Below are 128,464 nucleotides of genomic sequence, written 5' to 3'. Positions count from 1 at the left end.
GTGGTCATTTGTTTTTCAACCAAATGTAGCCAGGTTTTCACCGCAACTGGACATATCATAGAAAGTGTTGGAGTAGATCTGCACTAATCTCTGCACTTGGTCTTGGTCTAGTTATGATTTGGGTGGAACTTGTGTCAGGTGATCAGGCCTACATGCAGCAGTAATGATGTCACTGCCAGTCATAAGGCATAGTGGTATACTGTTAGCAGTGCTTTGGCATGTAGGCCAAAACATTGTCCCTGCTCCCAAAATAGGGCCGTTTACATAAAATGTATTTTCAAAAATGCTCCTCATTATGTTCATGTAAAAAAATTTTTTACCTGGGGAATGTTGTGTAGTTGGTGCATAAATACTTTGTGAGATCTACATGCGACACTACAGTATGAGGCTTATGCACTGACTGTATTTCCTACTGGTGAGAACCTCAGCATTGAGTCAACATGGAATTTGCGAACAAACAAACAACATGCAAAACAACAGTGACTGTGCTTCAGTTTAAAGATTTCCTGAATTAAAATATTGAAATAGTACTATCCTAAATAGTATATACCTCTCATCCATCCCATTGGCCTGCTTAAGGCTCAGAGCAATGAAAAGGAAATGTTGTTGTCCTTAATTCGCTTGTACGCGTGACTTAAGAGAACTTGCCCATTCACCATTTTTCAAATATTTAGAATTTTTCTTAGGTAGGAACGACATTTACAAGTGGTCCCGACCTGTCGTATGAATCATGTACACAATACATTCCATTCATTAACTATGGAAAGCCTCTAGTAGTGGCTTTCAACTTTCAAATGAGGCTTTGCAGGTCAAATATAAATCGAGATTCAGTAACTGCATTGTTTGAAAAAAGAAATGGGAATGGCCTGCTCATAGCTCCCTTAGCCCTTTAATGTGCGCGGTCACAAACATGTGATTAGAATGTTCTTCTACATTCTAATGCATTCTCAAGGCTGGTTTATGCTCGACCGAAATCGCATGAATGTTCTAACATCGGCCAAAACTGACTATGGCTGTTGTTTAATTTAAAATATATTTAATTTATGAAGGACAAACTGAATGTCACTGCAATCAGCGACGTCACGACAAGTATAAACCAGCCTTAATGCTGATGTAACAGTCACTACTGATGATTGAAAGCAATGGTGTTCTAGAAAACTGACAAAGAATTTCAGCAAAACCTACTCTTGAAAGAGCTAAATACTAGAAGCAGCTCATAAGATCAAATCCAACTCAGTCATCAGGCCAAGTTCACAGTACACTGTTGTATGAATGTGCATGTGTTTGCATGACTACATTCATGTGTGTGTACGTATGCGTGTGCTTGCGTACGTGTGTTTACAAAGGCAACACAAGCTGTGGCTGACTCATCTGATCCAGAAAATAACTGACATTCTACTAAATATTCCCTCGATTGTTCGGAGCTGGCTGTTCAGTGTTGAATGGAAGATGAATGTGGAACACATCCAAGTCCTTTCAACAGCACACACTGCTCTTCATTAACTACCTGCTCTCTCAATGCCAGTCATTCAGATTCAACAAGGCTCTTTTGCCACAATTATACATCAATATCTCATTCATATTTCACCTTGCTTTCTACTAAAAAATCCTCTGGCCTTGCAGCAAGCAACACCACATTCAACAATCATTAACGCCTTTCCAGCAAGGAGAAACATGCTTTTGTAACATTAACATTGTTGTACATTATTTCTTGGTAATTTCAGTGACAATCAATCACATAATATTATGGTAACAGGTACTTATATTTGTCGCTCAAAGTTAATGGCATTGAGCTCTAGTGAATACATGTAATGTTATACATAGTCAAAAGAGGAATGAGAGGCTTGACATGAGACTGACATGAAATATAACAGTATTAATTAAAACTATAGTCACCACCTGTAACTTGACACCAGCAGTGGGATCAAGGAAAGGTGGATCATAAACTTGTGATGCATTTTTATTGCATTTTTTTTTTTTTACTGGAATTACTCATTAAAATATGAGTACAGTAGTATTAATAGGTTGCAAATTCCATGTTTTAAATGTCGAACAATGTCAAACATGACATTTAAGATATAGATATGAAATATCAAATAAATTGCTAAAATGTTAACAGAAAATATTTGCTCTGAAACATATGTTCACTTTTAATAATTTACTCTTCAAATAAAGTACATTTTATTTAATGCTTATTGAAGAAATTCACAAATGTTAATAATGGATGAAGGTTTCAAGCACAAAGTCATTGGCTGTTTGGGGCTACAGTATTTTTATATGGTATTTGTGAATTTTGACACATAAGAAGTGATAACTCTCTCAGTTATTGAATAGTAGAATAATGAAATAACGGAATCAAATCTGTGGTGGACACACAAAGTCAATCTTCTCATTTTAGTTGGGCAACCAGTAAAGCACACAGCTGTGTTGTTATCAGTTTTTTTCTGCGCTGTTGATTTTTTTTTTTAGCTTAAGTAAACGCTTTAATGTGACTACTCTCAGAAGATAGCGCTATCAGAACCGTCCATTCGGGGGACTTGTCACCCTTTCAAGCGGCCGGTGTTTGATGTTCCTGCTCTTGGCGATTAGGCAAATGGGACGGGGAGTTTCTCTTATTACAGTGCACCGCTTACTGTTTTCCCAGAAATCTGTGACAGCAGGCAGAGGCCACTCTTGTTTTGACAACTCGCTAGCATGAGATTCGCAGCGAAAGGCTGACTGAAGCGTATCCATGGTAACCATTTCTGGCCTTTTGCTTGCGAGGCGGAGTAGAAGAATGAAGGAGGGAGATTTTGGTGCATGAGTGGTTCGTTTTGGATTGTCTTGAGTTTGTCCATATACAGTATGTGTACATGAAGCCATTCAAAACCCCTGTAGCCCAAAGTTGATGTGTGTCAGGGAACAGAACACTGGACCCAAGAGCGAGACCACAGAAGTTAATGTTAAAGTCTTTATTTACTTCAGAATAGTTCAGACAAGAAGGGTTTCGATATCAAGCAAACAGGAATGGCAGAGAATAGGCAGTTCGTAATCAATACATGGAAACGCTAACAATTTAGACAAAAATGAGACAACGAAAAACACAGAACCTGACAATGTGCTGTCCACAATGAAGTGAATGCTTAACATTTTCACAAAGTAAGTGGTTCTGGTGTCATTTCACACTTGTAGGCTGCTTATTCTGTTAATATTACCTGCCAGAAAGTATGTACAAATAAATAAATTAATTAATAAACAAGCAACGAGTGGAGAGTTTGGAGAATCTGCCCAATTTGCTCACAAAATGTCATAATATGGAAGTCATAGGAAAACATAACCACCAGTATTCACTCACAGTCTCTCCTCAGTATCCATGACGACATTCTCTGTCAGGATGTCTGGCACACGGTGCACAGCTCGAGGACCAAGGGTCTCATTTATAATATATATGGACATTTTAGGTACTAAAACCAGGAAGAGAAAGCTGATGTGTGTGTGGGCCTTTTAGAGGAAAATCATTGTTTTTGGCTACATTCACATGTAGAGTGGAATAATTGTAAAGCGTGTTAACCTGAGTTCAAATTGAAGTTTGCATAAGATACAGATACGCTACTTAATGTAAACAACAGTTTTTGGCCTTAGTTGTCTTTAAACATCAAGAGTAACCATAGTTTGGGAGATGATCTTCAGATTACATTGAAGTTTAAATCCAAGAACCTTTTTATCAATGAGGCCTCAAAACATGATAACATGCTAACATTTATGGATTTTATAGCACAAATGATTTTATGAACAAATTATCTGACCAGGCATTTTGGTGTGTTTGCATTCACATTGCATCTGGAAAAAAGGAGATCAGTCAGTGAAATTTCATATACATTCTTTTGAAAATTATCTAGTCTAGTGATAATGGACAGATTGCTAACATATGTGAAGGATGGCTCATGTAGACCAGAAGCTGCCAATGGTGTCTGACAAATATTTATCATCAACACATATGTCTTTGGAGCCTTGCATCAACACATATTTTTGTCATGCAAGCTTCTGCTGAACTCATCTTTCATGTGCTTCCATGTGTGTTCATTCATTCATTCAGTCACATTAGAATAACGCACTAACCATTGATTGAGGAAGGCTGTTATATGGTGAACAATCATTGTACTCATTTGGAAAAACAATTAAAGGCACTGACACTGAAATATCAATAACTTTATAAAGGTTAAAGGTCTTTTCTAGGTCATGTTCTGCTGAGAAAAGTATATGGCTGTCTTGTTCAGTTGTTTTCGCCCACACAGTATATTTTTCTTGTCGTACCTTTCTGTTTACATTATTTGGCTGTTTTCCTTTCTGTCTCTTTCGGTTGTCTTGAGAGAGACATATTCAGAACCTGGACTGACAACAAACAAACCAACCCTGGAGCAGGATCATCACGTCAATTGGAAGCTACTGAAATGTTGCACACATTCTCTCTTGATTTGTTGGTGTAGAGCAGGGGTGCCTGGAGGGCCGCAGTGTCTGCGGGTATTTGTGCTTTCCTTTCAATCAGTGGCCAATTACAGCCCTGACAACAGGGGGTCTGGACTCTAGCCAATCAATGATTGGTCACACTTTACAATAAGGTTCCTTTACTCATCGTCATTCATTAGCATGTGCACTCCGCGCAACAAAAGTAGTCTACATAAACCATAACTATACTGGCAACGACCTAAAGCCGAAATTTGGATTTTAGTTTTGTGAGCACTCTAATTCAAAAGCATTCTAGAATTAGGTAAACCTGTATGCAGGAAGAAAACTAAGACCAACCTAATATAAAGATTAGGTGAAAAAACCACAAAGGTGGAAAGGTGATCAAGGCTGAAATGTAATGATAATCAATCATGGCATAGCACTGAAGGAGCATGGTGACATGCCCTCTCTGGCTATGTCTGACAGAGGTTAATCGAAGTTGTTTGGGCTATGATGCATATAATTCTTGTCTCAGACATACACTTCTCAAATTGACCATACTGCATAATTTGATGAATGAGGTAGCTTCTTCTCTCTCGCTCGCTCGCCCTGCTTGTTAGAGGGTCCGTCATCTTGCGTATGCTATTGCCCACAGTTTAAATGAAAGCTTATTTTATTGGAGAGGAAGCCTTCTCCTGTATGCCAGTGAAAAATAATGAATATCGGTAAACAGGTTTTCTGAAAATGCCACTATTTTATTTGTTCATATATTTTCATGTAGGCCTATGGGAGGAAGGGATCTTTTTAAAATTTCAATCTGTCTGTCAATCAAAGCTGCAGGGTGTTAAATTTCTCCCCGTAAAGTTGACAGACATTGCTGAGTGTGGAGGTGTGGGGGCACCAGAGTTTGCCCTGGGTACGGAGGTACACCTGCGCACTCTTTAAATATAGCATTTGCAATTTATAACGGCTCTCTGCTTTAAGAGTAAAATTTGCAGTATACACCTGCTCACTTGTTTAAGTGCGAAATGAGCATTTTTACAGGAGCATATTTTTCCCCCTCTTTCATCCCCGCTTCTGAGGCCTCTTTTAAAGAGCAATCTACAGCACTCTCCTTGGTCATTTCTGAAGAGCCTTTCATCTCATTCTCATTAAAGGTTTGAGATTGAAAATCACTGGCGAAATGCTTGGCATAATCAGGTCACCAAAACACAGTGGCAGGCAAAATAAAAGAAATGGAAAAGAAAAAAGCCTTTATAATAGCTGCTGAGATATCGGTGTGATAAAGAACTGCAGCATTCTGCCTTCTTCCTCGTATGCAGATCAGTTCTGCCCGAAAGCTAGATCATATCTTACATCTGAAATGTGAAAAGCCTGATTATTTATCCATATGTAGACATATGTTTGATCAGAGTGCATGCATCAGATCATGACAGAGTAATAAACTAAAATGCTTATGCGAGGTATACAAATGTATACATTTTTACTGTTAAATATGCAGTATAGATCTTGGTGGGTGCCTTGCACACAAGTATAATGATTATTTTTAGTGAGCCTATGTAAATTTGCTTCTTATGTTGGATTATTTTCACCTGTACTCAGTGAAAGGACCACTGTTTACCCACAGCGTTAATGCAGCTCTTACAGGGACTGTGCTGTTCTTCATTATTTGTTAAAGACTTTACGCAGCTGCAGTGTGATGCTGCACCTTGTTGTTTTTTGTATTTGTTTTTCAAGTGGATCATAGCTCCGACGCACTGTCGATGGGAAATTGAATGAAATGAAATTATTTCTTTGGTGAAATTATGCATGTTTTGGTACAGAAAATCTGGAAGTAGTCCTGCATCCAGTACACTCTTTCCAGTGGTGCTCCAGTGAAGTATAATTGTAGATCCACAGAAAATAACACCATTGATTAAATTCTGTTCACACCCAACAGCCGTTCTTCCCTCTCTCTCACCTCCCAGTTTAGTGCCAGGAGAACTTTGATTAATCTGTGGTGCACTTGTGATTTGAGAGAAGGGAACTTGTGATTCTTTGAGAGAAAGGCTATCTACCATGGATGCTGAATCAGTAGTAGCACTATTATGGCAGGCCAGCACCTGAAGTGAAAAGAGGTGTAGAAACCATGCACTTTAGGTGGAGCTCAGTGCTCAGGGATACAGATGGTTTTGTAAGCAGAGTGGTAAGAGACACTCAGTTACAAAGAAATAATCTCTTTGGTACTGTAGCCTGAAAAGATTTTAATGGTAAATGGACTGCATCTATATATCTTTTATCCGAAGTGCTGTACATTCACCCATTCACTCACACACTCACACACCAACCGTGATAGGCTGCCATGCAGGGTACCAATCAGCTTGTTGGGTGCAATTGGGTGTTAGGTGTTTTGCTCAAAGACACTTTAACACACCCAAGGTGGGGGATCGAACCAGACTGCCAGACGACCACTCTTACCTCCTGAGCTAATGTCGCCCGTTATGGATTTGAACACAGGTTTCGGGGGCACATTTGTTGTTTCTGCTTGTGTATTTGTACTGGCATTCACAGCTTTTTTGGCCAGGCCATCTCCTGACATATATATCAATGGGGCTCCCCCATCTGGGCAAATGCAGACAAATAAAGAATATATAAATATATTAAATAAAACATAGGTATGTTCATTTCTATCCTAATAGAGTAGAAAATGACAGGTGTAACAGAAATTAACTCAACTGATTTACCTGTAGCCCAACATACTGTAACTGGGTCAGCCATTTTAAGCAGCTTCAAACCAGAGCCCTTCATAGTATATTCAGTAGCTAAACTTCATAGTATATTCAGGAGATAAAAAAACATTTTGCTCAATGACAGCTTGCCCATGTATTTCCATGTCCTTTTTTTCAGATAAAAAGACAGATAACACATACTGTGTGACTATAACTCGAGCGAGGTTATCACACCTCTACTTATTATGACTCCCCTGGCTGAGGACCCAGCCGGCTGGTTACTGGTGGAAACTGGCCTATTGGCTAAATGATGGAATGTTACTGTTGCTCATATAATTAGGTTCCAGAAAAGTCCGCCGGAGTTATGTCACCAACTGTCACACAAGCAGCGGATACACTATCCCGTATCCCTGTGTTCCTCATGAACATTTTTCAAGTTAACTAAAATGCTTGAGAAGAAAGATTCTTGTTTGATTTTACATATTCATGCAGGATGTTGGCAACAAATGGAGATTTAAAATATATATATATATATATTCTTCCTTTTATTTTGAGGTTACAAAACACATCTGGCCAAATGACAGCTCACACATTGAATGTGGCACACTGAGCTTCCTGGTGCATTCCAGGTGTAGACAATCTGCTCATCCTCCAAAACAGCTCCCAAAAGACAATTACAGTGATTATGTGTGATGTTGGAAATGCTGCACTGCCAAGCAAATCAACATCCTGAGAGGTGCCATGTCACATTCTACATTTAAATCACCTGGTAAATTCAGAACAAAAGAACCTTTTCTAAAATCCAACAAGAATTCCAGTAAAATATTCTGTGATTCATTTTATTTTTCATTGTATGTCAAAAGCTTAAAAACAAACATTCTTATCTCAGAAATATTTTGTAGCTTAACTAAACTGGTTGCCAACATAACTACATAAGCCATGGTCATAATTATTATTGGTTGCCCACAGCAAGTTCATTTCCTGGTTCTTATTACTCCCTGAACACTGTACTGTATGTTGTTATGAAATTCCTCCATCACAAAATGACTTCCTGATTTGTCCCTGTATTCAGAATCCTCATTGCTCTGCTTGTGTGCAATTAGGTTCATGTCAGGATGTGTTTTCATGATTGCCCTAAAATAGCATCATCCATTTTGCGCTGATGCGAATCTCTTGATGCTCTTGGGCTAAGATTACACAACCACCGCTGCAATGCAACGAGACCTCTGAAACCGCACAGTGAATATTTTCTTCGCATCCACCGGACTCTGAAGAATGACGATGCAGGTTTTGTAACACACTCCTACTTAGAATTCAACATCGCAGTTTAAATTGGGATACTTTGGAGGCAGCAGTGAACCATCCCACTAGCTTCTGAAAGAACAGGCAATGCCAGGGGAGTGCCAGGGTGGAACAGTTACCTTCTCCGACAGCTGGCCAGACTTTATATGCAATGACTACATACAGTACTTAGATTTGGAAAAACATTAAAAAATATAATATATATTTTTATGGAACCCTGTTTCATCATGGTTTTTAATATAACCTTCATGATGGGGGTACTGTGTAGGGGGGGGCCTGGGTGAGTATCAGAAAGGATGGAAACCCCTGCTCAGTTCACCGGTAATCAGCCTATTCTAAGTCAAATAAACAGGCGAATCTCACCCATCTTCATCCAACTCGAACTGTTATATTTCCACCAAAATGTAGGGCTCCTCATCAAACCAATCCCAAATGTTATGATTTGTACTTGTATTGTACGGTGTGAAACTGTGAAACTGTGCTTTATTGCTGCCAATGAGTTTGGTTTCACCCAGCTTTTGTTCTCAACCCCCTGATACTTATGTCAAACGGGAGTCTACCTCAGTGTTGAAGGTTCAGAGGCAATTATGCACTGTTAATAAGTCTTTCCGAAAGCAGTAGTAGTTTGTAGTTTGGGGTTATGCAGAAGTCACAGATATGATTAGAGAACTTGAAAATATAAGGGCACTGAACCTACTGTATGTAGTCTGCAAGGAGAGATGATTTACTGTATCATCTGCCAGGGATGAAGGAATACAACCATTTAATTGCACAATGAGGAAAATGGTGAATTATATAAAGTGAAAACATCTTATGCAAATGATGAATGTAAAAACTGATTAGGTTTTTTTAAAACTAATTTTTCTTGTTAGAATGAACCAAAATATTAATGGAATATCACAGTCATATCAATGGGTTGTTAATGAGAAAATTAACTAGTTCTATTTAAGTACTAGTACTAGTTAATTAATGATGGTCATTTATTAAGTAATTTATGAAGTATAAAAAAATAAAAAATACAAGAAAATATTGGCAAGGTGGTTCCAGCACTTGAGGACCGGTTTACAATATAATTATTATAATAATTATTTCAGCATTTATTGTCAGATGTGTTTAGATACACCAGTAGAGGATTTAACATTTTTTCCAGGGTATAAAATGTAAGTATTTCTATAAAAACGAGTGGGACCTAAAAGAGCAGGGGTGATTTCATTAAATAAATTAGATAGTAACTGTGTAAAGTGTTTAGATAGTAAAGTGTTTTTTGTTTACTCAGGTTCCCTTTAGCCAATATTACATTTTGTATTGGTCTGTATGTCTATGTCTGGTTTAATCTCTATGTCCGTAGTTTGTATAGGCAAATACGTATGTCTGATATAATTTTGATATAAAAGGGTACAAAATGTATCACACAGTGCAGACTTCTCATTCTGTTACCTGAGTTGCAGCAATGATGTCTACACATGCTATAGGTCTGCACATTACTAATTCCACTGCTAGCTTATCTATTTGAAAGTCTTAATAATGTATTAATGCAGACAATTAACTTGCATATGAATTATTAAAGGTTAATTTATCATGCTGATACTTAATTCGTTTCTATTGTCTTAGCCCACAAAATAGGCCACCTATATTTAGCTACAACTTCAAAATGTGGATTATCGCCAGTCACATGTTAATTGATAAAAACATTGACAATATGGGAAAACCTCAAAAAGACATGAACAGTCTGATGTACAGATGTGATGGCTTCTTTAGAGGTGTATTTTCAGTGCATGTATAGTATAGCATTCATAAGCATTTACATACACACACACACACATACAGAGACAGATATAACTGTATGAACTGTATATGAACTTGTATAAAGGGCATAATTGTTCATAGGTCTCATTATTACATCAAATTTGTTATTGGATATAGGTATACTACACCAGTACATACACTTCAGAATGTACACATCCGTTTGTTTTACCTTTATGGCGGTGAATATCTTAAAAATAAAACAGTATAATTGTATCATTTAATGCATAGTTTCAGTAAAAGTAGAGTTTGTTTCATGCCTTTTTTGCTGCAACAATTTATTTGCATCTCTTACATCCAGCTTGTGGCTCAATGTTACATATTTATTTAGACACAGTATTTCTTTTTCTACAATTGTATGTACATTCCAGCTGGTTGGGCACCCACTGTCACAAGCCATTTCCATGAATTCATCACAGTTTACTTCTAGATTACTTTTTCCATTCGCTAACAACTATGGGATTGAGGAGTCACTCCGTAAAGGGCAACATTTTGAGTGTCAAACCCTAACCAAGTTTGTATGAGTCTGACGGGACTCAGGTATACTCTATAAGTAGTAATTTATCACAGAACATTTCTGTGTGGCTGTCAAGTATTTTAATATAATATTTTAAAATCTAATCCAGAATGCATTAGGTTCCAGGATACACTCATATTTCAGGTTCCTTGCTCTGCATAATTGAACAGAGAGCTCCCTTTCGTCCTGCTGCAGTCAAAGGCCCTCGGGACTGCAAATCCCCCTCCTGTTGGGGCTGGGAATCACTGTAGTGTATGTGAGGACATTAAACTCACCGTAGTGTATGTAAGGACATTAAACTCACTGTAGTGTATGTAAGGACATTAAACTCACTGTAGTGTAGGTAAGGACATTAAACTCTCCGTAGTGTAGGTAAGGACATTAAACTCACTGTAGTGTATGTAAGGACATTAAACTCTCCGTAGTGTAGGTAAGGACATTAAATGGTATTTATATAGCGCCTTTATCCAAAACGCTGTACAATTGATGCTTTTCATTCACCCATTCATACACACACTCACCGACGGCGATTGGCTGCCATGTAAGGCGCCGACCAGCTCGTCAGGAGCATTTGGGGGTTGGGTGTCTTGCTCAGGGACACTTCGACACAGCCCGGGCAGGGGATTGGGCAGGGGATCGAGCCGGCAACCCTCCGACTGCCAGACGACTGCTCTTACTGCCTGAGCCATGTCACCCCCCATTAAACTCCCCCATTAAACATTAAACTCACCTTAGAGTATGTAAGGACATTAAACTCACCGTCGTGTATGTAAGGACATTGGAATCACCTTAGTGTATGTAAGGACAATAAGCTCACCTTCGTGTACAGTATGTATAGGTATGGTGAGGACATTATAATGTTATGTTTGCATAAATGACAAACAATAGAAACAGAACTTGTGAATGAAAAGTAAGAACCAAAGACAGGTAAACTACACAAATTGTAACCAATGTGCGTCTGTGTTTGTGCATGTGTTTGCATGCATGCATGTGTGAGTGTGTGCATGTGTGTGTGTGTGTGTGTGTGTGTGTGTGTGTGTGCGCGTCCGTGCCTACGTGCTTGTTTGTGTATGTGTGTGTTTGTGTTTACAAAAGCGTCTACCACGACACAGAGAAAGCCCATTGTTGAAATGCACCGGCTGACCCATGCGGAGCTGGGTTGACTCCAGGCCATTAAGGAGATAGCATCGATATGCCCCCCTGGAGGAAATGGCTGCGGGCTGCCTCAGCCTGCTGGGTGATTTCACAGCTGAGAGATCCTGCGGATGTCTGGATGAGGGAGGAAGGAGAAGGGGCTGTGGAGAAGTACATTTCCTTGATCATTTCATGTAACACGAATAATAAAGGGTAGGCTTAATAATAGAACTACTGTTGGTGTCATTTAACATTCTTCAGTTAATTCACATTCATATAAATCAGAATGTTTAGACAGAAGAAATGCCCTGAATATATGTCATTTATATGGCTTCAACAAGTATGTTTTATGCTGAAAACAATGTACAGGACCATAATTGCAAACGTTAACAGTAAAGGTTGATCCTGAAATATTTTGGGAAATGCATATTAGTGTTTTCAATTCAATTTTATTTCTATACAAGGGAAGAAGGGAAGAAAAAATACCAGCCCTAAGCCACCAAATAGCATATGAATTTGATGCATATGTTTTTGACCAATTTCATTAACTGGAACATTAAGAAGGAAATTAATTTATTAAATAATATCATACCAGTACTGCTCGATTCATCCTGTGGGGTTAAATATACAGATAAAATTTTAGTGTACATTCATAAGAATGTCAAGATTGCATGCTTTTTTTTTCTCAAATTGCTTTCAGAACTGTGGCCCTAACACCAAAATGACTGGTTGACATAGGATGCCTTGTGACCTTCACCTAAATATTAGTTTACAGATTTGAGGATTCTGGAGGATGTGAACCAGTGCAGTGATGTCCAGTCGATCAATCAAATCGAATCATATTGACACAGTTTTATTTGTATAGTTTCCAGAATACTGGCATAAAGATGCTTTGCAGGGGGTGTCTCAGCTGTAAATATTGCCAGAGTCTTATAGCAGAAAAACCACACTGTTGTTTCCCACAAGATTTTAAATCTGCATATGAATTATCCAATACTTCATAAAATAATTAAAAATACACTTATCTACACAGTCCCGCCAAACAAAGCTGGACTAATACACTGAATAGGGTTAACCCAAAATGGTGAGTAAATAGGGAAAAAGATATAGTAAGTAAATTTATTTATATAGCACTTTTCAGCATATAAAACATATAGACTTGTGGATGAAATATTACAGGATGAGGCAAACACTTATTAAACCCTAAAATATTTACCAGAGGGCTTTTTTATTTTTTTATTTTTTTGCTGGAAATGGGAGCAGATGGAAAGCAAGGCCCTGAAACACCCACAAATGGCTGTGTGAGGATTAAAGCTATGTGCAAAGTTTTGCCATCTTGAGCTTTTCCAGCGAGCTAGCAGTAAATATAATCGCCTTCTTTCCTGGAAAAAACACAACAAAACATCCTCTGCATTGCCATTTTAATACTGGTGGGGGTGTACCATTTTTCAAGGCGTTTCGTGTGTTGTGTTGGGCTATTGATTATAATACAAATGTGTGTGTTATAAAACAGTGTCTGCTTGCATCCCAAACCGGAGCTGCGTTAGCAGGACCTGTTCCCAGTTGAATCCGATGAATTAGTAAAAGGCCAACAAGGAGGGACCAGGGTCACACTTAGAGCCAGGGAACAAACAGAGAGGTAATCTTTCCTAAGCTTATTATGCAATCGAGGAAGCACCAATCGGAGAAACTTTTCCTCTTGGCTGCCATTTTGTGCCAAACTTTCCCCAAATCTGTACATGGATACTGTTGTATAGTGCACTGGGGCCTAATTCTGGGGGAGATATGGAGTGCCAATCTAAAATCTGTTTAAATAGCTGCCCCTTTAACCACACACAGGACTGGGAGTAGAGATATAAATAAGAAAGAATAAATAAGAATGTTACATTGGTATTTACAATATAGGCTAATATAGGCTTACATTTAAGCTTTCTTCCACACATTTTGGTCATGGAGTTAATGGAAAGATCTTTGTTTTTCTTGCAGATCGAACCTCTCTACCTTTCAGTCTATAGTTTTAAGATTGCAGAGGAGAAGACTTAATGTGATTAGACTATTTTCTGCTTGGTGTGATTCCGTTTTATGTCATGTTTTTATATCTGCTGACTTCTCAGGGGACCCAATGTCTTTTCAGCAAGCTTTTTGGTTGCCATAGATACCTGCAAGGATGAACCATCAGAGACTCGAGATGAAAAGCGACTGTTTCTTATTTCTTCATTATGGGTCCTCATCTCTGCAGAGATGAAAATAGCGGCCTGGAATTGAAACCTCTATTCTCACACCACAAGTATACTGCACACACGCGTATAATGTTTCACTGCTGTCACTGAATGCTGGCAAGCAGTGAACATTTTCTTGATTAGGCTAGCTATATAGATCTTGGTAACAATCCTTGTGTCAGATTAGTGTGAAGAATATGTAGTATGTTTCTCAGTTCAGGGTTTGGGACTGTAATTATCGTGCACCACATTAAATGATAACTTAATGATGATGGTTTCATAAAAGGTAATGAAAACTGCAGAAAATCAATGCCTGAGCCAGCGGTGAACAGTAATAATATTATCTGCCGGCATTTCAAGGTCTATTTTTGCATGATTCTCTTGTTTCTGAACCGCTGGTTCCAAGGGCATAACTTTAATATTGGGGGGTTGAACTTCAACCCTCTAGGGGGGTCCAGTATGATTAATGATCATACTGAGAAATTATCATTCCATGGTAAATCTTAAAATATTCAGAGGACTGATCATTATATCCCCAATCATAACATGGAATCCCCATATTTATCATACACTCAATTCACATAAGGGTACTGTGAAGGTACATTTTTGTTCTTTAAGGAACACATTTTCCAAATGTACCCTGAAACTTTCTTTTGGGTAGAAAGAAGAAAATCTACAAATTAATTATTAATCCAATGGCAAGGACTACAATTTTATGTACCACTCAAGCAAAATTTTGGCTCTTTTTGTACCTGTTTTCTGAGAGTGTCTGAAGTTCTCATCATTATGCTACATTATTTGGGGGGGTATGTTACCACACCCATGCCTGGTTCTGCAATGCGCCTGCGTGATGAAAGCCGTCCCCTGGCTCCACTGGCTGCTAATGGCTGAAGTCGCTCAGCCAGAACAGGCTCGCCCCGGCTGTTCAGGGGGGTTCTGGAGAACGTGCTTCAGGAGGTCCCCCATCTGCACGTCTGGCTGCCCTCCAGGCCGCGGCCCTGCGGCCCGGCGCTGTGGAGAGAGCGGCTGAGAGGTCTGGAGCACAGAGCCACGGGGCGCTGCAGGGAGGAAGCTCTCTGCTGCAGCAGCCCTGCCTGCTGTGGACTGGATTGTGCATTGAATTATACAATGGTTAATATGTGTGTGTGCATACACGTGTGCATTCATGTGCAAGAGTGTGCGTGTGCGTGTGTGCACGTGCATATGTGTGTGTGAGTGTTTGTGCTTGTGAGTGTATATACAGTATGTGCCTATGTGCATGTGTATGTGCGTGTGCGTTCATGCATATGTGCATGTGAACATGGGTGTGTGTATACTATGCACACGTGTGTGTGTGTGGGGGGGGTCATATCAACTCGTTGCCAATTGTTACCATTACATTACTTATTAGCACCTATTGTCTTCAATGGGCAAACCATTACATAGTTGTCTATCTGTGAGAGGGATTGCACAGGAGGCTCTTTTCACAGGCTGATGGGGCTTTTCAGTCTTTCAATCGCCCTCTCTCCACCTCTGTGCCAAACCCCTCGCCCTCTCGAACACCTCTGTGCCCAAGCGCTTCTACAACCTTCCATCGAGCGAGACAGTAACCGGGGAGCGCATCTCCCCGCTTTTCCCAAAGACTGTTACCATAGCAGCAACCGGGCCAATCAGTTTTTATGCAGGGCTAACAATCCAAAATCTCATTAAAAACAACAACAGAAAAATAATTTAAGCAGTAAGAAGTGACCATTTCGGCATCCTCTTTGTCTCTCCCTTGAATGCTGGCGTCTGAGCTCTAACCCTCTGCAGACCATCTAATGCACATTCAACAGAGCACTTTGAACAATCAATACAAGTGCACATGATTTCTATGTAAATACTGGGGCATAATTTCAGCTTCAAATGTAGGGGGGGTGGGCGAGGGTATCACAAATGCAGGAGGGCTTTATGTTAAGTTTATGTTACTGCCATCTGTACCCCCGGATATGCGTATATACATAGATTAAATCAGTTTGGCCATTTCAAGATGAAAAATATATAATTTTTTTCTGAAGTAAATGAAGTATTGTGAAGTATCCTGTTGTCCTCATGTTTCTGTTATTCCAGTGTTGGCTCCGCCCTCCCTACGGCCCCTGACCAGACTGCTAATAAATACAATCTCCTGAAAGACAACACTCTGTGAAAGCGATAAGGTTGTTTCTTCTTCTGATCTTCTCCCTCCAACAGTCCTCGGGTGGGTGTTGTGGATACCTTGGAAAATGTCCCTGAAGATTTTCGGATGGCATAAAGAAATTACAAACAACTTTATAATGATGAAAGCCTCCTTTAAAAGCTGTGAAAAGCATTTCTCAAGCCATGAGGGATTTATAAGATTCAATGGCAGTTACAGTAAATTGCGTTGGCAGTACTTTTCAACACAGTCCTTACAATTAAGCACTGTTAATGCCTTCAGGAAAACTAAATGAGGCGGTTAAGGACCAATAATCTTTTTACATTAAAAGCAAGTCACGTTTATATTCTCCTATGGTAGGAACAGCAGAAGCAGGACACAATGGGGTTAGTCCTCCTGGGTTATCATGGGTTTAACCCTTAAGGGTAAGGCCAAGTAAGTTGTAATCACAAATATGCAATTAGAATATTCTCAACTGAACATTCTAATGCTGAAGTATCAATTACTCTGCAAATTGTAAGTAAGTTCTAGAACACTGAAAAAACATTAGAAAAACTTGTTTTTCAAAAGGTTAAATTACCCAGGGTACCCCATATGTACCCTAGCAATGCTAGGTTCTGACAGGCTATTGGTTGTCAATTAATTCTTGCTCTCCTGTAGCATGCCGTGGCTTGTTTGGAGCACAGTGGTGAGGTAATCTGCTCATCTGACAGAACTAGCCTATTTTTGTGGTTGAGTAGAGTAGTGGAGTAGTTTGTTGATGAAATGTAATATGACCTTGGATGTCTTGTGTACATAATATGGTTCAGATATTGAAACATCAGGCTGTAAAAACTGAAATAATGGTAACATTATCTAAAGTTGCAGAAGTAAAAGAGGTCTTATAAGAGAAAAGGAATGAGAGGGTTATAAATATTAAATGTAATTTGTTAGACACAACAACCCACCCTCCCAAAAAAAAAAAGAAAAAAAGAAAATTTTCTTCCATATCCCAGGGGTAATGTTATTAGGTTTGCTCCAAATATCCTGTGTAAGATTTGTCAGTTCCCTGGTTTGTAGACGCAGGAGTGCTCTGAGATAATGAATCCTGCAGAGCTGCTATACTCTATGCAGTCATTACGGGGCAACACAATTCAGGTTCTAAATGTTTATTTGAAAAAAACATTTTAATTGGGCAGTATTCTGAGGGTGCCAATGGCTTTTTTAGATGCTGTTGTTTTTGCGGTGGTTCCCTGGTCCACAATCAGTGCATAATCCCCCACCCACACCCACACCAACGGTCTGTGATCAGTTGCCCCTGGTTACGTGTTGTATAGAGCCACCAAAATCTAGTTGGCTTTGGATTCTAAACATTCACAGCATCTTGAATGTAACAGTTACCAGACATTGCTTTCAAATGTCACACATGCGCAAAATTACCAGCGCAACTGATTGAATAGTCTTACAAAAAACGAGAGCGCCAAATACATTTTCAGTTTTCACGAGTTAAAAATGGAAGTCTTTCCTGTACCTTTCGACACCTTTGGAGTAATTTCCATTAAGAAGAGCACAAATCAGACACAGCCCAGGGGATAGAATATCTGTCAAGCCTCAAGCAGCGAGTGTGAGAGTGAGTGATTACTTTTGTAGAGGGGCGGCCACCGGAGATCAATGTAATCACTGCCATGTAATTCAAAGCCGTAGCCTCCTCCTCTCTTTTGGTGGACAGGAAAGTGGGGTCATTCTTTTTTTCTTCATTTAATTCAGTGACAGCACGCAGAGCTGCTGTCAGCAGAGGTGACCTCTCGTGAGGAAGGAGCCGTTAGAACCATCACGGCCAATCAAACGGGGTTAAGAGTTCTCCTCAGCCGCCATTCGCTACCCGGGGAGCGGCATACTCAGAATACTTCATTACCCAGAGGGTGGCGTCTCTAATCAGAGGAGTCGGGTCTCGCCGATCGGCGGTGAATCTCGCACTGCGACAGGCCCACAAGTACCGGTCTCTCTGAGAGAGTAGGCATCCTTGACACTGCCAGGGGAATTTACGCATCTTCCAATAGAAAAATCATTGCTGTGAGTGGGCCCTTTCTGCTTTCCTTTCGAGGAGTAATGCACCGTCAGTTTGATCAACACTGCAGTGGCAGTGGTTTATGTTCCAGGCTGGGTCTTGTTCAGCCTCAGATGAAGCACACAACACGTCATTCTGATCTAGGTTTGGAAGCATTGTGCAGCATCTGCTGGCTGCAATAAGAACTACCTTTGGGCGCCATTTTGATCAAGCTTAATACTGCCTTGGAACTGAACTGAACCAGGAGCTGTGCCATAGAAACTAAGAGATTGGGACACGTGGGGCAGCCTGTAGCATAGTGGTTAGGGTAAATGACTGGGACACGCAAGGTCAGTGGTTCTAATCCCGGTGTAGCTACAATAAGATCCGCACAGCCGTTGGGCCCTTGAGCAAGGTCCTTAACCCTGCATTGCTCCAGGGGAGGATTGTCTCCTGCTTAGTCTAATCAACTGTATGTCGCTCAGGATAAGAGCGTCTGCCAAATGCCAATAATGTAATGTAATGTGTATGATAATATGATGTTTGATTAAGTATACGGTATTAGAAATGGTGTTGATTTAGGTTATGCTGGATGCAACAGGGTTCCGTTTAAAAACAAATCTGTATGATGAAAACAAACAAAATATTGATAAAATGAACTTTTCAATGATGTGTACAAACTGGTACATACACTGTACAGGAACAGTAGAGTGAAATTAGTTATTTTTTGCTATATAGTTAAAGGCATTTGGATTTGAGATCAAAAGATGAATATGAGACAAAAGAACAGACAATCAGCTTTTATTTCATGGGATTTTATTTTCATGCTTATATTTCATCATTTTACAGAAACCGCCAAATGCCTTTAGTATATAGCATACATAACACATTTTACTGTGCCATTTACATGCTATTGGCACAGTGTATCTGCAGATATAGAGTAACAATGCAATTGGAAAGGCACAGGGCACTTGTTGTGCTAGTTTAAATTAGATATGACACAATGGTTCAGAAGACAGTATCATTCCATATGAACTTAATAACCATCAGCTAGGGAATCACTACACTTAAATAGTAAATGTGTGTGTCCAATTCATCAATTAATGAGGTTGCTCCATCTCATTGGAGTCAAAACATTATCGGGGATGACTGTCACTCACTTTTGATAATCTGATATTGTATTCACGCAGCACTGATATGGAGGTTGCATTCCAACCAAACTGATCTGGGGTTTATTGGTCTGTTTGAACTTGCCCTCCTGAGGGACAGCCCAATAATTATCCAAATGCAATAAGCTAATGTGCAGAGTGGCAACACATGCAAAAATACAATGATTACATTTTGTATGAAAAGTATGAGATATATATTTCACGACAGACGCACAGCACTCTGTGTGGGCAAATCCAGCCTAATGAAGTATACCCACAGCAACAGGTCCACTGCCACTGTTTACCGTAGTTCTCTATATACTGTATATTTTTACATCCGAACCCTGGACTGTTTATTTGAATACCATACAAAACAGTGTGCATGAGGGTGTTTCATGATTAAAATGTTCAGATTTTATTACATGCAACAACAGTCCATTATAGGTCTGAGATTCTTCGAAAACAACACCACCAGCACTTAACAGTCAACACCTTTACAAAACATGCACACACTTCAGTAACACTATTGAAATGCTAAACTGGAGGTTAAATTTATGCATGAACCACAGAGCAAGCACACATTTTCACCTGCTTGAGAGGTTTCAGAAGAACTGATGCAACAGAGCAGTTTAAAGTGGTATGTATAAAGTGCAATATTCCTTCATTTCTCATGATGTAGTTCATACAAACTTAATATTTACAGTATGGCCCCTTGCTGATGAAGGGGGCATTGGTAAATGACAAGCCTTTGAATCAGTGCTTTTAATCATACACAAATTAAACAGACATGACTGACTACCTGCTACAGCACTAAATGACCGGCCCTTCCTCTTTCTGCTATCCGCCAGATCCAGAATGTGATTGATTTGTATTTTTAGAGCTACTGACATTTTCATGACCCGCTTACAAAATGTGAAATTACTGTAAGCCTCCCTTTGATACAACCTATATTTCCAGATAAACCTCTCAGTGTACATTTCCCTTTTTTTGGGGGAAAGATAATACATTCAATGCTGTTGTAATTAACCAATAAATAATTTTTACAATGCCAAAACATCAAAAATACATCCACCATTTTCAAAGAAAGTACCGTTACTGAGAAAAACAAGGTCACAAAATATAACAGTCTCTACACAGCTACAAAATATACATTTAAAAACATCTGAAAAGAGCAGTTGAGTCCTCAAGTCCTATTTAACACCAACAAAGGATAAGTTACACAGGCACTTGCGGTTAAATGAAACTCGGTCACAAAACAACCAAAATATTACTTGAAAAGAGAAGTGGATGTGATGGCAGTTCAAATATTACCACCATTGAAGAAAAGATTAACCTCATTCATTACAGATATCGTTACCTTTGTTAAGGGCCAGCATGACTGGGACTATGATTACAAGGCAATGTACACTTCAATAATGTATAAATACTGAGGCTTAGGTGCAATGTGCGGTTGTTCATTAATACCTGAACAATTATCTTTTCTCGTTGGATAAGGCGCACCGTAAGATATAAGAATGTTATATCTGTGGAAAGGTTAGAACAGGGATGGAAGCAACGGATGTAGAATGCTATAGCATGCCGTTTGACCTCTGACCTGTCTGTGTGACCTCCAGAAAGAATCGGTTCTGCACCAGACTACAACACTCCCAGACTGCCAGAATGATCCGTCAACATTTTTCCAGCTACAGCCCTGAGCAGAGAAAGCATCTGTGGTCATGTTGGCTTGCTGTTATTGCAGGTTTGCTAGGGAGTAATAGAGGTCAGAGGGAACAATCATACAGGGAGTGAAATCTGTTCTTCCTCCAAATTAAAAACCCTGCAGGTCCATGTACCATTTTCGCAGGATATAGGCCTATGTTTTTTTTTTAGATTTCAAATTTCAAGTCTTTGACCTCATGCAAAATCAGACCAAAGTGGTCGAAGAGCACATTCAAGTGTCTTCTGTTGTTGTTGCTGTCTTTCTACACAGGATGACAGCAGTCTAACATCAACATTCCAACATGTGGAAGTGCCATTAACTAAATAACTCAAGGTCAACACGGTCACTGTACACATGGTCCCTCTCTTGGGAAAACCTCCCAACAACAAAAACCGTCATTAAAACGACAGTGGGATCACTCAGAGCTTACTCAAACACTGCTGGGGTCACTCAGAGCTTACTCAAACACTGATAGGGTCACTCAGAGCTAACTCAAACACTGCTGGGGTCACTCAGAGCTTACTCAAACACTACTGGGGTCACTCAGAGCTTACTCAAACACTGCTGTGGTCACTCAGAGCTTACTCAAACACTACTGGGGTCACTCAGAGCTCACTCAAACACTACTGGGGTCACTCAGAGCTTACTCAACCACTACTGGGGTCACTCAGAGCTTACTCAAACAGTGCTGGGGTCACTCAGAGCTTACTCAAACACTACTGGGGTCACTCAGAGCTTACTCAAACACTGCTGGGGTCACTCAGAGCTTACTCAAACACTGCTGGGGTCACTCAAAGCTTACTCAAACACTAATGGGGTCACTCAGAGCTTACTCAAACACTGCTGGGGTCACTCAGAGCTTACTCAAACACTACTGGGGTCACTCAGAGCTTACTCAAACACTGCTGGGGTCACTCAGAGCTTACTCAAACACTAATGCGGTCACTCAGAGCTTACTCAAACACTGCTGGGGTCACTCAGAGCTTACTCAAACACTACTGGGGTCACTCAGAGCTTACTCAAACACTACTGGGGTCACTCAGAGCTTACTCAAACAGTGCTGGGGTCACTCAGAGCTTACTCAAACACTGCTGGGGTCACTCAGAGTTTACTCAAACACTAATGGGGTCACTCAGAGCTTACTCAAACACTACTGGGGTCACTCAGAGCTTACTCAAACTGCTGGGGTCACTCAGAGCTTACTCAAACTGCTGGGGTCACTCAGAGCTTACTCAAACACTGCTTGGGTCACTCAGAGCTTACTCAAACACTGCTTGGGTCACTCAGAGCTTACTCAAACACTACTGGGGTCACTCAGAGCTTACTCAAACACTGATAGGGTCACTCAGAGTTTACTCAAACACTAATGGGGTCACTCAGAGCTTACTCAAACACTACTGGGGTCACTCAGAGCTTACTCAAACTGCTGGGGTCACTCAGAGCTTACTCAAACTGCTGGGGTCACTCAGAGCTTACTCAAACACTGCTTGGGTCACTCAGAGCTTACTCAAACACTGCTTGGGTCACTCAGAGCTTACTCAAACCCTACTGGGGTCACTCAGAGCTTACTCAAACTGCTGGGGTCACTCAGAGCTTACTCAAACACTGCTGGGGTCACTCAGAGCTTACTCAAACACTGCTGGGGTCACTCAGAGCTTACTTAAGCACTGCTGGGGTCACTCAGAGCTTACTCAGACACTGCTTGGGTCACTCAGAGCTTACTCAAACACTGCTGGGGTCACTCAGAGCTTACTCAAACCCTACTGGGGTCACTCAGAGCTTACTCAAACACTACTGGGGTCACTCAGAGCTTACTCAAACTGCTGGGGTCACTCAGAGCTTACTCAAACACTGCTGGGGTCACTCAGAGCTTACTCAAGCACTGCTGGGGTCACTCAGAGCTTACTCAAACACTGCTGGGGTCACTCAGAGCTTACTCAAACACTAATGGGGTCACTCAGAGCTTACTCAAACACTACTGGGGTCACTCAGAGCTTACTCAAACCCTACTGGGGTCACTCAGAGCTTACTCAAACACTACTGGGGTCACTCAGAGCTTACTCAAACTGCTGGGGTCACTCAGAGCTTACTCAAACACTGCTGGGGTCACTCAGAGCTTACTCAAACACTGCTGGGGTCACTCAGAGCTTACTCAAGCACTGCTGGGGTCACTCAGAGCTTACTCAAACACTACTGGGGTCACTCAGAGCTTACTCAAACACTACTGGGGTCACTCAGAGCTTAATCAAACACTACTGGGGTCACTCAGAGCTTACTCAAACACTGCTGGGGTCACTCAGAGCTTACTCAAACACTACTGGGGTCACTCAGAGCTTAATCAAACACTACTGGGGTCACTCAGAGCTTACTCAAACACGACTGGGGTCACTCAGAGCTTAATCAAACACTACTGGGGTCACTCAGAGCTTACTCAAACACTACTGGGGTCACTCAGAGCTTACTCAAACACTAGAGTGAGATCACTCAGAGCTTACTCAAACACTGCTGGGGTCACTCAGAGCTTACTCAAACACTACTGGGGTCACTCAGAGCTTAATCAAACACTACTGGGGTCACTCAGAGCTTACTCAAACACTAATGGGGTCACTCAGAGCTTACTCAAACACTACTGGGGTCACTCAGAGTTTACTCAAACACTGCTAGGGTCACTCAGAGCTTACTCAAACACTGCTGGGGTCTCTCAGAGCTTATTCAAACACTACTGGGGTTGTAGCAGAGCATGTTGAGCTGCAGGTTCTCCTCCCAGTGTCGGAGGATGACGAAGAGCTGGTTGGCGGCGGTCTTAATCGTACCCAGGTCTCGGCCCTCTGGGATGGCCTGGGCGCTGAGCCAGGCGCTGGCCTTGGCTGCGATGAGCTCCCACTCGATGAAGCAGTCCGCTGAGCTGTGCTCCAGCCAGGCCAGCGCCACCGCTGTGGCCCACACCATGCCCTCCGGCTCCTGGAAGGCCTTCGGGCTGGGCAGGGAGGGGGGCGTCTCCGTGGCCTCCGATTCGGAGCCTCGCCCGCTGTCGGCCTGTGAGCTAACGGGGGAACGGGGGGGCTCGCCCGGGTAGTGAAAGGGCCGGGACACAGCCTCCTCCTCCAGTTTGGAGCTCTTGGGTAGGATGACACGCTGCTCCTCCTTTAAGGGGGTCTCAAACAGGGACCTGCCCGGCCCCTCACCCTCCTGATTCTCCATTTTGTGCACGGCGGAGTGGGACCCGTGGCCCAGGCTGACCCTGTGGCTGGTGAAGGGGGAAGTCCACTTGAGTTTCTCCATGGGAACACTGATGGCCTCACATAGGGTGCTGTTCAGGGCGAAGGCCCCACAGGCTAACTGCAGACACACCTATCAAAGACAAATCATTTTGGACTAATGCACTGTGGTTCCATATGACATTGTGTAGTCAAGCTAGGCAAGCATGCTGCATAAAAAAAAGAGAATTTTCCCAATCCCTACAACAAATTAAAAAGGCAGACTTAATTTAATTAAACTTAACCATATGTGTTGCAAAAATAAAACTATTAATAATGAACTAATTAGACAGACATTACTGTTACACTGTTACAATAGTTTTATTTTCAAACAAATACAAGATGACAGTCCGGCAAAGAGGATTCCTTTACCAGGGGAACGTAGTCGGTATTGTCGCTTTCGCTCTCTCCGATCGACTCGCTGGCCTTACTCGCCGAGCGACTCATGAATCCTCGAGCCGCGCGAGTCAGCAGCCGGGTCCTGCTAAGAGTCAACCTGGGGAGGAGGGCGCAGGTCAAACCGCACGATACATCAGCATTACAAACCCTGGGGAGGAGGGCGCAGGTCAATCCTCACAATACATCAGCATTACAAACCCTGGGCGATACATCAGCATTACAAACCCTGGGGAGGAGGGCTCAGGTCAAACCACACGATACATCAGCATTACAAACCCTGGGGAGGAGGGCGCAGGTCAAACCGCACGATACATCAGCATTACAAACCCTGGGGAGGAGGGCGCAGGTCAATCCTCACAATACATCAGCATTACAAACCCTGGGCGATACATCAGCATTACAAACCCTGGGGAGGAGGGCTCAGGTCAAACCACACGATACATCAGCATTACAAACCCTGGGGAGGAGGGGGCGCAGGTCAAACCGCACGATACATCAGCATTACAAACCCTGGGGAGGAGGGGGCGCAGGTCAAACCGCACGATACATCAGCATTACAAATCCTGGGGAGGAGGGCGCAGGTCAATCCTCACAATACATCAGCATTACAAACCCTGGGCGATACATCAGCATTACAAACCCTGGGGAGGAGGGCCCAGGTCAAACCGTACGATACATCAGCATTACAAACCCTGGGGAGGAGGGCGCAGGTCAAACCACACGATACATCAGCATTACAAATCCTGGGCGATACATCAGCATTACAAACCCTGGGGAGATATTACTGCCTGCATCCCCCTTACAAAAACATGTGAACACCAAATGTGTGGAGTATACAAATAATCCCACTTATAAGAGCAGGAAAGGGTAGCCTACACTGTTTGTTTTCACTGTTTTGTGTGAACTAAAAAAGCCAATCACATGTGAAATTGCGATTTTCACATGCAATAAGGCAAAAAGATTTTTTCTTAAGGGTGTACAAAACTGCTTTATAAAGACCATACGCCTAAGCATTATTATTACATCCATTCAAATACCTCCCTCCAGTTACATTTCTGAATTCTGCACTGAAATAAATAAATAAACATCTCCTATTCACAGAAGTACAACAGTAGAATTTTTTTAACAGCAACTGTTATATGTGGAAAAACGGTTATATCTTTCAGGTGAGCAAGGCGTAGGTGCTATGGATAGCCAATAGCTTATCTGAACCCAAAATATAAAGAATTAAAGGCCAAGTAATTTTGTTTTTGTGATCCAATTTTGATTTGGATAACCAGAACAATATATGCAAAGACCAGTTTGTGTGTAGAAGACACAAAAAGAAAAACACAATACGGAAAGGACAACACACACAGGACAAGATGATAAACAGTACAGCAAACAAGCCAAAACAGTCTGAGAGCCAAAATGGATGGTTATGCCACCAAAATAGAGTCCTTATTATGACCTGCAGTGTGGATTTATGTGCATGGCAAGAGCAGCCTATGCTTGAGTACACTTTTGCGCATCGTGTGTTTTTTAGTGAGATAAGACCTTCGGCAGTAATAACTTTGACACATTACCTGTGAGCAGCAGACCTGAACATCGTCTAGTACAGTACATAAACGAGAAGGAAAATAAACAGTGCAGCTCTGCAGTAAGACTGATGCAGAAGCCGCCAAACAGAGACAATACACCCGTGAATGGAGAAAAAGATAGAGCGGAATTTCATTAGCAGATACGCACAAGTTCACAGAGTGAGTGCCATCATGCAGTACAATGTACAAGGAGAGAATTTTGATTTGAGCCAGAGCAGTCTGGTGATGGTTCAAAATAACCCATTTCAGTTTTGTTAACAGCAAAAATGGGTAATAAATTTATTTATTATTAAATAATTATTTTGGGTAATAAATGAGGAAATAATTTATTTCCATGTCATGAACTAAAACCGAACTGGGCACGTAGCATGTCTACAGGTCCCGGTTGAGATAGGGCTGGGGAGAGAGTCCGAACACAGCAGATTGAAAAGCCAAGGAACACAGCTCCTGCTCGCGCTTGCATGTGTGAAACATTTATTTTCCTTAAGCCATGGAGATAGTGTTGGTGGAATTGGTATTGATTTAGCAGTTTGGTATTCTTTTCTTCTCCCACACAAGCATAACCCCTGTTTCTATGTGAACCACATGCATAAATAGTCTCTGAAGGTTAAATGTGCACTCGCAGTTCAGAAAGTTCTGTTGAACAAACTTAGAAAGTTAGACTCACAGTATTTCACAACTATGTCCTACAGTATGTGAACTTGGAATTTGATCGTAGAATAGGTTAAAGAAGAATGTGAAATACCATATTTTTAGCAAATTAAAAAAGAATGTTCCCAATTATTTAAACATTATTTGGTGGTGGTACTGATACCCAAGCTTCAGCTGATCAGGAAGCCTGAGAACCAGTTCCCAACCACATAAAATACAGGGATGGGGAAGAGGAAAATGCCTCTTCAATAATAAAAAACTAAACTAAATGAATTGGAACAAAACTAAAAACCTGCAGAGCACAGCCACAATGACAGGTCCCCTAAAGCCCTGATGCAGTCAAATCAGTGACACAAAACAAGCCTCAAAATTGACAGCAACTAGAGGAAGTAAATAATTCTCAAAAGTTGCCCTTAAAGCATCAGAACCTCTAGCTCTAGCTCTAGCTCTAGCTCTAGCTCTAGCTCTAGCTCTAGCTCTAGCTCTAGCTCTAGCTCTAGCTCTAGCTCTAGCTCTAGCTCTAGCTCTAGCTCTAGCGGTTTTTCTGCCATAAAACCACACTGCAAGAAGATAGGATCAGAAAACCGACCAGAGACCGTGGTTACTGCCTCTCTTAAGCCCTAAAGACAGGGCATCGCCACACCCTGATTGGCCAAGAGGAGAATGCACCAGGCTGCTCTCAATGATCAATTAAGAGCCAATCCCAATACCCTGAGCTGGAGGTGAACCAAATCACCCTCCAATCAACACAGTGGCTGTTTGCTCTGCTGCAAAGCAAGATTGAGGAAGAAGAAGCGACTTTACCAATTAAATAAAAATTCAAGCTAAAATGCTAAAATCTTTTATACATGTTGTAACATTAGACTCCTACTCAGCAATACATGTATGGTTACTGTGAGATGTGACTGTCCAACATGAACTGACTGGCACTTATACTGGGAATGTTGACTTGTGTGGTTTCCATAGTAGGATTCACACGAGACATGCTGATGACAGGGTGGGACCATCTACTGATATTGTATATTGTAATGATGGTAAAGTGATAGCATACCATACGCTACTGTAATTCACACATAGGGAACAGTAATGTCAGAAATGGATAAATGTGTGTTAAACATGACAGGCAGACCCAGACCCTGTCCAGATCCCTGGCTCCCCAGCACCTACCTGGCAGAAAAGGTAGACTCCCCCGATCTCTGGGAGTGTTCAGAGGTGACAGAGGGACTCCTCGGAGGAACTGAAAGAGACAGTAGTGACCAGTGATTTATTCATCGCCTTTCCTGGGAATACCACACATACTGCAGAACAAATACTGGAAATCCATAGGCTTTGGAGTGGGATTTCCCAGCCCAATCCCAGTGATTCATGTCTTTATTTATGTGGCAGCTTATAATCAAGGAATTTATATTATATTTATATTACCAGGCTGTGAATTGGGAGTGCTGGCTTTTGACTGCATATATGTAGATGGCACAGAAACCCCCCACCAAAGGGAGCACACCTCAAAAACAACTCTTCTGAATGCCTTCATAGCCATCCTTGGGACGTTACACGGGATCCAAATATTAATTCACCAGGAATAAATAGATTCATAATAAACATATTGGCAGTCTTTGGAAATGGACTGATCTGTAGGTGTAGGCATTCTATTTTTTTACAAAGGCCCAAAGGTGCTTGCAAGCAAAACTTGATGATTCTGCTGGACTAAATGTGCTCAAGTTTTCTATTTTTCTTCTTCTATTATACTTAGTTGTTTGCATTATATAATGATACAAATTTTCGAGTGGTGTGAGCACACGAAGCAGAAAGGCACGGCACCTTCAGGAGAGCTGCTTCTTTCCCACCCTGCAGATGAAGCAGTACTACAGGGAGATAATCCATCTTCAACATCTGACAGGAAAAAGAAAAAAAGCTCCCGTTTACTCAAATCAATCTGTAATGAAATTCACACTGTTCAGTGGAGCGGCAGTGTAGTGTGGCACAGCGGATAAAGAGGTAGCCAGTTCAGTTGTCAGGCGGTACACTGCGACTTGCACTCTTGAGCAGGGTACTTAACCTGCGCTGCTTCAGTCAACACCCAGCTGTATAAACTGATGGTGTGTAAAATGGCAGCTGTCTAAGTCGCTCTGGATGATAGCATCGGCTAAATACTTAAATGTAAATTATTTGATTGGCTGATGCGCTTCAAACCACTGCACATAGAATTAAATCAGTGACAGGATTTTCAATTACTCTGCACTTAATGCCTTTCCCCAGGACGACATGCAGAGTCCTCCATATATTATTCATTTACGGAGCTGAGTGTACAGAGCTGACCTGTGCAAGGCCAGTGACCTGGGCTGGGGTAAAGTATGAAAGCTTCGGAGGCTAATCAATTCCCCCCCTATTGTACCACGAGTGCCACACTGCCTTCATCTATTATAGTTATAATTATTATGTAATAATAATAATAATAATAATAATAATATGCATATGTAGTAATAATAGTATTCATAATGATAGCATTGTTAATAATTATCATAATATTATTATTTTATTTGATATCAGTGATTGATGAATTAATATTATTATCGTTATTGTGATTAAAATAATCATCATCGTCATTTTCGTTCTTGATGTCGTCGCTATTATTCTTATTATTTATTATTATTATTAATAATAATAACAACAGCAACAATAAGATTCATTATAATCATAGTGCAAATGGCATGCAAATTGAATAAGTTATGATTAATACAACAGATTTATTAAACATAATGTAAAGCATAGGAAGCAGAGGGCGGTCAGTTGGCACTGAGAGAATGGCCCTGGAAGATTCCTGCTCCACAGCAGTGTCTGTGCGGCTGGTTTCCCCCCTCAGTGGGAGCTGGAGACCGGCAGGATCGCCCCGCGATGGGGAACTACAGCCCGGGACTATAATTGGACTCACACTGGGTGTCCTACTTACCAGCAGCTCCTTAACAACACACAGCGCCGGGCGCCCTTACAGGGTCTTAGCCGGCGATGTGGAGATGGATGATGACATTTACAGGCAGGCGATAGGAACTCTCCGGAGGAAGGCAAAGCGGGCTCTGAGCCGCCGCTCCTCTCCCTGTATTTTTAGCCTCCCATTGTGTGAACAGAAAGGGCTGCATTTCAGCTGCGTGAAGTCCCAGTGCTCGTGTTTGTGCTGTGCCGCAGTGTTGGTATCGATTGTGTGGGGTTTTTCTCTCTAAGAGAGGCCTTACTCGTAGACGGGGGGTCTTCAGCTCCGTCCGACGTGCAGACGGACTGCGAGCGCCCCAGACCGACGGAGTACCCCCGGTGTTTCAGACTCCTGGAGCAGGATCCAACATGGCTGCTGTGCTTCTGCGTCTCTCCTGAAAGACACACGTTGGTTCCTGAGACTCGGTCAAAGCCCAACACAGCGCACGGGAGTCAACTCTGAATGCCCAATCAGGAGCCACGGAGGGCTGAGAGTATGCAGGGCTGTGTCCAAAACAGCGTCCAAACTACATATATACTGTATACTGAACTTAGGCTACTGCTTAATTAAATTCATGCGCGATGATGCAGAATGTTCCAGGACGCAGACCGTGAGTACAATGGATGAGTTCAATTTTGGTTTATTTTGCCTTTCTTATTTACGTTTATTATTTTTTCCCAGAATCCGTGATGGGGACAGACAGAGATTTTTTCGCTCGCTCTCTCTCACCCCCCTCTGCTCCGCCAATGAAATAAAACTGTAATCTGAAATTTACGTATCTGCCTGTGTCAGGCTCTTCTGTCCTCCCAGGGTCCAATCAAACTCCAATAGATCATGGAAGCGGCGCCTTTTTATTACAGGGGCAGACGACTTACAACACTTCCGTGTACCATTGAAAAATAGCATGGGGACATGTCTTAATACAGTCTGCAGTACGTAATGACACTACACATTTTGAGGACACAGTAGGTAAATGGTAAATGGTTGGAATTTATATAGCGCCTTTATCCAAAGCGCTGTACAATTGATGCTTCTCATTCACCCATTCATACACACACTCACACACTGACGGCGATTGGCTGCCATGCAAGGCACCGACCAGCGATCAGGAGCATTTGGGGGTTAGGTGTCTTGCTCAAGGACACTTCGACACCGCCCGGGCGGGGGATCTAACCGCCAACCCTCCGACTGCCAGACGACTGCTCTTACTGCCTGAGCCATGTCGCCCCTAGTACTTTTTGCCTACGTAGCAAGACTTTTATTTAAACGGACAAGGTGGCATGTTGAACATCCTATTTCAAACCGTACACATACGTAGGTAGGGTTTGCTCCTATGGTGTCTGAGAAGACCATTCTGTATGTTCTCCGAGCTTTAAAGCATTGGCCCATGTTGTTAGTGATTTGGGCTACATCCCCGACACACCCACCAAACGGGAGCAAACACACCTCAAAGCCTTTTGCAAAACATTGCACACCGTTGGGAGGAAACATATCGTTCAATCCAGAAACCGTAGCTAAACGTTTTCCAATGGTGTAGTGATTGGTTGGCATGGAAACCTGGGTACTCTCAGCGCTCTGTGGCACATGATTGGACACCACTAACGTAATGCATTTATTGATCTTCTTCACTGCTCTTCTTCAAATTCTCACTGCATATAAAATTATACACCCGGGAGATGTGCTGACACCTGGCTCAGTGTCAGAGAAATGTGTTTCCACCAGGAATGTCTACATCAGGCAGAAGGTAGTTGTGTGACTCTTATGAGCAGCATAGGAGCACTGCTTATAATGTGTCTGAATACGAAACACAAGTAACTACTCCCCTCGTATGTACTGTACTGCTGCTAGTGATAAAAAGATTTGTTGCACCATCTGTGGCATTCTTAATGGAGCTGAAGGAAAAGCAGGCCCTGGCTTCAGAAGCCAGAAGGAACACGAGAGGAGCTGCGAGCAGCCTGCCAATAAAGTTTAAAACACTGACGTCCAGACGTCTGCTCTGTGGGACTTTCTTTTCAACATTCATCAGGATGTGGGTGTCAGAATATGAAAAGACTAATGAAAATAAAATTACTCAGATTGTTTGGCGCATGCCGGTCGGGCAGCAGACTCAACCCAAATATGACCCCCAACCCCACCCCCATGTGGCGAGGGATTCAATTCCCTGCCAAAACTGTGATCCCATCACTATCTGCAACCATCTCTGCTTTCACTCTGTTTAAATAAATTAAAGAGAAAAACTATTTTTTAGCGACTAGCCACAAAAACATGCTAGATTCCACTGGTTGGTGATTTAAAAAGGACAGCTCTGGAATCAGCTCTGGAATCAGATCTAGAAAATGGCAGAGGCAGAGCCAGTGTACATGAGTAGCCAAACGGAATTGTAACTGGGTCTCCTCATTTAACAACAAATAAGGAACTGTTTGGATTGGATAAACATTTTTCCAAGCTTAACTATAATGAAATAAAGCAAATAAAGCCTCTATTGGACAGAAAATGCACCACAGCTGCTCTCAATGAACAATTAACTGTCAGTCTCCAAGAGCATGTTCAATCGGAAAATGATTTGCTACGGTTTCTCGGTTGAACGATATGTTGCCTCCAAACGGTGTGCAAGGATTTGCAACAGGCTTTGAGGTATGTTTGCTCCTGTTTGGTGGCTATGTCGGGGGCTTAGGTCAAATCCATAATGATGTAGGCCTTTCTAATTTAAAGTCCAAGTGGCAAAACGTACCTACGTCTGTCAGTCTTTACGTTTTGTTGGGGCTGAACATAACCCAAGACGCTGATCAACAGCTGATCCAGATAACCCCATAATCAAGTCAAAGGAATCTTGAATTGGCTTTCAGTGCATTGGAAAAAATGCACTGAAAGCAACTAGCAAGCACAATATAGCAATAAAATTATTATTATTTTAATAAGCAGATGAATAAATCAGTGAATATAAAAGAATAACTCACCTGGGTTGGTGTACTCAATGGCGGTTTGTAAGTATTCATTAGTTTCCAGGTCTAATGGCACAAACGCTGTGTATTTACTGAGAATGTTGCAGGTTTTGCTGATATGAATGGCATAAAGCTGGTACCTCCTACCAGAACCTGTGAAAAAAAGATTTTGCAATTCACTCTCATTACATTACATAACATTTAGCAGACGCATTTATCTAAAGCGACGTACAAAACCGTGCATATCAAGGTCATACAACAAACAAACAAATACGCCAGATAAGGTACAATTCATACAGGCCTGGTTGGTTCGGCCAACATATGTCTAGTACATGAGATAGATAGGCCAAGTCTGTAACTACCATACCAAGACCAATTTGAGAAATTACAGTGCTGAGAAATACAAACACAAAAGTCCTAGGTTAAGGTAAAAAATAGAAGGGATATAGGGGTAAAGATAGGCAGGTGATACAGGGGTAATAATAGACTCTCAATTCAATCTCTGCACTAAATCATATTACAAACTGCAGCTGCCTCAAGCTGCCTGTGTCATTCTTTTCTGAAACCCAAGAATGTTTTCTGAATATAAAATATACAAAGCACATTAAAGTGTTTTTTTTTTTTTTTTTTTTTGTCAATAAAATGGATGAAAAATGTTAGTTAGGCATGCCAGGCACACACCCGACAGCCTTTCCAAGGGTGATTTATAAATTCTTGTAAAATCCGACAAATCCCTTTCCCAAGGGATCATGCTGTAGGATCATCAAGGGTGCTGTTTACAGCAGTGTGTAAACAAGACAGACCTAATGAGCCCCTAGTCTGTGACAGATTGCGCTCGGGCCGGGCTGCACGCGAATGCCCGCTCACCGTGCTCAGCTTCCCTCTCCCTCTCCGCCGTCTGCTCAAAGTCATGGATGATGGACCTTGCCGCCAGGTGGTGGAAGGTCTCGTTCCACAGGTCCTCCTGCAGCTTCTCCTCCTGCTCCCTCCCTTTCCGGGAGGGCTCCAGGTCGAACGGCACCTCCCACCTCACCGGCTTTCCGCACAGCAGTCCCGAGACCACCGCCGTGCAACTTCGCCCTCCGCGATTGGCCGAGCTCGGGTCAGAGGGGTGTGGCTCCGGGGGAAATTCCACCTCGCAAAGCTGATGGGCGTATCCTTCTGTATGACATCACAGTACACAACTGGTCCTGGCCAATTCCTGTACTTGAGGGCCATTTTTTCAGCTAGCACCAAGTAAACTTGACTTAACTTCAGGCCTACAATCACTTGGGATTCCAACTGCCTCCCTAAGCAGTGAATTAAATTAAGCCATTATCTGAGTGAAATTGGAACTGGAGCCGCGCTGGCTCCAATGGACACGTAGGCCAACCATGGGGAAACATCAGACGAAAGATTGGTTAGTGGACTGACCTGACTCCCCACAGCTGCTGGCGGAGGTGCTGTCAACAGACGACCTGAAATGGTCCATCCCCAGAACACTGGCATTCAGTTGGGGGACATCAGCTCCTCTGTCATAAAATGGCTTCTGAGACCCGGTTCTGGAAGAGGTTCTGCACACACTGCCCTGCTGAGACCCAGGAGGTTAGAGCACAGTGGCCCAGGTGAGGTGAGGCTTGCTACCAGGAGCAGGCACAGCATACGGATTAACCAGCACCACTGGTCTCTGTTTATGTCCTTCTGCATTGACCAATACTGCATTGATGTTAGAAAGTAAAGAACATTTTAACATGTTCTATTATTCTGGGTTGTGCAATGTGTACACATTTTAACCCAAAAATAAAATCTAATAAAAACTGCAAAATGAAAAAAAAAAATTATATATATATTATTATAATATATATATACACATGAATTCACTCCTGTTTTCATATATTTTATCGTGCTTTACTCAGATGAATATTTATTTTAACATGCACGCCTGGTTCATCATGATTCTGGAGCTAAAATAGATGCAATATGTTTTTCACTTTCATTTTACTGACAAACTGGCCTTGGCTTATGACTAGGCCACAGACCGAGAGCATATGGCATACAGCATATCTTGCATACAGTACAAGCATATACGTATCTGTCAATTTGGATTTCAGCTGTTATCCTCCAAATGGCTCCAAGTTCAGCAATAATTTGTAATTCAGTGCGTATATGTGATTAATTATGCTACTCATTTTATTGTGCAAAACAAAAGAACTGTGCTATTACAGATAAGCTCGGAAGTGAAGCACGAATGCACAAACAATGTTATGATGGATGACAAAAAAACAAACAATATCCTCCTGCTACTTTGCACACTGACAGATTTAATTTATTTTGTGCATATTGCAACTTATCTTTAGATGAGTGATGATTGCTGAAATTAATCAAATGATTATTGGACTTGGATTATTGGTAGAAAAAGAGACTAACAACCACCTGGTGGTGGAAGATGGAGATATGCTCAATAACAAACTATTTATAAAATGTTATCAGAAAGGACATGTTCTTAAAGGAAGGAATTCCATAGATAATAGGTAGTATATAACCAATTTTTCTGTGCATAGCTTTCATTGCTTTGGATTATATTCCATTCCACATATACTGAATGAATACCAGGAAATAAGCAAATAAATTATTTTTATTACCAGTCTCGGAAGATAAAATTTTAATCTAAAAAAGAACAGCAAGTACAATTTGACCAAATTATATTTTCCTTCATATATTAAAGTGGAATAGATATGTTTCAGATACATTTCTCTGATGCAAGGTGACTATTGTGAGTTTCAAACAATCTTAACACTGCATTGTTGTCATTTTATGTCATATCATGACAGATCCCCCTGGTAGCTGTAAATGAGTGATGTCATCCATTTGCAGTGGTTACTGAGGGATGAACACAGTGCAGAATTCTCATTCTGATCAAGACTCCAAGCCTGAATCCTTATTGACAGCTATGTTATTGTGGTCCAGCCCATTAACGCTAGCCTGGTACTTAAGTGCTAATAAGGTCCATTAGACTCAGAACAGTGTGCACCCAAGTGAGGCTACAGAGGGTTCTCCTAATCACCCACTTAACAATGTTGTGGCCCATCTCTGTTCCTCTGTCAATTACTTTCCACTTATTTCCTAATTTGCCTCTATAATTATCCTTATGGTTTTGCCCAAGTTGGAATGTGATAAATTAAAGTCAGTAGGACAAAGCTTAAAGATTGTTACCATTTTGGTGACATATTTTTTTATATACGATACCATCCCCTGGTTTCAGCCTACTCCTCCCTGTATAATTTCTACACTGTAATTAAATTCTATTACGAAATGTCTTCAGTTTGGCTCACTTTTTTAATTTCATTTAAAAAAATCTACAATAAAACCTCAAGCAAGCACAGTAGAAAAGAACAGAAAGAAAGATGGAAAAGACAGAGCTCAACTGAAAGACTCTGACTGGGCTACAGCTCTTGTATACCATCCTAGACACATGTAAATGTTAAAGGTTTAAAAATACATGCAACACATTTTTATACATCTGGTTACAAGTACAAGCAATCCAAAGTTGTCAGCCATCTTGAATTAGCCACATTGAACCAATCAAAATGCAGCACTGCTGTTCCAAACACACTGAGCTCTGATAATGACGTGGTATATTATGTACACACAACCTCATTGAACCTTCTCTCGAAAGGTCAGGTCAATTGGCCTCATGAGGATCATGGGATTCAACTGGAATTTCCTGAGCAGATAAAACATCAAATTTCTGTGGGAAGAATCGGTTTGTTAATAGTATTTAAAATGAGGGGGCTGTTTTTAAAAACAGAGAAATAGCCTTTTTTCTTAGGCTTTCAGGATCTGACATTTAATTTCCTGATGTGAATTATTTCTGAATGGACTATGTTGGATAATAGATCACAGAATATTTTTACTATTGTTAAACTGCTTGTTTCCCTTTTAGGATGACTAATAGCCCACATTATTCCTGGAAGACACAATGCCAGACTGTCCTCTTACTCACAGATTCAGTTACACCAGGAACAAGCAGTGCCTGTGTCTGAATCAGAGCACTTGCCAACTATTGAGTACACAAGTTTGTATACTCAATAATAGGCAAGTAAGCTGTTTCGGACATGGCCATCACATTTTTATAGGTTTGTGGTTTATGTAGAGCAGGGATCTTCATTGCTGGTCCTGGAGATCTATTGTCCTGCAGGTTTTAGTATTCTAACAAATGACATCTCAACAAGATCTTTAGCTGTAGAATGAGGTGTATTAGGGTTGGAGTGAGAACCTACAGGACTGTACATCTCTAGGAACAGGGTTTGGCAGCCCTGATCTAGAACTTTCTAGACAGAAGCTAAAAATCAACAGATCATGTCACTCTGGAACCTGAGAGAGAAAATGGGCAGTAAAATTGGACACTGAGGGCATAGTTCCAGGGGGCCTGTTGGAACAGCTATGGAGATGCCAGCTTTCCGGGAGCCCTGATGTAGAGACTCTTTCTGTGTTGTCTAGTTAGCAGACTCACCTGTTGCCCAGTCCACTGGGTGCCCTGGTCAGGGATGGGCTGGCTGGCGAGCTCCTGAACATTGGATCTCCTTCCAGTGGTCTTCCCTGTCACTGAACCTGGGTCACTGGGAGGGAGGACCCTCTTCATGGGGCCATAATCCATGGTCCGGTTGGTACTGTACCCCCGCCATCTTGGCAAGGTCTTACCATCTGCACCCACGCAAAAAGCATAACACATCCGCAACTTAATATGACGTCCTGTTGAAAATGCATCAATGCAACATATTACAGCGATTTAATATGAAAATGACATTTTCTGGTGGCTTCATACCAGACATTATGCAGGTTAAATTAAGCTGATATTTTACCAAGATGTCGGGTGAAGATAAGTGAAGCGAAAGAGACTAAAGTAGACTGAAGGATGAAAGCATATTTTTTATTATATTTTACTTAACTGCAAGAAATAAGAAAAGAGAAATCAATATGTGAAGACAATTGTGATTCACAGTATACATGTTAAAAAGCATAACCACTGTACAGTGGCAGAAGCAGAAGAAGAACATATTCAGACCTACAGTACCTATGGAAGCCTGTTCTGTGGAAATATGCTTGCCGTCCATAACCACTTCCTGGTACGTGTCACAAAGGGGCGTGGCCTGACCGACCGTTGGAGCTAATTGGCTCTCAGGAGCTAATTTCCCAGGCTCCTCCTCCTGGGACTGGTAAAACACCGAACCAGTGGAGCCGTTCGCACGCATCAAACAGTAGCGTCTCCTCTTGTCCTGACAAATGAGAAGTCGGCTCAGTCAAACGTGCCTCTCTGTGCTGAACGATTTTCCAGATTCACAAGATTTCTGTGACCTTTGGGTCACACAGTCACACTTCTAAATATATCTCCACCAGCAAAGGGCTGGTGTGGGTGCAGGTTTTTGCTTTAGCCCAGCACTATCGACACCTGATTCAACAAATGAACTAATCATGGTCTTCAAACAAGACCTCAATTCATAGAATCAGGTGTCTTAGAGCTGGGATAAAACATTCCTAGCAGCTTTAATGCAAACAGCTATCACGGAAGCCGTGACACAATGGCCAATGTTATTAACAGGAAGCAAATTAACTCCCTTCGATTAAGAACAATTAGAAAGCAGATTAACAGCATATGGCAGAAATATTTCTCAACATTACTTTATATGAACTGTGACTACTATGATCAGCAGAATGTTCATTCATTAATTCATTCATTATCCTAACCCGCTTATCCTGAACAGGGTCACAGGGGGGCTGGAGCCTATCCCAGCATACATTGGGCGAAAGGCAGGAATACACCCTGGACAGGTCGCCAGTCCATCGGAGGGCACACAGACCATTCACTCACACACACACTCATACTCATACTCATACTCATACTCATACTCATACCTGTGGGCAATTTAGACTCTCCAATCAGCCTAACCTGCATGTCATTGGACTGTGGGAGGAAACCGGAGTACCCGGAGGAAACCCACGCAAACACGGGGAGAACATGCAAACTCCGCACAGAGAGGCCCCAGCCGACGGGGATTCGAACCCAGGACCTCCTTGCTGTGAGGCGGCAGTGCTACTCACTGCACCATCCGTGCCGCCCTATTAGCAGAATGTGCATATTACATTTCACGCTGTTTGTCCCGTTTGTTGCACCAAACATCGCCAAATATCTCACACAATATCTAGTTTACTATGGATGCTGACATTTGGCAAGCATATATGTTCATCTACAATAGGGCTGCTGAAGGACGATGAGAGTGGCATGTCAGTTAGTTAATGAGAAGAAAAGATCTGATTTCCCTTGTTCAACATCAAATGTTTACTCATACAACGAGGCACAGTGTAGTGGCGATCTTAGTGCTTTGCTTCCATATTTTGCAATTATTGACTTTATCAATTATTTCTTAAAATAATCTATATACATATCCAGTAATTTGGGACAACACTGAACAATATATTGTCACAATGAATGATCTGAGCAATACACTGACAACCATTCCAGCCTCACAAACCATTTTCTTCGAATCAGCTTTCAAGTCAATTATACTTGATGTCCACCCAACTCAAAAACATTATAACGACTAATTATGTTCAGAGAAGGGAACTCATCTATCTGCAAGAGCTGTGCTACTTCTGTCATGTCCCCAAAGCAATCAGCAGTGCTTGTTCACCGATGGACACTTTTGGGAAATGACTAGGATCCTGAATTATTAGAGCAGTTCATCACTGTGTCAAAATTTGAACCACCATTTTTAAAAGCTTCAGAAAATCCAATATGGTAGACTCGGATAAAGTAAATTGGAAAATGTGGTATGAGAAATATGTGTCCAAAGTTTCAGATCTAATAAAACATTGCTTTTAATAATATTCAGAAAATGGGATTTTTAATCAGTTATGACAGAAAAATCCATTATTGCTGGACATAGGTTCTTATCTGTCTGCCAGATTTTATCAGTCTTCAATATACTGCCAGGATTTTGCAGCTATTTTTTTCAAACTGGAAGGAAATATTTATATTTATATCATATATTTAAAACATGTGAATTTTAAATATGAGAACATCAAGATGCTCTCAAGCATTAACAAATAGGCATAAGATAAACAGATGGAACTGATAAATCTGGCTTCTTTCCAAGTACTTATATAACTGAATCAACTAATGGATGCTCACAACCAATGTTTAAACTTTTTGTTGAAAATGATAAAAATAAAATGCGCATGATGGTACAGTAAATGAATGCCTCTACTCACAGACTTGGGATTTTGATAGTAGCTTGTAGTGTCGCAGACCACGCCGTAGCCAATCAGATGGTCTCCAGGAAACAAGTAGGTGGAGCTTACTGGGGACAGTAACACTTCCTTTGTTTCAGGAAACAGCCATTCGATGGTGATGTCACTGAGAACCGGGGCCATGGACTTCTTAAGTGATTTAATCATCTGTCAAAATAGGAGACAGGGACCGGCATGCTATGTACCTGTAACTGAACCCTCAGCATATTCCATAATCTGGTGTTTCATCTGTGGACTACAATATTGTCACACAGTGATGATAGCCAATGATGATAGGATTATGTGTGCATGCACTTGGGGCGTTCTATTATAAGAGTGAATATCTGGAGACATGTTATGATTCCAAGTCAGGGATTTTGCTAGATGTAAGGTATATTGTAGATCTCACTGAGCCAAGAACATAGCAAATAAGATTTATTTTCATTTGGACAAGTGGTTTGCAAGATACGGGCATTTGAATTATCTTCATCTTTAAAAAAAGGCCAGAAAATGCCTCATAATTGGTCAATTGGAAACCATCAAAGTGTCAATTCTGAGGTGTTGAATCCAATGATCATTTTGTTTTTAATGTAAAGTCAAAGAAAAACATGGATCTTCATTTTTAAAAGCATGGTTCCCCCACTTTTCTTGGGGGTCAACCTCAAGGTCAAAGTACTTTTTAGAGACAAAGACTGGCCCCAAGAGGCCAGATTTCAAATGCCATCTCGAGAACCATTGGTCGAAATGGAAAATGAATCAGTGAGATCTACAATACAACATAAATCCATCAAAATAGGGTTAAAACCTGTGCCCAGATTTTCACTCTTACAATAGAATGCCCTAGTTGAAAGAACAAACATTCCTGTTTGCAGGGTCAGCACAGAATCAAGGTTAGTAAAGGATCTCTTTTATCTGTGCTGATGAAGGGAAAATGGCCTGTTATTCTTTTATTTTAATACCATCGAATGCGTAATACTCAAATTCTTAAAAGGCGCCATGGAGTTCATAAACAATCTCTATGTGATTTCATATGTGGAATCCTTTCATTACATTACATTACATTATTGGCATTTGGCAGACGCTCTTATCCAGAGCGACGTACAAGAAAGTGCATACCCATAACCAGGGATAAGTTCGCTGAAAGACCCTAGAGGGAAGTACAATTTCAATTGCTACCTGTACAGCAAAGATAAGGACGAGGGCCTTTTTTTTTGAGAACAAAGAAACAAACAGAGCAAAAGTGACCAAAGTTAACTATCCAAACACTGCTTGCCTAGCCAACTAAGAATACCGATACACAAAGCAAGTCACAGAGACAACAATTAAGGTTCACAGGGAGGTAGGGAGGGGTGGGGAGAGGTGCTGCTTGAAGAGGTGTGTCTTCAGCTTGCGCTTGAAGGTGGGGAGAGATTCTACAGTTCTGACCTCAACGGGGAGTTCGTTCCACCACCGTGGAGCCAGAACAGACAGTAGTCGTGAGCGTGATGTGGAGGTTGGGAGAGGGGGAGGTGCCAAGCGGCCTGTGGAGGCTGAACGAAGAGGTCTGGCAGGGGTGTAGGGTCTGATGATTTTTTGTAGATAAGCTGGGGAAGACCCTTTAACTGCTTGGAAGGCTAGCACCAATGTTTTGAATTTGATGACAGGCAGCCAGTGGAGGGAAGTAAGCAGGGGGGTGACGTGTGAGTATTTGGGAAGGTTGAAGACCAGGCGAGCTGCTGCATTCTGGATGAGTTGGAGGGGTCTGATGGCAGACACTGGGAGGCCAGCCAAGAGGGAATTGCAGTAGTCCAGGCGGGACAGAACCATCGCTTGGACCAGGAGCTGGGTCGAGTAGGGGGTGAGAAAGGGGCGGATTCTCCGTATGTTGTATAGGAAGAACCTGCATGACCGGGTCACCGCCACAATGTTCTCGGAGAGGGACAGTCTGCTGTCCATCACCACACCGAGGTTCCTTGCACTGGGTGACGGCGTGATGGGGTGACGGCTTTCATATGTGGCATCCTGAACTGTACTAAAAGATAAATCTGTGTGATTACATGCAATTACCTTGGGCTGTAGTCTCTCGCCCTCTGCCAAAAATTCAGCAGTTCCTTTGGAAACAGTAGAGAGGCCAATCAGAAGTCTCCTGCAGGCATTCTGACCAATCCCGAAAGAGTAACACCTGCCAAGGCAAGATAAACATCTCTCAGTCTATAATCTAGGGAAAACACAAAACAATGTTTTGATAGCAGAGGAATATTTTTAATCAGCAAAAATGTTTTGTTTGCCATCAAGGCGTGCATGCATATTAATGCACACCAGTTATGAAAATATACGTAAAAGAACCACAAACCGAAATTGACCTTTGCACCTGTGAAAGGAACAGCACAGATTTAAAAAAGTAACCTTTAACATGACTGGCAGTGGTGATGTGTGGTTTGGGGCCAAACACGTGAGTGGTTAATCTAATAATGTCCACATGCGGGTTGCCGAGGTGACTGAAATAATTATGCGAGTAATTGCACGGACAGACCACACTTCTTGCCCATAATAACGTTATGAAAGTGTGTTCATTCTTAAGTGGGGCTGGGGCAGATTCAAAATCACAATGGTGCCCAAGATGATTTACAGAGCCAGAGGCGTTCATCGGGAAACTTGTAAAGCCAAGTGCAGACCCAGCCACTAGGACTCACAGATATATAAATTGCAGATATATAAATATTGTATATTTCAATTGGCCCAAATGTGCTGTAAATGTCTGTTACATTCTGACAGACAGACAGCCCCATGACATGGGAGGAATGGGGGGTGCACTACCTGGTGTAGCGGGCGTGGCAGCGCACCAGCTCGATAACCTTCCCCGTGTTGGTGACGGCCCCGTCGGTCAGCAGGAAGAGAAGCCGGGGGTGACCCCGGTACAGGGGCTGCTGCAGGATCCAGGTCAGGGGAGCCAGGACGTTGGTGCCGCCCATGTCGGCTCGGATCTTCTTTATGTGCTCGCAAGCTATGGCCAGGGTCTCCTGGCAAATGGCAAAGGAGGGAGGGCGTGGGTACAGCAGTGGTGTCGCGACACTCACGCAACCTACACTTTTCATTTCAACGTGCGATGGATAATATTACGTTGCCAGAAGTGTTTTCAAAATGAGCATCTGTCGTTAAAATTATAATCAGCTCAAGCTAGGTTTTGAAACAGCTGGTAGCTGGTTGACCAGTTCAGAGCAGCTCCAGACTCAACATGGTTTGAGCAGCTCAAGCTATGTTTTGAAACAGCTGGTTAGCTGGTCATTTCAAGCTGGTCATAGCTGGATTTTACACCGGACATCCTCCTGAGGTAAGTCAATCCAAAAGACTGCAGCACCTCATTGCATTTAGCAGCAACACTTCCAGCTCTTCTGCACATTTGGCCTTGTTCCCCTCTGTGTCACCATTACTTTCCTTACAAGTGAATTAAGGAGACATCCGCTCTTTCATTTCATATACAGCAATCCATTGAAGGCAGGGTTTCTCACTTAATTCAGACAGTTAAATGGGAAGCTATTTAAATATCTCTGAGTGTGAGAGTTTGTAACAGCTAAGACTGCAGGTCTCAAACAATGTATGTTACTTTTGTTTGATTAAGAAAAGTGACAGTTCTTAGAATGATCAATTATGGCAATTGGCAGGCAATTCATTTATGTGATTCACATCACCATTTTCTCTTTGTACAAGTCGTATTAACAATTTCTCACTGAGCTGCGTATCTAATTATGATACTTTTGACTGGAGGATACCAGCTGCATGATCAACTGCAGAAACCTTGAGCTGGAACTGCATCTATTCCCTGTGTTCAGCTGCTTTTAGCTTTGTTTGCATATCTGAATTAAAATCTAAGAAAGAAAACACACACATGCACATTTGGTCATTTGGGAAACTAAGATATAATATGGTAAATGATAAATGGTAAATGGTTGGCATTATATATAGCGCCTTTATCCAAAGCGCTGTACAATTGATGCTTCTCATTCACCAATTCACATATCAATACCAATTGCCTGCCATGCAAGGTACCGACCAGCTCGTCTGGAGCATTTGGGGATTAAGTGTCTTGCTCAGGGACATTTCGACACCCCCGGGGGGGATCAAACCAGCAACCCTTTCACTGGCATACAACTGGGACAAGTCGGGACAAGCTATTATAATGTATGCTATTTAGTATAATTCAGGATGGACCACCCATTTAATTTACAGGTCAGAAAATGCTTATCTATGATTAACTTAAGTCTCATGTGGTTGAGAGTGTCTAATCAGCACTTTTGTATACCATGGGAAATGATAAAAAAAGATTCTGCCATTTAGAAAACATTTGAATGATCTTGAATAAAAATATCCATGTCAACACAGATAATGACTTTTAAAATCTGTTCACATGATGAGACAGCAGAGCAGGGATTGGTACAGATAGGCCCTGAGTTTAGCAGGGAGAGTGCTTTCAGGCCCAGGGATAAATCCATTTTCATACCTCACCATAGCTCTGGCTGGAGGGGAAGAGGCTTTTGAACGTGGAGCCGAATCCTATGATATTGAACATGCATGCAGGGACGAGGCTCTTCAGAATCACCAACATGGCATCCTGAGAATTAGAGGGGAGCAGACATTACATATAGTACATATATTACACGCAGTATATTACATTACAGGTATTTCGTAGATGACAATGCCAACACAGGCTCACCTGGCTGGGATTTATGGGTACGTATGTACTGTATGTCATTAAAGTCAATTTCAGGTTTTTATGCATAATATGCCTGAATCCCAAACATGCTGTAGATAACAATTATAACGGGACAGATTAAGAAATAAATACTATTGCCCCCATCGTGTAATCATTATTCAGTAGAAGCTATTCAAGGCCTTGATTAGGGAAGTAGAGTGTAATTCAGCAGTACCCCAGGAATGTAAGCTTATGGATTTATTGAGAAGCTATGGACACTCCAAGACCCTTGTACTGTAAGCAGCAAAGTCATAAATTATCATTAGAATTTCAGCATGCTCTTTTCTCAAACTAATGATACCAGACAGTGACAGTCTCTAATTTTTCCAATTATGACATCAAAAAACAATATGAAAAAACAAATGAAAATACTTTATAATTTCTCACAATTGTAAAAACAAATTAGGGCCTTCAGTCTCTCTCGCTCTCTGTAAAGGTAAATAGGAATATTCCAAGTTGATCTGTGACAATAGGCCTTAATAGGCCATAGAACATGAAAAATATGCCTTCAAAGGGGAATGCACAGCATCATAAGATGAGATCCCGTTTAGAGTAGGCTTAAGCCAGTTCCCAGTCATGTCTCACAGACCAGGTGAGCCAACCGCCATCAAGCTAAATTTAGATTTAGATCTAGGCTAGAAGTCAGCCTGACCATCCAATGCTTTTATCCGACTTAGGGAACTGCCTGTCTTCATTTTGAAGATGTATCCTCAGCCTGTCTCCAAAGATCCCTGCCAAGACCAGAGCATTTATCAAAAATGGAAAAGCTTGGCGCCTTGACTAGCTTGTTGTTTTGTTACCCAGGCAAAATAGAACAGACTGTAGCAGACTGTAGGCTGAAATGATCTGACGTGCATTCAAGACAGCAAACATTAGCTAATGTTAGCTAATGTTCGGCAACATATTAAAACTTTTTTCTGTTTGCCACGAATGTTAGCTAACAGTGTGAAAAGGTAGTGCTTGGCGAACCAAAAATGGCAGCTGGAATGGGGAAAATTCCAAGAGAGCAAGTTGACAATTATTTGGCTGTTATAATACACTTAAATCAATGTAATATTTGTTCTTACCTTGAAAAATAAATCACGGGTAAGCAACAAATCTGGCATTATTAGTTGCATCAATTTATATTAAAAGGTCGTTGGTGGCAAACTAAATGGAATGTTCATTTAAAATCGTTCAATGATAACTGTTTGCTGCATGGATTCCAAAAAGTGTGGTTGTTACACCAGAGCTACATGACGACGCAGGCAGCCGGTCACCTTTACTCGGCTGATGTTGACTCCGCTCATGCTCCCGCTGCGGTCAATGAGGAAGATGAACTCCCCCTGGACTCCCTTCAGGTCAGAGGTCATGGCCTTCAGGTCAGGGCAGAAGTTGAGCATGGCCACAGGGTTGTGGAGCATGTCCTTGTGGAGCCGTTTGCGTATGACCTCCACCTGTTTTCAGGGTAGAAATGAACACATCACGAGCGTCCAGATCTACAGAATGGCTAGACTGACATACGGTATAGCAATGTGTGCTTAACCAAAATGTATATTGAAGAGAATAAGGTTCAGATGCTACTGTGAGGAACTATATACAGTGCAGTCTGTAAGTATTTGGACATGGATACTGTATAAAAAGGGCTGTAATTCCTGCATGGTTCACACGATATGGATGTAAATACCCACAAAGTAAAGCTGACTGTCTCTACTTTAACCTCATCTTCATTGTTTTCAAGTCTAATGTACTGGATTACAGAGCCGAAAAGCCGAATTTGGGTCACTGTCCGAATACTTATGGACTGCACTGTATATACACACATATCTGAAGGCAGGGATGGGCCCATAATCAATAATGCAAATAAGCTTGCGATTCCTTGCAATTATCTCTCCACTGCTCTCCATCTTCTGCTATTAGATCTGTTCTCCCCACCCACTCCCGCCCACATATGATCTTCTGTTCTAAAAATGTCCTCAAGTCTTAAATCTTGTCTTTTTTTTTCTTCTTCGCAGCCTGTTATTTCTTGCCGTAGTGTTAATCGCTTTTGCACACTTCCCCCTTTTGTCTCAGGGATCATCCTCAGACAGAGAAACAGACACACAGTATTTCCCCTGCATCTCTTCACTTCATTTATGAGCTGTTGTCTCCACACAGTAAAATAAACCCATGGGAATGCCTTTCACCGCCTCCAACAAATGCTGCTTTTCCATTTCTCTCCATCTCATGCTGGCAATTTACTTTCATACAGTGTATCTTTCTTTCAACAGAGAGTTCCTATGATAGCCCACAACTTTTCCCACAGGTAATGTTCCTGTGCAATTGAAAAGCACTTTTAAATTGTTTTGATTATGATTTTACACATATTTGAATTACTCTTTTTGATTCTATATGGTTAATGGTTGATGAATTTGCTTATCGACCTAAGTGGTCCTGATGCTCCTTCTAATGCTCCTGGTAAAACTACAACAAATTGAAAGTAAGTAGTAGCAGTAGTAGTAGTAGTAAGTAGCAGAAGAAGAAGAAGTAATCACCGTCATTACCATACAAAATAAAAGAATAAATATAAAATACCAGTTACTATTTTTCTGGACCTCAAAATGTCCACATCAAGGTTAATCAAATCAGAGCTGTAAACAAGTTTCATGTCAAGCCACAGTGTATCCTAGCAACTCAGCAAGCAGTGTGGACACATCGTCAATGGCTGTTCCTCAGAATTTCACAGGATCCCAAGAAGAAGGAAAATACCATCCAAATAGCCACAAATCCAAGAATAAGCATGGCCCACACTGACGGTCCTCATACAACTGTAAGATCTCCACATGCCCCGTCATGGAATCAGAACCAGCCCTGAAAGGTGTGTACTCGTCAAACCTTTTCTTCACATATACCAATGATACTGTTTTACATGAAGCGGACAAATGTATTCATTTTATTAGCTGAATATAAAGCACACAGAATTTTCACGTGCTACAATAGAGGCACCGTGAAAATGTAGTAATTTTCAAGTCAGTTCTGAGAGTGCTAAAGTATTCAGTAGACTTTTTTCATTGGTGTACGTGGCATTCACCTACTGGAACAACCGGGCATGCACATAGTTCTTTTTTTACACTGTTTCTTTGTGATGTGCTAATTGGGACTTTTCCCCTTTCTAATTCTGTCTTTAAGATAGAACGAACAAAGCCCCCGGGACCAATGAACAAAGAATCATCCTGATCATTGCACATGCAGGTATAGGGAGCGGAGCTCTGTGCCGAAGACCTGAGACCTTTATGCAGTTTCCATGGAAACTGTTTCACGGGTGAATGCTCTCCCTTTCTTTTCTCCTACTCCAGACCTCTTGCTGTAAGTTGCCAAACAATGGAGGATCTAAGGATCTGTATCAGGTAAAGGGACCCATGCATTCAAGGAAACACAAAACATACATTAACAAAAAATTACAGTAGTACATGTAAGTTATTACTGTAATCTGCAGTTTGATGCTTCATAATGATACATGAGCATCGGTAGTCATTGGTATTGCTATATTTTATATTTTATATTTTAGTAGAATAGCATTCCACAATATTTATATTGAATTCTTGAAACTACAAACCAGAGATATGCAAACTGAATTTCCAAGTAATGATAATTTAATTTGAGAAATATCATGGCCCCACCTTCTCAAAAGTGTTTATACATTCAGTGATCACTTAGTTGACCTGTACACCACTTGTTAACGTAAATATCTAATCAGCCGATCATGCGGCAGCAGCTCAAGAGGTTCCATTTTTGTTCACACTAATCAACCATCAAAATGGGGAAGAAATGTGATATAAGTGACTTTGACTGTGGAATGATTGCTGGAGCCAGACAGGGTGGTTTGAGTATCTCAGAAACTGCTGATCTCCTGGGATATCCATGCACAACAGTCAACAGTTTACAGAGAATGGTGTGGAAAAACTAAAATCATCCAGTGACAGGCAGTTCTGTAGCCAAAATGCCCACAGCAACTCAATTAACCACACGTTACAACAGTGGTATGCAGAAGAGCATATATGAACACACAACATGTCCAACCTTGAAGTGTATGGGCTACAGTCAGAGAAAACCAATATGTCTAAAAAAACAAGCCTAATAAAGTGGTGACTGAGTATACATTTTCTGCCACTAAAAGTAGACATGGGGGAAAACAGAAGATGCCTGCCCACTGTATTAAAGAGTTAAGTGAATTTAAATGTGAAACAGATGAGAGCTCCATTGGGTTGTGTTCTGCCCGCCCCAGACAGGAAGTCTATCAGGATTCCCATCACACCACACCACTCACTTTCTTCCTGTCGCCAGGGTCACGCTTCATCGCTCTGATGTAATCGCTCTTCCCCTTTAGGTGTTCCTCGTACTCCTCAGTGGTCATGTCACCGTCCTCGATGAGAACGTGTGGCCGGAACGGCTCTGGAAACAGGGGGGAATATTAGGCCAACGCAGGTTCACCCCGCAACACGAATGTTTTTAACATCAGGTTCGGCTTCAGGACTGAATTGAAGTGGAAACACTTCTGCAATCCGTGACTTTTGATCAGATCGAAAAGTCAAACAAAAAAATAAGCCAATCTTTTTTTTAAATTCACATTATAAGACTAAAACACTTGTTAAGATATTTTGCGCAAGACACCTGGAACAGATGGAGCATAAAAGCAGCCGATCAGAGGGTAGAATCCCCTCTCCTGGGGGGATTTTGATTGGATGCAGGAGAGAAGCCAGTCTGCTCAGCTCTAAAACCCCAGCTCCCCAGAGACAGGGGCAAACAGTGCACCTGATAAGTGAATTATGAGATGTGATGGTTCTTATTGTATCACTTCTTCGCCGAGTGCATTTATTTTTCTCTCGCCAGGGCTTTAAATAGATGGCTTTGCGGCGGCTCTTGTAAAGCTCTAGCTGATGCAGGTATTAAAGCACTGGAGATGGGAGGGGAGGGGAGGGGAGGGGGGCAGGGGGCTGGGGCAGGGGGGTGGTTGGTTATGAAGCACGGGGGCCCTCACCACTCGGGTAGATGAGGATTTCCACAGGGCAGTCGTACGTGTACTTGTCCGCCAGGGTGATGACGATGCTGGTGGCGGATCGGGCTGAGGGGTCAGCATCGGCTCGGATGGCATGTGTGGGGCTCTCCACTCCTGCAGAGAAACCCTGTGAGCCTTCCCAAATACACAATACCAACACACAAACTACAACACACACCCTGTGAGCCTTCCCAAATACACAATACCAACGCACAAACTACAACACACACCATGTGAGCCTTCCCAAATACACAATACCAACACACAAACTACAACACACACCCTGTGAGCCTTCCCAAATACACAATACCAACGCACAAACTACAACACACACCATGTGAGCCTTCCCAAATACACAATACCAACACACAAACTACAACACACACCCTGTGAGCCTTCCCAAATACACAATACCAACGCACAAACTACAACACACACCATGTGAGCCTTCCCAAATACACAATACCAACGCAAAAACTACAACACACACCATGTGAGCCTTCCCAAATACACAATGCCAACACACAAACTACACCACACACCCTGTGAGCCTTCCCAAATACACAATACCAACGCACAAACTACAACACACACCCTGTGAGCCTTCCCAAATACACAATGCCAACACACAAACTACAACACACACCCTGTGAGCCTTCCCAAATACACAATGCCAACACACAAACTACAGGCAGCAGTTATAGCATGTAAATGTGAACAGATTATTTTTAAGTGAATGTGAAAATTTTGACAGTGTGATATGAATTTAAATTAACAGTCTCAGAAAGAAAGGCATGAAAACGGCCTAAAAAGGTACAAATGCTTGTCACTGGGGTGGTAGCTTGCTGTATACATATATAAATTGTACGTTTAGCCAGCAATGTATAATTAATCTGTACTGTTTTTCTTGGAGAATGTACTCATTACTACCCAAACTGAATATTATTGCACATTTGGGAATTTCTTTCCATAAAGCACAAAAATGTATCTACACCGTGCCCTTATTTCTGAGAGTGCATATGATACAAGTTCAATAAGAAGCTACAGACTGCAATAGCATTCAAAATATTAGATGTGGTTGGTTGTTGCCAGGGAACAAGAGGCACAAATAGCTATCCATCTGTTTGTATCATTTTGTGATAAGACATCCACAATAAAGTTAGCATGGATTGATTTATTGATTGATGTGATTGGATGATGTCAATTAGACTACATTTTTAATTTCACTGCAATGTAATGAAATGGTTCAAAGAGATAACACATAGATGATATTGCTACAAGCCATTGCAACAATACTACCAGTGACTGGAGAAATGTGGCCAGGAGCTGTGCCTTAGATCATAGAATGTTTTCAAAGGTTGACGTGGTAGTGTACATTGTTTAAGAAAGTATCAGAGCATTGGGTAGAAAACTCACATACCGCTAAAATCTCAAGATAATTTTCTTGCAGCACAATGATTGAATAAAATAAAAGATTATCTTGCTAGCTTGCCTTCTTCAAAACTCCTTTCCAATTGACTTCTCTTGAATATTTTGCGGCATGCAAGTTTTCTACCTAATGGAACAATCCAATGAGTATTGGCAAACTAGAGTAAAACCTATATATTCTTATACGGGGTGAATGTTCTGGGAAGAGATTAATTATTTTGGACGGAGTGCCTGACCGGCCAGGAGGCAGGGCCCACGGATGTCCAGCTGGAAGTTGAAGTCATAGTCGATGGAGTTAACAGGCTGGTTCTCCAGCAGCCAGGCCAGGCACAGAGGGCTGGAGGCAGCGGTGGGGTCATGTGGACCTAAAGCACAGTGGTGCCTGTCCTTCCTGAGCAGAGAGACAGGAATTAATGCTGGCATCAGTAATCTACCACACCTGGGTTCAAATAGCATTCGTTTAGGATTCAAATACTTTTCTGCACTCTGCTGATCTTGCTTGGTGCAAGCGTTGAGTCTGCGAGGAGCAGATGGGCAGGGATTACACTTCTGGGATCATTTCATTTGTTCCAAGGCATGCTTAGACAAATGCAGAAAAGTATTTGAATCCAAAACAAGTACTATTTGAGCCCAGGTCTGCAATCTGCACACACACCAACAGAATGGGCAATATACCCCACCATCTTTACATGTGTCCATCCAATCACTCACCCATCATTCACCAATGCATTGCTTAAATCCAGGCATTTACTGCAATTTCTTCACTTACGTTTTTTTGCTATCAGGTGTCTATAACAATGGGTTCTTATATGGTCTCAAATCCTATCAATAAATATTATCCTGTGATAGTTTAGCTTTTTAGTTGGATTTCAAATTAATTAATTACTTGTTAATTTACGTAGATTTAGATAAATAACCCCACAGTTAGGTTACTGGCATAACAGAGCTGAAAAGCATATTTTAGCAGCGAGGAAAAAGTACTGCGTGTGGCTATAATTAGATTCACTATGCGGTTTACATGTGGACACTTACGCTCCAGCCAGTTTTGGTGAGAAACCATGCTCCTCGTTGATGGACTGCTGTACTTTTGGGGTGCACACTTTTGGGGACGTCACCATGACAGCCCCGTTGGGGAGGGTGGCCAGCTCAGAGGATGTGCTGACCAGCACTGTGACTGTCTCCAAGGGAGGAATGAGCCCAAGGTTCACCACCAGCACAGTGCGCTCAAAGTCTTCATCCAACACAATGCGACCTGCAGTACGAATCCAACTGCAGTTAGAATCCACCCATTCAACTCTACAACCAATGGCAACATTCAAGCTTCTCTTACTGATAGTATGCCATATTCTGCGTATAGCTTTTACACTTCGGGTTCTAGTACCATTTACCAGATTAACTTAAAGCTTAAATACAAATTTACAGGAAATGCAAAACCACGAATTCACATTTGTTGGAAGCTTCCAATGACTAATTGTTTTAAACAGATCTGATGTCCACTGGACATCAAAAACATCCAAACACTGAATGAAAATGACAAATTACATACAACTATACACCGTAAAAATATAAAAATCATTATGAAGTGTAAAATGGTTTTCCACTCGTCCTTACCACTGCCGGTCCTTAAGGCTCCATTAGCCACTGTGCAGCAGTCAAAGTAGCAGTCGTCGATCTTGGCCTTGTCTTTGATTTGAATGGTGATGACCTGACTGGCAACCACAGCCTCAAAGCCCACTACTGTAGAGCACTCCTCCAGGGGGTAAACAAAGAGACCTGGAGAGAGGGTCCAGGGTCACGTCTCAATTTCACACAGGTCACAGGTCAGATGCCAATATGTCACCTCTAGATTAACCCCCCCCCCCATAGTATAAACACCCCACACAGCAATGACCCCAGCAACCACAAGATCCACACAAATATCAAGGAAGCCCAGGATCCAGTGGCAGAAGGGAAGAGAATAAGAAGACTTTCAATGCAGCACCAACAGTTTTTGGCCATAGTCAGACATGTTTCGGCTGTTTGTTGGGCAATTCAATTTCTGTGGCGGTGGGTGGGCTCATAACCACACGTATCATACAAGCGTTGGAGGCCTAAATCAATGCTACTGAGCCTGAATATAGAGTAGGGGCAACTGGGCAAGACCCCAAAAGAAGCCGCCCTCATGGCAGTTTGCTACCGAGAGGCAATAAGCCAGCAGGCCGACTCTGCTTCCAGATCCCAATGCAATATGCTTTTATCAGAGCTGGCCCAGACGCAGATCACCCAGGGCAGACACGCAAGCCAAGCATATCTAATCAGTCATGCTGATCGGCCCTTCAGATGCCATTTCAAGGCACAGGGGAGATATAAAATCAGGGGCTTGGAGTCCACAATCTTTCTCCCAGAGCCTGCCTTTCCAGCGTAATGACTCTCGTCCCACACAAGGAGAAAATAAAGTTTAATGTTTGGCTTTTCAGAAGGACTAAATTGTCTGAGAGTTTAGTGGGTTGGGAGGGTTGGGTGATGGAGAGCCTGTGGACCCAGATTTAGCAGATCCCTCTTTGTAGCACTGCCATCTCCTGAAGGATGGTTTGATTTGAGGCCTATGCAATGGCAGGGGTAGACATTACAGTGCTGTTTGCGTTTACACTGATAATTCACACACCACACCACCCTGGGCTAACAACCGTACATCCTTCTCACCTTCAATGGGATGGTCCTCGATGTTGTTATAGGTCAAGGAGGCGGTCATAGCCAGGGTGTAACCTCTGACACAGGAAGTAATATCAGAGATGCTGAGTGGCAGGACGCTCCGTTTAGCTTTGTTGATCAGGCCTGGCATGGTGCTCTTTAAGCCTGCCCTCCTTCAAGTACTCGTGTAAGAAAGAGCAAAGACACGTATCAGGAATACAGAGTCTTTGTGATTCACTTCCATGTCACTGACATTTTAACTTGTTAGTAAGTGCAAAAGGACAATACTTTACTGATGATGATGACATCATTGGTGTTCGCCTCATTGATATGCATTTGCAGCCCATTTCCCAAGTCTGCTACACTCTGAGAAAAAAAGGTACAGTGCTTGTCATTGGGGTGCTACCCTATAGCTTTTTGCCTTTTATAAGGTACTTATTAGTTCCCAAAGAGCATTGTTGTACCTTTCAGGGTACATTTGGGAAATGTGTTCCTTAAAGAACTGAAATGTACCTCCACTGTACCTTTATTTCTGAGAGTGTACATTGCAGACTGGTGTTACTGTGCTCTCTGTTTTATATGCCATCTATTTTCTTCCCCTTCCTCTTGATTTTGAATGGCCAAGCATATTTGCTGGCCTGTCCTTTCCGTCTGATTAACCTTTGCTCTGTCAATTAACAGCATCATAGACCAGCATGCACTTCATATCTTCTAAGGCCATATGTTTGCACTCAGCAGAAAATGTCCTGCCCACTAAAGCTCTCCATCCCTGGGCGATATTGTGGAATAACTGTGCATTTTTCCATGGAACTCCCTGCCACAGTTGGCATAGGAATGGCCAGGATTTGACACAAGCCAGGGAATGAGTGTTAATGCTACCCAAGAGGCTCTTTTCTCAGCTCTCGTTATCAGTATCTAAGTTCACAGGGCATAAGCTCTGTTACTAAAACTATGCCAGCAATGTCTGTTGATAAGTTTTGTTGTTTCACATAAAAGAACAGCTATTCAGTGCTTGACTCAAGTGTGACAGATTTTGAAAGAAGCAAAAACAAAGGCAGATTGCATATTTTCTGGGACAATGTGTGCTGTAAATAAGCTTAAAAAGACAAAATGAGAGATCAAGATTAGGGGGGATCCACTCCCATTACCACAATTTAAAAAAAGTACTTCAGTCTTGTAATAATATTTAAAATTGTATTATTATTTTTCTCTCAAGTTGAAAACAGCAGCTTGTTTTAGTAATTTCTTACCCCATTGGCAAATCTTGAAATGAGTCAAACGATCTCGCCTCATTGGCAATATTTTTGTCTTGCTTAGCAGCAACAGAGATCATATCTTACAGTTTTTTGCAATCGTTTTCACACTTTTTCAAAACTCTTCACACAGTGTGCTTTTGAAACACTCACCTGAGCACATCAGTTAACCTTTGGTGCAAAATGCACTTCCATCACCAAAACACTTAATATGTCACCCAAAAGTGACTCATGCTGCCATAACTATAGCATATGCTTTCTCCCATAAGACTAGTTTGTCACTCAATGTTATGGTAAATGGTAAATGTTCAATGTTCAATGTTCAATGAACTACAAAACACAAACAACTTGGAGCATTGCTAAATACATATATTATGTGTTTCCCTTTCCTCTATTTTTGCATCCACAAATATTTCAAGCCAAGCAGCTAAAGAAACTTTTGATCTGTTGGTTTGCCTCTCACAATAGATGTCATGACTGAGTGTGGTAAATTTACAGTGAACTGTAAATGAATGAATGTTTGACTATATTGGAAACCCAGAATAACAATTTTTATTGTGTAATGTAAAACAATATATGATAAAGAAACAAATCACAAAAGCAACAGTGTTCTTCAGAGGGTTTACAGTATTTTGACATTTGTTCTCACAGTGCAATATACTGTAATTCCGATTTGCCTGAAAATCCTCACTATTGAAGCCACTGTGGATCTAGAGAAGTTTGGTTGAACCCTCAACCTGCTTCCCTCAGGGACAGACCATGATTTACCACATGATCAATGACTGTGGCTCTGATTTCATCAGACACAACTGTTCTTGCTCTTCCGCAAAGTCTTCTTCCTCTGCCTCTGGCTGCATCCATTTTCCCCACCAAGGCTAAAGAATGCAAATGCCAATCCAAAGGTGGCCCCTTTTGTATATGTGGTAACGGGGCACAATCAACAAACACCTGGGTAGGTTGTTCACTGAAATGACAGCCAGGTGTTTCAATAGTACATATACAGTAATAGTGGAAAAATCTCTTCAGTGACAACTACATCTATATTTACCCTATATACATGCACATTTCATAACAGTGGAACACATCCAGGGCTGGATAAGGCACGCAAAAAGATGTTTTCCTCGGTGTATAGCAAGAGATAACATTCGGAGTGATGTTGATGAAAATCTATGGCCAAATGCAAAGGACAGGATGGATGGGCCAGGCCAAAAGTAGACTTCTGATACTGATAGGCAGACAATATATGTGCGAATTACTGTATATAGTGAAAATATTGCTTTTTGGGATGTATTTGTTATTGATTGTAATGTATTTTGAGTAATTGATTGTATTGTATTTTTCTTTTCTGAATTACAGTATATTGCACTGTGAGAACAAATGTCAAAATACTGTAAACCCTCTGAAAAATACTGTTGCTTTTGTGATTTGTTTCTTTATCATATATTGTTTTACATTACAAAGTAAAAATTGTTATTCTGGGTTTCCAATATAGTAAAACATTCATTCGTTTACAGTTCACTGTAAATTTATCACACTCAGTCATGATCCATTGTGAGAGGCAAACCAACAGATCAAAAGTTTCTTTAGCTGCTTGGCTTGAAATATTTGTGGATGCAAAAATAGAGGAAAGGGAAACACATAATATATGTATTTAGCAATGCTCCAAGTTGTTTTTGTTTTGTAGTTCATTGAACATTGAGTGACAAAGTAGTCTTATGGGAGAAAGCATATGCTATAGTTATGGCAGCATGAGTCACTTTTGGGTGAAGTATGAATGTGTTTTGGTGGTTGAAGTGCATTTTGCATCAAAGGTTAACTGACTGTGCTCAGGTGTGTGTTTCAAAAGCACACTGTGTGAAGAGTTTTGAAAAAGAGGACATGGTATTGAGACAAGTGTGAAAACGATTGTAAAAAACTGTATTTTGGGGGATTTGGAGTGCAGCTGCTGCAGTATTTCCATCTACTTGCACTTTGGGGCACAAATCTTCCTGTGAAAAGTGGTGTGACACTGCCACGCCGTTACAGGCAGAGACAGTGAGCGAATATTAGGTGTTAGTTTGGAGGAGTTGCCTGGGAGCAACATTGCACCTGGTGCCTTGTGTTTGTCGAGCCCTCCCTGTAAACACTCGCTACAATGAGAGGCTGCTGGAGAGCGCCAGCACAACATCAAAGGCGCAAAGCTGGGGAGAGAGGCCATGAAAGACAAGGCTGCCACCAATGGCAGCCATTGTCATGCTAATCCTACAGCCGGGCGTGATGTACTGCATGCAGGCTGTGGGGAAGGAGCAGTCGAGCTCACTGCAGAACCACGGACTCTTAACCAGTATTTTAATCTTATATTTAGACTAATAATGATAAAAATGTGTTATTTAGCTGACGCTATTATCCAAAGCTACTTACAGTTCATGAGACTAAGCAGGGGACAATCCTCCCCTGGAGAAATGTGGGGTTAAAGGCCTTGCTCAAGGGCCTAACAGCTGTGCAGATCTTACTGTGGCTACACCGGGGCTTGAACCTCCAACCTTCCGGGTCCCAGTCATACACCTTAGCCACTAGGCTTCATCCTGCCCCAGACTTAATCTCATATTTCTATTACTCTTTTGTTGGATAAGACAAAAAGCTTGCTAATGGGGGGAGATATGTAGGTAAACTCATTTCAAGATTTGCTAATGGGGCAAGATAATTTTACTTGTCAAGCCAAAAGTAACAAGCTAATATTTTCCACTTGAGGAAAAAAAAACAAGATTTTTGAAATTACAAGACTAAAACACTTGTTAAGACAGAATTCTTGCAGTGCCCTCCCTAGCTGCTGTGAATGTGCACTTTTACCATGTATGCAGAGAGCACTCTGTCTTCAAAGCTTGCCCTTTTCCATCACACTGAGCTGTCAGTGATGGATCTCTAAAGCAGTGGCTGCTGGGAAATCTGGACCATTTTGGAAATTCAACATCATGAGGTGTGTATGCCTGACAGATTTCTGTCAGCTATGATTTCTCTCTTCGGATGTTAAAAAGTAGTAGTGGTCAAAGTTGACTTTTTTCCGACTTAACTTCAATTTAATTTTGACCCCTGTTAATTGAGAATGATTACACACAGGTCAATCTGGGTTTTATTCAGAATGCTCTCACATAAAATTTAAAATTTCAGAGTAACCTTTTAAAATGCCCTGTGATAAAGTTCATAATTTTCTAAATGTGAGTCTGGACAGGGGGAGACCTTAGAGGCTGTAACTCACACATGCAGCGAGGGGTTAATTCATTTGGTGTGACCCACAGTCCAGAGGGAACTGCAGATCTGGAAGCTGTCCCTAAGTAATTAAGTTAAGATTGTGCGGCCTGCATCTTTCTGTTAATTGAAACTGAAAAGGTCAGTTTGATTTAATCCTCCCATTTGCTTTGGACCTCTCTCTTTGTGTCAATACTGCCATCATGCGTTCTGAGCTATGCAAACAAGGAGCTTGCAACCAGGCGCACACCCCCCCTCCCCCACCCCCCACCCCTGAAGCTTCTGACAGAAAGAGAAGTGTGATAAGCATAATTACTTATAAGAAACAGGATAGTGGAATCCTGGCACTCCCAAACAGCTCCTGTGCATTGGCAATCTACAGACATCCACTATTTAATAACTTATTCATTTGCTATTTCTTTCAATCCTGTTCTGCAAAGCACCTGTTTTCTAACTCCATTATAAGGGACAAAACTGTCTAACTGCACCACAAAAAAAAAAGAAAAAAAAAAGTTGTCCCTCGCAGTACATGTGCTTTTTGTGGGCTGCATGTTCTGTGTTTTATTCTCTTGTGTTGTCTTTGTGTTTCAGTGTTTCCTTCTAATTCCCTATCTCTAGCTCTATCTGTGGGTGTGTGTGTGTGTGTGCTTATGTGTGAGTGTGCCTGTGTGTGCTTATGCGTGTGTGTGTGTGTGTGTGTGTGCATACGTGTGTGTGTTTATGTGTGTATGTCTGTGTGTGTGTGTGTGTTTATGTGTGTATGTCTGTGTGTGTGTGTGTGTGTGTGTGTGTGTGTGTGTGAGAGTGTGTGCATACGTGTGTGTGTGTGTTTATGTGTGTATGTGTGTGTGTGTGTTTGTGTGTGTGCATACATGTGTGTGTGTGTTTATGTGTGTGTCTGCGTATGTGCATGTGTGTGAGTGTGTGCATACATGTATGTGTGAGTGTGTGTCTGTGGGGAGTGTGTGCACACCTGTGGGGAGTGTGTGCACACCTGTGTGTCTATGTCTCTGTGTGTGTGTCGGCATGTGTGTGAGTGTGTGCATACACGTGTGTGTGTGTGTGTGTGCACACCTGTGTGTGTTTGTGTGTGTGTGTGTGTTGTGGCACTAAGAGTGTGTGATAACAATATATCTCAAGTTGCAGAATCCTGGGGGACCACTTCTCGAGCAACTCTGCCCAGCAGAATTCTCTTGGCTCACAGGAAATACTAATTGGACATAAAAGCATGTAGCAAAATTGGCAAATATCAATATTGAAGCAGCCACTCTCTGCTCCTCTCAGCCAATATAAACACTTGAGAAACACTGGAGAGAGAGGCAGCCACCTGTTGATGGCTGACTCCGTTGCCATATTTTCTTGTATCTTTTCTTGTATATATTAAACATTACAAGTTCATTTTTCAGTACAAGTTCATCTCCATTGCATTTGCAATAGAACCAAACAGCCTCACAAATATATTTTTCAGATGAAAGAAAACTGTTTTTCAAAATACATATATTAGTTAATGTGTATTTTTCATTCACAATCTTGACCTTTGTTGTTGAACAACATCGAAAAAGCCTCTCCATATTAGGCAGGTCAAATACCATACTCCTGCACTGTCTGAAAGCACTGAGAAAAGTCATTCCACATGCCTATAGGAAACCCAGGAGAGTCAGAGGATATCTCAAAGAACATGACAGGCGCACAGGTGACAAGCAGGAGCACCAGCACTTACAGCTTTCAAGACAACAAAGCTTACCTTTCATTTGAGTCCGACAGCACTCAGCACCAGTCTTTTTCTTCTGTTTTCAGGCTTCCAATGACAAAGAGGAGAGAAATATTGACCCAGTGATGGTTTCTCTCTCTCTCTCTACCTCACTCTCTCTCTCTCTCTCGCTTTCTCTCTCTCTGGCCAATGTTTTTTGTGTCGTGGTCAGCTTGCAACCATGGTTGGAACTCTCAGGTTTTCGCAATAAAAAGACAAGCAGCAATCCGTCCCGGGTGGAAAAGGTGTGCTGACGTGCCTGCAGCCGGTCTCTGCCTGTCATTTCAGTTTTAAAAGCTTTGCTGACAGTGAAACAGTCCTGTGCAACAGATTACTGGTGCCTGTCCCCTCCTCCCCTCCCTCCCTCCCTCCCTCCCTCCCTCCCTTCCCTGCCCCCAGTATGGGCACCACCCCCTCTCCCCGTGTGGAGCTGATGACGAGGGTCCCTGTCTCCGTTCTGCTCACCGTGAGTGCTGAGCAGAATAAATAAAGATGTAAAACCATGTGTGGAGTAAAGAGGTGGGGGCACATACCGCACACTCCAAACACACACACGTGTGCATGACATATGAAGCTCACACACACACACATACATAGATAGACACATACATTATGCACACTTATATTTGCACATAGTGTATGTGCGCATTCATTATGTGCTTAATGCAAACACTGACATAGGACACACATGCGTATGTAGGCATGGATGCACACAGGTACGCACATGTGTACACATACACACAACTGCATGAATGTAAACACAGTGCATAATCGCAGGTGTGCAAACACCACACATTTACCATGTGCAAACATGCACTTACACATAGACACACTTGAACATACGCACAAACACAGACACACACACACACAGACAAACACGCACACAGATGCACACACACGCATGGACGCACACGCATGCACACATACAAACACACACACGTACGCACACATGCTAGCACGCGCACACACACACACATACACACACACATCCTCTCACCTTTGATTGCTAAACCCTTTGTCTCACAGTGGATGTTTATGATCTAGTACCTTGCCAGAGCAATGGCCTGGCCATCATCAAGCAGATCCATCTGTTTCTTCATGGAGGTAACCATGACGATCCAAATCTGTACCTCCAGGCTTCTTAACATACACAAGATTAGAGAAGAAAAAAACTGTTATTGTCAAGAATCACACCAGTCATTCAAGAACTTAACTCAACAGGGCAGTTCATAAAACCTCTCTCACTTATGGGGTTATTCTAGTCTCATAAAATGAGGGTCACAAATACTTTTTGTATCTTACAAACAAAATAATTGGTTTGCAAACAAAATAATTGGTTCACAAATGTGCTTTTGCACTCACAAACAAACAGACAAATGTAATGATACAATTTAATTGATTGACTCCACCATTGACTCACTGTGCTATTCCCATACTTTCGGAGAGCACTCCACTGTATACACCAACATTGTCTATCTACTCTACAATTAAATGTTGGTATGTGCAGTTAAAGGTTGATCATTCTGCAATTTAATTCTTCATATTATATTAATATTCTACATATTATTCAAGTGAGGCGGCACGGATGGTGCAGTGGGTAGCACTGCTGCCTCACAGCAAGGAGGTCCTGGGTTCCAATCCCGGCCGGGGCCTCTCTGTGCGGAGTTTGCATGTTCTCCCCGTGTCTGCGTGGGTTTCCTCCAGGTATTCCGGTTTCCTTCCACAGTCCAAAGACATGCATGTTAGGCTGATTGGAGAGTGTAAATTGCCTGTAGGTATGAGTGTGTGAGTGAATGGTGTGTGCGCCATGGACTGGCGACCTGTCCTGGGTGTATTCCTGCCTTTCACCCAATGTATGCTGGGATAGGCTCCAGCCCCCCTGTGACCTGTTCAGGATAAGCATGTTAAGATAATGGATGTATGGATGAATATTATTCAAGTGCTGAAATACAGTGGGCTCCAGAATTATTGGCAATTGATAAATATTCACAAGAAATACTGTAAACTAAAGAATAATAGTTATTGACTGTATCATATTATATAAGCTTTATTTTCCATAATGTGTAAAGAAGTGTGCTTTATTAATGGTTCAATGGAATCAACCAAATAAGAAATATACTTCCCCAAGAATCAGGTTTCACAATTACTGGCACAAATGCTTTCTGCAAACACCCCAGGCAAAGGTGACAGCCATGAGTCTTTTCCTATAATTTGTGATTATTTGGAGGGATTTTAGATCACTTCTCCATACATCACGTTTCAGAATCATTGATATCCTTGGGTTTGGACCCCCCTCTTCAGTTCAGACTGCAGATTTTTGATGGGATTTAAGTCTGAAGATGGAGTTGGCCATTGCCGAACATGGTTGTTCTTTTCATTTTACCATTTCTGTGTTGATTTTGATGTATGTTTTGAATCATTGTCAATGACCAAAGCTCAGAATTTCCTGGCAATTTGCTGAATTATGTCTTTGACCTTAGATAGTGCTACTGGACCACTGGCAGGAACACATCAGTGACCACCCCCATATTTTACAGTAGGTATGAGGTGCTTCTTTGCCAAAAATATCAATGATGTGTATGGCCAAAACATTCATTTTTTTCTCATCTGACCATCGCACTCTTCCAGTCATAATTCCAATGACGTTTGATCCATGCAGATGCTTGGTTTTGTTTATTGTGCTCAGTAGTGGTTGAGATGGTTGGACTGAGATGAACTAACATTTTTATATTTTATAGACAATTTCACTGTTTGATTTTATTTACGATAATTGTAAGCCAATAATAATTGCCAATAATTTTGACACCAATGGATTTAAGAAAAAGTGATTACCTAATAAAGAACATTGGAACATGAGAGGGAATGTATTGAAATAAAATTATAGATTTTTCCCATATGTTTGAACATAACATATTGATTATTATCTGTGCAGTTTATTATATGCAGCCGTTTTTCTTCCTTTTTATTAAGGGTGCCAATAATTCTGGAGTCCACTGTATTAAATTGAATTGCAGGTATTTAAGGTCTCTGTAATTTAATTCAACATAGTGGCCTTAAATTAATTAGAGATATAGTATCTGGAACTGTGTTGCAGTATGCACACTTCAGCTGAAGATGACTGAATGCAGTTGAGCTATCTGTAATTCTATTGTGGACCAGGCTTGTTGTTTATACAAATGTTTTTACTACATAACAGAAAATGTTAAGGTAGCTTGCCAAAATTAATCTACATCTCCAAGCACAAGAATAAAATTAGAAAAAAAAATAAAAATGCTATGCCAATGTCTTTTGAAAATAATACGGCACACTCCTGCAATTTTACTGGATTATATTGTCCTTCAGAAGCAAACATAGCCTAATTAAAAAGAGAAAAGCTTTACAGAGGTAAGAATGCCAGCATCAAAATGCCAAAAGTACAAGACACCAATTTTAAAAATGTATTGAACAGCTAAGTGAAATTGCTTTTATTTGCCTGTTGTTAATTCTTACAAAAAAGAAAAATGATATATATATTAATGTTTTTCAGCAGTTACATCATCAGTGAAGATAACTGAGCCAGTTCCAGTAGCAGCCATACATGCGCAAGCCACAGCACTTCCACTGTGTTTCACAGATTGGGGGAGGGGGTGATTTGGATCATCAGTAAGTCCTTTCTTTCTCCACACTTTTTTAGCACTGATACAGGTTAATACTTTTCTCGCCATCTGTCCATAACACTTTGTTCCAGAACTATATTGTATTTTTAAATATAGGCCTACTTTTAGCAAACTCTAACTTGGCCATTCTATTCTTGAGGCACATCAGTCGATTGTATCTTGCGGTCAACACTCTATGCTTGTGTAGTCTTGAAAGTCGTCTCTTCATTTTAGTCTTTGGCACATACATATGACTACATACTGGAGAGTTTTATTGATCTGTTCAAAAGGTGAAAGGGTTTCATCAAAATAGAAAATATTTTTCAGTAATCCACTATTGAGGTCTGGTGTGGTCTACCAGATCACTTGCTATTACTGAGCTCACCGGTGCATTCTTGCTTCCGAACAATGTATTCAATTCAATTTAATTCAATTTAATTTGTATAGCGCTTTTTACAAAGGGCCTTTGTCGCAAAGCAGCTTTACAGAGAAATCGGGCCCCAAGAGTACGCCTAGGGCAACAGTGGCAAGGAAAAACTCTCTGGAAACAGGAAGAAACCTTGAGCAGAACCTTTCTCAGTAGGGGAACCCATCTGCCGCTGGTTGACACCGGTTTGTAGAAACAATGGTTTTGAACAGAAAACCAGATTAAATAAAAGTACATAAATGTCCAATAACCTGAAGCACAGATGAGGTTGAGGGATGGCAGGAACACCAATGGGTGGCACTGTCAGGCAAGGGGACAGCCTTGGTGCTACAGCTGAATCAGCAGTGGCAGGAGGGAGTTTTACGGCTGGTCTTGGGCTGGAGCTCCGGGCCAGGAGGGGGTGCGCAGGAAAAGTTGGGCTAGCGCTCCGGGCAGGTGCCCAGAGTGGGGAGAAGAGGAAAGTAACATTGTTAGGGGGTCCAGGTAGTAATTGGTCAATCACAGCAGGAGGGAGAGGTACCTGTGTGCGATAAGGAGAACCCCGGCAGAATAAGGCTATGGCAGCATAGCTAAGGGAAACAGAGGCAGTGGCCAACACAGCCATGAGGGCAGGCTTGAGATGGTCACCACCATGACTGGTTATGCTTAACACAGCACTACAAACAATGATCCACTGACAGCACTAACCGCCAAGTCCACCAGAGACTATAACTTATGCCAACCACCCACTCCTGCCCCCCAACTATAGGACAGACTAAAGAAATACATTTTTAGCCTAGCTTTAAATAAGGTGATAGTGTCTGCACCCTGAACATGAGCAGGCAATTTGTTCCACAGGAAAGGAGCACAATAGGAAAAGGCTCTGCCACCTATTGTATTAAACGATTCATTTTTGACACACACAATGTCTTGCCTATGTCGCTGATTTAGCCTGATTTTTCAGCCTCATGATGGCCTGCTTTCCTGGCACTGACATTTCTTTGGTCCTCACCCCAAATGCACATTTTCGATCCCAATGTGGATGTAAATACCTGGAAATAAAAGCTGTCTGCACTTTAATCCCATCTTCATTTTCTTATTTAAAACCTATGCGCAACAGTACTAGGATTTGAAGCATCAGATTCCCCTTTTAGTCTTTTTTTGTGTTTGATTGGTGATTTTTATGCACAATTATCTTTAGATAAACAGAAAACTATTGTCCATTATTCATTGATTTGTTTTGTGGAACAGGTATGCACGTGTTGGAAGAATGATCCCCCTTCAAAACGCAGATAATGATCTAGCAATTCTTGATTCTATGTTGGGATGATCTGTTTTTAATGATCACATACATAATCAGAAATGGTGCTGATCTTCAAAATGTCATTTTTCTCACGCGAAACCTGGCCTCATCTGATCTCTTAACTGTATATTGCAGATGAGATTAGTCTTGTATTAAGAGACAGGCCTCAGCTCTGAGATCCCTGATTTTTTTGGACAAACACTTGGAAACATAGACACTTCGTATCAAACCATAAATTACAGAAGCAGCAATAATACTTATTTTCTGTAATGATTAAGTGAATCATTCGACTTACTTAGACTATTAAGTTGGCAATAGGTGGACCTGGCGATCAAAATCTATGTTCCAAGCAGTAAATTAGCTACAATCGCTGGCTCTTCCGAAGATTTCCAACGATTCACTGTAATGACAAGGTATGGAATAACCGAAGCATTATTAATGCCGAAAGTTCCGTTATTGAATCTCTATGAACAATTTAAAACCGGAACTTTAAACACGGACTACCAGCATTAATACGCAGTCTCGTTATACATGACTGATCGCTGCTCGCGCCTTGGATTGAAAACTGAAGCAAATAATCATTTGGATGTGCGAAAGTAGCTGGCCACTAATCTGCTGTCTGGTTAAAGACAAAAGACACACTGACTAACATAAATATAAATAATCACAATGTCTACTGATGCCTGGGCCTTGGCGGTGGATGAACAAGAAGCTGCTGCACAATCGGTGAGTTGGATAGTTAGCCAAGATAGCTAGCTAGCTAGCTAACATTATCCAACTTCAGTAGCCTAACGTTCAGGAGTCGAACATGGATCGTTAGTAAAGTTATGCTAATTTATCTTGGATTACAATGTTCGCTAATTTGGTAATAGCCATAGGGTTTTATTTGCTAGCTGACCACCTGTGGGTAGCTAAACGAACTCGTCCCTTGTACGTGGAAACGGTGCGCTATGAATGCATAATCGACAGAAACACTTCACATAACATACTGCGTATTTGTTTTTATGACAGATTGGTCGTCTGAAAATAACTGCAACAGAAGGAGTACCTAAACCTGAAGAAAATGGTAAAGGAATAAATGTTCGTGCTTGCAAATTTGTCGTTTTAGTCAGTTGAAGACGTTGGATCCACAGGTGTATTGGGTATCTACATTAATATGATGAATTGTGTTCCACGCCTGCATGAAAATTTTACTGCAATTAAGGTAATTAGAAAGCGTGCCACAAAGGAATCAACCTGCTACCCCCACTGCCACACACAATCTTTTATTCAGTTATTAAAAGAACCGGCTGAGACTTAACATGTTACAATATAAAGCTTCTATTTAAAGCCAGAGTTTTGTTTCTAGGAGCCATAAGGCCAGCAGAGGATGTTGATAAGGTAGAAGAGGAGGACAAAGGTGAGAATTCACAATAGTCCTGCTTGCTTTGTACTGGGTGAACCTCCTGACCATGTCTGCATGCTTTTATGCATTTTGTTGCTGCCTAATAAAGTGGTCGTTGAGTGTATATTTATTTTATTCCCAAGTAATGATAATAGAGTAAAGAAAAGAAAAAGAAAAGAAAGAAATAAACAATAATCAAGTTATGGACCAAGGAAGACTGCTGTAAACATTTTTCACCAATATTTAGTGGACCTGGTAATATGTATTTTATCTGTGCTGTCTTCATGTACAGATTTTTCTGTCCATATAATGTTTTCATGGTATGAGGAGAGCTTGTCAGTGTTATCATGGCAAAATTTCCAATAGGTAATTGCATATTGAAAGTGCATACTGCCTGGATTGGCATGTCTTGCTTCTATTTTTCTCTTTCAGAGGACAGAGCAGCTCAGTCGCTGTTGAACAAACTGATACACACTAACTTAGTGAATACAACCAGTCGGGTTGAAGTTCTACAGAGGGACCCAAACTCACCACTGTACTCTGTCAAATCTTTTGAGGAACTGAGACTGTAAGTCAGCTTTATATGAAGTGTTCATATAATGTGAGTTGAATGTGATCATACGACCTATGTGGACAACAGCTCTGATCACATTGAACAGGGGTGGCCAGTCTCACCCGAAAAAGGGACAATGTGGGTATGTTTTTGTTTTAGCCCAGTACTAATCTGATTCTACTCATCAAGGGTTGTGTCTGAAACCACATGCGTGCCTACAACTGAATATACAACTTGTATACTCGATGGTAAGCAAGTAAGCTGTTTTGGACACGGCCAAGGTCTTGACTGAAAACCGTGAGTTAATTGGTTGAGGCAGGTGTCATAGTTCTGTGCTAAAACAAACACCTGTCTTGCACTCACACCATGCCGTTTCGGATAAGATTGGACAACCCTGCCTCAAGTAACTCAGTGAGTTGCATCTGAATTGCATCTAAAAAGCCAAATTTATTTTTTGTGTGTGTACATGTGTGTGTCTCCAGAAAGCCACAGCTTCTTCATGGTGTGTATGCCATGGGTTTCAACCGACCCTCCAAAATCCAGGAGAATGCCTTGCCCATGATGCTTGCAGAACCGTAAGTTTGGGGATGTAAACATCACTGCATGGTCAGCAGTGATGTGAGTGGAATGCTTGCTTATATGTAAATATATTTCACATTCAGCTTTGATTTGGCAGGCGAACTGTTAAAAATTCACGCCCATGGTTAATACAGTAACATCAGACATCAGTTCAGAACCACATGGGTAGGGAAGTGTTTCATGAATATTGACATTGAGCATGTGCATGGAATGTGTGTTCAAGCCTTTATGACTTCGATACTCAAATCTGGCCCTCGAATCCAAATCCGGCCCTGGCCCAGATAATGAACTAAGCACTTCTGATTGGCTAGACTGTCTTCACACCTGACTCCCAGGTAAAGGGAGGGTGGAAAACCAGCAGTTTTCTGCCCTTAAGGGCTGTGACTTCAGCAGGCTTTATGACTTATTGTCAGTCTGGACTGATTCCCTCTTTGACAGGCTATCCCTGGGATAGTGTGTGATTTCCTTCTGATTTGGATTTCCTTCTGATTTGCAGCCCACAGAACCTGATTGCCCAATCACAGTCTGGCACTGGAAAAACAGCCGCCTTCATCTTGGCTATGCTCAGCCATGTAGACCCGGCCCAGAACTGGCCACAGGTGGGTGTCCATCTTCAAAATCGGGCGGCGTTTGGGGGACCTTGGGGTTGCCATTGGTCCTTGAAAATCGTTTTGGAAGCAGCATTGTGGAAAGTTCCTGTTTGTGAAAATACTTTTAATGTGCACACTTTGAAAAGTAGGTTTATTTATTTTTCTCAATGTTTTTTTAAAATGCTAAATCTTTGTTCTTGAACTGCACTGCATTTAATTAACAGTAGTGATTGTTACATCAGCATTAGAATCTTAGTTCAGTTAAGAACATTTTAATCGCATATTTGCAACCTTACACCGTAAAGGGTTCAAGTGATTGTTTTTTTGCTGGTATAGTCTTCACCTCCCCCCTACACACACATCCTGTTTTTTCTCTCTTCCCTCCCCAGTGTTTGTGTGTGTCCCCCACCTTTGAGCTGGTTTTGCAGACTGGGAAGGTCATTGAGCAGATGGGGAACTTCTACCCGGAGATCACACTGGCATATGCCATCCGAGGCAACAAACGTAAGCTTGTGTTCAAGGTCCTAGTTTTGGTAGGTTGTTAGCAGAAAAAAAAGAGTCTTGTCTAATGTTTCTGATACTGTCACTCAAAAAATATTTTGGCAGCATAGTCATGAAGTCAGAGGTGTGCTTTGGGAATTTCCATAGATGCACATTTCACAACTTTTGTTGCATAGATCAATTGTGTCATCATTCTGTTTTCAGAAGCAAACAATCTCCCTCAAACCGTTTACCGTGCATGGTTGGGGGTCTGAGTAATGTATTGATTTTTTAATTTCCCAATAATACCCATGAAACCTCGGGATCTTCTTTTTGAATGTATTCATAAATTAACTGGTAAAATGACCCAATTGTGACTTTCTGTTCACATGGCACAGAAATAAACAGGAAAAGCAGATGGAATCAGATATTTTCAGATCCATTTTGGGCCACATTCATATATGGAAATAAATCTGATAAGAATCACTAATCGTCTGCCAAAGCGGCTGTCATCTAATCATACAAATAGAAATTTCCCGGTCATTGTAATTCCCATGTCATTCAAAATGCCATGTTAATTTTGTTCTTTGCAGTTGAACATGCGTGCACAACCACCCTTGCAACGTGAAACGTGAAATGTTTGTGAAATGGAGGACAAATACTGAGGTTACCTTTTAAACCTGTGGGGCGAAGAGGTGACACAGGCCAAACAATGTTTGTTGCAGATGAATTAACCAAATCCTTGTGTGTAAACCGTATGAATTCAAGTCTAAACCATATGAACACAATCAGATATGGGTCAGTTTTAAAAAGTAGATGTAAAAAGGCAGTCAAAAGAATCAGACATTGACAATAAATCAGAACTGGGAATCAAGTTCATTCCCATTGTGGTTGAGCCATGGAGTCCATTAGAAAGGAAATTTCTCCCAGAACTGAAAGGTTATGGACATACCCATGACCCACATTGCTATGTGATGGAGATGCTGTAGAACAGAGGAGTCCAATTTTATCCTAAAAGGGCCAGTGTGGGTGCAGGTTTTAGCCCAGCACTAAGACGCTACTAATGAACTAACGATGGTTGCAGTAAAGATCTTGATAAGTAGAATCGGGTGTTTTAGCGCTGGACTAAAACAGAAATCTGCACCCACACATCCAGTAAGGCAGCTGTGCGGTCTGTCTCCACTCCAGTGGAGAGGGGGGTGAAGGTGCAGGATCAGATCATCATCGGCACCCCCGGGACAGTGCTGGACTGGTGCTCCAAGCTGAAGTTTTTCGACCCCAGGAAGGTCCGTGTGTTTGTGCTGGACGAGGCTGATGTCATGATCGCCACGCAGGGCCACCAGGACCACAGCGTCCGCATCCAGCGGTGAGCGAACCCACACACTCCCCATTCTCACTGATACAGCGGGCGCCATAATTATTGGTACCCCTGCCTGGCAATGCCCAAAAAAATACTTGTTTGTACAAAAATGATTACTAAGATCAAGTTTATCTTAGTCATCATATTGGTTATTTTTCGGAGGTATTCTTTTTTGTGAATTGCCAGTCAAGGGTGCCAATAATTGTGGAGCCCATTGTAACTGTCCTAAAGTAGGTATGGGGTATGGTTTCAATTCATAATTCATTTTTTTGTTGAAAATATTTATTCATTTATGCATCCATCCCAGGAATGGGAACCTTTGTCTGCTTTACCTAATTGATGAGCTTACTAGGGACATGTTTGGAAAAAAGATGAATAATTGCAATTGTGGTTGGCAGTTCATTTTCAACGGTTCAGTATTTCCACTAAATCCTCGGTTGCAAACACGTATATTGTGGTTTTGAGTTATTTGGAGTAGCATTTAGGTTGACGTGTTCCTTCCCCCCAGAATGCTGCCCAAGCAGTGCCAGATGCTTCTGTTTTCGGCGACGTTTGAGGAAACAGTGTGGCGCTTTGCTCAGAGGATCGTCCCTGACCCCAACGTCATCAAGCTGAAACGGGAGGAGGAAACCCTGGACACCATCAAGCAGTACTACGTGCTCTGCCGCAACAAGGAGGAGAAGTTCACCTCCCTCTGCAACATCTACGGGGCCATCACCATCGCCCAAGCCATGATCTTCTGCCACGTGAGCCCTCAGTCTGCTTCCTCTCTGTCAGAGCCGTAATGGTGTCTCTTCAGTTTCTACTGAGGTTTAATGGCCTGTAACTCCGGGTGGATTCAACATACGTTTGGACTGCATCATCACAGAATCTACAGAATTCGATTTGGCATGCTACCAATGAGATTGGTCTTTTAAGAAACCCCTGGAAATTAAATTACTTAGACAGAAAAAAGACATTTGGTAGAGGCTTCCAGTAGTTGGAAAATACCTTTAAAATTATATAAGAACCATTTCTCTACCATTTTATTTAATGTAGATATAGTATGTCAAAGCTAATTAGCGAAACCTTATTAGGCATAATAATGATCTGAGATGAGTGCAATTTCAGTTCCAGGCGTTCCTTCTAAGACCAAATAATCATGCGAAATCTCATAAAAATCTGTGACGATGCGGTGTTGAATTCATCCAGAGGTGTAAATTCTAACACTAATTGGTTCTACCTCCTGCCTGAAGAACTGTGGTAATTGGCAAATCCACGTGATTGGAACATTACATTGGAAAACATGGATTTTTCACCTCTTCCGGACTGACGTCTCGCCCTAGACGCGGAAAACAGCAGGCTGGCTGGCGGGGGAACTGTCCAGGGATGGCCACCAGGTGGCGCAGCTGAGCGGAGAGATGGCGGTGGAGCAGAGAGCTGCCGTTATTGACCGCTTCAGAGACGGCAAGGAGAAAGTGCTGGTGACCACCAACGTCTGTGCCAGAGGTGAGGACGCAACAGGGGACTGTCTGTCGTTATACTCCCATAGTTCCTGCTGTGATTCCCCTGCCCCGTTTCAGCTCAAAGGATTTCTGAAAACAAATATTGGCATGTCATGATCGGGCGTTGTAATTGGTGCTTAAAACTCTTTTGGAAGGAGACCAAGGGCATGACTTCCCAGCTTCTTGCCAAAAACAAGTCTGGAACTGAGGTAGCATTGATTTTTGTTGACAATAAAGTTGTTGCAATAGGATTCTAGTAAGCGGAAGCTTTGATTATTCACTGAAGAAAATTGCTCATATTTAGTCAGTGATTCATGGGCTATTCTGGCTCTCCATTCAAATACTTTTCTACACTCTACTGAGCTTGTCTAATGCGTTGGAACTTATGAAGTGCTCTCAAAAAGTGCAAACCCAGCCTTCTGGTGCTCTCAGATGGCTTGGTTGCACCAGGCAAGATCAATCAAACAGAGAAAATAATTTGATTCCAAAACAATTACATATTTGTTTCTGTCTTCACCCATTTGTGTCACCAGGAATCGACGTTGAGCAGGTATCCGTGGTGATCAACTTTGACTTGCCCGTGGACAAAGACGGAAACGCGGATAAGGAGACCTACCTGCATAGGATTGGGCGTACGGGTCGGTTTGGCAAGAGAGGGCTGGCTGTCAACATGGTGGACAGTGAATTCAGCATGAACATCCTTAACCGAATCCAAGAGCATTTCAGTAAGTCAGAAAGCAAGGGGGTTTGGGATGTTGTGCGAAAAGGTGGGGCAGTGGTTACACTAGCTCATGCAATGCTATGTTTGTGAAACACAGGACTTTTTTAAATCTGTGTGTTATTTTCCCAGACAAGCTAAAAATATATTTAAAACCCTTGGAGCGATTTCTGTTTGATCTGTCATGCTCTAGCTAGCTTGCTCACCATATGCCTTTTCTTTGAGTCTCACAATGTTACCATTGGCTTTGTAAATATTATAATCAATTGATAACACAAATGTCAGACGGTAAAAGACTATTGGCTCAAAGAAACTGGAGTGATTATTCTGCTGTGGTTAATGTCTGGGTCATCACCTGTGTTAATCTTTAAAAAAAAAAAAAAAAAAAACTAGATTTAAACTTAATCCTTCTCAGGAATGATAGGCAGTCCATTTTCATCTTCTGATGGAATTTTTTTTTTTTTAAATGAGGTGTTTGCATTGATGAGTTTGCATACATTGATGAATTTGTGTGTTCCAATTAATCAACGTGTTCATTCTGAATGAATTTTCTTTACAGATAAGAAGATTGTAAGGCTGGACACCGATGACCTGGATGAAATTGAGAAAATTGGAAATTGATGTGCCAGAATTTCAGAATGCAGCTCACCCTTGAACCCACCTCTGACACACTATTTCTGAGGTCATTTTATTTCGGAAAGCATGTTGAGACGTAGGAAATGTGTATACCGGGTCAAAAAGCAGTCTTGGCTTATGTGTGCAATGACGGCAAAAATCTTGAATTTCACATAGAGCCCAGCACATTTGGCAACTACAGTTTAGAATGTAGAAGTTATTGATTACTGAGCGTGTTTGATGGAACCACAGTTTAGAATGTAGAGGTTATTGATTACTGAGCGTGTTTGATGGAACCACAGTTTAGAATGTAGAGGTTATGGACTACTGAGCGTGTTTGATGGAACCACAGTTTAGAATGTAGAGGTTATTGATTACTGAGCGTGTTTGATGGAACCACAGTTTAGAATGTAGAGGTTATTGATTACTGAGCGTGTTTGATGGAACCACAGTTTAGAATGTAGAGGTTATTGATTACTGAACGTGTTTGATCGAACCACAGTTTAGAATGTATAAGTTACTGATTACACAGTTGCACCACTCAGTTGCTTGTACAAGAAATTAAATTTGTTTTCAAAGACACTACGGGCACCATTTTGTGGTGCTATATCTGGGGACACCAGCTCAGTTCTTTGTGGAACAGTTGGATTGATTGGGCTGCCTACAGTATTTGGGCATGTCTGAAAAGCCTGTCCTGGTTTATTAAGCAGTTGCCATTTTAAGTTTTGTTTTTCGGTCATGCTGCCATTGCTTGTTGTTGCCAGAAGCTGAACGAATGCAAAGTCTTTAAAAGTCACGGCGTGAGATATTTTGAAAAACAACTGGTGTTTAGTTTATTTTATGAGTTTTAATTAAATGACCACTGCATTACCAAATATAACAAGCCTGACTATGTTCTGCAGTCTTTTGGTTGGTGAAAGATATTTGTATGGAACATTGGTCAGTGTCTTGGCACAATCGGTTTGATGCAATGGACGAGTGAAAATAATTCCTCGTAATAGTTTTTGCATTTACTAGCTTTCAGACTAATGATATGAGGAAATTTCATTTGTTTTATTTTATTTCGGTTTTGGTCAGCATAAGGTAAATGTATTCACTGTCGTTTCCAAAATGGTCCTCTTGGCTGGGCAGGCCTGGGTTTAAAGCTCTAAACTGAATTTGAAACGTTCACGTCAATCTCCTACTTAAAAGCTGGACGTCAGTCTTGGCTCCTGCAATCTGTCCCTATAAAATGCCATTTAGAGACACAAACAGCACAAGTCTGCCTCATTTACATTCATTTCCTCAGCAGTGGATCTGCGGATCCAACGTGCACACTTTAATCCGGTTATAAGAATCAAAATAGAATGCTAATTGCCTCTTCATCTAATTTTGGTCGAATCAAACTAGGCAGCTGAGGAATGGCTGCAGGATTTTCATGTCAAAACAATGGTTGAACAGGAACTCTGGAATTTCGTTCCCTGAAAAGCCGTGTTGACAGACTCAGTCAGTTCTTAGTATGAAGTTACATAAACATTCCTTAAGTGGAAGTGCATGGGTCAGACACCATCCGTTCACACTCATGGGTTTGAATAAGTTCAGTACATCAGCTAACTTACAATAACACAATGAGCTACATGGGCTGTTCTGTCATTTGTAATGGATTCAGAGATGAGGGAATTGTGAATGCTGGCATAACCTCTTCAAAGAATCTCTTGTAAAGGCCGAGAGCCATGTCAAACTGGTCTTTCACTCTTACTAGAATTGGAACTCTTACTACGTGAAAGGAGTGGTTTACTTTGTTCTGACAGCAGTTTTTCTATGTTTTTTCTTTGCAATATTGGCTAGCAAAGTCTGACACTTTTACTGAGTATAAAATAGGTTTATACAAAAAATGTAATTTGATGTACTTTAAATGTAAGGAAACCTCTACGCCTCAGTGATCTGAATGGGGGGGGAAACTACTGAATGTAAAAAAAAAAAAAGACAAGAAATATACAAAGCCTCAAGTTGTGTTCTTACTTTATTTTATATTTGAGTGTTTTATTTGAAATGAGATTTGATACTTGCTGTATTTGTTTGTGGATGTTACACGTTTGAGTGCAGTTAAATTTTAACAGCTGTGAAACCAATGAACAGAAGTCACCCTTCTGCTTCTTGCCTTTGTTTTTATAGTTCTTTCAAAAAAAGAAAAGAAATATAACTACTTGCTGATACTACTTTTATCTTTTCTTTCCAGCATTACAATATGTATATGGAAGTAACGTGACGTTATCAAAATCCAGTCTACAAATATTTATTTACATGTATATTACTGGCTGCTAAGGGTGGTAATGCTTTTCCATTGGGAGATCAGCCATTGACACGTTTGAAGGATTGTGATCGTTTCATAGGCCCACCTCAGTTTTTTTAAATTATCTTTTGCGGAGGATTTGTAGTCTTAAAGGTAAAGCTGTATTGTAATGTCCGCCAGATGGACCGCAGCATTCTACAGCTTGTATGTAGGGTCTGAGGAATGAATCAGCAAATCCAAAATGACTCCTTGGCTCTACAGCTTTTGCAAATGCTTATTGTACAAAAGGCGCAACTTTGCCTAAAGCATTTTAATAATTAAATTCCTAATTGCTAGTAGTATTAAATTATATCAGCTGATGTCAATTATCCAATATAATGTGACTCAGTTTTGCATTAATCACTCGCTACACAGTGAAAATAAGGTTTGATATTCAGCGGTCTAAAACTTTCAGGTTGATGGGGGGGCAACAGTAGTCTGTTGGTTTTTGCGATTTCCTTTCAATCAGCGGCCTATTTAAGCCTTGGATACAATGTGTGAAGACTCTTTAGCCAATCAATGACTTAAATAAAGCAGTTAAGTGCTGGAACACATCTCAGAGATCGATTCCAGGTGCTGGAGACCAACCCCTGTTGGGTTTTGTTTTCGCCTTAATATCGGCAAACAATTCAGGCCTAAGAATCCAGGTGAGGTGCGGTTGACAGTAATCGATTGCTTTAAGTGCAATTAAGTGCAGAATAACAACAAAAACCAGCAGACCATGTGGATCTCCAGGACGAGGACTGAATATCACTGCCCTGTCTGCAGCAACGGACCACCCCCAGGTCGGCGGCTTTTCATTCTGGGCCCTTATTTTTCTTTCACCTTTTTTTGCCCCAAACTCCAGTCATTGAGAGAGCCTAGGAAAATATGAAATACAAAGCGGTAAAGACGGGGAACTCGAGAACGTGAATTAGGATACAGTTACAGACGTGGCAGATGGGGAAACGTGGATCTGCAGGTCAGGAAATAAAATACTTCCAAAGTATGCGTTGATGTTTTGTTGCTCAAAGGAAAGCTTGAGAGTTCCTAAATGCTTCTTCTAGCTCCAAGAAGGAACATTTAACGGGTTGTAATGTCCTTAAAGATGACGGACTTCGATCGATTTCCGTGTCAGGAGCAAAATAAGAGAAAAATAAGCGATTGGAATGAGCACTTCCTTCGTTCGTAAATGGTAAATTGTTGGAATTTATATAGCCCCTTTATCCAAAGCGCTGTACAATTGATGCTTCTCATTCACCCATTCATATACACACTGACGGCGATTGACTGCCATGCAAGGCACCGACCAGCTCATCAGGAGCATTTGGGAGTTAAGTGTCTTGCTCAGGGACACTTCGAACCGGCAACCCTCCGACTACCAGACGACTGCTCTTACTGCCTGAGCCATGTCGCCCCGTTAGTTATTGCTCTTCATCCTTTATCCTCGCAGCTCAGTAAGTCATTGCTGAATAATTACTTGTGGAGCAGGATAAATCATCCATTGGCGTTCTCAAACTTGGTCCTGGGGCCCTGAGTGTGCTGCTTTCTGTTACAGCCAATTTCTTGATCTGAGTTGTTGAAAACAGGCGTTTAAATTATTGTAAAGTGTTCTTATTAAACATGTCTTTTGCATGCATTTGTTTAACGACCAGGTGTAAGCACTCAGAAATTCCGCAAATTGTCAAATACAGAGAACAAATTACAAATTACAGTTCAATTAAGTATTTTCTTCATCATTGCGAGTGATGTACTTTGTCCACTAGAGGGTGATATTTTCTAAATTTTCTTGCTTTCTTTTTTGTAGGCACTAAGATTCGGGGGTGTCCAATCTTATCCTAAAAGGGCTGGTGTGGGTGCAGGTTTTTGTTTTGAAACCTGATTCTACTTATCGAGGTCTTAATTGAAGATCACGATGAGTTATTCAATGGAATCAGATGTCCAAAAAACGTGCATCCCCTTTTCAGATAAGACTGGACACCCTGCACTAAGTATTCATCCTGGTGTACAGTCGCTTTAATAAGACGGTGGTCTCAAACTCGTTGCCACAGAGGGCCGCGTGCATGCAGGTTTCCATCCAACCAATTAATGCTGCAAATTATTAACCGATTCCAATTATTAATTCAGCCATATGCATTTAACTGCATTAAAGCACAATATAAGCAATAGTTATTTAGACAACACAAATAAGTAACACATTTCACTTTATATACATTGTATGCAAACCTACATCCCTAATCCAGCACATAATTGAGCTAATTAGATAATCAGGATCTGCGACCAGCATACACATGGGCCTCCATGGCACTGAGTTTTGGGCCACTGATTTCAGACTTGTGTGCAGTGTTTGTGCAGGGTCTGCGTTGCCCTTGAAGAACCCGAGGAAGAAAATGTGCATGATGATTTGGATCCACATCCTAAAAGACAGGGCAGGTTGGGTCAGACTCCTGCAGCTCACTGTAAATTTAATCAGGCTAAAACCTCTCCCATCCAAAATTTGGCATGAGTGTGACTGGGCTAGCTAATGGACGGGTATCTCACTGAAGAGAGGGGCAGGAACCAAGGAGACCCTCAAAAACAGGGCCATTAATGGGGCATTTGGCTTCTTGCCCGACAGCTCATTTTGCTCCTAAATGAATCTGCAGCTAGAAATCTAGCACTACGTCCCTCATGTTCTGACTAAATTAGTCAGTTCACTTACAGAAGTGCATTAAAGCGTCGTCCTTAAATGGTGGAACCAAATAGGCCTCTATGTACATTAGCCTTGTTTTCTAAACTTTATAATTCCTCTTTATATGGCTCTACCAGGAGTTGATCCTAAAATGGCAAAGATAAGAGATACTAGGCCCCTATTTACATACAACACAAGAAGAAAAACGTACAACTTTATTGGCAATCTAAAAAAAAGAAAAAAGAATATATATATAATTTCAGTGTGAACTTGAATGAGGAATGGAGTGTCATGTCCATTTTCCAGAATCACGTGTCGAACAGCAGATCTGTAAAAAGGCAGAAACAGGACTCTGAGGTTATCCAAACCATGCTTGTTTAAAAAAAAAAAAAAGGTTCAGTTCAGTTTTTCTTCTGAATGTCTAGACAATGATGCAATGACAATGTATATAGCCATGTTCTTCAGTCACCAGAATATGCTGACATCACAGCTAACAGAATGTAGCAGGTATACTTTGAAACTGTCAGCACAATGTAGAAGGTGTAATTACCATTGATTCCGACACCTAAAATGGATGTTTCTCTCATGACTTGCTTACGTCTAATTGGGTTACTTTAAATCTGCCATGTCATGGCTATAAAGGTGTTCTGTGCATCCGATAAAACATTGTATTTGTTACTGGTTGCATGTATCGCAGTGTTTGTAAACGCTGTCGCTGATGCACCTGACTCGTCATACTCCACGCTGGTGAGGAAGAGGCCGGTGGGCGGGGCACACGTGTTCTGGGGATAGGCCAGGGAGTCCCGGGCCTCCAGGAGCTCCTGCAGCTGGGAGACGGACAGCCTGCCCTGGCCCACGGCCACCAGCGCCCCAGTCATCCTCCGCACCTGCAGGGGAACACAGCAAGATATCACGACTGGATAAGATACCAGGAGCCTGTATCACAGAGCAGGACTACTGAGTTACTGGGTAACTAAACCAAAAAACCCAGAACACTCCCAAATCTGGAACATGGACTGAAGTAAAAAGAGCTGTTCTGGGTTTTACTCAGTGCTGTTATCCAGCTTAGTCAGCAATCCTGCTTTGTGATACAGACTCCAATCAGACTCCTGGAGATCTCCATCATGTAGGGTTTCATTCCAACCCTAATTTGGCACACCTGACTCTAAATGATCAGCTCATCGAGTGTTGAATGTGCTTTGTTAGCATAGGAGCTAAAACCGACAGGATGGAAGATCTGTAAACTGTAGTTGATTTTGTTTACCACTAGAGGGCACTCAAATGCCAACACTGCTAAAAGAACACTATTGACAACATCATCAAGGACAACAACAGGAACAAATTACTACTTACCTGTCTGTACAGAAAAGATGGGCTTTTGAAAGTGAGTTCCCAAAACTGTAGATTCCTGAAATGACAAAACACTGCTGAAATGGACTGGGATCATAACAGTTTAATATCTTTAGTTTAACCATTTTTGGCTCTGATTGTGGATCATAACCCATTCCTTTTCCATATAAAATATATATGGAAATAGCATATAAAAAAATACCAGCAACTGCTTGGGTTACAATTTCAGAACTTAAAATCAAGGAAGCATTTTCATGGCAGGGTCTAATCCTATAATTGTGTATGACATTACGGAGGAGGGTGTAACACTTGAGGCCTATCACCCAAACACCATCTTGTTTGCATTCTCTAAATAACTGTTTAGGTTATGGCTGCAGCATTTGGGACATGACGTCCATAGGCAGTAATTGCAGACAGTACATGTATTTACTCACTGGCATGTTCAGCACATGTATGAAGAAGCCTCCCATAGGAACTGAACTGACTGGGGGGGGGGGGATTGTGCCCTTCATTAAGGTACTTCCCAACTAAGACCAGCTGGGATTCAAAGCTGGTTTAAGCTGTGTTTTCCACACTTCTAGCTGGTCATGGCTGGCCTGTGGCTGGTCAAAGCTGGTAGAGTGTCGAAAACACAGCTTAGACTGGTTTCAGCTGGAATGTTCAGCAGGATTGACCTGCATTGCTTGAGTATATGTCCAGCTGTAAATGGATACTGTTATTAATGCTAAAGCCATGTAGGTTGCTCTGGATAAGAGTGTGTGCTAACTGGCAGTAATGCAGTGCAGTGTAAGGGACAGAGCCCCACAGGTCTGGTCCAACAGAGTAACACACACAGCTGAGTAGGCCTGAAGCGGAGGGTAATTGTCATAATGGCGGGTCTCTACTGTACGTGTGCTGTGTTAAAGGTTGTAAACAGCTGCGAGCTCATTCCAGATGGTGGGGGAAACCTTGCCCCAGCAGATCTCTCGTCAGGTGCCTTTCTCAATGCGCTCTAGCTGCCGTGTGGGATTTAAAGCCCCTCTGAAATATGCTCCGAGCCAGGCTGTGAGAGACGTATTTATCATAACTTATCCTGGATGTCTGCTCTGTGCCAAATCCACACGGGTTTAAATGGGACTGGCATTCATCGTGGCCTTACTGCCTCTCTTTAAGAAATCCACAACAGGCCATTCGCATTTTAAAGCTGATAGGAAGAGACCAAGTTGCAAAAATGACACCGTCCATCAAAAGCAAAGACCTGATTTAACAGGTAAGTTGATTTCCTGTGTGTGTGTGTGTGGGCACAGACATTTTAAAGTGACCTAGGAAGAAATGTATTATTTATTATTCTTTTAAAATGTATTCCCCTTTCAATTTTCATTAGTGCATTCCATAACAATCCATTACAATCCCCACTAGTGAGAAATGGGGCTTCAGTCTGACCCCACGCAGTAAATCAGAGAAGCTGAGCTTCACAACTGATATCACAGCTGTAAATTAATCAGTAAAACCCTTGCAAAATCAATAAGAAGGGATGATGTGAATCTCCAAACTAAGCAGATGTTATTACACATTTTACTTCAAGATGAATTCTGTCCTCCACAATTTTAGCAGGTTGAAAGTACAAGGCATGTTCTGTTATCAGATGCTTATATTTCCATCCCATAAAATTAAACAATTCACTAAAATGCCCCGCACAAATTGCTCACAAGAGAAGAGTACTTGAATTCAGGTTTAATTCTGTCTAGTAATAGAGCCCCAACATTAGACAGAAAAACAACTCTGAACATGTGAAAAGCACATGAAAGCGGAACACTGCTGGAAGAAAAAGAGATTTTGAGAAACAGTGCTGCAGGGGGGTAAATGACACACTCTTTCCCCAATAAGACAGACTTGTTTCAACAGACGTTCTGTTCTAAAGAAGGGTGGATGAGGAACTCTTGCGCCTTACCCACGGGCTTAAAGACTGGAGTGTGCTTAATGTCTCCAGCTCCATGTTAACTAACTGAGCGACAGAACCTGAGTTAGCACAGAGGTGCCTTACACACGGGCTTAAAGACTGGAGTGTGCTTAATGTCTCCAGCTCCATGTTGACTAACTGAGCGACAGAACGTGAGTTAGCACAGAGGTGCCTTACACACGGGCTTAAAGACTGGAGTGTGCTTAATGTCTCCAGCTCCATGTTGACTAACTGAGCGACAGAACCTGAGTTAGCACAGAGGTGCCTTACACGGCACTGAAACACAAGGACACACTCAGACTTATTTGTCAAATGATGTTGCATTGTCACTGATCACAGACCTGGCTTATTTAGTGAGCTTTGCTATTTTCTGGAGTATATTGTGTGTTTTCACTAGTCAGTCTCAAAGTCTTAACACTGGCATCAAACTATCATCATACATTACAAGTATTTATAACTCATATTATACCTTATAATGCATTATATCTCATTATGAAAGTGTACAAAATGCAATAGAAATAGGGGTAAAGTTTTACCCTTGTGATAGTTGTAGAATTCATAACTATGTTTATGCTGTATTGTAGCTCTTTTATAGCTCATGAATGTACTATGATGCATCATAGAATTGGGGTTCATAGAAAATGAAACTCCAAGTGCAAATAGAAAGTGAAATTCCAAGTGCAAAACCAACCATCCTCCATTTTGCAACAAGGCAAATATGCAGCCATAAAAACATGGAGTCATCTGCAATGTCACATTCAGCAGTCCACCGCAAGAGCCGCACAACTGCTGCAGGTAGGAGGCGCTACTGACCGATGCAACAGGGAATACACCTCCTCCCAAAACCACAGGGCCCCTGTTCCAATCCTCACCAACAGTCAGCTGTGGAGTCGCTCAGCAGAGAACCCTGTTCCAATCCTCACCAACAGTCAGCTGTGGAGTCGTTCAGCAGAGAACCCTGTTCCAATCCTCACCAACAGTCAGCTGTGGAGTCGCTCAGCAGAGAACCCTGTTCCAATCCTCACCAACAGTCAGCTGTGGAGTCTGGACGATAGGCGTCACTCAGCAGAGAACGAGCACTTTAGCTGGACATGCCTTCAACAGTCCTAAGTCTGTGCTAAGATACATTTCCTCTTCATACTGTGCTAGCGTTATTAAAACACTAAACCAGATGAGCATAGCGGCTAAAGGGAGGATGAAGAGATCAAGGACGGGCTTGTGCATGATGAACTCATCTCTCAGTTATTCTACAGTAATGCTTCTCCATGCAGAACACATGCAGCAGTAATTGCACTGGAGCCTTTGGGAAGGCCGGTAGCGTCAGACCGCTTCCTCCAAGCCGACTTCTCTCAGCAGCTGAAAGGCCGTGACCTTCGGGATGAGCGGAAGTGGTCTGAGTTCTGCGCTTAATCCTTATTTAACTTCCATTACCGGGCGGCACGACTGCGCCCCAAAAGAGCTCCCGCTCCGTTTGGGATTAGCCGGAGTCGGATGACGATAATTAAGAGGCGTCTCTGCTCCGGGAATTCCGGCAAGAGAGCCTTAAAGGATTGACCTGCTCCGTCATGTTCCTGACGGGCATCCAGCACTTCGGAATGCTATCTGAATAGCAGGAATTCTCTACCAAGAAATGGGCAGCTTATTCCTGTATTCTGTGGGTGGCTGGATTAGGTGGGGACACGCCCAACCAGACGGTTAATGTGAATGCAACCCTGCTAAATAAAGAAAAAAAATCAGGATAGTTTTAAGTTTGGGATTAAGTATCATTACAGGCATCTTATTGACCTAATCCCTCAAAGTATACCATATGACAGATGAGAGAGTTTTCCAGATTAAAATAAAACATGTTATGGGATGTAAAAACCCACAGCTTTGGATGGCCACTTCGGAAGACAGGAGTAATGCACTCTCCCTGCTGACGCTTCCCTGGAGAGCTGTAAGAACTGATAGACTACCTCTGCAGTCCACTCTGAATGAGGAAAGCGGGTTTATTGACTGACAGCACGGCGATGCTCTTCAGTCCGGTCATTAACAGCATTTTATTGAACAGACAAAAGGCCCCTTGATAGACAGGATGACCTCACCAGCGTAATATAACAGCACTATCAGCAGGCCACAGGCACATCGGTACAGTACACTACACGTTCGGCTGCCCGCACCACTGCATTTTACATTCTGTATTCATGACAAGATGCCATTAATGCACGGTGAACATTTGAGGAATGATTTGTCCAGCACTAGAATCACTGAACACAACACAGTGCTCAGGAATAAAGATGCACTAGAATCACTGAACACAACACAGTGCTCAGGAATAAAGATGCATTAGAATCACTGAACACAACACAGTGCTCAGGAATAAAGATGCACTAGAATCACTGAACACAACACAGTGCTCAGGAATAAAGATGCACTAGAATCACTGAACACCACACAGCGCTCAGGAATAAAGATGCACTAGAATCACTGAACACCACACAGCGCTCAGGAATAAAGATGCACTAGAATCACTGAACACAACACACAGTGAACACTAGTAACCAGCCATTTTCCTGGAGATCTACCATCCAGTAGGGTTTCATTTTAACCCTAATTTGGCACACCTGACTCTATACTAATTATCAGCTCAACAAGATCTCTAGCTGTTGAATGAGGTGTGCTTTGTTAACGTTGGAGTGAAAACCTACAGGACGGTAGATCTCCAGGAACAGGGTTGGTAACCCCTGTTCTACAATTACTGAACACAGCACACAGTGGTCAGGAATAGACAAGCACGAGAATAACTCAGGAAATAGCACTCTGTGCTCAAGAATAGAACACACAGTATGCTACATAAATCTTTGAGAAACTAATAATGCGCCAGTAGCACTGTTTTAGCAGTGTTTTTACAGCAGAAGGTATGAAACATTAACACAAGGTGTGGTCTGGTCCTCACACAGCAAACAGCTCTTAGGTGAGGTGGGATCTGTGACGCATTCACATCCTGTCCTCTTCAGCTGATCTGAGGCCTAATATTACTGAGGGAGATATTACTGCAGGTAATTCAGCTATAAAACACATTACACATTATGGTCGGATAGGCCACAGATGTGCTTCACCTTTTTACCATGAAGCTTTTGGTTGAATGAATGAACAAAGTAAAATGTTCGGTATCAATTTAACATATGAGTCCACTCTGGCCATACTGGAACACTGCAAGAGCTGATTTTACACTGAACATTTTACTGCGAATGAAAGCAAAGAAGAAGTTCTATCAAGAGCTCATTGCTGTGAGAACACTATATTCAGGGCTTAGCATCAAATAACCATCAATGGACACAGGTCAATGTAACCCGAGTACCTCATTTCCTGTTGTACTTGACTGCTTCTAGTCTTTATGCCTCTTGCCCTGCCCCTACCAACCGTTCCTCTCTGATAGGGGTGTCTGCAGGCAGGCAGTCCCACACTAATATGATTTTAGCCAACAGAATAAAATACACACCCCTGCTTTTACACTGGAGATACTGCAGTCAGGGGGGACTGTGCTGCACCTGGATCAGAGATGTACATGTGCTGGTTCAGTGATAAGAGAGTGAATTGGGGGTGTATTGATCTCTTCTGCATGACTGAAGCCCAGGGCAGTCTACAGTAATGAGCTTGTGCGGAGCAGAGGGACAGGAGGCAGTGTCCGGCCCCTGTAACTGATGCGCTACGGAAAAGGGCTCCCCTTCCTCCAGCGAGCCGTCGCCTAGCAACACCACTCAGCTGACTCCCCGCATTCCGTCTGGGGAGCACGTGGCAGCCGCGTCCGCTAAGCTTCTTCCTTCCTGTTCCATCCCCGATGTTCTGTCACAGTGGCAGACACGTCCCAAAAAGGAGAGCTCTGTTTCTACCAGCATGGAGCCCCCTCCACTTAACCATGTGGCCTGAACCCCCCCGTCCCCTCTGTCTGTATTCTACCGCATGTGTTCATTTTAAATATTAATATGCCTCAAAGTGGGAATCTGGCACTAGTGCGTATTCTGTAGCCACCAAGCGTAAAATCCTCAAAATCTCCTAACCCAAGAGGATCAGACACCATTCTCACATTGCCACTCAGTTAAGTAGGGCCACGGTGGTCTTGTGAGTGAGGGAGCGATCTGGTTGCTACATATTGGAACTAGATTAATGTGATGGAGTTACTATCAGATAGAGCTAGATTAATTCCACAAATTTAATCTTCTGTGACAAAGCACACTTTACTATCCAACCTCTGCCTTTGGAAAACAAAGACAATAACATACAGTACAGCCAGGTGATCTCAATATGGTGATCCCATATTTTCTAATCCCATATTTCAATCAGGACTTTCACAGATATCCGTCTCGGGATTAGCTGGAGATGAACCAATGGCTTCAGGTAATAAGATTGACCTGGGACTGCATCCAGCCCAGTATTAATCCTTTGAAGAGTAGGGCTTTTTAAAATTAAAAAAGGTCAGTGTTCTAGAACTCCACTGCTTTCAATCACCAGTAGTGATCGCTACTTCAGCATTAGATTGTTCAATTAAGAACATCTTAATGACATATTTGTGATGTCAGACCATGTGCAAGCAAGGCTGTCCAATCTGAAAAGGGCCGGTATGGGTGCAGATTTTTGTTTTAGCTCAGCTCTAAGACACCTGATTCTACTTTTCCATGTCTTGATTAAATACCACAATTAGTTAATCAGTGGAATCAGATGTCCTAGTGCTGGGCTAAAGCAAAAACCCCCAATGGCCCTTTTTCAGACAAGATTAGACAAGGGCAAATATACCACTCACAGTAAAAACCAGGCCAGCAGTAGAGGACACGTTACCTGTTGAAATGGCGCTGGCTGAAGGATTCGGGCCCGGGTTCGAGTCGAGCGTGCTGCAGGGTCTTCACAGGACTCTTGAAGGGCATGTCGGAGTTGAGTGCGCGGAACGTGCTGAAGTCGTGGTTTCCAACGAGGAGCGACATGGCCTCCTGCATGGCCCCGATGTTCAGCTCGCTGCCAGAGATCAACCGACATCAATAAATACATCATCTTTTAGCTGATGCTTTCATCCAAAGCCACTTAGAGTTGATTAGACTCCGCAGGGGATGATCCCACGTGGCACAATGCAGGGTTAAGGGCCTTGCTCAAGGGCCCAACAGCTGTGTGGATCTTATTGTGGCTGCACCAGGGCTTGAACCACCAACCATCCAGGCCTCAGGCATGTACCTTAGCCACTAGGCTACAGACTGCCCATAACCTACAACATAAGCTACAAACCCTGTTAATGACTGCACACTGATTTCACAACACTGCAGGCGTGTACAGTAGGAAGACACAGTGTGGAGAGTGTAGCGATGTCTCCTGCACTAATCTGGCCATCTGTGAATATAATCAAGCCATACTGCAGACTTTCATTACTGGTGCCCACTGGGAGAAGACAATGGCTTCTATGTCCTATGGTTTTCTCATTCTGCTGATTTCTGATAATTACTGTACACGGTATGTAACGATTCATTAATTTGAGAGCCTGTAAAAACAAAACAGAGAATAAACACCCACAATAAAGGCTTTCAATCAAATTAATTGTCGCATCCCTTGTACAGTGTATGGGCATTACAAATCCTCTTAAAAACTAAAAGCAAAATGATCCCTCAACTTGTGAGAATTAGCACAAATGATGTAATATCATGGCTGATGACATTTGGTATGAGCAAGTAATAGTACTCATGTGTGCTCATTCATGATTCATTACGTAGCATTCATTAAGGTAACAAATGCTATATAAGACCCACTTCAATAAAGTGTTACCATAACGATTAGAGAATGGATATCTCAGAACAGTTTTTTAGAAGACCATCCCATATACTGTGAATGTATTTCCCATGATTGTTTTATTATATTATTATATATTATTATATACATTTTATTTGATGCAGAGATATGGGCATTTAAATATAGATGAGAGCTATCTGGGAGGTGAAAAATTAATAACATACATGACACAGACCAGTGCAGTTCCATTACCTTTTTCTTCAAGCGAAATGCCTACAATGTCATTTCAGTCCCTGATATATATAACTGACATGTCTGACCTTTCAAGGGAGTTGAATTATGCGTGAAATATTGAAATAATGCATATGAAGTGACAAGTAGGGAGGGTAAGCAGTTTATTTCTAAATGTTCCTTGCCATAAAAAAGTGAATTACCCAAGCAAATTATATGAAGCTGTCGACATATCAATCTACGGCCCCCAGAATATTATTTTGGGCAAATATTGGAGGAGTACTTACACTGATTAAATAGCACTGGCAAAATACATGATGTATATAAATTGTATAATGAATATTAAAATATAAGGTCCTGCTCTTAGGTCAGAGGCTAAAGATTGATTTTACCTGTAGTATAAAAGGGTGGAGTGCTTGGCTATCCAACATCAACAGAAGCAGCAGACAGCTTGCTTTGTGGTGAAATATAGACGTACTGTATAAATAAATCCAAGTCCTTTGTGTAAATCATTTTGGAAATAAATTAAATTTAAATGAGATGAGCATTTACTCTCTCAATGGCAGCAACAGCATGAACTACTAACAGAACACTTGAAGGTTTAAAACTCAATATGAAATATAAACGACGAGAATCTGAGAAAAGAATGGGTTCTGCTTTGTTTTGCAGGAAAACCTATCAGTGAGAGAGAGAAGAGAGAATGGGGGAGAAAGGGTGAGAGAGACAGGAAGAGAGAGCGGTATGTTTGGGGGTGGAAGGGTACCGGGGGTGTAGTTACACTGTTGTATAAGCCTGCAGCTTATCTTGCCCTACTTTTTCCACAGAGAGAAGTGGTGTGTGTGTGTGTGTGTGGGGGGGGGGGGGGGGGGGAGGGAGGGGGGGCGTTCACGCACCACCCTAAGAGATGAGCCTAATACTTATATTTTGACTAAATCATGGAAGAAAAGTATTATCTCCGTTATCAAGCAGTGTGGCTGTTTCAGCAGAGCGCAGTGCTGCTTTAGATCTGCTCCTGTGCGTTTGTGTTTCCCCTTCATGGTAGATAATGGATTTAAACCCTCGTTTTTCTTTCCTCTCAGCTTCTGTGTGTATATATGAAGCGCGGCGCGTTTCACCGTGTTTCTCTGCTCATGTTACGCACTGTGTTTTCCACGCCACTCTGTGCTGAGACCGGCCGGCTCGGCTCACTGGCCTGAGGCATGGGCCAGGTTTCACTTCAACATCGGGGGAGACACACTTCAGGATACCCTCGTCCAGTGGTGCCCAATCATGTGCCACAGAGGTTCCATTCCAACCAATCACTACACCTGCGGACTGCACCAATTAGTTCCCTCCTCTCTGGCAGCAGAGTCTCGGCTCTCTGTGGCACCTGACTGGGCACCACTGACCTGGTCTCTAACCGAGGGTGGAAACAAATTCACATGAAAATACCGGGGGTTCATCCCAACACCAGAAACATACATCCACCTTTCCTCTACTCATCTCCTGCCCCCATACTTCCAGATATGAGATGGAGACAAGTGGAGGAGAGGACAATATATATTTTCTGGCTATTGGGATTTGCCCCTGGGGGTGCAATGTCTCCCTGTCTCCCCTCGAAACCTTCAGCAGGCCTGTGGCCTATGTGGTGCACGGCGATTGGCTGGACGGGGGACTCACGTGTTTTGTAAGGCCCAGCACAGGTCCCTCTCCACCAGAGGAAATTGTCTCTGATGGCTCAGGCCAGTCAGCAGGCGGTAGGTGTACGTTCTCGCCGAGGCCCGGAAACGGGCGTGGAACGTGTCAGCTACACGGTAGGCCCCAATGACGCTGGAATGAGCATGGAAATTCACAAACACACAAAACATTACATCATGAAATCATATTAACTACCAATGCGTATAAAGCACAACTCTCACTCTAAAACATTTTAGTCTTTAACTATCCAGGATAAAAACACTATCGAGGTTAAAATCTTGTTTTTGCAGTGAGAAATACTATATAAAAATACATTAAAGTCAAGAACAATACAGTGCCTGTGGTGACAAGCAACATATTGGCATATATGTTGAAAGCAACTATAAGATTTGTTTGATATTTTAATCAATTTACTTCATTCAGCATTCTTGTTGGACAGTCCTTTATGTCCAGCTAGATACAAATAGCTAAATAGAAAAGCTAGAAATGAGGGGAAGGGCTGAGGCCGGGTGGATGGATCTGTTAAAAGCACTATTAAAGCACAGACAGGGCTTGCGGTTCTGAGTGTGACACAAACTGTAAGGACCTTCCATCTCCACAGAACAGCAGCAGCTTTCTAAAGTAGGCACCAGAGACTAAAACAGCACTGTGGGTTCAAAGGTTTAGTTTCTGTGCTCTGAGAGGAAGGCCCAATCAGAGGCTAAAGGGGTCTGGGTGTCACTGTGAGTGGATCCCAACCCTATTCCTGGAGATCTACTGTCCTGTAGGTTTTCTCACTCCAAACCTAACAAAGCACACCTCATTCAACAGCTAGAGCTAGATCTTGTTGAGCTGCTAATTAGTAGAATCAGGTGTGCCAGGTGTGGTTGAAATAAAAACGTACAGGACGGTAGATCTCCAGGAACGGGGTTGGGAAACACTGCCTTAAAGTAATTAAGTTAATGCTAACACAATTAGCACAACAATAAGGCCAGAGCTTTTTAAGATGCCTCCAAAGATGTGATAATCTGTCTACAGCTTTTTAACATGCAGCTTTGTGCTTAATGGCTGTAATTGTATCATAGCAATAGTAATATTTAACTCAGATCATACTCATTTAAATCAAACATAAGCAGCTGCCTTTTAAAAGCAAGAGGAATCCCTGTAATCACGCAGTGTCCCTTCCCTGGTAAATGTTTAATTTTTGCAGTTCTTGAAACTGACATCCAGGAGGCCCTGCATAATTGGCTGGGTGTCATTGTTAATTCATGCTGAGGCACTTTGTAATTAGCTCTGAGACTAAATTTGCCCCTCAACCCAAATCTGTCTCCGTTTTCATCAGAGGTCCAGGGGTCAGAAAGTGAAAGTCCTGCCATGTGTTTCTTCCACCCGTGAACTCAGCCTGCTGATTTCACTCATTAGTTCTACCACCATCCTGGCTGAAGTTTTATACTAATTAGCAAATCCAGGTGAGTGGGTCAAAATACTGGGGAGGATTTTTACATTCTGAACCTGGATCTTCCACCTCAGGGTTTTTTTTTCCCTTCCAGAGAAATGAATGTCTTCTCTGTTTCTCCAGCCAATTAGGTAATCCCAGTTGCATGTCCTTCAGCTACTTTAGATATTGATGCACCATTATCCTGATGAGGTTTCAAATGGGACAGACTATGGCTTCATCTGGTCCTTCAAACCCCCCACAGGATAACCTCATTACTCGCAGTCCTACATCAAGACATGATAGCATGCTGATGCCATAATAGATGGACCCACACAGAGACTAATACAATTTAACAACATAATCCACTCTATAATATGGAATGACAGATTTGGGAAAGTGTTCTAATATACTTAGATAGATTAGTGTATCTAATATAAAGAGACCAATATTGTAATGAATGGAACTTCCTCATACGACTAATAAGAAACTCAGTCAATACACTGAGTTTGGCACGTATCGACACATTTTAGCTTTGACAGGGAGATAGGTTCATCGTAATTACAGACAGAACTGAGTTTAACCAGCATTGCGGTCTGCATTGAATTGCTGTGCCTACTGGTGATTGGAACCCTTGTGAGAAAACCAAACACACAAAACTATAAGGTTGACTCAAATTTAATTGCATATGAAATGTTGTGCACCCTTAACAAAACAAAATAATTCTGTCCCTTGCAGAGCTTGGTTAAACGGTTTCTCATCCTTTTTGTGATTCAGGGCCTGTAGGCACTGTGGCCCCTCAGACACTGTAGCCCCTCAGACACTGTGGCCCCTCAGACACTGCTGCCCCTCAGACACTGTGGGCCCTCAGACACTGTGGCCCCTCAGACACTGTAGCCCCTCAGACACTGTGGCCCTCAGACACTGCTGCCCCTCAGACACTGTGGCCCTCAGACACTGCTGCCCCTCAGACACTGTGGCCCTCAGACACTGCTGCCCCTCAGACACTGTGGCCCTCAGACACTGTAGCCCCTCAGACACTGTAGCCCCTCAGACACTGTGGCCCTCAGACACTGCTGCCCCTCAGACACTGTGGCCCTCAGACACTGTGGGCCCTTAGACACTGTGGCCCCTCAGACACTGTGGCCCTCAGACACTGCTGCCCCTCAGACACTGTGGGCCCTCAGACACTGTGGGCCCTTAGACACTGTGGGCCCTTAGACACTGTGGGCCCTTAGACACTGTGGCCCCTCAGACACTGTGGGCCTTCAGACACTGTGGCCCCTCAGACACTGTAGGCCCTCAGAGGTACAGGCCGAGCTGAATGCCACAGCTGGCTCTCCATATACGGAGAAAGGAGGAGCATCAACTGACACTCTCTGAATGCTCTCGTTCTTCCTGAAAGATTCACTAGCTTAGGTAATAAGCGCTAACTCGGGACGCTGAATAAAACATCAGGCACATTGGCATGTATTCTAAGTGCTTCCAGCATATTTCCACTGAGGGAAAACAAGGCAGAGGTGGCTTTCAGACTTCTGGCCTTTGGTATGAAAGCAGAGCAGGTTTTTTTATAGAGAAAATTGACACTTTTTTTATTTAACTTTGCTTTCAATTAAAAGAGTCTAATTATAGACAAGAACATTGGAAAACACAGTGAGTCACTTGGTGTTCAGGTCCTGTGATTCTAGAAAGGGCTTACTGCTAATCTCTTTGATTCGGGAGAAATGCTTATTAGAGCAATAATCTGTGTTAAAATGATAAAGTCAATACTTGAATCAACTTTCTGACTGCATACATTTGTTGAGGACAAATTTATGTTGGAACAGCACAAACATTATTCTTGCAATATTATAGATTTTTATTTAAATGCGAGTAAATGTGAAAAGCACAGTGAAGGTGAAAAGTAGGTGTGCATTTATGACAACTGGCCAAGTGGTATAGCTATGTCTCATTAGTACTTTAGTGAGCTGAATTAGCCTTTCTCTGTATGCTAAAAACAACAAGGCAGCCCAGGCACTGCTAGTGATGGGTAATTATCTTTGGAAAGCTACCAAGTCACCTCATGCATGAAGTTACACATAAAATCTCTTTGCTGCAATGTACCTAAAAGCATCTGTTCAAAGGTACACAGAACGCAGGGCATTCTAGCATTTTATATAGGCTACTGCACATGCTGCATTTTAAATATAGCATACTGTACATATTTAAGATTTTGGATAATATTATGATATCCATCTGATTACTGTACACATATTGTGCACAGTTATGCATGAGCTGTAAAAAAAATATTTAAAAGGCATAGCATACATAAAAATGTTTACTATAATAAATATCTGTCATACATATTTATTGTAATATAGTATCATATACAATACTATTACGTTGCCATGACCCCAGGCCAATTTTAATACTTCAAAAATCTTGAGGATGCACAATGGTGACATCCAGCACCTTTGGCACTGATTTGTCACGTTGGGACATGATCGACTGATTTAATATTTATCATGGCTAAGATTTGATTAGCCGCCATCATTTTTGCAGCAAGAAGAGGTGGTACCCAGGCAAAAAAAAAAAAAGATTCTTGCCCAGCAAACATACAACATCGCTCTTGCACCACCAGTATAGTATATAACTGCTCTTGTAATTAACTGACAAATTAGGCCAGTTTTGCCGCATCTTTTCATTCTGCTGCACAATTACTTTAGGAACAGCAGAAGAGAGTCGTAAAGGAATTGGGAGTTTCAAAGCCCCAGCTGTGTAGTCAGCCTTATGGAAGATAAATTATGAAGCACGAGAACAGTGGGACACATGCATAATATAATATTGGCAGTAAAATACTTCCAGAATGTGCATTTGTCTGGCCGTGTATCTGCAGTCAGAAAGAATAATGTTACATGCTGTGCTGAGTGTAGCGACGCCGCAAAGCGCTAACGCTGTCGGAGTTGGGGGGGGGGGTCTAAAGTAGGTCATTCTCCCAGAGACCCGAACCTCGACACCGAGTCACAGCAGAGCCTGCATCTGCCATAACGGGGCCCATTGCTGCTCCCCCAAATCCCAGCCACGGCCTTCTGCCTCCCCTTACCGCCAAACTTACTCTCACACGCATGGTAACCTGCCTGTGGCGACAGGAAAGAGGCGCTAACTGGGGGCTGTGATCTCCCCACTGCACCCCCATCTGTGTTCACACTTCATATGGTAGGGATTCGGGAATTGGCTGATATCCACATTTCAGACAATTATGAACTTTTACAATTGCAGCACAATGCTTGTTACATTACATTGCATTATTGGCATTTGTTCACTGTGTATTTCCACTGTGTTGAAAGATACCAAATAGGTTGTTCACATCTTAAATGTTTTACTCTTAAATGTTAAATGTTAATTGCCAATAAAATAATTGCATCGAGTGACATTAACCTATCCTTTAACCTCAAAAGCCATTTCATCACCAGGAGCTTTGAAAACGGGATTATTACAGCAGTTGAGTGACCATTGGCAGCTATCCTTCCAATTAATGGAGGCAAGCTCCTATGATCTGCGTGAAAAGGCTGTCGAGTAAAAGAGATGATTGTTTAAGCTACCAATCCTATCACAGCCATCAGTTCTCAGGCTTTGGTAAAAAGCATATACTTAACTGTATATATGTAGCTCCAAAGGACTAAATACAATCAGTACTGTGGAGCAGTGTCCATCGTGAATCTACCAAGCATTTCTGATCATTTCAACTAATAAAGTCAGATTATTGAAAATAAACATTATTCACGTTTTATATTTCATCTTACTGAAATGTTACTCTTTTTTTTTACAATTTGTGTTTACCAGAACTGTTTGCATGAAACCAAATAATAAAAAATATCAGTCAACCACTACATAATATAAGGTTCATATTTCATGGGTAATTTTAAGTAGGTAAAAGGATTGACTGTTTTTACACAGTGAACAAAAGGACCTCAGTCCTGCTTGCAGCTACAAGCTGTGTCTCAACAGGTTTCTGTGGTCCAGTTCTGCACCTTAGTATTATATGGGCCTGTATGTTTCACACCATCCACCCAGCCCCAGGTAACTCCCCACTGGAGGCCACTGACTGTCCAAAGATCTCTGCAGTACCAGAGCCTTTCCTGACTGATGCTCCAACAGGCAGAATCTCTCTTCTCTTTCTCACTCTCTCCCTCCCTCCCTCCCTCCTTCCTTCTCCTGTCCTCATTGCCAATTCAGCCTGCTGCTGACTCAACCACTTCCAAAAATGAGCCCTCTAAAAAAAGGGTGACAACGTCTTTGATCTCAGAGAAGGAAGGAGAGAGGGAGCGAGGGAGCAGGGAGGTGGGAGAGAGAAAGCCTGGGTGTGAATGATCTAAAATTAGGCGCTCAGCACATCAGCAGAAGCTTATGTAAGAGATGCTGCCAGGCTGGAGAGGAGAGGTGGTGCAGCTGCTTTTGAGAGGGGACGTGACAAGCAGAAGTGCCAGTTTCTTCAGCATGTGGAGGTGCCTCTGCACCCATCCTGTCCCCCTATTCCTGCACCCTGCTGTAACCGTGACAGCATCGATTCAACAACCTATGCTCCTGCGCAAAGAAATAGTTTGACTTTTTTTTTTTTCAGTCGTTGGAGGTTCCCAGTAATGACTACTGACTTAAAGGGTAAATCAAACTAAAGACTCAAAAGACTTGTGTCTGTCACAGGGGGACTCCCATCAAAGTCGGCTGCAGCAGTTTGATTAAACAAAATGTCTGCTGCTGCTTTATATAAAATACACACGAATTATAGCTTAGCCTAACTGTTTCTTAAGCATTACTCATTGTGACTTTAACTCATGGAAGTGAATATTGGGTTAATGGAGTCGCCTGCGTTGAATGTTCTGGCTATATAATTCCCATTTCTCTTCCCCCATTGCCTTGTTTTAATGTTCTGCTCTTAAAGTCACTGGCAACAAAGGCTTGGCGTTTTTCCATGAACGACATTCCCAGATCGACCGCAAAGGGAAATTCATTGTCCTTTTTCAGCAATACTGTCTGAACAAATAATCCCGATCTAAATTGCCTGGACAAAAAATATATAAGGTTACTGTGTAGTGATCCATAGAGAAGTATAATAAACTGCCATTTCAGATGCCGTTAAAAGGCACCAGAGGTATACCTAGGGGAAAATGGCACCCAATAAAAGTATCTGTTTGTTCCAACCACTTCAATGAGATTTCCATATTAAATGTTGAGGATGTAATGTAAGCTACTAATAAGGTAAGTCATCCCAGGTGCTCCTTTATTGTCCAGTTTAACTCTAACAAGCTGAAGGGACGCCAAACACCAATGATCTAAAAGAGTCTCACAAAATGGGCCTTCATTCCTGGTTCATTGCCCTCATTAGCAACTCCCTGTAGACAAACTAAGTGCAACCAATGCCGTGGGTTTACGCTTTTAGACCACTGGGTGCCACTTTAGCGAGCTGCAGCCTTTTTTACTGCAACCAATGTCTGTGGTCATTAAGTGTGAAGTTTAACAGTTTTTTTTGCCTTACTGTGCAGAATCTTGATGGGAAAATCGGAGCAATTCCAAAATACATTATCTCATGAGGTGAAATATGGTGAAGACTACTTGGACAAAGCTGTATAATCCAAAGATCCCCCTCTGTTCTGCCATAAGACAATGGCTCTGTGGTTTTGCAATGCACAGAATCCAGATGCCGAAAATGTTCCTACAAGCGACTTCTGAATCACCAGGCTGTAAAATGCTGGCCAAACTATAATTAGCAAAGCCTTCGGGTGAAACAAAGACTTCACAAGCTGTCCGGACAGCTGAGGCAGTATCAGAAGCCAAGATGCCAGGGCCCAGGTCAATACAGTACGAGGGCAGCAGCCAGCTAATGATGAGTAGCGTCACTCTTGTTCAGGTATCCACTGTTTCAGAGTGTGATACAAAACCAGCAAGGTCATTTTAGCAAAGCCTGCAGTAAGGACAATCCTCCCTCCCTTCCTACTGTTTTCCTGAGACCGAAACAAAAAGTGCTATTCTGGGCCTCCAGAGAGAAATGGATGCACTAGGAGAAAGCAGGAAGGTAATAATATCACCAGGGCTTTTTTAAAAGTCTAAACAAATCCATTAGAGACAGGAAATACATGGACACGGCTTCTCAATTCCCGAGAAATAATACATAATTTATCACATCATTAGCCATTACATGAGATGGACTTTGGGAATTAATTTACTGTAACACCTGCAACTCGCCAACTTGACAGAGTCTACTCTGCACAGAGGGGGGCAAATCCTTGAGCGTGTGACCTTACAAGGTCATATTTCACTGGAGACTAGAACAGATCGCAGTGCTTCTCACTGTCTGCTGGCTTTCTTTCACAGGAACACTCAAGTGGCAGCAAGAACAAAACAGCGCTATTTTCAGATTGTTGAGAGGACAGCTTGTTAAAACTGAAAATAAACCTGTGATCAAAAACACAGGTCATTCCTAGACTTGCAAAAACTACAAGGTCATTGGAGGGGGTCTGATATTCTTCATACTACTGTCAAAATACTCAAGGAATTGCAAAAAAATCATTCTTTCTGAAAGACAAGTCTGCAATCATAAGAGTGATAGATTATAATCTGCATCGTGATGAGAGCGCTGTTGAGTCTGTGCCTGAGATTTCAAACTGCAGCTCCATTAGATCTGCCTGGTGAGGTGGAGTGCACCCGCACAGGGCCAGAGCAGAGGCGGGTCGTGACTCTCTCATCGGCTGCTCCCACTCACTGCTGCAGCCTGCATGTGTCCCAGCAAGCACTTCTCTTAGGCAGGCTTAAACTCCATAATTACCCAGCAACCACTCCTACCAAGCAGACTCATACTGCTTATTACCACAGCAAGCTCCCATTAGAATCCCCTCTCCCCAACACAAAAAAAGAAGAAAAACTAATTGAAATTAATTTCAGGTTCTATTTTTTAGAGCAAGAAAAAACTGGTTATTTAAAAGATACAATAAGTGTTAATAACTCTTCACTATCAAAAAAATGTGTTTAGTTGACCACACATTACTAAATACATACATGTATAAACGTATGTACAATATAAGGGAAATGTGTATATCTGGCTATAACAACATTGAGGCCTTATATCGGGGGATGTTTAGTGTTGGGACTGCTGATGTCTCTGTTATCAGTGGAAGCTCAACTGATGGGCTCAGGTGTCAGGTGGTGGATGAGTGCCTTACATAGGGGGGTTTAGTGAGTTGTAGTTTGGGTGGGCCTGCTGGAGACGTTCCCTGTTATCAGGGGAGCTGACCTGATGGGCTCAGGCTTCAGGTTGAAGTTGAGTGCCTGGGCCAGGACCTCCCCGGTGAAGGGGGGCATGCCGGAGCGACGCTGGAGGTCCAGGTGTGCGGAGTTACAGAGCGCGTGCACCCCTGTGTCAGTCCTGCTGGAGATGTACACGCACGCCTCGTTCTCTGGTTTCAGTTTCTGCAACGCTTTCTATCATTCAAACAGAGACAATAACATAACACAGTCAGACTGAAGACAAACACAAGTGTATTACAAATGACTTTACAATGAAATTACTCCACTAACAGTAGCGCAGCACTGAACCAAAATTAACTCAAACTCCTGCTTTGGGGCCTAAGATCCAATTAAAATGGTTTGTTTTTGAAGAAACAATAAAGAGCTTTAAACTTGCCCAGGTCCTTCTTGAACCACACCCCTAACAGATTATTGCAATTCTGCAAGAAAACTTTCCAAAAGGACAGGTTAGAAGTGAGATATGCTGTATGTGAGGATCTCAGGTTTTCTGGCTTCCAGAACTCTCTCAGACCTGCCCTGGGGAGCACAAGTCTAACCCTTTGAAGAAGATGTTTTCTGGAACGTTTTCAAGATTCTAAGTTCTAAAAGTCAGTGTTTTAGAACATCACTGCTTTCAATTACCAGCACAGATCTTTACATCAGCATTAGTTCAGTAAATAAAATTCTATTCACATGTTTCTGATCATACACTTTAAAGGGTTAAATGTGCTGTAGTGCCAAATGGAGCAGCCAACATTCACTCCATGAACAAAAATGTGGCAAATGCTTGTCAGCCAATTATCTTACAAAGTTGTATGCATCCGACAGTAATGGACTACAGGGATTGAGTAATTATTTTCAGTATTCACAGAGAAATGGGGACACAACCCATGTCCCCGTTCCTCTCTTTAAGTCGTTTTTAAAACTAGTAATTAAACCTACTTTTCAAAGTCACTTTCAAAGCCTTCGTTCATACATTCCCACAGTAACTGTCAGGAAGTGAAAACTCCTATACAGTCAAAAATATAATTACCCAAAAAGAAAATCCATTATACATCTTCTGTACTAGAATCAGATAATATCTCCTGCATTCAGAGTGACACAATCCACAAAGAGGTATGGACTTGCGTAAACGCATTCCACTCCATCGTAGATAACACTTCAGAATGTGTAGAACATGCTGGAACACCAGCTGTTGACACCCCCAGGATTAATGCAGCACATGGAGTACAGTGAGGACACCCTGGTGCATTCCAAGTGTCTAATCACCGACAGATTGAAGCCCACATTTTAACCTCACCTTTGATGACATTCAATTTACAGCGTTTTACGGACTGACCAAGAAAAACTACAATGTACGGTCTAGTTTTGTTGCTCTTCTAGGTCTTAGGATATTGCAAAACAATTGTTGTTGCTTCAGTACACAGACGTGTGCAATATTTGGATAAGAATTTATTTACGCTCTGCAAATTAATTTCATTACAGCCATATACACAATTCCTTCTTTGTTTATGCAAGTGCTGACAGGTTATAGTCAAGGAAATGTGAATGACAGTTATAGCTCACTCATCTTAATAAGCTGCGTTAGTGCATGAGCAGTTGCACTAAAAAGTTGATAATGCCTACTTACCTAAGCCTTTAGTCAGCACACTATTTGACTGTTTGAAAGACAGGAAAAAACTTAAAAGTTAATAATGTGAATGAATTCTCCAGATGATGAACAGATAATTTTGTTACATTGACTTTTCTCTTTTTTTACCCTGCTCAAACCTGAGAGGAAGAAATGTAGGCCTATACCTACACGAGGAACTGAAAAATCATGTTGTTCATTATAATTTAAACAGTTATAAATAAGTTATGTGGGTAATTATTTCATCGGCTTTTTGAATTCACATTAGAACAGCAGGTTATTTATTTAAGCTTAGTACTGTCTCCTACTGGCTTGTCCTTTCATGTGTTTTACAAAGACGTTCCACAATTACTGTACAGCTGAACACAGTCTCACTGAAGGGTCAATCTCATCGCTGTTGACTGATGTAAGACTTTTTTCATCGATAACGCATGGATTTGTTTTTTTTATTTAATTCCATTAACTATTGGTAGGAGATCTGGAATGATGTCCATGTCCATCAAAGTTCTGCAAGTATGATGCACGTGAAACAAGAGATGGTTTTCATTAGAACTTGGGAGTGAGGGGAAGATGGCTGCAGGACAGTTTGTATTAATGTCAGGTGACCACCCCCCCCCCCCCCCCCCCCCGGAAGAAGCAATGTCAATGTCAGTGTCAGTGTTTTTTCCTAGCTAAATAAAGGATAGCTGAATAATAAATTCCTCAATGTTCTATATGACCTATAATGCACAGAACACACTCAAGGTAATGTAGATACCATTAAGCAATTTTTGCTGAATGGAAAAACAAGAACTGATCAAGAACTCTGTTGCATTCAATTACCAGCAGTGGCTGTTACATCTAGATTAGAATGTTTCATTTAAGAACATTCAAACACATATTCTTACACCTTAAAGGGTGCTAAATGAAAAAGAGGAACGTGCTGATTTGTCCTTATTGCCTCTTGTTTTGTTTTTTTATATGATTTGGCTACTGCTGGCTCTCATTAAGGGGGCTGACACAGCTGACAGTGACTTTGACAATTATGACTTCATGCTCCTCTACACACCAATCTGTCAGCATCCAGGGACCCAAAACCTCCACAGAGGAATAATTTCCATTCTATCACAGTACAAGATGTCCAGGGCAAGAAAATGACTGAAGCGTCCCTTCCTTTTGTTCCACTGTGTGTTGAATAATGGAGAGCTTTTTGTTGTGGTTTTCAACTGAGTATTTCTGGCTCACATTCTTCCTCTCCAAACAGCCTGATTTGCACCTAGGGCATGAGGAGAGTCATCAATCAGTGACACTAATCAATCAATCAATTAACTTTCAGCACTACTCAAGGGCCAGACTTGAGTAGCCTTTGGCTAGAGAATTCTCAAAGTGCTGCCTGCACTGTTTTGCTACAAACTTTACACATTCATTCCTTAAAATTGAACTAAATGACCTCATACTTTTATCTAGCCTATATTAAAGGAACCCTGAAAAACACTGTTTCCAAATGACCCTGTCAAAAACACATCTTAAACAAATCACCATTGGACCACAACAGTAGAAACTGACAAGCGAGAGAACAAAGTGCCGTACGAGTGAAGCCCACATCGTAACTACAGCCAAGATCAGACTTGTGTGAGGAGAGCTGACTGGGGCCACATTGAAAAAGCCACAACACTCGCTTTGCCATCGTTATTTTGCAAGGACGACCACGGGTTTTAAATCCGAATGGAGGTTGGGTTTAATCCATTAAGTAAACACAGAGGCCTGGAAGGGCAGCAACGGCCTCACGGTGCGACTCCGGCTCTGTGACAGCCTCCCAAACGTCTGGAGAAAAGGCCCCTTTCATGTGACAGAGGGTCTGGCTTTGATACAGAAAGAATGTCCTGTGGCAGGCAAGGAAATACCAGGGTTAAATGCCCCTGCCCACGAGCTGAGCTGCTCAAATGGGCAACTGGGCTATTGGTGGATTTCTGCACTACAAAAAAAAGTATTTTCAGTCTGGTAATGTGAATCTTTTATCTCAAATAGAAAACAGTAGCTTGTTTTAAGACATTTTGCTTGACAAGTGAAATTGGCTTACTCCATTGGTCCAAAGTCTGTGACCACTACTGAAAATGCTTCTATTTTACATTACTTTCTAATTAAATCCACACTTTATTATACAAATTATATTATCAGTATAAACTTTCTACTTATTTCCAAGATTACATGAAAATTACATCCCAGATTTTCAATGTGGTCCCAGACTTTTGGACCACACTGAATATATAGTATATTATTGGTGAAATAGTTTATTTATATGATGAAACGATGGATGTAAACTGGTGTGTGATTTCAGTCTGTGACTGCGAAGCACTAATAAATTCTACTAATATTACTTGTAAGCCTTACCAAAATTTTTTGTTTTGTCAGCTCATTGGGCCCAGAGTCAAGCTTTAAGGTTTGTTAAGGCGCAATATTTCTTCCAAAGTCAACAAAGGTGCTGGATCCTTCTCAATATGCTTCCAGACATGTTCCAGTAACTCTATACACTAAAGGCCTTGATGAACCACAATAGAGCTAATGCATATGCATTTGACAGCGATTCCACACCACACAAAAAACAGAACAGTCCTCATTCTAGAACATTCCGAACAATTCAATTTTCAAGCAATAACAATTGAATGGTGGGGCAAATCAATAGCCGACTTCATGACTGAAAGATTCAGTATCATCGTAAAACTTGCTCAGTTGTCTTACAGTATGTGCGTACAGCTGTCGAAACCTAGCGGAGACCATATTTGATATTGCGTGTCTACTTCATGACACACAATGTGAGGCTGGTTCCAGAGGCTGACCGTAAAATATAATCACTCACGCAAAAATAACATAGATTTTTTTATAAACATGAATAAGGTTGCATTCTATTGGTTTGCTGACATACAACATGCCATTCGTTCTAAGGCCCACAAACAATGCCTGACTTGAAGGAGTTATTTCCCACAGTTTAAAATCAAGACCAAATGGCAAATTATACACAGCATATATTTTCTACAAACTGACATATCAATTTATGACAGAACGTATGATAAACAAGGACACCCCTCCCCCTGGAATGGACACTTTTTAAATGATCTTCAACCTAATAAAAATCCATCCATCCATTATCTGAACCCGCTTATCCTGAACAGGGTCACAGGGGGGCTGGAGCCTATCCCAGCATACATTGGGCGAAAGGCAGGAATACACCCTGGACAGGTCGCCAGTCCATCACAGGGCACACACACCATTCACTCACACACTCATACCTATGGGCAATTTAGACTCTCCAATCAGCCTAACCTGCATGTCTTTGGACTGTGGGAGGAAACCGGAGTACCCGGAGGAAACCCACGCAGACACGGGGAGAACATGCAAACTCCGCACAGAGAGGCCCCGGCCAACGGGGATTCGAACCCAGGACCTCCTTGCTGTGAGGCGGCAGTGCTACCCACTGCACCATCCGTGCCGCCCCTAATAAAAATGAAGAACTTAAAGATATTTATACATGCTATTTATATGTATGCTTAAGTCTCCTTTCCTAACTTCTTTGCATTTGCTATTCTATTGTTTCCATCTTATTTTCATGTATGTATGTATCTACCAGATTAAGCATACCAATTAAGATTGATATATTGAAGTTCATTCATTCATTCATTCATTATCCTAACCCATTTATCCTGAACAGGGTCACAGGGGGGCTGGAGCCTATCCCAGCATACATTGGGCGAAAGGCAGGAATACACCCTGGACAGGTCGCCAGTCCATCGCAGGGCACACACACCATTCACTCACACACTCATACACTCATACCTACGGGCAATTTAGACTCTCCAATCAGCCTAACCTGCATGTCTTTGCACTGTGGGAGGAAACCGGAGTAACACGGGGAGAACATGCAAACTCCACACAGAGAGGCCCCGGCCGACCGGAATTCGAACCCAGGACCTCCTTGCTGTGAGGCGGCAGTGCTACCCACTGCACCATCCGTGCCGCCACTGATATATTGAAGTGATACTTTGATATCACTTTGACCACTGGAGGTACTTTTTGAAAGATACACTGGAGTTTTATAAGAGAGGGTAAAGTGTGGGAAAATGCATTCGGGTAATTTATACAGCATATTTTCAAAGGTACTGTATAGACTGTCACTTGACCCTAGCAATGGCATTTATTCTACACATGCGTTCACTCTTACCATACCTGCAAAAACATTATTATAAAATTAAAATGAAAAACTGAAAGAGGAAATGCCCCATCCTTTACTGTGAGTCTTACTGTGCAGGCTCTATTCAAGGCCCCACCAAAACATCTTCCAGCAGCAACTTTGTTTTCCCAGTACTAACTTACTAGAGTACAACCTATTATTATTATTATTATTATTATTATTATTATTATTATTATTATTATTATTATATGTAGTATTTGTTTTGAGCAGTTAGCTTGTTGTAAAAAAATTAATCTTTACAGATCACCTAACAAGTTTGCTCCACTTACCTCCAAATAGTTCTGAACCCCTAGCCCAGGCTGGTGGGGAGGGGTCTTCATCACGCCACTATGGAAGGAAGAACCCGTTAAATGTGAAACTTATTGGAGTGGATGCATTCAAGATAGTTATAATATTGTTTCAGTTCAGTATTAATTTCAGTGAAATGCATCTGACAGAAAAAGCATACGAAACTAATTCCAGACAAACCTGTATTTCGTACCAAGGTACTGGAAAAATATCAGATATCGAGCTCTGCAGTTCTCCATCGCGTTTTCAAAGTTAAAATCACTTTTTGCAATTGTTACTGTGAGATTCTAATACATCGACTGATCATTAGCTCAGACTCAGAGAACCCAAGACCAGGAATCAGCACTTGGCAAATAACGCCAAAAACCCTAATTTACTTCGAACTACCTGCCCTGGACGTGAAACAGATAAGATATTTCCAAAATCGGAAGATTTTATAAATTCACATAATATAATTGGGACTGAATGACAGATACGATTAGTTGTCTTTACGCTGCCGATTTGAAATGCGACGAGCAGACAACGTGCAGAAGGGCAAATGGGAGCTAATTGTATGCCTGTATAGAAGTTGTATAATGTTTTATCATAAGTCATAAAGCAAGCGAGTGGGTAACATTTTATTGATAGGTGTATGGTGATATTAAACGTATCTGTTATTTTTTCGAGGGTTGGATCAATTGTAAAATACTATGTGCATTAACTTTCTGGCAAGTAAATGAAACACACGGGCAACTGTAAACATAGAGCGTTTTCACGGTCCTATATCGGTCAGGCAGTTGTGCGCTTGATGACGTCATGGAGATTGACAGTAGAGTGCGCAGTCCTGCCTCCCTACGAGTTAGGGATCCTCTCGAAGAAACAGCTCAGAAATGTGTTTTTTCGTAGATTCCGCAGATTTTTTTAGGAGAAAATATACCCCTCTACAATAAAGTGTGACTGGAATAAAATGTCCCATGCTACTTACTCTCAATATCCTGACCTGATTAAAGTGGATTGTGGATTATGCACAGCTCTGTAGAGGCGTTAAAGGTCATTGCTTGCACGACTGTATTTCCATGTTGTCATTATTCATCATAAATCTTTAATTTCACATGCTGTAAATGTATTCCATTGTTGATTGCTGTATGTATAAAAGGTTAACTGCTTGCAGCACTCCTGTCACTTCATACAAGAGGAAACAAATAAATAATGAAATACAAATGTCTAGATGTGATATATTCAGCATGCATATTGTTTGTCTATGCTTGGTATAAAACAAACCAACAAACCAAATGCATATGAATATAAGTAAGAAAGGGGAAGAAATGTGATCTAAGTGACTTTCACCGTGGAATGATTGTTGGTGCCAGAGAGGTTGGTTTGAGTAGCCCAGAAACTGCCAATCCCTTGGGATCATGCACAACAGAGTTTGTAGGGAATGGTGTGAAAAACTAAAAACATCCAGCCAGCAGTAGTTCTGTGGGTAAAAACGCCTCGTTAATGAGAGACGTCAGAGGAGACGGGCCATACTGGTCAAAGCTGACAAGAAGGTGACAGTAATGTAAATAAGCACGCATTATAACAGTGGTATGCAGAAGAGCATCTCTGTACACACAACACATCAAACCTCTAAGTGGATAGGCTACAGCAGCAGAAGACCAATAAGTCTAAAAAATATGTTTAATAAATACCTAATGAAGCTAGGTATTTATGCTGTGTATAATTTGCTCACTGAGTGTATATGTTTAAAATTATGACCAATGGACACAGGCTGAGAAGTTAACTCATAAGAATCCAGTTGCATTTCTTTACTCACAAAACAGGCTTGTGGTTTGTTTGTTCAATAATCTTCTTTACTGTAGAATTATATAAGTACTGGTTTGCCACTAGTTTTTCCACAAAACACTGTCACATTTATATAGCCTACTTAAAATGTTCATGTAACGTTGCGATTTTAAATTGACGTTTGACGATGGTCCCTTACTATACTCCAGCCGCCGATAATGTAGTAGGACGAAATGCTTTGGAACTGATTGCGGTGTAGTGGAGTGTGACATCGCTCACTGGACGGAGAAACTCCAGCGAGGCGAGGGAATTACACATTTTATAACAATTTTCGTACAGCAGACTTGAGAAATGAAATTTATACATTAAACGAGAAGAGGGAATAAAACCAAAAATGACGGTGGATTTTGAAGAATGTATTAAGGATTCGCCCAGATTTAGGTAAGATGAGCACATTTTCTCTGCGAGACTGATTTGGGGGGTTCGCTTGTTGAATGTGTGGACATCTACAAACTATGTTTAAATGGAAAATGGTCAGAACTATGTCTTTTACACATGTTTACTCGTTGTCATGTTGTTACAGCTGTTACAAATACAGCGTGTCATATATCACACATGCAGTGAAGCATCACTGAGGTTTCTGTTCACTGCTAAAGATTTCCTTCGTCCTATAGTCTGACAGACTATTTGGAATGCTGCATATGTATTTATTTAACTTTTGCCACATACTATTAGGAATAATACTCAAAAATGATTTATTTGGGGAAATGTAGTTAGTTGTAGCGCAACTGTTTATGCATTCAGACGATAACCAGGGAAATCATTTTTGCATGCTGATCGCTGTTCACTTCCGACGCGCTCTAAACCTGGGTTACCGAAATGAATGAAGCGAGCATTTTTATCAAATAAGCAGACGGTCATCGTGTTGAGGGAGCGGGAAGAAATTAAATGGACGCAAACGTATAATCTATTTGTTTCTCTATTCATTTACATAATTAATAATGCAGAAGAGAATAAAGAGAATAAAGGACATTCATTTAGTGGCGACTGTTATTTTTATGGCACAGTTGTGTATTGCATCAAATATGTCAAATGGTGTGGCTTTTTTTTAGGCTGATAATTCCTTTCTTTCTACATGTTCTATTGGCTAGTTGAAAAACACTCGAGTATAGCCTACTCATTGAGAAAATGCACTTTAGCACTATTTTTTTCATTTGCATGATTGGTTGCTTTGGGGAAAATGGAATAGCGTTTTCAGCTCTCATGTGACTGCAAGCAAACAATCTAAGTGATTTCAAATGAGCCGGGAGCGAGCGAGGGAGAGAAAGAGAGAGACCTTACTGTGAGGCTACTTTTGGCCGAGTCATCTTCTCTAACTTCCTTAATCTTAAGATGGGGAGAGTAAAATCCTAGACTTCTGCCTACATTAGCTCCACATGAGGAAGGCCATGTTCATTTATAGATATGCATAGATTCCTAGAAGAACTAGGATATATGATGCCAATATTAATGGTGGAAGTAATATTTGTGTTTGATCATTTGCGGCTTATACGTTTCCATCTAGACGTTTGAATTTGAATTGTTTCAATGCATGTTTTGAAAAATGTATTTCTGTAACACACTGCCTGATATTACAAAGGCGCCATTTTACATATGTCACCTCTTGATAGCCTTTATTTTCCACTGTGTACAGCCAAAGCAATTAAACCACATCATCATGACAATGAAAACAGACCCTGAAGCACTGGCTGAATGCTAACCTGAAAGGGGTCTTATTGTATAGATGGAGTACAGTGTAGCTACACAGCATGCGTGATGTTGGAGGACAGCATGCAAGTCTGTGATTTCCAATCATGCTTCCAAAAACCAGGCCAGTGCCTCTGTGGTCCTCCCTTTCATGCTGTGGTGGTTCCGTAATTCATCTAGGACTCCAGGTGGTAGGAAGAAGTGGATAATCTTGTCTCTTAGAGGTGACAATTGACTGCTCTGTCAAGGCTGTGTGAGAGATATTGAAGGTGGGGGGGGGGGGGGGGGGGCGGGGGGTTTCAATCAATGTGCAAATTTAAGAAGAGTGCTCATGGACTGTGTTGTCCAGGAAAGGGAGAGTGAAGCTTGTCTACGGTTGCTGTCAGGGCTTTTGGAAGTAGGGTCCTTAGAGAATGGAGAAGTCTCTCTTCGTATAAGTCACAGTAGATTGCACATCCTCTCAATGTGAAACGATGTGTCAATGCCGTGCCGTGTCCATATCCCCAGGAGGAACTTCCCTCTGAACACTGGCCCACAGACGAGGAAGTTTCTGTTTGGATGGACTTCCGTAGCCCACGTTTATCCATGCACCTTGCAACTAGTGTGACCAGACATCCCAATTGAAATCCAGTCCAGATATTCTGAATTACCGCTTTACCCCCCAAGCACCTTCCTCCCCCTTGGGTCCACAATTGCAATCTCCAACCCCATCAAGTGGTTGTCCCGATTTTACTCCCTTCTCATCTGGTCTCTCTACCTCCGTCTACTTCCAGCACTTGAGTCAAGAGATTTAGTTGAGGATGCAAGTGTTAACGGATTGGCCAGCCTTTGTTGACACCCCACCATGGCCAGTGCATGAGGCTGCCGGCCCCGACGCGGCTCAGGTTCACGGGGCATTCTCAGAGAGCTCTGGGCCCTGTGGGGGTGATTTTGGCACGCGGACACCTTTGTGAAGGTCTGGCAGCGAACCCCGCGTGGAGGGGAACCTCTGAAGCCGGGTGTTTACTTTCCAGGCAGAGGGCCAGCGCTCCGGCACTGCTGGAGGAGAGAGTCTGAGACTATCGGGAACCCATCAGAGAAGCCTCAACACCCTGCAAGAAATGATTAGGGCTGACCACTTTCTTCAAGGACCCTGAGGGGGAAATTTAATCTTCACGTTGCCCTTACAGTACAGTGAAAGGCATGTACAGACGTGAGTAAATAGGCTAAAATGATCACGAGTCTTAGTTCCTGGCCTGATATTCAGAAACAGGAAACAGAAGGTTTGAATTTGTAATGGATTAATGGGATAGAAATGGTTTTAATAAAAGGGCACATCTGCATACATTGGCCTTTAACTGGGATGGACTGTGCCAGCGATCTGATTTGGATGATTGGTCATGTGACACGTGAGTGAATTGAATGACCTATCTGAAAATGTTAGAGTCACTTTTGGTCAAGAAAGTGCCGGTACAAAAGGTTAAGAATTTTATGTTAGGAAAGGTCAGGGGTCACACAGATCCCGATAAAGTGTAAAAATGCTGACTTCCTGCTGTTTATGGAGAGATTTCCACAGACGCGTATCCTTTCATCGTTTTTAGATGGAACACTGCTTTATATCCTGAAACAAACCCCTTTGTACTCTTATTGCATCTGATGTACTGGCTATTCAATTCAATAGTTTCACAGAGCACAGATGCAGCACAATGCTGAGACTAAATTGGAGTATTATGGGGCAATCCTGAACTTTGTCAGAAACACCAAAGAAAAACATCCATTAGTAACTGTCCTTGCAAGACATCTCAAACATTATGAAGTGCTGATGCATAAAAACAGACTTCAGCCAGGAGCTACAACCCCTGGTCCTGGAGAGCCTCATGGTCAGTTTTGGCTTTCACAGTAAAACCGTGACACAGATCAGACCCTAGAAACCAGGTGAGGTGAGTTGACAGTGCAATCTACTGTTCCAATGGATTGACTTGGTTAAGTGGTTAAGAACAGAAACCAGCCCACCCTGTGCTTCTCCAGGACCAATGTTCTTGTTGCATAGTGTATAAAGGGTTTGAAACAGTGCTGTTTCATTAGATGGGTTTTAGATTTTCTATTAGGATGTACCCTGTCACAGTAATGGCACAAAAATGTGTTCACTCTCCAGTAAACATTTGGACAGAAGACTCTTTCGAAAATTAGGCGAACCACATTAAACACATTGAAAATGAAGTGTTCACACCGCTCTGTACGAAGGCTTTGCAATCTGGCTGTCGCCTGCACAGCTCTGAGGGTTAAATAAATAAAGCAATGCATTCCACCAAACCACTTCCCACTTTCAGCAACTGCTCGTAGACTGGGGAGATGGCAAGAACTAGTCAGTGGCCCGTAGCGTCTCTGCTTTCTTATCTGTCTCGTCCCTTGGTGCGTTTCTGCCCTGTTATGTGCACACGTGTGTATAGGTCACGAGAAGCATCTTTGCGGGGACCTCATGCTTAACTGAAGCAAATCTCCCCTCCAAATCAAAGACTTCCAGACTTGGCAGTGGTGCTGTAATGACTGCCATCTGGGCCTGCGAGTCGGATCACAGGAAGTGCTGAGCGAGGGGTATTTACAGGAACAGTCTCCTGTGTTTACGTGTGAGAGGAACAAGACTTGGAAGAGCGTGCCCACTTTCATGTCAACTGACCTTTTCGCCAGAGGGGAGGTTCTGGTTTGGCTCTCCGGAACTGAATAGTTGTTGCTCTTCTTCATTTTCTCAGGGGGAGAAGGTAGAGGAGGTGCTGAGTACAGTATGTTGGAGTACTGATGACTGAATTTTGACAGTTGTCCCTCAGATTGTAGTTGTAGACATGAATTCCTCAGCCTGCAAGACGGGTCAAACGAGTGCCATGAGGAGCTTGGAGGGTGTTTGGAACAACTGACAAACACTGTTTTCTTTGCTGTTTGCCTGCCAGGAGGTCGGTACCAGTTTTCTAGATGTTAGATTTTATTTGCTTGCTGTTTTCATGCCTAATCTACAGCATTCCATGTGAAAAGCATGAGCGTTTATTAATTTATTCAACTGCGAATTGACGGGAAATCATAGCCTAAACGCGAAAACGAAAATATACTGCAATTTTAATGCAGGTCTCACTGACAGAAACACACTGCAGGATTTGAATAGGCGCTGAATCATAACTCATGGTGGGCGTGTTGTTGCATAACGATGTGAAAGAAGGGCATGAAGAGGCGGGATCAATCCTTCCCACAAAGCCGACATTAGCCCGTGGGGTAGCAGCAGGCCCAGTTAGTCATCTCTTCAGAACGGGCAGGTTTGAACCTGAGAAGGAGACAGGTCTAAGCTGTGAGGGCGGATGGTGATAATAATAGACCTTTATTTAACCGGCACCGTCGATTCAGAACAAGTTCTCATTTACAATGATGACCTGCCATCCGTAGTCCCTGAGCTGTCTGTGGACTGTGGGAGGAAAACCAGAGTACCCAGAGGAAACCTGCGGGAACACAGGGAGAAAAGGCAAACTCCACGCAGAGAGGGTACGGGCCAGCTAGCACTCAAACTTGAATCCTCCTTCTTGTGAGGTGACAGTGCTAAACACTGATTAGGGGTAGGGTGGGTCACATATCTTGGTTCTTGGCTGGCAGCCCTACTCCTTGCCACAAACACCTCACCGTTACCCATCTGTTTTCTGCCATTTACCTTCACTTCCAGTCGCCCCACCTATGCATTGTTGCAGGCTAAAGGCATATGTAACAAGATTCCAAAAAACACCTGCCATATGTTCCTTAGAAAAAAGATGCCAGCCTTATTTCACACCCAGGATCTTTTGTTCATCAGACTGGTGTGATTAAAGTGTCTGCTATCATTGTGTCCAACCTGCTGTGCTCTTCAGAAGAGCTCAGGAGACAGGTTGACCTCGTTGTGTCTCTTCACATCACATTGCTTACGCTGTGAATGAGCGGCCTATCCAAAGTTTGACCAAAGCGCATTGCAGATGGCTCTCTCATGAGCTGTTGAACAGCCTGGAACATTGCCTGACCCATCAGTGTTAAGTTTGGTGAGACAAAAGATGACCGGTTAATTGACAAGATTCCTGTAATTAAACGCTGGACAGTCTGTGCCGGTGGCTAGAAGAAGCTGAAGGGTTTTGGGAGAAAGGGTTTCACGCGTGACTGCTGACAGGCTCTCCCTGTCTTTGGAAAAGAAGCCAGTCCCTGAATGGCGAGACGCTGCCACACGGCATGCATTGCGCAACCCCCAAAACCAGGCAAACTGCTTACTTGTTTGGTTGCCATAGAAACCGAAACCCCAACAGTTTTTCCTTCAGTTCCCACACCGGAAACGTGGACAAAATGTAGGCTCGTGACCCCGACACTGAACATCTGCATGCCGAGAATGATCATTCGTAATTGTCACACAGGAATGTAGGCTATGTCTTTACGTTTCCGTTACAAGGGAGAAAAATGGACTACAGCACTCGGCTGCAGCTTTTCGGTTTTTATTTCTCCTCTGAGATATATTTAAAGTCAGATATAAGTGTGTAAGACGTTTGTGTGAAACCTTGAAACCTGCTTGTTTGAATTTAAACCCAAGCTATTCCACCTTGTTGAGTGCATTTAAGAGGAAAAATTATGTCATTTAATGCATGCAGTATGTCTTTTATTCCAATATACACATATTCCAATATATGTTTGATGACAATAACTTCAGATCCAGTTCAATCTGTGCATCCTTAACCTTTAACTTTGAGAAATACAGTTAAGCAATTATTTTATATTTTTGCTTTTTTCATAAATGTTTGAGTACTTGCGTTTTGTAGGTCTAGAAATGGTTACATAGTAAAAAGGCCAAACCACATTGCATTTTTGAATCAGGGCATTTAGGTATTTATGAAGAATGCATAGTTTCTCCTGTTCAGTCTCTCCCTGTCATATCTCAGAAATATACCTGATTCTCCTTAAACTGTGACAGAGTCCTCGCCGGGGGGATTAGTCAAAGATCCCACATTAGACTTTAAACCTCACGCTAAGTCTGTCCCTCATCAGCTAAGGCCGGATGCCTGTTGGACTGCATTGGCTTTGTTGTCTCCGTGGTTTCATCCGTGGCGTCTTCCGACACAGTCGCGTGGATTATGAAAGCTCAGCAGATTGGCAGCGGGCAGAGCGCCGTGGGTTGAGCGTCTAGAGGCCATGGGGCCGGGAGAGCAGGATGCCCAGGAAGGCCTGCCACGGGTCCCTTTGCTAAATTATGGAACGGAGGCCCAGAAAATCGCCAACAGCTGCATTGCTCGCGCTCAGCTGTTTTGAGACTTGCTAGAAACTCTAAATATTGTTGAGAATTCCTGGGGGATTCTTTGTAATCTGTTAGGATTTACTCAACTGAAAAAGGCCTTCCCCCGTGGATATTTTCATATGGGATAATTTGGTTACCCTAGATGTAGTCCCGTTCAGTATCACTATGGAGGTTGTCTGATGGTGGAGGCCAACCAAAATAACCACAGGGATGAAAGGTATGCCTGATATGGATAAATGAAGAAATTGAACTCGCCTGAGGGGAAGACCGGGGAGAACAAACCCAAGACCATAAACTTGTTTGATCAAGCATGTAATCTTTCAAGAATACACACCTGTCTAGTCTGGAAGGAAAACATTTATAACTGGGAAACCTTTCCTGGTCCTTTCACAATAGTAAGCAAACATGACACATCCTTCAGGAAGTTACCGTTTAATCCCTGTTCACCATTTCATAGCTGACAATTATAACATTTAACGCTAAGAACCTTGCAGTCTGGTATGAATTAGGGCTCCCACGGGTCCTTGAAAATCCTGAGTTTGGATGATTTTGAAGGCAGGATAATTTAGTGATGGGCCATTGCTTGGATTTTGAATGCTTGCAGGTTTTTTTTTTTTCCATTGGTTGACACATTTACATGTTCAACCCCTTTCCTTCGATATATCCAGTGCAAAAAAAAAACCTTCTTTGTGAATTTGGTAAAAATGTTGTCATACTGAAATTTTTTTTAGTCTGAATCGTAGTGAACGTGGATGCTTTCATTCACAGCCATAAACTAACCCTTCTACCTAGAATTTGAGCCCTAGATAACAGTCTTTATTGAAATGAAAAAGGGATTGTAGAGTTTTTGTTTTCTTTTTCTGAGTTGAGAGCATGGTCACAGAATGTGTATGATCAGACATAAACCAGATATACTGTATTTTATTTAACTGAAACTTCAGATTCAGATAATTAATCTGGGAGATGCTAACATAGTATGTGAAAATTGATAGCCAAGGAAGATGCACAATTGATGGCTCTTACATGGCGGATCTATAAAGACTTGGTACATGAAACCAAACATTTCCCTTGGGTGTTGTTTTCTCCAAAATGTAGCCTAAGGTGCATTTTAACTCTTGCCCTAGATGTAGCATCTGTCGTATGCTCATACATCTCTCCACGTGATAGTTCATTGAAGTCCTATCACATGGAGATAGAAGTATTTGAAGTTCGTTGGACTCACAGCTGTGATCCTATCTTCTTGAAAGTGTTTTCCAGAAAGCTTCATTCTGACACAAAGCAGGGCAGGGCTGTTGTTTACACAGTCTACTCAACTGTGGAAGAGTTATGGATTGGAGGGGTTCTGTGTCTCTTCAGGGGGGTATTTCTGGAAGCAGGAATACTGAGTTCGCTGGAGAACTGCCCTGAGTAAAATCCAGAACCCTCCCAAATCTGGAACATGGACTGAAGTAAAAAGTGCTGTTCTGGGTTTTACTCAGTTAACCAGTTAACTCCTAACACTCTAACCAGTAACCCGCCCCCACCCTGGTTCGCTCAGGATAGTCTTAGAGCCCCAGAAGAGATGATGCAGGGCACAATATCAAAACAAAAGGATTTCATAACCAGCTGTTGTGTCACCTCTGGGACAGATTATACTACATTGATTTTTGACTGTAAAGAACATCAGTTGTTTAACAAGATGACTATCACACCCGCAGAGATGTGTTGCACGACGCAGGCCACATCACCACCCGCCAGTGTCCGTTCATCGCTAGCGTCAGCCTTTAGCATGTCCCAGATGGCTCTCTAACAATGTAAACCCCTGCTGACTTAACACTGACACCAGGAACACACACTGCGAAAGCTAACTGAGAGCAGCTTTGAATAGGACACGTCAAAGGGTTGCTTATGAGCCATGCCCCATGATACAGAGGACATAACTGGGACAAACATCCCAGCATTAACTAATGGCCCATGTGACCCAGAATTTCTCCCTTTTATTGATCCAGGGGCTAATGAATGGGGTGCCTGTTCGCTTTTTTGGGGAGGGGGGGGTGCGGGACCAGACCACTGTCTGTCTGTTTACAGTCACACTTTGTTAGCACAAGCCCGCCCAGGATCTGGAGTCTTCCTTAGTCCCTCAGCAGAATACCGCCATTGTAAAGGGGAGCCTAATATTGTGCAGTGATACAGGGTCCTTTCACTGTGGCTGACTGGCTTGAGGCTAGCACAGTAGATTCTGCTCCCCGTGGACAGCTGGGACGGCTGTGGGTCTATCTTTATGCTGCAGGACCTGTCACTGACTCATGATGGAGCTGTATAAATGGACAGAGAGACATTTAGGAGTTCAGCATTTTTTGAATTCACTCCTCCTCCCCCCGTAATATATGTGCTTTTAATGGAGCAAAGCCTAAATATACGTCTGACCCACTGTCATCTGATGTGTGAGTGTGGTGTGTGAGGCTGCACTCTGTGTGCCTATGTGTTTTATATGAAGAGCAAGGGCCCATCTGTGGTTAAGACACTCCTTTGGAAAGCTCTGTACTTAACGCGCCATACAGCATGTGTCAAAATGAGCTTGTCCTTCCAAAACTTCCAAACTTCATTTTGGAAGCATTTTTGTTTTCTTTTTCTTTCATGGTCAGGCAATGATAACCCTATTGAGCAATGAGATATTGCTATGAGTGTTTTTTTCTGGCAGTCAGCGTGACAACAGTTGATAGGCACAGTCTCAATGACTGAATAACTGGCCCTCTCAAGACAAGTAGGCTATAGTGAGACATTTCATTTTTATTTGTTTCTGGTTACTTGCCTTGTCTTTGTGGACTGCGTCAATACACAGTATAAAACAAAAAAACGATTGAATGCTAGTATTTCTGCACTTTGTGTCGAGACAAGAAAATATGCTGTTGTCCATTTTATCATTTGCAACAAACATGGCCTGTAACCATTTTATTTTCATCAAATGGTTATTAGCAGAATATATAAACTTGATTAATCAGGGCTGTTTAACATTGTAATGCACTTTATCATAGGAAAAGCTTTTCTCTTGAGATCATGGCCCACACAGTACACAGATGCATTTTCTATTTCATAGTATAATGAATAATGAAGAATTTAATCCTATGCATGATTTCACCATGTGTACATCGATGGTTGAATAGCTTAACCAGGAATAATGTTGCATTCCGATGCTTATTACACAGAGTGAATCCATCTTCATTTATTAATCCTGAAAATGTGCAGTTTGTTGTTCACTCAAGTGTTTCTTGCAAAATCATGTTCATAAAACCCACAAAATCAGATAAACTGTTTGTTATTTTTATGGCATTCCAAAGATAAAAAAAGTAAAGTGGATGAGACCCACTTTTACATCCAGAGGTCCTTCTTTGATGACCTGTCCATTTCAAATGACACGTGTATTACTGTAGAAATGATGTATGCACATGTCGTGCCATAAGAATTATTATCTATAAAATGTAATCTTTGAAGGAGGATATTTTCAGTAAGCTGCTTCCTCAGTCTGTTTATAGAAAGGCTCTTTCTAACAAAATGGAATGAACTGATTTTCGGGATTTAATGGGCAGCATGTATGAGACTGAATTATACTGCTCTGAGCTGCAGGAATTATATTCCTTGGAGCTCAACAAAACTGCCGCTTTTGATGTAATTAAAAATGAGTAAATCTTGAAGCTGATTGCTAAGGAAATGGTTTTTATGCTCTAAAACATGCTGTATTTGGTCACTTTTATTCAGATTTCTCCAAACAGGCCTCAGCCGCTCACACTCCACAGAATGTGAGACCGATCATTTCGGTTTATGAGGGCGGCCATTTTGTGTTGATTACGAGAGGATCGGAAGGGAGTTCTCATTGCATTTCATGTTCACCAAGACACCTGACTTGAGTGATCTTAGTTCATCGTTGCCAGACAAATGCCACCATTGGACACATTCATACTGGCACATGAACCACATTGCATTAAAAAGGAAAAGCACGTGAGATGAGTAGGGCTATTCTTTATCAGGCAAAATGTGACCTTGTGTGTTTCTCCTGTTGGATGTTTTGATGCATAAACTGTCGTTTGAAAGTGATATAAATGATGGAGGATGCTTCGTGCGAGAGAACACTATTTTGCTGTTGTTTTTCTCCTGGAAAGGACTTGGATGCATTTTATTTTCTCAAGCTGTTGCTTTCCCAGCAATTTCTGATTATTGCTTGCGCTCTATTTCTTGTTGACCCCCTTCTAGTTTGAATATGTGTCACTGGGTCCTGCACTTCTGCAGAGTGGAGGGGCGTGTCCAGGCACTAGCACAGTCAGGGGTGTCCTTTACCCGTCTTTGAACTTCCTGAAATGATGTCATTGCACAAGGGCCCTCCGTTCTGGAAATAGAGCGTGTGCAGGAATCCAGAGTGATCACGGAGTTCCCAGAGTTCCAGGGAGCCGCAGGAGGGGACGTCGAGCCACGGTGGCTCACGGGTTCAGGCTCTTTGTGGGTCTTGCTCTTGCTGTAAAATTGATCCGGAATAGGAATCGGCAGTGTATGAAGTATGAGCTGTCATGGATGTTATCACGCAAGTAATGGGACGTTTCTGATAATGTTCTTGATGCCAGCTTGGTGCCTTGTTGTCTTATGAATAACCCACCCTTTTACCCTCTTGAATGCCAGCGGTGGCCTGAAACAGTCCCACAAGATCTTGGGAAGGAGGATTTTGTTTTTTCTTAATTTAACCGCCAACACCAACTGTGTCATCAGACCTCAGTCTAAACCGAGGTTAGTTTCCATTGCGTCTGCCCTGCCCATGACAAAATCAGACATTCAAGTGTGGGATCCAAACCTAAACATTACTATTTGTTTGTTTTTTCATGCAGTGGCATAGGAAACATTTTGGAATATAAGCGTTGGCCTTTTTGTACATTCCAGCTGTGGCACCGTCCTTCAGACATAAACTCATCCGTTTCATTCTGGATGATGAGACAGAGTGTTTTGGCTGCTGGCTGTTAGCGTGCTCTTTGGGGCAAGCTTTGTTGAAATCAAGGACAGCTTTCTAAGCCCACCTTGGGCTTGAAGACTGCGCCATTTGAAAAAAGCAGCGGCAGGGGCACATCAGTACAAACACCGTGACAAAAGGAATACGAGATCTCAGAAGCCCTGCAATGTTTTCAAAGGGGCTTTTTTGCCATCAGACTCTCGTAATTACTCTGAGAAAAATCTGGGTCAGACACATGATTCTGTTATCTACAGTCCTGCCTTATGATGAATACATTTTTCTTCTTGGTAAATTAATGACTCTCCTTGGTCAAAAATGATTGGTTATTCACCTTGCACGTATCATTGAGTATCATATGAAAGGTTCAAACATTTTGAGGAAGCATCAACAAGTATTTGAAAAGAACCAGATCAAGTAGGCATTAAGCCTGTTGTGTTCACAAGGTTCTTGGTATGTAAAACCACAATAATTCCCAGGGTTTTATTTTGCCACAGGGGGCCTGTGTGTCACACAGAGCTCAACCCAGAACATACATCCCACGACAAAGCCAGAATATTCCCTTTCAACCAAAGAAAATTCCACCACAACCCAAAATGGCTAGTTCAGCATGTTGAGCTACGTTTCTGGTAACTGGCATTCAAGCACGATGTCACATGTCAAAAATGTGCTGTGTGTTATCGGAAAATAAATTGCTAGTGATCACCAGGAATGTACATTACTGTTGGCTGGCAATGAAACTGAAATATTAATGGGTTGAATAAATGCACAATGAGACATTTGACGGAATGAGAAATGTATGTGGAATACATTTGGCATGACCCAGATTGTATAAAAAGGCTCCTGTCGTTCTGTCATCTGTATTTTTTGTTTTCAGAGTAGATCTTAGTTTGATCCCCTGGCACTAAGTGGTTGTGAAGCGTATGTTTAATACACGGTCTGAGCAGTATCTCAACGACGACGCCTGTACAGCGTGTGCTAATATCCGCTCGTGATCAAGACTGTTTGGGGCACAGAGGATGGCATGCGTAATTGTTCTGTGCTCTTTTTTGTTTGAAGGGAGCTGACATTCTCATTTCCGTAAAAAGCGAGGCGTTTCACGCACTTAATAGAAGACAGCAGTGAAAGGCTTTGTGTTAGAATCAGGCTCAATAGAACATCCTGTGAGATGACAAAGGGAAGCCCTGGAAGGGGTTCAGAGCAGACAGAAACCTGCTTTCCCTGTCTCGATGCCCAATGGGAATGTGTCAAAGGTTCATTAAGTGCTGGTTTATGAAAAATCTGAGCGTCACTGACTGTCTGCAACGCACTCCACATTTAATTCACCGTCCTGCTGAAAAAAAAACAGCTCAAACTGGGCCTTGAAACAGGTGGTTGACCAGTTCAGACCAGCTCCCAGTTTGACATGGTTTAGCTGGTTGACCAGTTTAGACCAGCTCCCAGCTTGAAATGGCTTGACCAGCTGAAGCTAGGTTTTGATACAGCTGGTAGCTTGGTGACCACTACCTGCTTCATTAGCTCATACCCAGCTAGACCAGCTTATCACTTGAAAATTGAGCTGGTGCAGCTGGCATAGCTGGATTTTACAGCAGGGGGTGGTAAGGTTTCTGTTGCAGACCTACTTTTCTGTGCATGCAAATGTTGTTAATTTGGAATTTAGACAACCCCAGCTGTGCCAAGAGAGCTTGCGGTTTGCTGACTAAATGAAGGTGTTTATTAAGAAAACGGTGCCTGTTCTCTTGAAATGGTTTCCGTCTCTTTCCATGGGTCTCTTTAGGCAGTCGTTCCATACCTGTAGTAGAGCCGTGGTGATACGGAAATTTCTTCTCATTTTGTGCCTGGTATTTCCCCTTTTTTTCTTCCCTATCTGTAAAAAGGTCTTTGTGTCAGGCACTGTACAAATAAAACTGGATTTAATTGAATTGTTAATGGTAAATGATGAGGAAGGGTGGAAAAGCCAGAATCAGGAAGTTGGACTCTGGAGGTATCTGGCTGGTGAGAAGGGTTGTCACTTGTAAGAGAGAGCAGGCCTCAGCCAGAGCCTTTGCCTGACCTGGAAGTCTCTGTTAACAGTGAGCTCTGTTAAGGAGCAGCGAGGGGCATATAGACTCTGTCCTGGGGACTGAAAGATCTGGAGAGAGGGCTCTGAGTGGAGGTGAGGATAGAGGGACTCCTGGGATGGATCGGTTCCTCAAACAGGATCGCATTTTCCTGAAAGTATATAGTAATGTTCTTTCTCGGTACAAATGAGTACATTTCCCAAGCAAAAAAGGTACAAAGTAATTATATATTGCAATTTTATGTACCTATAGTGTACTGTCCCAGCTTTTGTTCCTTGTTTATAAACTTTTTGTGCCTTTATTTTTGAGAGTGCAGAGAAGAAACAGCTCAGGCATAGTATGTTGCACTAGGATAACGTGTTCCAAGTTAAAATTATGTGAAAATTAATGTTTCGTTTTTTTAATCCCCATACTAAAATGTTTAAATATATTGACGGTTTCCCATCTGAAAAACAGCTAGACATGCAGCAAAACCCTGTGCGTTTTGGGAGCACTCTGGAGAAGCTTCAAATCATCATTTCAAATTTATGGAAGCCACTTTCCCCGGAGCTTAATGCTGATTGTAGTCCTCTCTCTAATAACTGCTTGTGAATGTGTTGGGCAGCATATGGTCATGTTTGGATTAGTGCTCTTAAAGACTTTATTTCTGCCCTCATCCCCTGGGTGTTGGATTCAGCTCAGGAGGGCTGGCCTTCTGTCGACTTGTCTGTCTGTCTGTCTGTATGTCTGTATGTTTGCCTGTATGGAAGAAGCTTCAGTAACAATGCTTTACTGATTAGGTCAAGGCTACAGGTGTGAGAGTTTGCTGTTTTAAACTCCATTTAATGCTGTGAATGCGTGATCAGGATTGGCTTTCACCCACATTTTAATTTGATAATCCGGAGCAGACATTTGATCCCAATTAAATATAGCTTTGGCACAACATAAGAAGATTTACATTTCCATCCACAAGCATTTGGATGCTTGATGTTTCACTGGTCCTTCCCTTCTGTCTTGGTGGATGATCACATCATAAACTATCCCTCGCCAGGAAGGAGACACAAACCCAACAAAGAAAGTGCTGCCTTCACAGATTCCTCAGGCTGCCAAATTCAGTTACCATGCAGCTGTCTTGCGAAGCAGATCTGTTCTTATTGACACAATGTACTGTAAATGCTACAAAAATGCCTCTATTGGTTATCTTGGTTAAATTAGGAGAGAAAATTATGTTTAACATTATGGTTATGATTATTTTTAGACTGTTTCAATAAGCTGGCAGTCCATTACCCTACATTGAAATGGATTATACATCAGCTGCGATCCATTGCTTTCCGGTATTACTCTGGATATTATTCAGCTTTGCATATGGACCACATTTAATTATTAAGCATTATCATTTTAACAGTTGATTTGAACAGACTGATTAAAAAATTGTTTCTCGTAACAGATAAACACATTTGAACAAAAAAGTAATTCCTAACAACCCCCCTCCACACACACACACACACTCACACTCACACACACTTACACTCCTACACACACACTCCTACACACTCCAAAAGGATGACAGCTCTGACACAGTGAAGTGTTAGCAGGTTATCTCCACAGAGATTTAGCATTCTGTCAGGAACATCATACACAAATCCCATAAACAATATTTGCTGGCGCACAGCTTAGACATAACCCTGGGGTCAAGCCCCATAAACTAGAAAAAAATATTAATTCCACAAACAATATTTCTCAGAAACCCAGCTGTGCTACTGTTTTACTAGGGCACTGCTAAAATGCTCCTTTTGTCATTATTATTGACCAAACGATTCTGTTCACATCGGAAGTGTCTGACCCTGGATATGAAATTAACACTAGCCAGGTTTTGGCACCCTATAGCCTAGTGGCTAAGGTGCTTCACTGGGACCCAGAAGATGGGTGGTTCAAGCTCCAGTGTGGCCACAATAAGATCAGTGCAGCTGTTGGGCCCTTGAGCAAGACCCTTAACCCCACATGACTCCAGGTGGGGTTGGCCTTTGCTTAGTCTACTCAACTGTATGTCACTTGGGTATACGTGTCAGCTAAATAACTATAATGTAATATAGCTCTAATGTAATTCAGGTAATCACAAGGAAATGCCCTCCAGTCAGCACATGTGGACAAAGCACAGTATAGAGCAGGGAACAGCATCGTATGATAAGTTTATGTCACATTACTCTCATGTTGCTTCATTCCCATTTGAGGAAGTCCTTACTCATCACACTCCCTAAAAAGCCTGCAGATGTGGGTTTAATTCTGCCAAAGAATGCACATTATTCTGAGTTGTTGTTACAAGCTGGAAGCCAGCTGAGCCCAGACATAGGCCAACAGTCTAATTCTGAGGTTGGCCAACTTGCTTGTTGTTTTTCAAGTAATCAAACATTTAGTCCCTTCCTCTGTCTCTCTCTCGCTTACACAGACTCCCTCTAAAAACCAAGGGTATGTGTCATACTCTAAAACTCACAAGGATCATCTTAAATTAAAATGTGCTAAATGAGGTGATTTTAATTAATCCTGACTATTAGCATGTGATTTGGAATAGCCCAAATGTACTGGCTACCTTTTTTTCAGAATCATGTCAATGCTAACAGATACTAGCCACACTGCTATGTTGGTTATTTGCATTTGTATTTGTATTTCTTGTACGGTACTGTAGTTAGTCCTAATTCCTTGCTTGGCCTGTTTGCCATGTGTACTGGAAATTATGTGCATTGCTGTACAATGGTTTCTAAATTCTAGCTTATCCAACCTGCTCTGTATGTTCTAATGACCTTGATATGCACTACTTTGTATGTCACTTTAGATAAAAGCGTCTGCTAAATAAAATGTTATGTAATGCAATGTAATGGTTCCTCTAATCCAGCTCTGTTAGCTGTAATTAGGGGAGATTCCTTTGAGGTTACATTCTGCTTTTTCAAACACATTTCTGTGAACAGTCACTGTGAACGTGCATCTGTCTTATGAGCTCAGCTGTGATTTTCAGGTGGTTTCCAGGACAGATATTTTCCCATTGATTTTGGGTGTACACGACAACTGTTCGACGAGCGTCTCATTTGCTGTCATTTTTAGATCTGGGCCCTGCTTGTGTTGCCTGAAGACATTCCTTTCATCACCTGCTGCCACTTTGATGTGAATTAGCAGGAATGACGTTTGGCCACCTGAATGGCACAGATTGTCAGGAGACCGCTGTCAGTCCAAGCTCATGGTACGAGAAGACATTAAATTAGTGTCAGATCTCAAGGTACACGCAGGCCACCAAATTCCTCCAAATATCATATTTTCATGCTCCTGCTTGATTATGTTTGTAATAAATTCCTCTGAAGCCAATCTTCTCTTCTGAAATTGTGCAAGGGTCTGTTCCACACCCTGAAATCACATTACGTCAAACTTCAGACCTCTCTCTGAGTAATGGCCACTTTCTTCTACCAGAGAAGAAAGCTGTGGGGCGTTTCCTTGTGTGCATGTGCATCTGACTACAAGCACATACAAGCCTGTCTTGGAATGCATACGTGTGGAATATGACTTTGACTATCCGGAAGCAGGGCGGGAAGGTTTCAGAATGGGGTCACTGATTGCAGAAAGACAGCCAATCACAGGCTTGCTTTCTTCTTGGCACCTGGCAAGTCAGCCAATCGCAGGTCTGCTTTCCTCTTGGCACCTGGCTGGACAGCCATTCAAACACTTGGCCTCCTGTGTTCTACAATACTGCTTTTGTTATAATTTGCTACTGTGTCAAACCTAGCAGGAGCAATTGCGGACGGCAAGAGAACACGCAAGTTGTACATACTTTGAGCTGTTACTATGGCAACTGTTTTTTAAAGACTATTTTCTGTTAAAATTTTTTAAAAGAGTTTAAGACTAGTAAACGGTCCCACCCCTAGTTAACACAACTTTGCATAACACGAGTCGCAATAATGACTCAGTTTTTATGTGTGAAATCTTAGCCGTGCCTGTACGGTGTGAGCACTCAGGAATATTCCTGACGTCGTCGTGTAGCTCTTGCAACCGAGGTCTCCCTGGGCGAATATCGCATAACACCGGCAACCCGCAGCGAGCGCAGGCACGTGTGCAAACACTGCGCGGCAGTCCGTGTGCGTATTTCAGCCCGTTAAAACCCCAGAAATGTGAGGGGGTGTGGTGTGCTGCTCGACAGCCAGTCCAAACCGGGCGGGTTCCGCTCACATCTGCGGCCCAGTCCGGCATCTGGTTCTGATTTGGCCCATCCCGCCCCCACCCCTCCTTCCTATGAGCCGTGCTGTCGCCCCTGCGTTGGGCTCGGCCCGGATCCAGGCAGGATATGCGTCAGGTCTCCCGAAAACGGTCCGCGTTGTGACCCCCTCACACAGAGAGGTGTCATTGGCACTCGCCCCCCCTCCTCCACTGATCAGGGTGTCTGATGTACGCACCCCGCCCCGTTTGAACCACCAGATTCCAGCTAACGGGCCAGACCTCAGGCTGCTCTCTTCCTGTTCATTTCTAGTAATGTAGTGACTAACAGGAATCTGGGGGTTTTGAAGGGCAACAAAAAATGACTATATTTGAGTTAGACATTAGTCTGGATAAAATATGTTCCACTCCCCTATAAATGGCTGGTTTCATGCACTAGATAATCCTATAACACTATATGGAAAAGGTACTGTTATGCTAAATGTATTGTGGTGTTTAACAGAGCTTGCCGGTCATTAACCTAATCAGGAGCCATTGGTGTTGTTGTCACTATAGTCCTTAGTGTGCGTTGATTCCAGGGAGGCCAATGAGTTGTGGCCACCAATGTTAATCCACTTCCCACAATCCCTAGCTCTGCTGCCCCTTTTCACTCCCTGGGACCAGCTAGGGTAATTATAACCTCATTTGTGTAAATGTCATGTAAGGGAGAACAAGCCCATATCACAGGGCATCACCCCAGGTGCAGTGGCCCACACTCTCATCAACTCTGCCGAAGGCGAGACGAATGCAATTACTCTCTTCCCGCTCGTCTTAAACTTTGACAGAAGTTGCGTGGGAAAGTTTCACCGGGAGTAGCGTCGAGCTTAATCACATTAACAGCACACAAAGTTTGAAGAGCAGAAGCTCTGAATCCATCCGATGACTGTTCAGACTTGAGAGATGACGTGTCTGTCTTCTCCTCACTCTCCCTGCCAGTAGGCTGGGTTCAAGCCGTGGGTGCGCTCTCTCTGTGCATGGTCGCGTTGTGCCGGGTTCAGTTGTGCGAATTCGCGGCAGGCCACACCCACACAACCCAGATGGCCTATCGGCATCGAGCATTGAGCTGAGTGAGGATGATTTGAACTCTTCACTGTTCGCTGGTTCAGTAGTTTCTTCAGTGAATTCAAGCGAAAACAGGAAAGTAAATATGTTAAATCTAACATTGTTAGAGAATTGTTATAACATTGAATGCTGTATTTTATTAATACAATATTACATTACATACAGTATTATAATGTAAAACATATTTTTCCTTCAACATTATCATGAATCGGTTACAGTGTTTTCTTCGCCCAACACTTCTGACTCTGAATCGCAAAACATTTTTCACAGTTTTGGAGTGCAACTTTCAGCTTAATTCCTTCTAGTACTTTATGATGTATGGTGTTCTATCCCGAGGCTTTGCTGCTTTGTTCCTCCCAACCAGCAGAAAATCAATCCGTTTACATTTTTTGGGTCTTTTTCTGAGGATTTATAGTTTCCTAGGCCGGAAAGAATGGGCTTTAGTCCATGTCTGGTATGTCTTGTATGCCGGATTGTACTGTACACTCTCAGAAATGAAGTGACAGTGGAGTGGAGGTACATTTTTGTTCTTCATGGATCAAATCTCCCAAATGTACCCTGAAAGTACAGTGATGTTCTCTTTGGCTAGAAACTTCAAATGAGCATGCTTTCCAAGCAAAAAGGTACACATTAATTATATATTGCTGACTAGGGGTGCAATTTTTTGTAAGTTTAGGGTACCGTGTGAGAAGCATTCGCATCTTCTTAGGTATTTTTCGCAGCTTGGACCTTCTCACAGTGACCTTTCATTAGCATTAGCCCAGAGGCTGTAATGCGGTGCTCTCTGAGGTGCTCTCTGAGGTGCTCTCTGTGGTGCTCTCTGTGGTGCTCTCTGCGGTGCTCTCTGTGGTGCTCTCTGTGGTGCTCTCTGAGGTGCTCTCTGTGGTGCTCTCTGCGGTGCTCTCTGAGGTGCTCTCTGAGGTGCTCTCTGTGGTGCTCTCTGAGGTGCTCTCTGAGGTGCTCTCTGCGGTGTGTGTGAAAGGGGTCCAGGAGGGTGGGCCGCATGTCCCTATTTCTCCTCTTTCCAGCCCGTTGTTTTTGAGCCAGGTCCTGTTTTTTCTTCTTCTTCTCTACCTTTCACTCTCTCTCTCCCTCTCTCTCTCCCTCTCCCTCTCACTCTCTCTTTCTCCCTCCCTCTGTGTATCTTTGTGTGGGGTTTGGTTTGTTTTTGTTTGACTTTTGAGGTTCTGAATTTTCAGCTTTTGAGCAATCGATATAAAATCAAATCTCTCTCTCCCTCTCTCTTCCATTCTCTCTTTCCCGATCTCTCTCACCCCCCCCCCCCTTCCCCACTTTGACATTTTTGCCGGGCTGACTCACGCAGGACCACCCTGCTCTAATGTAAACCTGCTATGGCTGCTGTGACACTTCATGCGCTGACCCCTGGCTCTCCTCGCCTGCTCCTTCTCTTTCTCGCTAAGCCTGCTCTCCCCTCCAACCCCCCCACCTCCCCCTTTCTTATGTGAAAAGAGATTGCCTTACTCTTTTCCCGCCAAAAGCCAAAAGTTAACTCCCTCAAAAACCAAGCTCTGCCTTTGCTATAACACACCAGTGGCAGAGTGTGAGGGTTTATAAGAAATATATGCATTGCATGTTCTTTCAGTGCTGATGCAGGTCACATGTGTTAGATGACAGAGAGCGCAGCTGCAAAAGCGTTCAGGACCTGTGTGTTTCAGATACAATGGAACACACTTTCATGCATGATGGGGTGCTTCCACTTGCAGGAATGTAGCGGTTGTTTCTTTCTTTCTTTCTTTTTTTTTCCACAGACAAAAAACCCTAAAGCAAGCTGCCGTGTGTTATTTGTTATTTTTTCAATAGCGTGTTTGCTGGCAGGACACAAGTCCGTGATTAAGCAATTACTCACCGAAATGGGCTCGAGCTAACGAGGTCAGTGAACACTTGATGCTAATCAGGCATCTGTTGAGTAAGGACTAGATCTCCCCTCATTGGTTGAGAAGTCTGTGTGGCTGATTTTCTTGGGGGAATAGTAAGGATATGACGTTTTGCTAAATAGATCTCAGACCTCACTCGACAGAGATGGCCTGGTCATTCATGTTCAGCTCCTTATCAGTAGAAAGGAACAGTTTCTAATGTGCCTGGGATCAGTTTATTCAGCTGCACCGTTTAAGTCATCGTATTGAGCAAGTGCCTATTTCACAAGGTGTTTTTCAAGTTAAAATATGTAAATTAATTCCAGCTGGCTTGTTGTTTACGCACATGTGATTGAGCAGGTTTCTGAGAGTTACGCAGTCTGCACATGCTGAATGATGTCATCATTGCTAGAAGCCTCTTTAGAGAAAGTCATCCTTTGATGCAAATAAACTCCCAAAACTTCAAAGGAAGAATGGCGCTATTACTAAATACAAATAAGACACTAGGCTGCAGTCCACGTTGTTTGCATGCAGTTATTTTAATTTGAATCACCTGTGTTAGGAAGAGGCTTGCCACAGCTTGTTGCCCTGCTGTTGACCCCACTACCACTTCCCACTATATCCTGCCCCCCCCCCCCCCCCCCCCCTTCCTTCCTTCATCCCTGAGGCAGGCAACCCTGTATCCATAAAGGCCTGAAATCGAAGGCTTCTGCCTGGCAGCGCTCCCTAAAGTCGATGGAGCTACACGTCCTGGCTTATCCAACATCCAGGGCCGGGCTGCCAATGAAAACTGAGTTGTGGGAATCAGCCTCTCACTCTTTGCGTTGGCATCGTCCACCTGGAGAGAAAACACAGCGCTCCCGCGAGCGCCTCTGGTGCCAGCTTGTGTTTCTCATGCCCGTGCCGTCGTTTCCCGCTCAAATGCGCCCTGCTGTCAGTGTAGAGGAGAGTAGACTCGGTCCAAATCCCACCGCTGCAGAACTTGTTTCTGGCTCCTCACACACGGTTCTGTTTAGGTGTTCTTTTCTTGGAGCCAAACCTTTTACAGTAAAAGCTGAGCACCAGACGTTTGGCGGGAGGACAAGCAGTGTTGTTTTACTGTAATGGAATGAGAGACATGCTTCACAGATTCCTTCAGACGCAGAATGGGCCCCAGTGAGGAGGTTGCTGCATGGACAGTGTGTTCTTCTGCCTGTCTAGGCACAGGAATGCAGGTGAAAACAATAGCCTACCTGTTCGCTTCCAGCTACCTCCATAATCTACAGCTCTACTTGTCTTAATATGGACTTCAGCTACGTACAGTCTAGAGGCTAAAACCTTCAAACCGTTTATGAACAGTTACTGGCATCATGACTAACTGATATGGACATTTGCCCCAGTTAATTTGTGTCCTGTGAATTTCATAAAGGCCCTGCTGAAAATAACAGCTCC

The 128,464-nt window shown here is 42.2% G+C and overlaps 4 protein-coding genes across 5 annotated transcripts in view; 2 read left to right on the top strand and 2 right to left on the bottom strand.

Moving 5' to 3' along the window:
- Window positions 1–23,845: 23,845 nt before the first annotated feature.
- LOC133110551 (von Willebrand factor A domain-containing protein 5B1-like) lies at window positions 23,846–60,360 on the bottom strand. The gene is made up of 22 exons (XM_061220740.1): window positions 60,257–60,360; window positions 54,047–54,216; window positions 52,976–53,137; window positions 52,397–52,616; window positions 51,601–51,755; window positions 49,919–50,050; window positions 49,208–49,332; window positions 46,182–46,358; window positions 44,671–44,781; window positions 42,990–43,192; window positions 42,240–42,354; window positions 40,176–40,361; window positions 37,981–38,182; window positions 37,420–37,610; window positions 34,341–34,494; window positions 33,795–34,088; window positions 32,943–33,080; window positions 30,248–30,379; window positions 28,839–28,910; window positions 28,188–28,257; window positions 24,763–24,886; window positions 23,846–24,484 (listed from the first exon to the last, which is right to left on the bottom strand). Exons 2-22 carry the CDS (start codon window positions 54,183–54,185, stop codon window positions 23,846–23,848), a joined length of 3,741 nt encoding a protein of 1,246 aa, XP_061076724.1. The 5' UTR covers window positions 54,186–54,216; window positions 60,257–60,360.
- A 5,779-nt stretch (window positions 60,361–66,139) lies between these two features.
- On the top strand, window positions 66,140–74,545 carry LOC133109882 (ATP-dependent RNA helicase DDX19A-like). Its single transcript, XM_061219608.1, has 12 exons — window positions 66,140–66,332; window positions 66,618–66,672; window positions 66,955–67,005; window positions 67,423–67,558; window positions 68,026–68,118; window positions 68,619–68,721; window positions 69,102–69,216; window positions 70,381–70,558; window positions 71,061–71,298; window positions 71,878–72,040; window positions 72,570–72,761; window positions 73,314–74,545. Exons 1-12 carry the CDS (start codon window positions 66,276–66,278, stop codon window positions 73,373–73,375), a joined length of 1,443 nt encoding a protein of 480 aa, XP_061075592.1. The 5' UTR covers window positions 66,140–66,275; the 3' UTR covers window positions 73,376–74,545.
- A 3,987-nt stretch (window positions 74,546–78,532) lies between these two features.
- Window positions 78,533–104,607, bottom strand: pusl1 (pseudouridine synthase like 1). Of its 2 annotated transcripts, XM_061220357.1 has the most exons (8): window positions 104,270–104,607; window positions 104,071–104,128; window positions 97,954–98,141; window positions 89,258–89,407; window positions 86,435–86,608; window positions 79,684–79,738; window positions 79,055–79,217; window positions 78,533–78,658 (listed from the first exon to the last, which is right to left on the bottom strand). In XM_061220357.1, the coding sequence occupies exons 1-8, from the start codon at window positions 104,326–104,328 to the stop codon at window positions 78,639–78,641; spliced, it is 867 nt and encodes a 288-aa protein (XP_061076341.1). In that variant the 5' UTR covers window positions 104,329–104,607; the 3' UTR covers window positions 78,533–78,638. The 2 variants fall into 2 exon arrangements, with proteins under 2 accessions (XP_061076341.1, XP_061076340.1); XM_061220356.1 differs by lacking the exon at window positions 78,533–78,658 and having other exon boundaries at window positions 78,688–79,217.
- A 1,501-nt stretch (window positions 104,608–106,108) lies between these two features.
- The window catches only part of LOC133109333 (arf-GAP with coiled-coil, ANK repeat and PH domain-containing protein 3-like), a 94,663-nt gene continuing 72,307 nt past the window's right edge, over window positions 106,109–128,464 (top strand). Inside the window, exon 1 of the mRNA XM_061218618.1 lies at window positions 106,109–106,294. Within this exon, the coding sequence (XP_061074602.1) occupies window positions 106,248–106,294 (47 nt within the window). The 5' untranslated portion in view covers window positions 106,109–106,247. The remainder of the gene's footprint in view (window positions 106,295–128,464) is intronic.

Source organism: Conger conger, chromosome 14, assembly GCF_963514075.1.
Source record: "Conger conger chromosome 14, fConCon1.1, whole genome shotgun sequence".
Taxonomy (NCBI): Eukaryota; Metazoa; Chordata; class Actinopteri; order Anguilliformes; family Congridae; genus Conger; species Conger conger.
This window is presented reverse-complemented; position numbering and strand designations above follow the sequence as displayed.

Coding starts and splice junctions, on each gene's coding strand:
- LOC133109882 (XM_061219608.1), top strand. CDS start 66,276: ATGTCTACTGATGCCTGGGCCTTGGCGGTGGATGAACAAGAAGCTGCT. Junction 66,333..66,617: donor AAGAAGCTGCTGCACAATCG/GTGAGTTGGATA, acceptor TTTTTATGACAG/ATTGGTCGTCTGAAAATAAC. Junction 68,722..69,101: donor CGGCCCAGAACTGGCCACAG/GTGGGTGTCCAT, acceptor TTCCCTCCCCAG/TGTTTGTGTGTGTCCCCCAC.
- LOC133110551 (XM_061220740.1), bottom strand. CDS start 54,185: ATGCCAGGCCTGATCAACAAAGCTAAACGGAGCGTCCTGCCACTCAGC. Junction 33,081..33,794: donor GGAGAGGGAAGCTGAGCACG/GTGAGCGGGCAT, acceptor TTTTTTTCACAG/GTTCTGGTAGGAGGTACCAG. Junction 24,485..24,762: donor ATACCGACTACGTTCCCCTG/GTAAAGGAATCC, acceptor TGTCTTTGATAG/GTGTGTCTGCAGTTAGCCTG.
- pusl1 (XM_061220356.1), bottom strand. CDS start 104,328: ATGGAGAACTGCAGAGCTCGATATCTGATATTTTTCCAGTACCTTGGT. Junction 89,408..97,953: donor CTGAAGCCTGAGCCCATCAG/GTCAGCTCCCCT, acceptor TGCTCATTCCAG/CGTCATTGGGGCCTACCGTG. Junction 79,739..86,434: donor AGCCAGCGCCATTTCAACAG/GTAACGTGTCCT, acceptor TTGTCATTTCAG/GAATCTACAGTTTTGGGAAC.